Source organism: Rhipicephalus sanguineus, chromosome 5 (assembly GCF_013339695.2).
Source record: "Rhipicephalus sanguineus isolate Rsan-2018 chromosome 5, BIME_Rsan_1.4, whole genome shotgun sequence".
NCBI classification, from domain to species: Eukaryota; Metazoa; Arthropoda; class Arachnida; order Ixodida; family Ixodidae; genus Rhipicephalus; species Rhipicephalus sanguineus.
In genome coordinates, this window is record NC_051180.1 from 49,602,293 (window position 1) to 49,746,330 (window position 144,038).

Sequence of the window (144,038 nt, forward strand, 5' to 3'; positions counted from 1 at the left end):
TTCATTTTGGTGCACTATAGATCTGTTGTTCTCAACCTTACCTATCATAGACACTGTTTCTGTGCCCTCAAAACATCAGCGTAGCTTTCGTGGTGAACAGTAGTACCATATTAATGCTAAAATGGATGCTTGGGTGATTTTGTTCATCAAAGAAGCTTTGCTTATATGTACTTAAGAAAGGTTGAACAGTGCGAAAAAGATAAAACAAGTAGAAAGACACACAGACACAGTGCTGTGTCGGTGCATCTTTGTGTGTGTTCCGTCTTTTTTGCATTGTTTAATCTATACCAGAGCACCAAACATAAGAACACAGAAACCAGAGGAGCACTCCTTTCAGAGCGGGGGCACCGGTTCACAAGTCTTGAAAGTGTGTTTGACAGTATAAGCATAGTTGCAGTAAAGACATGTTAATGGTTCTCTTGTCCAGTCATATGGTGATGCTGAATACTATTGCGACAGAAGTTATACAGGCACTTCATTCATGCTTGTGATTTTCGTGCCATGTCTTTGTTCACTGTCTCATCTTAGGGAAGAAAAAGAAAACACTAAAGGTGCGCGAATAGTGAAATTTTGTCTCGAATCGAATAGTGCCGAATAGTAGCCAAAAACATCGAATATCGAATACTAAAGTTTTTTTTTTTTTTTTTGAGAATTGAAAGAAAGAACGAAGAAACGAAATCTGCTTATGTCCTCGAGCACATAACACAGTGAGTGACTGCTGCCGACAGATACAAAACTGTGATGCAGAAGCACAATCTGTTGCACAGCACGTGGCTACGGGCTCTCTCGCCGTGATGTTATGGCATTTCCTGCAGTTGAAAACATGCGCTCACTGGGCACCTCAGTAGCAAGGGCGGGAAAGTATCGCAAAGAAATTTTGGCGATACCTGGATAAAGTGCAGCTCCATCCTCTTTCACAGTATTTCAAAGGATCATTCTTTCTTGGGATCAGGGGCTCATTGAAGCATTTCTGAGTCTCTTGACTATAAGGCCTTTATGTGTGGAAATGACATAATCTCCTTGAAAATAAACAAACGCTCACTTTTGAACTAGGATATCGGTGTAAGTTTTAACGGAAGGACTGTAACGATCTTAGCGTTAGTTTTAGCCACCCACCCTAACTAAGCTGCACCACTGGCCTTTGTCGCGGTTTAGAAATTCGTCCTGTCAGATTATTCGAAACTTCGAATAGTTGCTATTCGAAAGTCGAGTCGAAATTCGATTAGGTATTATTCGATTCGAATTCGAAAGTCAAATATTCGCACACCCCTAGAAAACGCAGAACTGAAATATTGTGCACACCAAATGTAGTGTTCCTCTGTAGCACCAGACGTTCTATACCAGAGCACCAAACATAAGAATACAGAAACCAGAGGAGCACTCCTTTCAGAGTGGGGGCACCGCTTCACAAGTCTTGAAAGTGTGTTTGACAGTATAAGCATAGTTGCAGTAAAGACATGTTAATGGGTCTCTTGTCCAGTCATATGGTGATGCTGAACACTACCCTTTGGGGATTGAAACAACAGAAAGTTGAGCCAGTTGGCAGGGATTTGTCAATGAAGAAAGTAAGGAAACGTAAGCACGAGCACAAAAGAAGAGAAACAGGCAACACGCACATCGACTATCAACTGAGAGGTGGCACTGGGGCAAAAAAAAGAGGGGTGGACACAAAACTTACCTGCATATGCTCAGTAACGGCAGTGCCATCGGTCAGCCTGTAATTTTTCCGGGTCTATGTGCTGGGTAAGTACCAGGTAATTTTAGGCTGTCTCGTGCATGCACTCTCTTCTTCTCTTCTTGTTTTTGTTGCTTTCTCTAACCCTATTCAGTATTGATGAATTGATAGACTTTATTCAGTGTCCAGAAACAGCACTACTGAAATACAACATTGATATGCCAAGCCTCTACCATAACATCTGTTCCTTCACTCCTATGTCCGTATGAAGCTGCACATTTATTGAATTGTGGTGTCCCTTTATAATTGTGGCAATGCAACGAAAGACTAGACAGTGATCCTCTGGTTAACAGCATCTTATGCTCAATTTATCTCTGATTAATACAATGGCCTCACTGCTCAACGTTGAAGCCATCCCAGGAGAAAAGGACTTTATACAACAGTGTGGGATTTTGAAATTTATTGGTGTGTTTTTTGAAGGGACATGTCTTTCTGTCTTTTGTCTTTCACCTGCTCTTGCTTTGTCTGCGCGGTGGCACATAATTTCCCTAGCTTACCGGCAGCCATGAAAACAATGTTAATTTCTACATTCTTTAGACTATGTGCTAAAGAGCAGATGTAGGGAATACCTACAATTCTCTGGCACTCATTTTTTGCGCACATGATTTGGTGAGAGAGCACTTGAGGCACGACATGATTATTCCATTTTTAACTACTTTAGTATGCTTAGATGAACAGTTTAGCAATGCTTTAAGAGCAAGTAAAGTGCTGCCAACACACATTGTTCTGAAACATTGAGGAGGTGCCTTGAAACTACCGTATATCACATTACGCTCCAAGCATACAGGGTTTGTCTGCAAAGTAACGAGACTGGGTTTGGTAAAAAAAATGTACTGATCTTATAGGTGCATATTACAATTCTTCAAAATAGTCACCTTGGGCCACTGTCACCACTCAACGTGATTTGCACGCTACAAAGGCTTTCGAAAGTCAGCTGCTGTGACCTCTTACGGAGACTCTGTGATGGGCAGGAATACCGTTTCAGAAACTCTGAGACTCTGTTGGACGGCGAGAACATCGTAGGGCTCTATACAGCCCTGTTATGAGCCCAGCAGACATTTCCTGTTCCTAACGCTCAAGAGAAGTCTCCTAAAGAGGTTACAGCAGGCTGACTTTCAGGGAAGGGAGCCTTTGCAGCACGGAAATCGTGTTGGCAGCAGTGTATAAATTAGAGTTGTACGTAACGCATTGCAAGTAATCAATTATTTGTAATCTACTACATTTTCTTGTAATCTAATCTATTACTGCTGTCGAAACCGTAACATTCTGCGTTATTCAATTACATTTTCTTGTATTTGCTTACCGGTAATCAATTACTTTATTTGTCCAAAATCAAGTTGTAGCCAGTCTTCTGCAGCAGTTCTCGTCCCGAAAAGTATGGCACCGCTCTGTAGAGACACCTTGTTCCGTCAGACGGGGGTCCCTACGGAGTCTATTTTTTCACCTTTTCCTTGGCCTTACCTGCAACACCTTACCCAAGCAGCAGGAACAGCGGAACATGGCACTCCATAGGGGACATGGACATAAGCATCAAAGCACGGCGCAACTACGAGCTGGTGTGCAAGGTGTTCGTATGATGTAATACCACCCTCTCTTCACCACATGTATTGAGAGAGTGTTCAGTGTACCAGCTGACCTCAACTAGGAAACGTGGAAGAATCAGCGACAACAACTTTGAAAAACAACTTCTGTTGAAAGTTAACGTGTAACACTATATATCACAGAAGCCAGAATAAGCCTCCGAGCCTTCACGTGAGCCTCCAGCCTTCTCTCTACCATGCAAGCCACAGTAATTCGTTGTAGTTTGAATAAACTTGCGTTATTGTGTTATGGCAATAAAAATTTGGAGGAAAGTAACGCAAAAGTAATCGATTACATTTCTGTAATTGCTCAGTTACTTTCTTGGGGCTGTAATTGACCACTGTAATAAATTACATTTTAAAGGAAGTAATTATAATTATAGCCGGTTAGTTATTTTCTGTAACGTGTACAAGTCTGGTATCAGCGCCCAGAGGGATTAATTTGAAGGGCTGTAATAATATGTACTGATGGGATCAATACATTTTTTCACCAGACCCCGTCTCACAGACAAACCTTGTATTGGCTGCCAACTGCAATATAATACGTCTGTATGTAACAGCACCCCCACACATGCTTGTCTTTTTTAACGGTGAAGCTGTGCTACAAAACTAACTTATATGTTTCAGTAAGGTATCCACTGCACAATCTTTGCCAAGAGTGCACACGACATTAAGTGATGGCGGGCTTTTGTGACATGTAGGGCTCCAACGCTATTCTAGGACGCTTGTTGAATGTCAAGATTCAACAGAAGCTCTGTTAAATAACAAGTCTCTAAGGCAAATCAGTAAATCTTGGTATTGGGGACACAGGCAGTATTCAATATCGGGAGGAGTGTGATCATCCCTGTACATGTGCGAGTGTGTGCATATGTGTATACAAACTGCATAACTTCCAAGGGGGGGGGGAGGGGTGAACACCCTTAATTTCACCCCTCCCTCCTCTGGGCGCGCTTTTGCTTCCTATGTGGCAAAAGGTGCACACAGTGTCTTGTATATCGACAGCCAGGGGAGTAGCCAGAAATTTTTGTCGGTGTGAGCGGTTGGGAAGGTCTGACCATATTATATGTATATTTCTGCGTGTGTTTGCATGTGTGCGTGCAAAATTTAAAGATTTCAGGGGAGGGAGGAGGGGGTTGAGCCCCCTCCCCATTTTCTGGCTACGACAGTGAATCTCTCATACCACACATCGCCAAGTCGAGCATTAATGCGAACTTCGCGCCAACGGGGGGCGGAGCCCCACTAGAGCCCCGACCTCGTCACAGATGGCGCCACGTTCGCTCTTGGAGTCGTCTCCCGGGAGAGCTTCGGCCGCGGTCGCTGCGGCGGGCTGATAGCGCGCGCGGCGCTGGCGTCGTCGTCACTACCGGTGTCTATAGCGGCGACCGGTTCGGTTGCGGTGGTGGCGGTGACAGCGCTCGGACCTTGCGCGCCCATCTCTTGGAGCATCTGCGGGATCCATCTAGCGTGGAACAGCAGCAGCAGCAGCACCAGCCCTACCAAGCACCCTAGGTGAGAGAATTCCCCAACACTTGAGCGGGGCGTGGGCCCAGCTTGGAAATCCGGGCGCGTGGCCGGAAACGGCGCCGCGTCTGCTGCCAGCTTTTGAGCAGACGAAAGCCCCTAGCGCCACCGATGCCGCGTAGGCACGAAAGCTGTTCGTTTCCTGCGGAGAATCTTATTATTTTGTTCTTCCCGCCTTCCAGATTGGCCATGCTTTCAGGGGCGTGCAACCACGCGCACTCGAATTGTGCGCTTGCGATCCTCGTAAGAAGCTCTTGGTGCCGAAATTTAGCGCACCAGAACGCGTACTTTGCGTGCGAGCGGGCGCTGTTTTGCGCGCAGCTTGTACTATAAGGGAGAGAGGGAACGGGAGAGGGAAATCGAGAAGAAAGATTAAATAACACGCAATAGCGGTACGCTCTCCGTGCGACGCGCATTCTACCCAACAGGTGACTCCTACAAAGGACCAGCTGTGGCTTATGGAGCAGTGAGACTGGGGTGAAAGAAGCGACGTGCGGTCAAAGAGGACAAAAAATTTTAAAAAAACATGAACGTGAAACAAGAGCGTCACGCTCGCGCGCGTGATTTTGCAGCGGCTATATGTATATACACGCAAGCATGCTCTATCTTTTTTCAACCCATTGCGAGCGTGGTAAATTATGTTTCTAAAATGAAACGGGAGGCGCAGCTCGTCAGGCTCGAGCTGGCGGTTGCCTTGTTAAGCTCGACAATGCGCGTACGCGTGTTGGTTGTTTGATGCTGCGCATTACGCGCGGTCAATGCAGTCGCGGTGACATTTACCTTAAAGCCCGAGCAGCACTAATTAGCAGCCGATTAGTTTACTCCTTCCCGAAGGACATTTAGCCATATTTTTTTATCTTGATTTTCTTTTTTATTTTGTTGTCGTCATACAGCGTGGTCTAGAAGATTCTGACGCATATGATCGCATGTATCTCGATTGGGCAACAGGCGCTCGCAATGAAATCAAGGTATCGCGTGCTGCATCGCGCTTTTTCTCCCTTTGATTGGGACTTGCTGGCGTATACTGTTTCCCGGATATTATGCAGGTATACTTTGATATGGATGTTCGTATATTATATTTTCTGTCTTAACCAGGAGATGAAAAGCACCACCACTTCTAACAAAATCCACTCTGGTATACATTCAATGAATATGCTTTGCGTGCGGTATCCAGTGTCAGCGAATACGGTGTGTATGTCAGTTCTCTTGTTCGATGTCGGTGTTTCGCGCCCGTCAATCCATAAAAAGAAAAAAAAAAAGAACGGGTCACTTTAACACCGAAGTGACTCTTCTGTCGTTATTTATCAAAATCTTTGATACTCTTTTATGCTTATCTCGTAAATATTGCTTCAGCATCAGGGCATCTCCTTTGCCCCTGGAAGCGCCTTGTCGCTCACATAATTAGTACGGACGAACTATAGGCTTTCAATACATCAGCACTTCCACGACCCACTGTTCTTTGGTATAATCATCCCGATAATATTGCATCCGTCTGCAACCATCAACCATTTCATGATCTATTGCGGAAAAATTTTCTGAATTGATATCATGATGTTCCAATTCCTTTTTTTATTTCGTGAGGTCTTCTTGTGCTCTTCCTTTTTTGTGTGTGAGTGATGATTTTTCTTTTTTTATTCGGTATATTCATGCTGAATTTTTGTCCTGCATAATAATTTCTCAGTTATTTCCCTGTATTTATCGATGAATCTTTTTTCTTATATTTGCATTTTGCTAAATGCCCTATTGGGCCCCGTATGGTGTTCAAAAATAAATAAGTAAATAAACGAATAAAGGCGGGTTATCAGCGAAGCTGTGTAGCACACAACACAGAGTTGACACAGAATTATATATATATATATATATATATAGAGAGAGAGAGAGAGAGAGAGAGAGAGAGAGAGAGAGCAGGTTAAAACATTGGTGGCAGAAAACTGTGGAACACACGTAATGAAAAAGATTTTACAGTAGCAACGAAAATTTGAAGGCGAAGGTCAGAAAAGTGACAACTTGTTAGTTCAAATTGCAGAGCATAGAGAGGACTAACAAAGAACTTGGTGGCCCTAGCTATCAGCAAGATTCAGAGGGGAGTGCTCCTTCCTAACATAATTCATCCACGCATCCCGTACAAAGACGACTCGGCACATTGTTACGAAAATGCCGAGATGTTCACCTAATCGATACCGTATGAAGCGTTAACCTTTTAGAAGCATTGGTATTCGAAGTTGGGAGTGTTAACCGGTCAAGAGTCGATATAATTAAGAGACGTTCCGAATGTAAGTGAATACAAAAAAGCAGGAAAGAGAAAGTCGGGGTCGTTACGGGCATATATGTAGCGATAGATGGTTTAATGAAGATGCGTGCTACAAAATAGGTATAGGCAGATTGTTAGGCTGCTGTATGTGCGCATAATACCTTATTAACTCAAGCAGGCGAGGTGATTGTAACCGACCCTGTTTGAAGAGGACACCACTTCATTCATTCATTTTCGAAGCGCCCGTTAAGAGCTGAAAGCCATCGTAAAGTGCGCTTGTAACTTCACAAAGGAAGCAAAGAATCAATCAAAAGTGTATAAATAGTGATACAGCGCAGCGTAAATATTAAAGAAAAAATGCGCCAGGCCATGCGCGGAAAGCGCAGCACATGTCACAGCGAAAGCTCGAAGAGCGGCATTTCTACAGCCCGTTATAAACTCTCTTGTGGCTACTAATGCAACTACACTAGAAAAGTACCCACTATGCCATAAATCATAATTTTTGGGAAGTTGGGAAGCACGCACCTCGACATTATTCGATGTTCTGCGGAGAAGCGAGGTACTATCTGTAAGGCGTTATGTGCAGCTTCTTGATGCGACGGCTGATGATGATCAAGAATTATGACTGAGCCTTTTGTAGTGGGTTGGAAGCTTTAAACGACCCACTAGCTACGTAATTCGCATTGTGTGACGCCCGGTCGTTATTTAACTCTCCCACCACGCTTTGTAACACACGTTAACGTGAGAAAGAGAGAGAGAGAGAGAATTAACTAAACTGACACCCTGAGGAAATGGATCATGGGAGCCTCATTGCCTTCCTTGGCAACCAATAGAAGTGCCCTTTCGAGGAACACACTACACTATAAATCATCATAATTTTTGTGAAGTAGAGAAGCAGCCCCTATGCAATTTTTCGTCATTCTGCGGTGAACCGTGGTACCCGCTAAGCACCTCTAAGGCATTTTGTGCACTTTGTTTATGGTGTGGCTGATGACGATGAAGAATTATGGCAGAGCCCTTTGTAATGGGTTGGAAGCATTCAACAACCCACTCGTTGCGCAATTCGCATTGTGTGACGCCTGGTTACAGAACTTCGCGTTGTGTGACACTTGGTTGTTATTTTACTCTTCTGCCACGCTACATTACATATGTTAATGTGGTTCCTTCCCGACAAGAAGCCTGTATAGGGTCTTTTTGCAAAGCAGTGTCAAGCACCGGCATGGCTCAAAGGTAGAATACTGGGCTCCGACGCAGAGGGCCCAGGTTCGAACCTTCTTCCATCCTTGAATTTTTTTCTTATTTCGTTTTTCTTTTTTCTTATTTCGAGCGATAGTGGTTACGGACACCGGCGGCGGCGGCGGACAACTACGGCGCCAAAAACGGCCCTTATTGTTGTGATCTCATAACAGCTTTCGCTGTAAAACAAAAAAAAAATAGAACCACAGACAATAATAGAAGTCGGTCAAGAAGCAGGCAATAGAGCTAAACATGACCGTATAAATATACACCATGATAATCAGCGTCCAATGTGCCCCCGCACACGTATACAGTACTGACGGATTGAAACGCGACATCATTTTATTTTTTATTATTTTTTTAGTATAACCACTGCTATGAGCAATTGCTCGTGATAACCGCGTCATGTCGCGGGAAATCTGGTCGCAAGATGTAACTTCGACTCTTATGCAAGTGTTTGAATCAAAATTACGGCGATATAACACGAACTGTAGACGCTGGAAACGAAAGTACCAGCATTAATTAGCCCTAAATGTTGGCGTTTCAATGCGTGAGTACTACGTGAGGTCGGGTCTTGGAGCAGCGGTATTTGTGTGTCGGCTACGCAAAAGGCCGTTTTCATTGGGGATGTCTGGAGCAATAATAGGCTCTGGAGATGCGTGTGTGCCGTATGGTGCACCAGGATGTCTGTTCAACTTCCGCTTGCTCGCGCATCGGGGCGGCCATTCATCAGCGGAAAAGTATTGCGCGAGTGTTCGCCTGCACTCCACGTGACCAAAATTATCTTCCTACTGTGTCTGTGTACTTTCTTTTTTTTTTCGCTTGTGTGGGACATTGCCTTGCGTCTCATATCACCCGTCGATTCTCGCAGCTGCACAAAAAAAAAAGTGTCATTCTAAACACGACGATCTACTTATAATACACAAACGACTGTAACTAGCTTGTCAAAGCGACCCAGCTGTAGTGCACCGACGCTCGTATAGCCGTGCGCAGGACAGCGGATACGGTTAATTATGGTTTCTCTGGAGGGAGGTACAAATCCGCAAAGTTTCTTCGTCACCCGGCTGATTCTTGATTTTTAGAGCGAGGCTTGTATATTGCGAGGCGAAACCAAGATTCGTCCATCCTGTGTGCGCAAAAACTCCTAGCCCGTTGTGCCACAGAAACTAAGCCCCACTACTCGCCACTGATAAACTAAAAATGAACAAGGGAACACACGGGCGGAAAACACCAATTAAAATTTCTGGACGGACGTAACCAATAATTGAGAGAGAGGGAGAGAATAAGAATAAAAGAAAGGCGGGGAGGTTAACCAGGGCTGAGCCCGGTAGGCTACCCTGCACTGGGGAAAGGGGGAGGGGGAAGGAAAGATAGAGAGAGGAGGAGAGAAAAGTCACTCTTTCAGCCGGCGTAAGAGTTCTGCGTTTGACATCACAAACGGCGAATCAGTCCGGTATCCTTCAGAAAACGCAACAGCGCTTTCGTTGCCTTTCGGAACTGTGATGGGCAGCCCCATGGTCCCAATATTTTCGCGACAGTGAAAGCGCTTCCGTCCATTTGATTTAGTGCAGTGCTGAGGTGAAGCCTCTCGGTTGCGTATGTCGGGCAGTAACACAGAAGGTGCTCAATCGTTTCCTCAACGGCACAGTCGTTGCACTCGGCGTTGTCGGCCATCTCTATCTTAAATGAGTAGGCGTTGGTGAACGCTACACCCAGACGCAGACGGCACAACACTGTATCTTCTTCCCGGGAAAGACCAGGTAGTAGCCGCAGTCGTAGAGATGGGTCGAGAGAATACAGTCGATGGTGTGTGAACTGTGATGTTTGCCACTTTTGCAGTGTCATGTTCTGCGCCAGCTTATTTAGGTATCGAGCCGCATCAATCCTAGATAACGGTATAGAAACAAGGTTCGTCTCTACATGTGCTTTTCTGGCAGCTTCATCGGCGAGGTCGTTGCCGGAGATACCGCAATGACTTGGTATCCACTGAAACACAGCGTTGTGTCCTCTTTCAGTCGCATAGTGCAGCATCTCTCGTATCTCCCACACAAGTTGTTCGTACGATCCGCGACGAAGTGCCGACGAAAGACATTCGTAGAGCCGCCTTTGAGTCGCAGAATACTGCCCATCGCTCAGCCGGTTGTTGCTTGATATAATCGACGGCACCTCGCAGGGCAACAAGCTCCGAACCAGTCGATGTGCTCACGTGACAAAGTTTGTAAGCGAGGTTGATGGGATGACGGTGGCGCCGGTGGAGCTGGCCTGGGTGGTAGAGCCATCCGTGAATACGTGAATCATCCGTGAATAATTGAGAAAGACTTTAATGAACCATCGGGATCAGCCCAGTGATAAACACCGGGGCCTCAGATCGCTGGTTAACCATCTGGACGAAGTGCTTGGGCGGATGATAAAGAGCGGCGTGTCATACCGCAGTTGCCTGTACCTCTATTTACGCAGGTTCGAATTGTTCCTATAAAAGCACATACCAGGAAACCTTCGTGCAGGATATATCATTAGGGAAAGCCGCTGGCCAATTGCAAAGACCATCCACAGTTTAAAAGCTGAATTTGTGAATTCTACGCGCAACACACTGCGCCACATGTTGTTGGAGTGCACGAACAATCCGGACGTACCACTGTCATCACCCCCAAGCGAAAACGAAGAGGAAGGAGCGGATACAGAGAAAGAAGACCAGTGGGAGGCTCTGCTAGTGACGCAAGACCCTGACAACCAGCTACGATTGGTGAACAGGGCTCGGGCGGCGGTAGCGAGCCATGGCTACCTGGACTGAGGAGGCCACGCACCTTAGGGCTGAAGTACAAAGAGTCTGGTCAAAAATAAAGATCATTTCTCTCTCTCTGTACCTGTGGAACTAATTCGTGCGAAGGTCAGGAACAGAAACTGCTGTCGCTAATTACGCGTTGATCACGATATACGCCTGTCTAAGAGCTGCTGCGAATAGGCCGAGAAACGCACTTCTGCCCGAGTGCACACGCCGAGGGCTCGCCTTTGTGCGAGGCTGACCTATTTTTTGTACATGCAGTAGAAACTCTGCGTCGACGCCCGGTTGACAGCGTTGCTTTCTCCTTCTTCTTTCTGTTATAACTGACGTATCCTGCACACAAATGAAGAGCTGCTCGGCAGACGAATGTATATCCGCTGAGAAAAGCCCGGGGCAGACGCGTCTACTTATGCGACATACGGTATAAGACAGACGAGATAAGAGAGACAATCGATTAAAAAGACGAAAAAAAAAACTGAAGCGGGCACATCTTGTATATCCCGGAGGACTTTGCTCAAGGCCCCTCATGTCCTCTTGATGTGAAACGCAGCGGTATATATTCATGCAGGTTTCACCTCTCCGTACTCCGCTAGGACCGCGAGAAAAAAAAAAGAAAGCAAAGCTACAGAATACGAAAGTTCTTGCTCTGCAGAGTGGCACAGGGTTCGGGCCAACAGCTGGACCATCTCCCAGCTGCTGCTCTCTGCGTCCCCCACGCTCACACACTGGCCTACCAAGCGGCCCCGTTCCTGTGCTCCATTATCATTATCTCTCGCGAGGGCTATCGAGGGACCGGTGAGCGTGCAGCTGCGCGTATCCAAGACCGCCGTCCGTTAAATGCACTCGGACGTTGTTTGGACGAAGCCACTCGACAGAGGATGAGGAGGACAAGCGCCGGCCGCGCGAGTGAAAATCGTTCTTTGACCGCGCTCACGCGTTTCGCCTATTGGGGAGAAAAAGGTGAACCATCCGCTACTCCGGCCGAATGAAATATCCCCGACGCGCGTGGGAAGAATCGGGTACGTCTTTTTCTCAGTGTCAATGAATTTTAAAGCGGACCGATCAGTTGTTTGCTCCTTTTCTCGCTCTCTTTTCAAAGTTTCGCGCCAGCAGAAGGAGGAATACAAACATATTTTCCGCAGCACTTGAAATTTGGGCGAACGGTCTTGTACGATACCTTTCTTATCTGCTGCCGACAACCCGCCGTTCCTATTGTTCGGTTCCGGTGCTGATTATACTTTGTATTTCGCCGCCGCAGCGTTTTACCAGCTACCTAACCGCGACCAGCGTTCCGTTTTGTATGAGTGTAACGAACTCTTCGTCCGTCGCGAAGGTCTAAGCGCGAACGCAGAAAGAAAAAAAGAATGAAGAAGGAACAGCTGAGTGAAACGGCATCGCATTCTGCGTCCGTCTTCGAGGCCTGTTAACGATTTTTCGATTCGCCGGTGATGGTTTAACGGTCGACGCGTGCGTGATAAAACTCGTCGCGAGCGCTGTGCGGAATGAAGAGAAGGGCGGTCATTTTTCTTATTTTTCTGGGAGTCACGAGCGAAGGCTGATTATTGTCAAACAGAGGAAGAAGAAGAAGAAGAAGGGAGTCTTAGCGGAGGGGAACGAAACTTCGACGGAAAGGCGACAATCTATGTCTCTGTGTCCTGAACAAACTCTAGCATCCAGCGTCACCTAATTGAGTAATGAACAAGCGTGCTTGCTGAATCTATCTATCTATCTATCTATCTATCTATCTATCTATCTATCTATCTATCTATCTATCTATCTATCTATCTATCTATCTATCTATCTATCTATCTATCTATCTATCTATCTATCTATCTATCTATCTATCTATCTATCTATCTATCTATCTATCTATCTATCTATCTATCTATCTATCTATCTATCTATCTATCTATCTATCTATCTATCTATCTATCTATCTATCTATCTATCTATCTGTCTGTCTGTCTGTCTGTCTGTCTGTCTGTCTGTCTGTCTGTCTGTCTGTCTGTCTGTCTGTCTGTCTGTCTGTCTGTCTGTCTGTCTGTCTGTCTGTCTGTCTGTCCATAGAGTTTCCTACAATACTTACTAGAGGGAACTCTGGCGCTAGTGTCTATGGGAGCTGCAATGCATCGCGCTTCAGCCAGCATGGGAATCATGGGTAGTACACGGATTTGTCTAAACTTCGTTCTTTTGTCTCCGTTTGGCTCCGCGTCGCCTGCATCCGCTTTGTCGCAAAACAAAGTTCAGCAAAAATCAGCAGTTTCACTTCACCACTTTAACTTCTTTAGGCTCACCTATTCAAATCTGGTCACGAAGTTCACAACGATCCATTCTTTTATCCGAAAGAAAACCAAAACATAGCAATAAACAAAGCCACAAGTGCGTTCAAAGCCCACAAGCACGAAGACTAGGCAAATCCGTGTACTACCCATCATTCCCATGGTGGCTGAACGATCGCAGCGCCAGAGTTCTCTCTAGGTCATTTTAGGAAACTCTGTCTGTCTGTCTGTCTGTCTGTCTGTCTGTCTGTCTGTCTGTCTGTCTGTCTGTCTGTCTGTCTGTCTGTCTGTCTGTCTGTCTGTCTGTCTGTCTGTCTGTCTGTCTGTCTGTCTGTCTGTCTGTCTGTCTGTCTGTGTATCATCACAATAATCATCATCACATCGTCGTCGTGGTCAATTTCCCCTTTGCATGCGCTGGCTTCACCTCGCTCTTACTCTTGATGCGGCAAAGCAAGCCGCCTCTATGCATGGTTTCTTTATTGCATCGAGCTTTCTTCCCGCGTGTTTGAAGTGTTGTTTGTTGCACAAAAGCTTCCATCTCGTTCCGGTACCTTTGTTCGTGCCTCGTACAATGCCTGCTCGAGTCGCTACCGTTGCCGCCTGATTGAGTAAGTCCGGCAGTGCCGTCAGTGCACTTCTTCGCAATTGTTTCCAAGCGCATTCTAAATGCCCTTCGACTGCGCTGCCGTTTCTCTGTAGCGCGTGGATCCGCGTCTCGATCTCGCGTCCTGCAAAGCTCGTCAGAGCTCGCCTTAGGCTGGTATCGATCCATACGATTTCTCACGTATAGCGCTTGTTCGAGAGTCCTCGGCCGCGGATGCCACGCACTCGTCCTTATGCAGCTTTGCAGGGACTTAAGAAAACATAAAGGCACCGGAGGATCGGGAGAAGGAATTCGAATTGTGCTACTTGAACTATAAGCTCTGTGCTTCGGACGGAATTATAAAAAGCAAACACGTCGTAGCAGAGAACGCGATATGAAATGAGCACTAAGAAACCGTCCTCGTATTTACACAGAAGACGAGATACCTAAACCCGCCAAGAATGAATACGAAACGTGAGAGGCACTGGAGATTTAGTTCGTCGCTTCAAAGACGGTGTTTCCACGTCTGTGACTCGAGAGAATGTGTTATCCGATGCGGATCGCAACTCTGTCCACTCATTCACGAATTCGTTTCGCAGGCGCCCCGGGCGCATTGAATAAAGCGACGACCAATGGTTGTACGTGCTCGGAACCTCCATGTGTTAGCTTTGTAGTTTGATCCGGACATATACCTCGCGGGCAGTGCTTCATTCTCAGCTTAAAAAGAAGCTTATCGTATCGATAAGCTTAGGCATCGACGCGGGCGACATTTGCTAAGCATGCGCACACTAAGAAACTTTTCAGATGACAGTTTTTTTCTTGTCGCATGAAGTACTCGCCTAGAGTGGACGTTATCTTATCAATTTTACTGGACACAGCGACGTAAAACGTCCGAGAGGAGAGACATTACGGAGTTTTAAATATGAGCAGCGTCATGCAACACGATCATTCTACTGTCAAACCCGTTCATAAGCAACCCGGGTACAACGAATCACGCTTTATATCGAACACGCCACGCTGTCTCAGGATTATTCGTGTTAAATGCACTTTCTATAACGAACTGCACATTACATATATCGAACTTGCCGGAGCCGCGACTGCAGCTGAAGATGATGGAGAGTCGATCGCTCTTTTGGAGGAACATGCCCGCGTTCCTGACGCTGTGCCCCAAAGAATACGGTTTTGAAGATTGTGTCGTGCTTGATGATGAGGCAGCAGTGACAGCAAGCCCGCTGGATGCGGGGATTGTTGCTGATGTGGTGGCGTCTGGTGACATGGAAGTCAAATATGAGCCGCTGCCACGAGAAGACGATCGCCCACGCCCATTTGTACAAGATATCATCGCGAAGATGTTCTGCGACGCTACTGTGCCGATATCCAAGGGAGGGGACTTGAGTTTGTTGACATTGCTTCACCAATTGAAAATGCAGTTCACGTTGATGTTGCAAGGCGCTAAGTGCATACCACGATAATCGCCTACTGCGAGTAAGTGCACATTGCAGGAAAATACATTGGTTTCGGAGTGTATTATGCGTGGTTAGCGGCATGACATCACGTTTGTTTGCGCGCTTTTGTCCGACTTCAGAATATTTCGCGTTACGAGCTAGGCACTGTAATTCGTTAACAGCGGGTTCGGTGAAATCGAAATACTTGTTATATCGAACAAATTCCGGAAAGTCATCCTCTTCGTTATAACCGGGTTCGACTGTAGTCGTTCTTAGCCGCTGTTGCCGTTCACCGTTTTTGGCGTGCTGCTGCATCACACATGATCGTGGGTTCGCGTGTCATGCAGCCTCGACGACATGCAAATCTGTCGCAGCGTACAAGCTCATAACCCTTCTGTCCGCCTGAAAGCCTTAGCCATTTTAACCGATACAGCATCTTTCTGTCGTTTTACTTTTTGTTTTGGCTCACTCGGTTAGGTACACGTAACTCGCATCTTAACGACTTTGCAGAAACAGTATGCACAGAGGATGGTTTCCGAAACATGCGGCGAAGCTTGAACACCCGCGGCATATTGCTAGAGGACACGTTGAGCAAGACGGAGTATACTTCCGTCTCGCTCCTGAGCAAGCTCTTGAGTTATGCGAAATGATTTGAATAATCAATTATGCAAATTTTGTCGTATACTGTTCAATAAAGGCCGCGGGCGTTGTTTTAAAAGTTGCTTGGCGTTCAAAAAACACCCTATGTAGATAGCTTCCTCCGCAGCAAACTTCATTTGTTTGCTTCGAGGCTCTGAAAGTGGCCTGAACTAAGTTCGCGCAAAGTGAAAAAGGACGGCGAAATATAAGTGGTGGTGGGGGAGGGAGGGTACAGCGCGCACTGCGTGTCTGGTACAAAGAAGCACTGTCAAGCATGTTTTGCAACGAACGAAGCTGCAGCACGTTTCAATCGATTTCAATCGGATTTCCTCGCCAAAGCCTATCGCTTAAGGCCGCGCACGCGTTCCATCTTCGAGACGAGGCGCGATGACGTGGACTGCCTGGCAGACGCTCCAGTGTTGTGCCTTAGCTGTCACTCGTTTTCAATCAGCTTGCGAACTTTGTTCGTTGTCGACGACGTGCGTGAGGTGGAGCGCCTCAGTATACGGGCACGGAAGTGGACGGTGTACGACGCAAATCCTGCGTTGTTTTTTATTGCGGGAGAAACAATAACATGAGACGCAGCTTGGCTCGAGGAAGAAACGTCGATTCTTTATGAGGAAGAAAAGTCGAAACGCCTAAGCAAGATAGGCGTCGTATGCAGGAGAGCCTATTGCAGTGGTCTCAAACACGTATATGTATATATATTATTTTCTTGATGAGTATGTTCATGCTACACAGCCATGACTGGTATCAATCATTTTTTTTTTTCGTGAGGCGAGCCAATGCGGTCACCATGTGCTAAAACATAACCGTGGAAGCAAAACTACATTTGAGATCGCTATCGGCGTCCAGAATTGAGTCACTTCGGAAATAGGTATCGGATGTTTCTCGAATACTGACGCCAAATCCCCTTCAGAAATGACCCAGATATGAGATATGGGAAAGGGCGTCTTTCAAATCGCAACGTAAGCTGACATCTTGTTCAAGCTCCCGCTCCCCCCCCCCCCCTTCCCATTTTTCTGTTCTAACCTTCTTCGCTGTCCCGGCCCTTGCGGGACTATACGTATTGTTACCGAGGCCCGCCAGCTGAGGTGAGTTTGAGGCCCCTGTTCTGCTTGCAGTGAGTACATCAGCTCGGGGTCACGTGACTTGGGCATAAACTTCATCGTATGACGCCATTTAAAGAGCGGTTTCGACAATTATCCCCACTTTGCCTGTGTCAGTGGTTGGCCCGTGCCGTTGGGGGGCAGTAACCTACACGCCGTGCAGCTTCGCAGTTCTCAGCATTTTGCCAGCATCTCAAGTGCCACAGCCATCCATGGTCGACAGCGACGTGGCGCTATCACTAATGCGATTTTCCTTCGTCAGAGAAACTGACCTAACCGCTCTACCAATGACGTCATACGTGACGTTTCTACTGAGTTCACGTGACCCAGATTTGTTGGGGTGCCAATAGGCTCTCCTGTCGTGTGTATGAGAAGCGTGAGGCTTGTAACGAAAGAAAAAAAAGAAAGTTATCAGTGTAAGTTACGTATGACTGCGATTCAAGAAGCACTTCAGAATATTTTATTTATTTATTTATTTATTTATTTATTTATTTATTTATTTATTTATTTATTTATTTATTTCACTGTATTATTTAGAGCACTCTCAAGGACCAAAGACGTCACAGAGAGGTGTGGGAAAGAATACGTATGCAACCAATTTAGCAACCAGCGAAGTTGTGCAGCACACGACACAGAGATTCGAACCAAGTCCGATCACACACCCTGAAGCTAAATCCGAAATGCCTGTCCAGAAAGCCCCTTTTGAATTTAGAGTGTGCTTCTTGAAGGTTTTTAGATGCGAAGTATCTTAAGGCGGAGCTCAATCCGGTGGTGGTGTGCGGCGTGACCACCCTTACTGCGCATGCGCATACCCTCTCCACACACCTCCTCTCCACTCCCCCCACCATTCCCCCTGTCATCTACCCTCTCTCATTTCCCCTCTCCACTTTCCCTCTCCCATACCCCTCTCCACTTCCCCTCTCCCCTCCCCATTTCCACTCTTCCTCTGAAACGCGGTCTAGACATGCCGAAATTCCCTCCTGCGCAACGCCGCGATGAGCTCGAGCGCATGCGCGTCCCCTCCTCTTCTCTTTCCTCTCCTACGCTATCACCTCTCGCCCGCCTGTCGACCGCGTTCCCCGCTCGCCCTGTGAGAATTAACGGCCAGACTAGATGGAAGATACGACGCGCGTAGCGTCGCTCTTCGCGTTCCACGACGCGAGCTCGGTAGCATGCCCAACGAACGCCAACGGAACGCGATCGTGCAAGTGCTCCGGCCTCGCATCTACTCATGGTCCCCTTTAGCGGGAGATGGTGTAATTTTTCATTTGAGCAGCACGATATCTCGCGTATTTCTGTCGCCTTCCTCGTTTCGCCACATGCGTGGTCTTGTCTGGGTCGCCGCATGCGCGTGGCGTTTCGTACACGGCCGTAACCGTTGTTTGCCGGCCGTGTGTTCCGTTTTTGTCATTTTTAGTGAACCGGTGGTAAGTGGTTGAGTTTGCCTAATTCGTTTGGTACATACGCTTTTCTTGACGCACATGAGGGACAGAGAAAGAGAGAATTTATTAAAAGGCAGAGAAGTTGGCCTGAGCTATGGTCGGATACAACTTTACCAAGTCCGCGGCACTTCCTCCTCATAGGTGGATACGCACAAGCCTGCGCCAATGGGCGCGCACTTCAGACTGACGTCACGGGCCGGTGACTCCCCCTTCGGAGAACATTGCCGAGTGCATGAGCAGGACTATTTCTTTGGTCGCGGAGGCGATCGGCTGCCGTGCTTCGATAGTCTGGGCGGGGCCTCACCGGACTTCTTAAGTTGTATCCGACTGTAGTGCGCTCTAGCCTGCTACTTTGCACAGGGGGAGAAGGAAAAGGGGAAAGAAAGAGCGATGGAGGGCGATGATGCGGAGAGCAATAAGTGGTGCGTATTACATTAACCACATAACATAGCGGCTTCGCTGCAGTATAGAGTCCGGTCATGTGCTCTTAAAGAAATACTGTCACGTGGTCGTGACGCTGACGAAGGCAGCACTCGGCGTGTCCAAAATGAACCTTTTTATTTGGCCGCACTTGTGGCCGTGAAACGGAAAGTCAACCTACAGCAATACACACTGTGCACTGATAGCGGCGAACAGAGCGTCGGCCGTCGATAAACTGAACATCGCTTGGATGCGCCGTCTTTTATACATCACACATCGAACTTTCTAGCCTTATCACTGGTGGTTGCACCAGCTCTGGAATAACCTTGACTATTCGCGCCATGTGCGCAATCTTGACAAAATGATCTACTACAATCTGGAATGTTCCCAGACATTCTAGCGCGGCCCACGCAAGACAGCGATCACACGTGCACCGGGCCAGTTACACAAACATAGCAAGAGAAGCGCGCGTGGCAATATACATATAACTACACTTGTAGCAGTTGTTGACACTGTGTGATTGCACATTGCTGACAAAATACCATTTTCACTTAGCATTGCCACACCGATTCCTGCCAGCGTCGACGCCAGCGTTTTTCGCTACGACACGTAAAGTGGGCAGTCACAAAACAGATGTGCTGTTATTTCACAAACACGGCATCGTTCACAATTCGGGCTGTCCTCGCGGCTGATGAAAAAAAAAAAGCGCCAGGCCTGCGCGGAAAGCGCAGCACAGTCACAGCGAAAGCTGGAAGAGCGGCATTTCTAGAGCCCGTTATAAACTCTCCTGTGGCTACTAATACAGGTACATTAGCAACGTACCCACTACGCCACAAAGCGTAATTTTTGGGAAGTTGGGAAGCACCCAGCACGACATTATTCGATGTTCTGCGGAGAAGCGAGGTACCATATGTAAGCGATTATGTGCAGTTTGTTGATGCGACGGTTGATGACGATGAATAATTATGGTTGCGCCCTTTGTAATGGGTTGGAAGCTTTAAACGACCCACTAGTTACGTAATGCATATTGTGTGATGCCCGGTCGTTATTTAACTGTCCCACCACGCTTTATAACACACTTTAACCGGAGAAACGTAGAGCGAGAGAGAGAGAGAGAATTTACTTTATTGAGACCCTGAGGAAATGAATCATGGGAGCCTTATGGGCTTCCTTGGCAACCAACAGAAGTGCATTGTGTGACGCCTGGTTACAGAATTCGCGTTGTGCGACGCTTGGTGCTTATTCTACTCTTTTACCACGCTATATTGCATATGCTAATGTGGTTCCTTCCCGACGTGAAGCCTGTATAGGACCTTTTTGCAAAGCAGTTTCAAGCACCGGCATGGCTCAGAGGTTGAATACTGGGCTCCCACGCAGAGGGCCCAGGTTCGAACCTCGTTCTGTCCTGGAATTTCTTTCTTATTTAGTTTTTTTTTCTTATTTCGAGCGATACTGGTTACGGACACCGGCGGCGGTGGCGGCGGCGGTGGCGGACAACTACGGCACCAAAAACGGCCGCCGGTGAAATGATCTCATAACAGCTTTCGCTGTAAAATCCGCGGAACATATACAGCTTCGCGCTGTAGAAAGGATGCCAAAGAGCTGCTTGAAGTTGTTGAAGCAGCGTGTAGGATGGAAATCGCAGCATCGCGGCGTGTGAACTCCGTAGAAACGACCGTACAATGACAGATCACGTCAGCTTCTGGGCACGCTGCAGTTATTTACACTGGGCGCAAAGCCATCGCTTCACCGAACAGCCGCATCATGGACGCCCTGGGGCGTTGGAGTGAAGCGAGGTGCAAGGGATTCCGTGTCTTCCATCATTAGTTATTACGCGTAAATACGATCGTTTATTCGTTAATTAACGTTGATGGATGAGTGCGCCCGACAGGTTATTAATGCTTCGCTCGCTCGATCGTGCGTGCTCAATAAGGTTTTTTTTTTTTTTTTTAGCATAGCAGACGCTATTATACTCCACCTCCTAGTATATTCCTGCACGACATTCACAGTTCGCTAAACTCGTTTTGCGCAGCGCCGGCCACGTCAAGCGTCTGAATAGTGCAGAAAATGCGAACCGCGTGTACACAGCAGGGACAGTTGCGGCTGGACTGGCGTCGTTTTAAAACTTTATTTGTAACAGCTGTTTTTTTTCTTTTTAAATAAACGCTAAGGCAGATGTCGCGTATAAGCAACTTTAATTACGGTGTAACGCTCGCTACCGCCGGTATAACTTAGTTGCTCGACAGCGGGAAAAAGCTTTTGCGTTCTCTTGTATTGGGGCAGCGCTAGGTGCACAGAAGGACGGCGCAGTGCGTCGTTAGCGAAGCCTCCAACTGTTGCACGATGCAGGCAGAGGAGAGGCTATGCTTCCGGCATGCGCTTTTTTCTTTCTTTTTCTTTGTTTTTTTTTTTCGCACGCGCCGTACCCACTTCTTCCAAAATATTTTCCGCATTGTTCTGCGCAGTTCTTGTTTATCCTTCTCTTATTTTTTTCGATTTTCCAAGCTCATTTTGATCCTGTGAGAGCGCGTACCGCCGTTTTTAATAACACGTCACAGTTTCCAGCAGCAAACGAGAGTTAAAGCAGCATCGAAAAACGGGGTAAATGAAGACATAGTAATAAAAAAGAAAGATATGCGGCATCGAATACGTGTTGGAGTAATGACGGGACGAATGCTATGCCGTATATTTAGTTAGATCCATTGCGCAGTGGTCTACTGGCCTCCTGTTTAACCCAGATGGTGAGAAACCACCCCAAATAAGAGCTGGTTCCACGTTCGAGTCCTGGCTGCAGAACGATTCTTTCATTAACTAGGAAATTTTCTTCGCGGCTAAACCAGAAATGAATTCCCTTGCATCTTCGTGCTATGAGCGCGTGGGTTATTTATTTATTTATTTATTTATTTACTTATTTATTTATTTTATTTGCTTTGTTTTCTTTCTCGAACCATCATCCACCTTTCGAAACTCCTCAGAACTGGGATTTGCCGGATTGGCAAGATGTGCTTGCGGTCGCTGTTGTTCGGGCAGGCATACCTCGGCGCATACCACATTGTTCGTTAAATCGATCCATGTACGCTGCTTGGAGCGCGCAGCGGGGCTTGTCTTTCAGGCAAGGAATGTATAATATCGGACCGCAGTTGGTGTGAATATATGGAACGTGAAGCAGAATTTCGTGAGACTAGGTAGACAGATAAAGAGGGCGAGAGATGTCGAAGAATGGGCATTAGCGATGCAGAACAGATGGCTGCCTCTGCTTCGGTCGTTGGACTCAGCTGCCACAATCGGTGTTTTTGTTCGCTTCATGCGCTTTGCTGGCCGTATACATGCTAATCACGTCAACAGTTTTCGAACGAAAGCGTTCTCGAACAGTTTTCGAAAACGAAAAAGAAGAGACATCTTTGTGGCTACAAGTGAATGTTTCGATAATATGCGGCTGCATGGAAATTACCTTGCTGATGAAACAGCAAAACGCCCTAAATGACGACACGCTTGTAACTATCCCATTCTCAATTAAGGCCGCAATGCGATTCCTTTCTCTCTGAGTGTATAGTGAAACGCGACAGCAACGAATTGGCCAGACGATGAAAATCGTCATGAATGTCTATCGATACCCGTAGGAAACTTCCAGGCCGTTCGGCATCCAACGCATAATCATGGGATCCTCCCGCCTGGCCTTGTCTGTATACGCGACAAGATTCGAATCGAATCTACGCGATGACTCCCGCAGACTGTGAGATATTACAGAGACTACCACACACGCTTGCTATTTGTCCTCAATGTCACTGTGATCGGCAGCCACTGACTTCTTCGTTAACGACAACTTTTCAGTAAAAGAGTTATCGCGCCCTCGGCCAGACGTATTATTGACGAAGCAAGCCGTCCGAGGCTCTCTTAGGATATATATAATGAACACGGGCTTAGTAGCCTCGGTACGTTTTTTTTAAATGAAGTATCTCCCTCTCTCTCGCTCACACGCTTATTTTGGCACTCTCATCTGTTTTCTTTCTTTTCCTTTATCTCTTCAAGATAAAAGTGGATTAATCCGTGCATGCAGTGTTAACCGACTATTAGACATAACTGTCGCTAAATGGACGCTCTCAAACTACAAAGACTTTGTGTGCGTTATTTTAGCGGTAATTACGTCTCAAAGCAAGTACAAGACTACACGTTTCTCTTTCGCTAAACAGAACATTCAGATGACGACCAACGCGCTGCTCTCTAGCGCATTACATAGTGCTGTGCATACAGGCCTTAAGGAAAAGTTCGCCGCCTTTTAGAGAAAATGATTCGATAAGTGGCGTTACTTTATGTTACAACGTTTTCCGAGCGATTACACCAAGCGCCAAGGCGTCGAGTAAATGCCGACACGGTCCTGCAGACTTTTTTTTTTTCTCCTACCTGCGCGTTCATTCACGGCGTCTCGGAGCGGCGCACTTATAAATGATTGGAGCCAGCGGCTAAATGAATTGCTTCCCTCTAAACGACCCTCTCTGTGTGGGGGCCATAATCATGGGAGCGAACGGCCGCTGTAGGTATCGCACTCACTGAAGGTGTATGTATGAACGGTCAATACATATACATCCATGTATATATACGCAAAACATCATCCAGAACGAGTATCCCTCCATCTCTATACCTCAGAACTTGCCGATTTCGCTGACACCTCTGACAGTTCCGCGCGCCTATATACATTTATGGAAGTGGTAGACGAGTGCAAACAGGTAATTTCGTGTATAAGGGCTAAAGCAAAAAAGCAGGAAGGCCCACGGTCATATAGATGGTCGTTGCCGAGAGTGGGTTCCCGTTCTTGGTGCGCAAGCTCGCAATCTCTTTCTCTGTGTGTGTGTGCCTTCCCCCAAATCAGGTACCGCCCGTATACTCGCGTGTCTGCCACAGCATGGGGCCAACGTGCATCGCTGCCACGGAAAGCGTAATTTCTTCGGCGAGTGCGTCGACCACTCCTAAACCAACGGGCCTCGTCCTGCGCTAATAGTCGCGCCGTGGGACAGACCGCGCCCACTTCGGGCCGCTACGTGTAATGTGTACGCATGCATTCGCGTGGTGCCGCTCTGTAGAATGAAGTGGCTCACCGCAGCTTCGGGTTGACACTGCTGTTGTGCGCTCGGGATTGCAACCATGCGTCGCTGACGCGCGCAAGCACGGTGCAGCAGGTGCACCCGCTTCGTACAAAGCGCAGCGTCCGCCAGAACACACATGCGTCTGGGCGATGTGCTGTGTTGTTCGGTGGTTCTGCCAGTGACACGAGGGGGCGTAGATGGAAGTTCTGTATTTTATCACGAGGCGGGGAGCGGTATGCGGGGCATGTTGGAAATGTTTGGACAAGGGTGGTGGAGAAGGGGACCGGTTGTGCCACTGCGCCACCGTAAGCTGCCGACGCATGCGAGCCTGTGCGTGCAACGATAGGTAAATGCCACTTTGTTTTAGTGAAGCCGTGTCCCTTGACCCGTTCAGCACGTTATATTCATCTGGGTCGGGTTGGATCAACTGTACCTTTCATAGTCGCAGTCAACGGCATGTCGAGGACTTGGGCGGCTTTGGGTTATGCAGGAATATTACGTAGCTGTGCCCCTTTTCACGAGAAAGGCCCTCAGCCTGTGCAGTAGTAACACAATATCGCCATAGAACACCAGAAAGCAGCGCCAGGAGCATATAGAGGCTGCGTGGGAACGCTATAGGTTACGTTTGCTCGGTAAGCTATCGTTCAGTGTTTTCATATCTTGCCCAGACTTCCTTTGGTAGCAACGATATTGTCTGGTTGAAGAGGAGTGAGTTAGTGAGTGAGTGAGTGAGTGAGTGAGTGAGTGAGTGAGTGAGTGAGTGAGTGAGTGAGTGAGTGAGTGAGTGAGTGAGTGAGTGAGTGAGTGAGTGAGTGAGTGAGTGAGTGAGTGAGTGAGTGAGTGAGTGAGTGAGTGAGTGAGTGTGAGTGAGTGAGTGAGTGAGTGAGTGAGTGAGTGAGTGAGTGAGTGAGTGAGTGAGTGAGTGAGTGAGTGAGTGAGTGAGTGAGTGAGTGAGTGAGTGAGTGAGTGAGTGAGTGAGTGAGTGAGTGAGATTATCTGTGTGTCTTTCTCCATGTCTTAAAAGCGCAACCCCCTCTTAAAGGGACACTAAAGAGCAAAACGATTTTTCTCGCATTAGTAAAGTAGTCGTCCACGATACCAAAAACACCACGCTTTCTTCGCGAAGACGCTTAATAAGCGAGAAAACGTGCAAAAAGAAAATACAGAGGGCGAATGCTATGCCGTATATTTAGTTGGAATACCTTGGAATTCCCGCACCATTTGCCGTGACGTCACATATTTTTGACGGCGCCTGCTTGGGCCTACGTAGTTCCTAATCGGTTAAATCGAAGTACATTGTCCTCTGAGGGGGCCAGAGACTTGACATAGCGAGTTTCTGAAAATTTCGTCGAGCCAGTGGTGCCAAAATACGTTAAATGCTCTTTGAAGTCTTTTACATCACGAATTACAAAGTTCGGCGCGATAATTAAAAATGAACTTTTGAACTTTTTTTCTCCTCTAATAATAAACCTATGGTGGTGAAATAAACTACACAAGAGTTCTCCGAGCACACTTTATCAATCTAAATAAATTCGTTGTTTCTCTTTAGTGTCCCTTTAAGTATACGGAGTTCCTATTCGCCCAAGGAGCTCAGCACTGTTGTGCAGCGCAAGTGCGAATTCAACGTGCACTCATCGAATGAATTCGCACTTGCGTGAGCAAGGAAAGCGTGTGCGCGAAAGAACGAAAATAAGGTCTGGTGACTGCGGTATTCTAGCACTCTTCTCGCTTCCGGCTGCGAGCTGACAAGGTTTAGCCGAACTGAAATTCCGCCGAGTTGTCGTCTTGAGTAGAGTAAAACCGCAAGACGGACATGGACAAATTCAGCGCCTGTCCCACCACTTGCCACTTGGTGGCTTCGCGTGTGTGTGTGTGTGTGTGTGTGTGTGTGTGTGTGTGTGTGTGTGTGTGTGTGTGTGTGTGTGTGTGTGTGTGTGTGTGTGTGTGTGTGTGTGTGTGTGTGTGTGTGTGTGTGTGTGTGTGTGTCTTGTCTTCTCTTGTCTTGTCTTGTCTTGTCTTGTCTTGTCTTGGACTTGAGAGTTACACAAGATAATTCGATAAAGGCTTGTACAAATACCTATATGGTTTGTCTGGTCCACGTTACTTTCAATTTGTTTTGTTCTAACAGCTGCGTCTCAATCTTACGCTGTGCTCCTGTGTTGCTTATCCGTATGCTTCTTTCATTGCTCCCGCCTAACCGAAAGTCTTTATTCCCTCGCTCGTTCGCATCTTTTCCGAACGTCTTGCGCATATTTTCACGTTAGAAGGATCTTAGAGAGAGTGGTTATGAAGTTACTTTTCGCCACAGAACTCTGCACTTCGCCTACGTTCCTCGTTAAAGCGACGCTTCCACGGCAAAACTTGAGCAAGTAGTCTCAGAGAACGGGGTCTGTTCCCGAGAACTATACGCCCCCTCGGGTACAAAGCGAGAATTCTCACCGCGAGTTTCTTCGAGCTAGGCGTGTAGACGTACGGTCCGGAAAACAGTCGAGAGGAAGCGTGCACACACGAACCGTGCGACGTTCTGAACTCGAGAGTATCTTGTTATGCTTTTCGCCGAGCGCGTAATATAAACTCGCACACGCTGCCCAGGGGAATGCAGTGTTCGCTCTCGTCTTCTCTCCGACGAGCCTCTCGTTCTAGACAACGCGAGCGCTCGACGAATGCCCGCGTTTACCTGGTCGAGTCGTGTAGGTATTCTGTGACCCGTCGCAATGCGGTCTGTTTTGCCAACGAGAGAGAAAGGGGAAAAAAAATAACCCTTCAACTTTATTGGTTTCTTCTCGCTATGCTCTGTGTTTTCTCTCTCCGAAACTCCAGAACCCTCGCCGAGCGACAGGAGAGCGGCACTTGCAAGTTACACGTTCAATATTTAGAGCCTTCAAGAATACTCGTGTTCTCTTGTTTGTGAGCACGCGCGCTCCCTTCATGCAAGCGTGTCTATTTTATGCGTGTGCGTTCGCGTGTGTGTTTGCGTGGGTTTTTTAGATTCCGTGTATGCGTCGGTGTATGCTATTTTTTTGCCTTTCTTGGCGCATTCACGTGGAGAACATAAGATGTTCTCTGCCCAGTCTTTTTCTATGCCTGTACTTTCTTTTTGCACCCGGCGTTGTCGCGATTTATTGCTTCAACAATGCGGACGGGGCCTGCGGACTGTTCCTTTATTAGACGGAACATTCACGGCGCCCCCTCTACAACGGCCGTTTACCTCATAACCAGCCGCAACTTTTCACTCTCTCTCTAGCAACTTCTTTTCACTCTTCCCCGGCTTCGTATGTTCCACTGCAGTTTAGTTTAAGTTCTCCAGTCTTTTTTTTTTTTCTACGGAGCGGTAACTTCTTCCGTTCCTCCTGCCGACCGTCACAAAGAAAAAGCACCACTTCCATTAAAATTTAATTTCTTCTTGAAAAGGCACGCACACACGTAGAAACTACTTACGTACGCGTTCAGTTACGAAATAATCGTACTCATATACTAATACGAATGCGTCAGACAAACACGCATAAACACACGTACAACTCACGCGCAGGCACTCACACAGGTACACACAAAAACACAAGACGCGAGCATGCACGCGAAGATGCGCGCTTACATCTCTGACGTTTGCACATTTCGTTTTCGTTTTTTCGGAATAGCGTTGAGCTGGTAGCGTGGCACCCATACAGGTAATTTAATTAGAGCGCGATTCGGCGCACACGTACGCAGTCTTTCTGAATAGTTGCGTGCGTGCGCGTATGCGGGTGTGCCGAATTGTAGACTAATTACTTCACAACAACTTTCTCATTTTCTCTCTCTCTCTCTCTCTCTCCATATATATGCCGCAACGATCCCGGTTTCTCACAAGAAAAGCAGTTTGCTGCTTCAATAGACACATTAAATTGATTTTCATTAATTATGTTTTCAGTTAATTCGCCCTTATCTTAAGTAAAATTGCGCCCCGATATCATATGTATCCGGTACAATTTCTAACTTGCACCCGAACAATCGATTTCGTAGCAGTTTTACCTTTTTATACACTCTGAATATTCGGAAAAATGGAAGTTGGTGCTGGACCGGGACCGGAAGTGGTTTGGAGAGAACAAAGATTGTCACTCGTTGTTTTCGTTCCACTAAAATGAAAGATTGAACGAAACATGGCACGCAGTAGAAGACACGATGTGCAAACACAATGCATTCCCACGGTAAACACGAATCCCAGAGTTTCGAGTTCAGGTAAGAAAAAAATAAGTTCACGTCTACGTCTATGGAGTCAAATAAGTTCTATGGCTTCTTTGGCGTCCCACTTCTTCTCGCACCGTGGAGGAGAGAGTACCTTTTCTCCAGGCTTTCTCTGTCGCGACCACGAATTCCTTTTTTTCTTTTTTGTTTTTCGTACTACTCGATCCAAAGCCAAAGCCGCTGAGAAGACGAAGCATATACTGGCCTCGATGAGAGGCCGGCGTGCGCCTCACAAAAGTCCTCCGTCGAGGTCTGTGTAAGTCGCTCCTCTTACGTTCACCCTTCGCTCTTGGACACACTACACTTTTTTTTTTTCTTTGCTCCTTTTAAGGAGTGTGTGTCTATAGGTGGATAAGTGTGTTGCTTCTTTTTGCCCCCTCTTTTCATTGGATCTTCACAGTTCTGCTCTCTTCGCGTCGATATCTTCGCCGCAGCCGGCGAAGTGTGATGTGCCTTGCACGTTCTAACTTCTCAAGATGCGACGTGCCATATTACTCTAACACGCTGCTTAAAATGAAAAACAAAAAGAAAAAAAATGAGACGCACTCTTTTATTTAATTGAAAAGTCAAACAGACTGCAGAGAAAGAGCAAACACGATTATAACTTCGTGCATGAGATAAGGAAGATGAGAACGACGGAATAGACCTTTTTCAAGCAATCCCAGCATCCCCCGCGGGCGTGCGAAGCACTATGGGAAAAGTGTGTACGGCGAGCCCGCCGGCTGTTCCGTCGCTCGCTGCTCGTTGACGCCGTGGGAGCACCAAACGAAAAAAAAAACAAAAAAAAAACGCGTCGCCGCTGGTTGACTATTATTAAACCCTAAATACTACACATGTCTGAACGCACCTGAATGTATCTCTACGCATGAAATGCGAAAGGAATGATGCAGTCAGTGTAGGTATTACCGAGTGGATGTAGCAGTTAAGCGGCATGCGAGTTATCACGTGCCGATACATGCAGTAAAAACGTGCTATCGTGAGCAATGGAGCTGGAACACTGAATTCGTATTTATTCAATGATTACTTGCTCACAAGCCACTATGGCATTTAATGCCATAGTGGCTCGTGATCGGGTTTAACCAAATTGTAGAAAGGTGTTGCAGTGTTCAGGTACACAGATGATTATTTGATTTTAATTGACAAGTCAAGCGTTATACAAAGATGTGAGCACATTCTAAACGTGTTTTTAAAAAAAGGGATGGGACTAGAATTCGCTTGCGAGATGCATTGCTCGCTCTGATAATTTGCAGTTTCTTGATACATGCTTTTAAGTTTCACTGCGGAGCATGTTTGCGGGCACTAGAGCCCGCTTTCAGCGAAATCTGTGTTTAAGTTCGCGTCGGCGAATTCGTTGTTAAACGAGGAATTGTGATGTCATGATTACGCATGGCATTGGAATAAAAAAAACATAAAATGAGCAGTAGTTCCCAGCTGCAAAGTGATCAAAGAGGCGGGATATCCTGCGTATCGTTGTATCGGTTTGCGAAAATCTGTTGGCATGGTAAAGAAAGATTAACACGGACGTCTTGCATCCGTAAATAATGAAGAAACTAGAAATATTGCAGTTATTTGTATAAGAAGTCGCATGGCCTGAAGAACGTAGGGAAGCGATGTGGGAGTGAAGGTTGTGTTTGCCGCCCCAAATAAGCTTAGTCGCATTAAGGTCGCAGGGGTCTGCGGTGGGCAAAGAAAAATGTGGTCAGAGGCATGCCAGTTGTTTTGTAAATTGTGTAGAAGTTGACCGCAAATTTCTCTTTCTTGTGTTCACATGTACCATCGGCCAGACTGGTCGATCGATGTATTAATACGTGCCTCAGCGAGCATGAAATTCATTGAAGAGAGCCGTCTCATCTCGCATCGCTATGTCAGTCATAAAAATGTAATCCAATCTTCGAAAGCACAGTAATTTTGTACCATCAACCTAATCAGACAACGCGAGAAATTTCGGAGGCATATTATGTCACAAATAACGCCACACTTTGTGTCAGTCAACCTTCTCAGTCGTTACAAGACAAGCAATTCAACTTTATTAATCGACTGTAAGCACGCGCCTTGGTTGTTTGACTTTTTGTGCCTCTTCATGACACGCGCGACGCACTACCATTTTTGTATATATATGTGCTTTTTTTCACGCGTGCAATAAACTTTCATTTGTGTGTGCATTTCCTTCCTTGTACTGCTCCTTTCTTTTTTTTTTTTCGCTCTAAGTATTATTTCAACCTGTAGTTGTAGCACCAACGAAGGTTAGTAGGCACTTATCGTTCGTTACATATATGGCGCGAGCGACGCAATGAATGTATTTCATTTCCCCAAATGTCGACTACACTTTCTAGTTTACTGTTTAAATATCAGAACCTCACACTGTACTCGTCGACAATGTCGATGAACGTTGATTCCAAATGCATCCGCGAATCATAGACCGCTCCTGCACTTCATAGGCAACCGAGTTGTATTTTTTTTTTTCATTTATGCCGTAAGGCGCACTGGCGCAAAAAAAAATAAATAAAAGGTGACGTTTCTCAGCCGTTCAACTGGTCCAACAGTGGGACTCATGGAAATCGTCGAGAAGCCGTCGCAGCTAAACACTGAAGTTCGTGATTGAATTGCGCAGTAACATGTTGCACCTTGGCAAATTCACTGTGTCTAAGAAGTCCTGGCACGGCGCAAGCGGAAAGCTACAGCGCGAGGCCCGCGCGCTCGTCACATTTCCCATGAGCGCTTGCGCGCCCGTTGGTGGCGCTCGTGTGCTTGAAAAAGGTCTATTCGAGCAGCTTGCTCGCCGTGGCTGCGGTGAGTATCACGCAGCTTCCATCACTCCTGCACTTCAGTCATTCTCTTCTAAATTTGAACGAGTGCTGGGGACACGGTTTTCTTGTGTGTGAGATCGTCAGCGTAAAACAAAAGTGTTTTCTTCGTCCACTTAAGTACACGAACCTCAGGATGGTGTGGTGGAAGGCACACACGGTGTCGCTGGTCTTCTTCTCGTCCCCAATAGTGGGCAGAAAGGAGCTGTCTGTCGGCAGAAGCAATAACTTATACAAAAGGAATCATAACATCAACACAATTCGGGGATGTTGTGACATGCATGCTGGCCGTACGAGAGTTTTATTGCCTGTAGTACACATTGTTCGATGTTTGTTTCCTCAGGCGACTCACTGTAATTGAGTGCAACTCCGCAGTATGCGCGGTCCCCATAGGCGTACTCTCCGCTGTTAATATTCCATTTGATTTTAATATGTCATGTGCATGTTTCACGACAAAGTATGTCTAAAATGTAAGGACGCGTTCTACTGTATACCAAATTTCAAATCCCTTTCTCAAACAACTATAAGAAAAAATAAAGGCGAAAGTATCAATGAAACTATACAGACACGAACACAGAATAAATATACTAAGTCCTTCTATGAGTAGAGCCGGTAGCACCCTTTAGAAACTATAGAACGGTCACCCCATTACAGCGGTGAGAAAGAGGCCAGGCAAGTATATCGTGCTCATGCATATAGTTGTAAAAACTAAACGACCGCCAGATCGTCTCGTTAAAAAAGAAGACTAAAAAATTGGCCGCGTATCTGCGTGCTTCGCTGCAAATGTCATCTAAAGACGATAGAAGAGGCGCTGCGTGAGATATGGACGCCATCTGGCAATACGTCGGGAAACATGAGTGCTGTGTTGCGCGCTGGTAGTCCCGGCGCAGCAGCAGGCGAAGACCGGCGGTGACCAACGCGACCGGCGGGGACGCCAGCCAGCCCGAACACGTGGTTTGGCGAAAAGCGCCGAAGCAGAAGAAACGTCCGCACTCAACGAGTACTCTCCACACAATCTTTTATTTACACGTCGCCTGGGTAAAACAGGAATGCCAGAGCGGCGCCCCATGGCATTCGTACAGTGCAATAATGAACCGAAACCGAAACACAACAATGAGCTCGTGCAGAGGGCACGGACGAAGGCAAGTTTCAGCGCAGTCGCATGTTCAGCGCAGCTTAAGAAACTAGGGTCTTTAGAATTACGTATGAATGCATTTTCTATTAAAGGAACACACCACCTAATACTTACCTAGTGATGTTGCGTCTCAGATATGCGTAATGTTTCCTTTTGATCGAACATGTACACAAGTATGAACCTAGTCAACCGTTCAAGATGGCTGGCCCTTGGGCAAGTGGTTCAACTTTGGCCGGGTGGCTGAATGGCTGAATCGAGGGACGTGCCGACAAACAGAAAGGCAGACAGAAAGACAGACCAAAATTTCTGCGTTTAAGTTCCCCAAGAAAGACTATCGTCTTTAAAGAAGAAGTGCACAATGTGGTGAAGGTAAAGCAGTCCCTATATATGCTTTCTACGCGATCTCTACAGCTCTGAGATATCGATAAAATAAAATTATAGAGCATTGCAAGTCCGCACTCTTCCACGTCCGTGTTTCATCTTTCTTCGATCTCGAGAACGAGCAGCTTCGCGCGGCCACTGCATTCACTGCGACAAAAACCGGAGCGCGTGCGATGTGAAGCCAGCGCGCGTAACACAATTACGATCTGGCGCCTCGTTTTCGGCCTTCCTCTTCCTCCTCTCAAGGAGACTTCCGCAGGAAACAGTCATGCACTCTTCCTTCCAGGCGTTATTCTTCGCTGTGCAGAGCCACTCTCCCTTCCCCACTTTCCTTCGCTCTCTTCTTTTCCTACGCCTCCTTGTGCGTGCGCGCGTGTGTGTGTGTGTGTGTGTGTGTGTGTGTGTGTGTGTGTGTGTGTGTGTGTGTGTGTGTGTGTGTGTGTGTGTGTGTGTGTCTGTGTGTGTGCATGCGCGTGTGCGCGCGCGCACTGGCCCGATGCACTGCCTGCGGCGTTCCGCTATAGGGTCTGCACTCTTCTCTACTCCCGCCTGTGCCATGGTGCGACGAAGCCACGTGGTATTTAGCCCGCAATAAAGAAAGCATATTTTCCCCTCACACTCTCTCCTGATTGTCCTTAAGGCGAACTTCGTATAATTTGATTGATTTTCCTCTTTTTCTCCCCCGTATATACGCGTCACTCACTTTGCGCTCAACCTCTGACATGCGCCTTTTCTTTATTGACGGCGTTGCCCGCGGGCGTATCCTGCTCGTCGTTTGGCGCGTCACTGCGAGTGCGCGCTGCTTGGCACTTATAATCGCATCTCAAGAGCCGTAAAATAAACAAGAGTCGGAAACTTTAGTTTATAGAGACGAAGCTCCGGACCGTGCACGGCCTCAGGAGGACGAGGAAGCCGGCGGTATCGTCAATCGTAGGGTTGCCACCTCGGCATTGCGGTTCGTCGAGACTGGTGAAAAAAAAACACGCGGCTAGCGTTGACCGGAGTGGCTGGACGTCCGAGGGGTCGCAGTTGAGAGAGACAGAGAGAGAGCGAAAATAAACGATATCGCGCTTCGATGGAGCTTAGCCTTTTCCGCCGCACTTTATCAGCCCGCTGTCGTTCCGTCCCTTGTTGTCGTCGTCGTTGTTGTTGTTGTTGTAAGTGGTATAGCGCAGAGCAAGACAGGGAGACGAGGAAACTTCCAGGGCAAGCGCGCTGCCTGACTTCGTCGTTTCCTCGTCCTGTCTTGCTCTGCGCTACGTCACTTAGCCCATATACTCAGTGACGTCTATACTTTTTTTTTTATTGATATGATATATAAGGAGATGTTGGCGCACAATTAGGGCGCCGGCTACTCCTTAGCCCTTGAGTGAAACTTGAACACATATCTTAAAGTAAAACATACAAGGCAGTTCATGTAAAATAGAACACTCGGGCACTCATATGCAAAAACACACTTACAGGCACATATCACAACAAAATGATAAAGAAATGTTCCAAAGACAGCGAATGAAGTCTCTGATAATGTCCATCGTTAATATTTGGTCCGACCAGCACAAAACAGCAGAGCACACGTCTGGTCTTTAAGAAGATGTATTCGCTCGTGAGTACATAACAGTCGATCGTTATTCACTTCAGCACACACATATATGATGGGTGTCATATGAGACGGCGCATAATAAGTACGACATGTGTTATAGAAATGAAAGTTCGGTATTTCTTAGTACTTGTCAGCAATGCCGCTGTCTTGTAAGAAACGTGTTAACGCTTTTAAAGCTTGCGTCTGTAAAACTCTAGTTGGCCACGGGCCCAGAAGTTTCCTCAAGCTAAACGGTCTGCGGTCTAATGCCAACAGTTCCGATTTAAGACGGCGTCGCGGCGTGTCATGATGTGGACAGTCTATGAGAAGGTGACATACGTCTTCATCTATAAATCCACATTCGCATTCGGGAGTTTCAGCTCCACCAATTCTGTGCAAAAAATGTTTTGTGTATGCGGTGCCTAGCCTCAATCGGTGAATAAGAGTTTCCATACTTCTATCTAATGCTACCGTAATTTTGAATTCAATGAATGGATCGATGTGATATAAATCACAGCTCTTTGTACTTTAGTCAAACCAAGCAGTTTTGCTCATTCTGAAAGTTGTAGCCTTTATAAGACCATGCAATTCATTTTTCGAAATTGGTAAAGGAATAGTAACATCTTTACGATGTGCTTGTCGTGCCGCTTCATCGGCAGCTGTGTTTCCAGGAATGTTGCAATGGCCAGGTATCCATTGGAATTTGATTTCATGTTGTGCCTTGCTTGCTTTGGTGAGCTCTTTCAGCGTTTCGTATGTCATGCTATCACTAATTACTGTCGTGTTTGTACTCGAGAGTGATCTTAATGCGGCCTGTGAGTCGCTGAAAAGTACCCATTTTCTCGCGTCTGCTGCCGAGTTTATAAACTTTATAGCATACAAAATAGCGAAAAGCTCTGCTGTAGTAGATGACGTCGTACGACATAATTTAAATGATTCCTGAATATTGAGCTGTGGTATGATAAATGCCGATGTTGAAGACGTTGTGATACTTGAGCCATCTGTGTAAACCTGTATGTACCCTGGATACCGCATGTGTATCTGATAAAGCGCTGGTTGTTGAGCAGCTTGGATGAACATGTCTCTCTTTCTGATAATGCCATCTACTGAGAATTCAATGCTTGGTATTGCAAGTAGCCATGGAGGATAGTCCATTTCAGAGCTCCAAATTTCATTTCTTGGTAATATATGTACATTACTCTGTATTTCTGCATGAGCATTGCTTTTATCCCTTCGTAAAATCTCCAGTGCCAATGGGTGGTCCTTGTGTTGCGTCTGTAAGCGAAAAAAATGGCGGCATGTTTCGATTGTTCTCATGACTGGAAAGGGAGCTTGTCGAGTCTCAGCTATGACAAGGCTGCTGGAAGTCGCTCGCGGAACACCTAGGCAGACGCGCAGTCCCCTAGCTAATAGTCTTTGAAGTCGCTCCTCTGAAGTGCGGGAAAGGCCATGTAAGACTGCTGCAGAATATGCAACTTTTTGTCGTATTAACGCATTGTGAACAGCGAGCATGGATGATACAGATCCGCCCCATGATGTCCCAGCAATTCTGCGGAGTATATTCACTAGCATATTCACCTCGTTTTCGAGTTTCTTTATGTGAGGTGCCCATGATAGCTGCCTATCAAGTATTACTCCGAGAAATCGATGCTGTGTCACAGTCATTAGTGGTTCGCCTTCTAAATTGAGATTGAAGTTTTTTAACTTCTTACGGGTGAAGGGCAATACAGCTGTCTTTGCGTGCGACAGAACCATTCCTCTTTCTTTTAAAAAGTTGTTAATAATATTTATGCCGTCTTGCAATGCAATCTGAATCAATCGTACATCCGTGCTAGATGCCCAAATGCACACATCATCTGCATATAAAGAGTATTTCAACCTAGAAGGGAGTCTTTTAGCTAAGTCAGCCATAACACAGTTGAAAAGAAAAGGGCTGAGTACGCTTCCTTGTGGCACTCCCTGTCTGACATCGTGTTCTGCACTCTTTCCTTCGCTCGTCTGAATGAATATTTTGCGACCTGATAAAAATTTAGATATCCACCGCAAAGACCTGCCGGACAGTCCGAGTTCCAACATACTCAGCAGAACATGAGTGTGACTGACTGTGTCAAATGCCCTTTTGATGTCTAAGAACACTGCGACCGTCAAACTACCACAGGCGTGTTCATGCTCCACATACGTTACTATGTCCAGTATTGCATCCATTGTGCATCTCTGTTTCCTAAAACCTGTTAAGTAGTTGGAGAATACACCGGTTCTGTTGCACCACCACTGAAGTCTTGCATCAATCATTTTTTCCATTACTTTACATAAACAACTTGTCAGACTAATTGGACGGAAGGATTCAAGGCTCAAGGGCGTCTTAGCCGGTTTTAAGATCGGAATGATGCGAGCAAACTTCCAAGACTCGGGTACAATTTCTTGCATCCATAGATTATTGTAAATATCTAAGAGAATGGTTGTGCCTGTCGGCCCAAGGTTCTTTAGCATAGTGTGCGTAATGCCGTCCGGTCCAGAGGCCGATTTTTGACGACATGATGCTATAGCACATTGCAGCTCACTTAACGTAAATACAGGGTCTAGTTGAGGATGCTGGGCCCAATAGCAAGCATTAATTTTCTGGCTGGCTAACGCGACAGAATTATCAAATAAGGCACATTGTGATGCGGCGGGCCTACTGATAAGTTGACAAAATTCATCTGCTACCACAACTTCCCGTTTGTCCAAGGCTACAGCAAGCGCACGAAATGGGAAGCTCTGTGATACAGGGCCACTAAATGCTCGAATTACCAGCCAAATTCTTGGAACAGGTGTGTGGGGAGAGAGCGTTCCACAAAAATCACGCCAGCGTCGTTTACCTAAATTTTCTAGTCGTCGGCGCATTACACTGTGGATTTTCTGTGCATTTTTGTATGCTCCTAAACTTCCGCTGCGTCGATATGCCCTTTCGGAACGTCGTCTGATGGCTCTTAGTTTATACTAAGTATATACTAAGTGTATACTATATATGTACTAAGTGACGGGCCGGTTAGTTTGCCATTAGAGTGGCAAACTAACGAGTCCATATCTCTATACGTTCCCTTTTTGCCTAGAGGACGTGCGTGAGCAGCTCCGCGACACGACCTGCGCCACCAATATATATATATATATATATATATATATATATATATATATATATATATATATATATATATATATATATATATATATATATATATATATATATATATATATAGTGTAGATATGGTTCAATGGGCCAGTTCTTCTCGGGTAATGGGTATAATACAACGGAGGCGTTGTCAACAGTGATATAATATTTATTTCCCAACAGTTTCGGGAGGGGGATCCCCCGGAAGGGAGGCCCCCTCCCGAAACTGTTGGGAAATAAATATTTATATCACTGTTGACAACGCCTCCGTTGTATTATACCCATATATACATATATATACATATACAATATATATATATATATATATATATATATATATATATATATATATATATATATATATATACATATATATATATGTATATGTATATATATATATATATATATATATATATATATATATATATATATATATATATATATATATATATATATATATATATATATATATCTATATATATATAATATATATATATTATATATATATGTGTGTGTGGTGTGTGTGTGTGCCACTTTTCCTTGTTTTCACTCCAAATGAAAGATAACTGATCCAGAGGTCTACAAAATATTACTCGGTTGTAGGGTACAACTTGAGATGACGTACAAAGGAATGTCAGGAATGGTGACGCACGAGCAGCGCTTGGGGTGTTGAGCGTGGCTACGGAAGAAGCATATATTAATTAGTAACATCGCATACGTGTTCGCAACTGTCACCAATCGATGACCTAGACATTTAAGAAGTTATCCCACGGCAAAAGCTTGGCCGCCTTGCTCTTTCCTCGCTGCGATATGTTTGCGAGGTTTCTGAAGCCACGTCAAGTGCAGTTTATTTTTATTTCTCGAAATAATAATACGCCTGAAAATTGAACCCGCAATTTAGAAGAGTGCAGCGTGGCTTTTAAAATAGCCGCCCGGTTGGTTCCGTTCTCCGCGTTCGTCTTTTATTTTTAATCTTCGGGCAGGGTGTCCTTTCTTATAAAGAAGGAGAAAGAAAGAAATCTAATTGTCGTCGCTGTAATCTTTTGCCCCGTCTACAACAGAAGCACCCCAGAAATTAGATTAAACGCGCTCCTGTCTTCTTTGATAAGTTAACGGACGAAATTCGTTTTAGCGACCGCTTCGTTTCATTTCTTCTGAGATGGTGCATGCTTCTCGTCATCGCTATAGCTCAGCGCTTCAGTGAAATGGAGAGGACGGAAAAGTAATAAAGCGGTCACGTGAAAAAATAAATAAAATATAAACAAGGAAGAAAACAAAAAATTTAAGAAACAAAGATTTCTCTTCACTCGCGAATTTCTCCTTTTAATCGAACGCAATGATCGTGCTGATGCAGTTCTGACATTACCGATTTAATTTAATTTATTTTACCCTCGGTCGCAGAAGGCTTTACACAGGGCAGCGGGGTACATAAAATAAAAAACAAAAACGTACAAAATTTCATCAAAATAGTAACAACTACAATACATATGAAGATACGATGTTAGGCCGATACAACTAAATTTAATAAGTACGATGACAAACACAGAGCAAACAAGATTTTAAAAATTATACACTTTGCGTCATCAAGTAAATAATTGTGTAACTTGACTTACAGTATATAGGGGGAGTTGTCACGCAGCGAGTGCTTTATGTTAACGAAGATCGCAGCCATTTGATGTTCCAGCAATTAAGAAAACGTATAACAAAGAAAAGCGGGGGAGGGGGGGGGGCTGCCGTCAAAGAAACGGCAGAGAGCAATTAAATGTGCGAGAACACATAATGACGGTTTGTTGAAAGATCCCGCGAAAGCACGACATATGTGAACTCTGGCATTAGAAAGAGAAAGTTAAGATTCGACATACGACGCGGAACACGCTGCTACGCTTTGGTACGATTGTTCAGGCGCTTCTCTTATTCTCGTAAGTTGAAACGCGGCAATCTCACATTCCCAGCACGCTTCGTCATTAGCGTAAAAATTATTGTCCTTCGTGCACTCGATAGGCATGACTGCAATCGACGTAACGATAATAATGCGGCTTCACAATGCCTTCGCGAGCAATATCGTCAACGTGCGAGTTATATTTTTTAAATTGATTTAGCTGCTGTGGACGCGTTACTAAAACTGTCAATTTTTCTTGCATCTGAGCAAACCAATTATATACGCCTTCTTTTCCTTCGTTCGTTCGCATTCTCCAGGCCTTATCTCTTCAATAATGCATGGGCGCTGCTTTTACTTTTCACAGATATTTCGGAGGCGGAAAGATAGTGCGTTGGAAGTACAACAAAAGATACGAAGCTGAAGGCAATCTTGGAGCAATCTTGAAATCAGTCACCTCTAGAAACAAAACAAACCGCTTGAAATTCATACGACGGTCACGCCTGTAGACTACACGCTTGAAAAAAAAGTACTGCTACTTACCAACTTCGAAGGTAGTAAGCGCTTGTCACAACATTTACACTACCTATGTGGTGATTGAATGTATATATATAGTAACTGCCAAATAGTAACCTTACTACCGTGACACTTTTGTTATCTTTTTTTTAATTATTAAGGTCACATTTCACGGGTCGCACAGTGTCAGATCACACAATCTTTTTTTTTTAGTTATTTAGGTGACATTTCTATCTTAACCGAGATTTTCGTCTCCGGGGCTCATCCGGGATTCGTGACATTCGTGGACTCACTCTCCGCAGCTCACTCTTCGCATCCAAGCGTTCGCTCGAATGGTGTACTTGCTCTAGCGAGTGACCGTATAATTGCAGCTTCATGAATATTACTCAAGAAGCACAGCCATCGCATGCAGCGTTGTGCAAGTACAGAGTCCTCCATGCATGCAAATCTGCTGGCTGGCAGGCGATGTTGTACCTCCGCTTCGTTAAACGCGAAAAAAAAAAGAAAAAGAAGGCAGCGGCGTTTCGCGGTCAAGTGACTGTGACTACAAACTGCACGCCTGACGCGAAGTTCATGAAACACTTATAGCGCAGAATAAGTGCGCCAGACCTCTCGCAGTTATCGGCAACAGGGGGATTTTGCAACGGCGGTCGCTCGTTACGACATGGCATTGCCGTCTCGGCTGTTCGCAAAGGTTAAACCTAGTTTGTCTGTGTAACAGGAATGTTAAACGCGGGTACACGTAAAGGACGTGCTCTAATGTCGACGGTTCGAGCGCTAACAACCACCGCTTAAAAACGCTATCTGCACATCCGAGGCCGAGATTAAACGATTAACAGGTCGCCTAAATTTTTTTTGCATTAATTTTGATAGGCATTGACGGTGGCCCGTCGCCTATAATGACTGACTTCGTCCGTTAATCTCCGCCGCGGATTTTGGAAGTTTGCGTAACTGTTTAACGCCGCATTGCATTTCGCCATATGTCTAGTTTTTTGTGTGTCTGCATTCCGTTCCAGACACGGACAGGAAGCAAACAAGGGGAGAAAGGGGGGGAGGGGGGGGAGGGTAAATAGCGAGATTTTGGCGTTTGGCGCGTCGCAGTTCACTCAGTTTGATCGTTATACCGCGACCATGGCCGCGTGAACTTTAAAGCTGTTTGCCTTAGAGCTCACATTTTGAGCTTAAATGCCGAGCGCTTCTTTCATTCTTTTCTTTATGCGATTTTATGGTGTTTTCTATCGTTTAATACGCGTATTTTTTTTTCTTTTTCGGAGTTGACGTATTCCTTGGCCTGCGCGTGTGTGTGTCTTGCACGTCGCATATACAAATAATCTTGTTCACCTTCTTCTCGTTGCGTGCATGACTTGCTCAGCAATTAACTTTGATTACTCGACTTGTTTTCGGTGCTCGCCGTAAACGTCACCGGTAGTTTGTCATTTAGGTGGAAGAGTGAAGCTGCGTGGAATGCTGGTTCCAAAGCCAGAGCGACCGCCGTGTATATAAGGCCGCTCCCAAGTTGGGATAGTCAAGCCAAGTCCTATAATAATGCTGCGTAATATCGCTATATGCGGTCGGTTGATCTCTGTTCTTTTGTTTAACTTTTTTTTTCTTTCGCACCCCAGTTTTCGCGCAGCCGTCTGAGATTTCACACCGTAGCGCGCGATGATTTATTCGTTGGCACGCGAGCTTCACTGCGTAGCAAGATGCGTGACACCCTAACTGTGCACACAGGTGAGCAGCGACGCTTAGCGTTGAAAGCATAGTCGCCCAAATTAAGGTTGGAAGGATGCAGAATGCATTGTTCGAAGCACCGCGAGCACTCGATAATCGCGTTTGCTTGCATGAAAACAAAATGAAACAGCCACGCTAGAGAAGACGCGTGGACAGAAATGAGCGCATTTGTTCGTTATTCTGCAAAATGAATCTAATTACCAACTAGCTCAATTTAAAACGCTTGTTATGCATCCGTATCGAATATTTTGGCCACGCAAGATATTCCACTGAAGATATTTCCCTTGCATGGCCCGCTTGCATCGCTGGTGAAATTTATTCGTCATGGCATCTGTATTGGTTATCCGCACACCAGTCACGGATAAAGTGAATTCATTGTTTCGGCTTCCCCTGAAATATAGTCAGATATATTCAAATATAAATAAATGAAGCTTACCCGCCGTATAGTATATTACCTTCTATGGCGAAGCGCTGCTTATAAGCTCTAGGGCGCGGGTTCGATTTTCGGTCACGGTGGCCGAATTTACACGTCGACGAAATGTAAAAACACCCGTATACTTGCAATATATGCGTACGTTAAGGAACCCCACGAGGTCAAAATTAATCTGCGGTGTCCCCATTACGGGGAACCGCGGTAGTACGCAAGTACAACTTTATTGCATTGTTATAAAAGCGGATAGCCAATGTACCAAACATTAGTCAATGCTGGTACTAGGCGTGTAAATACGGTAGGCTTAGCACCAACTATCCACTTTTTTTTTTCTTTTCAAACTTAAATAATATTCTGCATATTTTGTCCTAATCAACCTTTTTCACAGTGCCACGCCGCATGAGCCCTTCCCTTAGCAGAAAAGTCGCGAAACGCCGTTTGATCTCGGAGGCCTTAGTTCTGGCGATATCAGTGTCCCGGCTCCTGCCAAAACCCTACCTAAAAGGCAGAGGGCAGCACAGGAAAATGTAAACGGCGGAATAAATATGACTCACTGAGGTAGTTTGTATGTTCTAGCTTACATCAAGAAAGGTTTTTCTTCTTAGCGCTAATATCTGCCCGGAAAATGGTTTTTCTGACGCTGACCTAGAAGACGCTTCTGGAACCCCAGTTTCCCATAGGACGCTTCGCTTTAAATGAAAAGAACGGGCAGTAGAAAAAAAAAAAGAGCGACGAATAGAGAGAACATTCGGGTGTTCTCACTGTCCAGGCGAGCGTCGCGCCTTCGGCGGCCGGCGAGGCCATTAAACTGAGCCTCGGGGGTCTGACTCGCTGATGGGCATGACAGGCGGGACGCCGTCCGCGCGATGGAGCGCTGGCCCATTGTTGCCATCCTTTCTCCGAAACGAACATCAAGCGAACGATCTTGATCATAATAGTAAACATGCACGCTCGCAATGACAGCAGCGCACGCTACATCTTTTATTTAGAACACAGTGAAACGAAGTAAAAGAAAACAAAAACAAAAAAGACTAGGCGCGACTTCACTATCGCAAAGACCAATGGACAGCGGCGCTGGGGGAGAGCCTCAGCGACGAAAGTCCTACGCCGCTTAACTATGTTTTACTCTCTCCATTCCTTCTCACCCTCGCCTCACTCATTCCTTGTCTTGCCACTCCATTGATTTACTATGAGTTACTCTCTCCCTCCCTCCTCACCCTGACCCCCGCTTCCCTTTCCAAACTCTGCTATGCTAGGCTTTCACTCTCGCCTATGCTTGGCTTATGCTATGCGTTCCCTCTCGATACGCACTTTCCCCCTCTCCCGGCTTGGCTATACTGCGGACGGACATAGCTCGACTGTAACAGCTCCGCCGCAATGTTTCTTTTCAAAAGCGCGAGCACAACCGCTTTAGGTGACGTGCATATGCATGACCCCCAGGCGCACGAATGCATTTTCGGCCATTTTCTTTTTTTCTGTATTATTAATATTATTACTTCTTCCGGATGCAAACGCACGGCGAAAATGGCCGGGTTTGTACAGACGGCCCGCATTTGGCGCGGGGCGCTGGACGTTCTTATTCCCTGGACGCTCTCCCTCTGACCGTGCTTTGTGTGACCCTGTAGATCGCTCACACCAACGTTTCTTTTGTTTGGTTACAACGTGGAATCCGTTTGCAGTGCTGCAGTTCATACGCCTTGTGTTTCCTATACGTACAGGTTCATATTTTGATGTTCTGAAGGTATTAGGAAAGTTTTGGGTTTTTTTTTCTCCCTTAGCTAGAAAATCTTAACGGCACGGCTGCAGCTCGTTTCTCGATGTCGTTGTTATTCTCTTTCGAATTTGCTTTGTGACATTTAAACCCTGTTTATCTTCAAGGACGCCATAGACAAGTAGACAAGGTCAAGATTTCCTTTAAAAGAAGTATAATTGATGGTTTCGGAATCGGGATCGCTGTGCAGGCTGTACTGCTGTAATACTCATATGGGCTCGCATCCTTGAAAAAGCTTTCCACCACCCTGTCGCATCAATGTGAGTGCGGACGAGTTATCGAAGGCAGTAACAGCGATGACGTTGTACTTTTTCCTATTTCGAAAGAGACGGCCTAAGAAAGGATTGCTGGAGCAGGGGGATGTTTCTGCGGGTCACCGTGTTGAGCCACCGTTATTTATTTATTTATTTATTTATTTATTTATTTATTTATTTATTTATTTATTTATTTATTTATTTATTTATTTATTTATTTATTTATTTATTTGAGCTAGTATGCTCGCACGGATCAATGAAGTGTCGTCGAGAAGCTCTGAAATCAAACATTCTCCCCTTGAAAGAAAGAAAGAAAGAGAAAGAAAGAAAGAGAGAGAGAGAGAAAGAAAGAAAGAAAGAAAGAAAGAAAGAAAGAAAGAAAGAAAGAAAGAAAGAAAGAAAGAAAGAAAGAAAGAAAGAAAGAAAGAAAGAAAGAAAGAAAGGAAGAAAGGTTGGAACAAAACCCCTAGTGGGCCGCTTTACCATGTGTGTGTACACATCGACAGGGCTACATAAAGGGACACACATGCATACTTTGGATATGCATACTCTGTCACGTTCCTTGACGATTCGCTGGTTCGCGCTGCCGCAGCCTTAACGTTCATATATGCACTCTCGTGCTGCGGTCCGTTAGGCACGCTCGCATTATATGCGGTGACCCCGAGGCTCTCTGCTGGCACGGCTGCTTGCCTGCCTGCCACCGAGCAGGAAGAAAAGGTAAAGCACATGCAAGGTCTCAGTGCTCCGTTTGATCACCATCCTGCATTGCAGATAATCCTTGCCGTTTCGCGAACATGCATGCGCGGAGGGACCGGAAGTATAAGTTATGCATGTCTGGAAGGAAGCAGATACGCAGCTTGCGAACATCGCTGTAAGTCCACGCGCACAAAAGGACAAGGGATATACTACTACTACTGATGATGGCGATAGTAGTAGAAGTAATAATAATAATAATAATAATAATAATAATAATAATAATAATAATAATAATAATAATAATAATAATAATAATAAACGAGCCCATCGAACAACTCCCCTTCTTTCGTACTGCTACTATACTACCATATACTACTGCGAAGACGACGTAACGACGTATTTTTTTCTTATCATACAGTTTGTCAGGTGACTTGCTCTACCAAATTTGTTCTGACTGCATCTGTAGCGGCCGATACGTGCGCACGTGTGTTGCAAAGGACGGGTGCCGGGGGCAAGTGTTATACTTCATTAGCCTAATTCACATTTTTGTCAGTGAGGTTGAGAATTCGAAAGCGATGTATCTGGCCCGCGCATCTTCCAAAAGAAGAAAAAAAGAAACTAAAAAGAAACTCTTTTGCTAGTCAGTGGGGCGTCCTCTATTTGAACTGCGCGGTGTTTATTTCTATATATGGATCGAATCTGCACGATCCGCAGAGAGCATTCGCGCGCTTTTCTCCTGACTGTTGTTGATTCCGGCGACGAGAAGACGCTTCTTGGAGGGAGGGCAAATATTTTTCTACGAGAAGTACGTGATGGTGCAGTGTTGGGAGCGCAGTTGAACGTTCGTCGTTTAACTTGAATATAAAATGAAAAAAAAAAATAGAACACGGAGATAAAGAAACGGCAAGACTATTCCTTTGGCGTTGGCTACGGTAGACGGGCCGTGGCGGCTTCATTCGCCGCAGAGGTGTCGCGTGAGACTGGAAGTGAGAAAAGAAAATGTTCGCCACGAGGGTGTGTCCGCTTCCAGGGCGTGTCTGTCGAGACAGGCGTCACTGCGTCCTCCTCAATATGATTAAACGTGATTTGCGCAGAGAGATGAAAAAAAAACCAACAAAATAAGCACACGGGCGACCGCTGGAAGAAAAAGCGTGAAGCATTACCTAAAGAGTAATGACTGTCCAGAAGTTTGTATCCGCCTACCTTCTTTAGTCGGTCGTCCGCTGTTGCGCTGTTTTAAAGCGAAAGCCTTAGATGCCTCCTCAAGTGGGAGAAGTGACCTTCGGCGTCGACGCGAGTGATGCGAAAAGTCATCATCACGTGGTGACGTCACCGCAGGAGGTCATCATCACGTCATATGTCGCCAGAATTTGTTACGTCACTATGAAGTCATATAACGGGACGTCACAGCTGACGTCACATGACATAGTCGCTTGATTGAAGGTGGGCCGATCCGATGGGTGCAGAAAGCTTTAGGTAGGGGGGAGGATCAATACAATCCACTGAGAAGAAAAAGATGGCTTTCGCCTTCGAGTCGTCTTAGGCAAATGCAAGTTGTTCTGGAAAAGATACAAGTTTGAACTTTGAACTTTTTGCATAAAATGGTCCAGATCCCAAGAATGTGCAGACGAGGGTCCCAATGTTAAAGAGTGCAACGGGACTCTCGATGAGGGTTAAAGAAAATGAACGCACAGAAACTTGGATGAAGTGTGTCGTTTACATCCATCGCTGAAAATATTGCGCGGCGCCAATTCGCATAACAGTTGTTGGGGCTTTTCGTCCCAGAACCACGATATGATTATGAGAGACGCCGTAGTGGAGGACTCCGGAGATTTCGACCACCTGGGGGCTTCTTTAAGGTACACCTACATCTGAGCACACGGGCCTCTACCGTTTTCGCCTCCGTCGAAAATGCGGCCGCCACGGCCGGGATTCAATCCCGCGACCTTCGGGTCAGCAGTAGAGCTCCATAACCACTAGACCACCGTGTCGGGTGGCGCCATTTCATGAAGAGTCATCTTGAAACAGCTGCGCAAGTAAACGCAAATACCCACATTCACGGCAGATTAGTTCTATGGAAGCTCGAAAGGCGGAAAAATGTTTCCTCTTCATACCCTTTACTTCATTCCTTCCTCATTTTACCTCATTCATTCGTGTATTCCGTTGATTACATATCTATTTCTTGTATTTATTTTCTGAAAACGTGAACAGCGAGACCGATACGGGGCCGTAGAGGATGACAAGTAAACACTTCTATCTTAATACAGTAGAGAGCAGTTCTGTACTGAAGCTTTATTTTCTGACGGCATGACTTCACGGAGTCGCGGCATGAGTCGCGAGTGGTTTCAAAAAAAAAAAAAGGGGGGGGGGGTATAAATAATTAGTCCCACGGTGTAATACTTCATCTTCATTACAGTTTTAATGAAACTATTTACGCCCTACTTCACGTCTGCCGAGGCTTCCTTTAAAATTATAGCTCGGAAAACAATGTTTCTCGTGTATTTACTCTGACCGAAAAAGTGTTCCAAAGAAATTGCCGTTTACGCCCGACACAGTTCCGCGCATTAAAGGAAGCGGGAGATGAGCAAGCTGCTGCTCCCGAGATCACACTCACGCAGGAACAATGCTCGGAAAAACTCGTGCTAATTGCGACGGTATATCTGCATCGTACACGCGATATATATTCCGCGAGAGAACGGCGCCTCGAGGGCTATGCCCACTTACCTCGATGCATGGCGGTGAAGATGGCTTCGCCCGGGAAACGCAATGCCCAAAGGACGCCAGGAAACTCCAGCAGTGTACGTGCACCTTCTCCCTTGCTCTCTCTCTCTCTCAACAAGTCAAAACGGGCACACTTTCTGAACAAGAAAGGAAAAGAAAATCTAGAAAAAAAAAACGTTCCAGATGTATCGTATTCTCGGCTGCTAACGAGCCGTGATGCTCGGCTCCCTGTGGTGTTGCACCATTCAGCCGTATATTTCGGTGGGTCCTTTGCGAGAGAAACGACGCGGGCTGACGATATTCGGGTCGATTTTCGTACGAGTTTCTAAGGAACTGGATTTTCGGAGGCGTACGGCGCGGAGGACTCTTAGAGAGAGAGAGATGAAAAGGAAAGGCTCAACCTGCCACTAGCAACCGGTCTGCTTTGCTACGCTACCTTTCACGTGTCTTGCTCGGCGGTTTCTTCTTTTACAGAAGAGTTGACACCTGAGCCAGTTGGTTCATGTCACTTGAAGAAAAGCCAGCAGAAGCACGGGACACGAGAAAGAGGAACAGACGCACACAACCCTGGAACTAACTGTGACTTTATTGAAGGAAAGCATTCAACCAGGAAACCTCACAACGCATGTGCAGTGAATCACTATCGCCTACCACGACACCCTGCGAAAGAAAGAAAAAATACACAATCAACTTTCTTGCGGTCGTCGCAAAACACTGAACTCCTTGTCAAGGAGGCAAATCGACGGTATGCTTATACAGTCACCTCCGCTTTTCCTTAATGCAGTATGCCTCCACAATTTCACGTTCCTCTTTGCCATTGCCTCTTCCCACATACTTGGTTTACACATGCAAGTGCAGTGACGTCACTCCCTGCTTCGTATGCTACAGCTGCCGCCTTCCGGCATTGTCAGAACGCCTCTTGTTGTCTGTCATATGGTTCTGGCACTTGTGCGTGCTTTTATTTGGTAGACTCACTCAATGGATTTACATTGAATGGAGACAATATCGCTGTTATAACAGCGGATAGCATACATTAGCTAACTCTAGTGAATGTTAACAAGTGCTGGTAGTATGCAGATAAATACGGTAGGCTGCACTGTCTCCCGTTGACTGAACTCTTTAAATCAGCCCACTGGGTGCGCCACTGCCGCACTCCATTAAAAGCTTCGCACATTGCGACTGTTCCCGTTAGGGATTCGAAGTTCACCGCCAATTTTTCCATTCATTTCTTTTGTTCAACGGTGCATCCTTTTCTCGTTTTTTTTTTAGTTATTGGTCGCCTAGAACCCGGTTCCATTTCACGCTCAGTTCGTCTGACTTTTTGTCGTTCCTTATTGCAGTTATCGCTACGCTGTAGTTTTCCATCGAAAAGCTAAACCGATGCGCCTCTCCGTGAGCGTCCCATTCGAGATTGGTTGTCGTTTTCCCCTTCCGTTGTGTCGGTGCGAGTCGACACGCGAAGCTTTTGCGTCCTCTTCGCTGCCCTCAATAACAGCAGCAGATTCGCTCGCAGACACGTAAACAGTCGCAAAGCCATCGTCAAGAGCAACGAGAAAGGAACAGAAATTGCCAAGCCGAGTAGAACATAACACTGTGAAGTCGATGAGCGAACAAAACACTACGGAAAGAAAAGTAACGGCAGACAGGACAGACGCTCTCTGCAACGTTTTCTTCCCGTACTGTTTCTTTTCGCTCAGCGACTTCCACAGGTCAGGAAAAAAACTCCAGGGAAATGTTACTGCAGCTGCATACAGGAAGGAAGGAACAGGAGAGAAAGGAAAGGCAGGGATGTTAACCTGTCTAGAAAGACCGGTATGCTACCCAAAACTGGGAAAAGGGATGGAGGAGTTTTAAAGGCAGAGGTAGATAGAAAGAGAGAGAGGGGGGGGGGAGCACGCACGCACAAAGTCACACACCTCACATTCCCATTATGGCCATCGGTCTATAACCGCCGGAGCAAGTCTCATATGTCTTTGAGAATTTGACCGCTGCCTTCGTCGCCTTCATCCGGGATGATCTCTCAGGACAACATTCCGAAATGGTTTCTGCCGTCAATAGTATGTGGTCTATGCGAGCAAGAGCGACATTGTAGCGAGGACAGTCGCAGAAGCTCTGCTGTAACGCCTCCTCACAAAGCAGCTACACACAGAACGCTGCTTATGAACGACTACGTACAGTACACAGCGGCTACATATATTCAACCAACATATTGGCTGACTCCTAACTAGCAGCGCGAATGGGGCGATGGGAAAGAGCAACTCATTCCGACAGGAAGTGTATCCAACAAGGTAACGCCTGGACCCTGAAAAGAAAAGTACACCTAAACAATCGCGGCGTCTGTTTACACGTGCCGAGTCGTCGTCTTGGGGTGTCTGTCCTTTCATTGGCAGGTACGGTTAGCGCTTCCTTCTCTTTCTTCGTTTATAAATGGTTTTCTGCCTATTTTATTCACTTGAACGCCGAGACGTGCTACCTCAATGGCCGCAAACACAGCGTCTTTTCTTTCACACAAGCTCGCACTCCTTATTCCTTCTTTCGCCATCCTTTCCTATTTTTTTTTTGCTTCGTTTATTTATTTACCACTTCTCTCTCTCTCTCCCCTTCGTCTCTGAGTCTTCTTTACTCGATATTTTCATACTCAGTATCTTACGCTGTTATTCTCTTTCTTTTTCTTTTTTTTTTCTTCCGGGTTTGCTCAATTCCTTCTTTCTTTCTTTCTTTTTCTTTCTTTCTTTCTTGCTTTCCCTACTTCTTCTTTTTTTCTTTCTTCGTGCATCACGAACGAGAGAGAACTACAGCGGCGATCTCATTGTCCTATAGCGTACCGCAGCTGCGTTAGCGGCGGCTCTGTTTTGTCAGCTGCCGCGTCGGGGCCCGAATCGCGAGTGCCTCGTCCACTCGTCTTGTCCAACGTGCGACGCGGACGAGTCGACGACGTGAACTCAGACCGCGACCGACCAGCTTCTGCCGCCTTCGTAACTTGACCAGAGAGAGAGACTCGCGGTACATTTTATTCCAGACACGCGTAATAGGATTCCCCACGGTCTTTTTTTTTTTCTTTCTTTTCCGCGAAGCTTAATCAACAAAGACATTCGCCCGGATCGCCGCCCCTTGTTCGCCCTGTGTATATAAAACCCCCATGGAGCTTGCGCGCTTTGGAGTTAATCTGACTGCGAGTGCGCGTGGCAGCCAGACTTGGCGTTTGATTTCTTTCGTTCCTGCCCGCATGCTTCGCTCGGTGGAAGCCGGCAAATCGGACGTTGATTGTGTCGGAAGGTTGTGTTACGAAACGACATTCTTAAAACCAGGACTCCAATATGAACGAGACTTCCGTTCAATTCTCGCGTTGCTCCTGCGCACGACGCGCTTGTGTCACCTCGTCAGCGACGAAGGACGGCGAGGAGGAAGCAGCGCGCTGACATGCGTATACTCTAAGAAAGAAAACAAGAATATGTTATTACTCTTTTCGGTGAGCCCTGACTTTCCACGTATATGACTCCCTTTAAAGAGACACCTTAACTCTCTTTTGTGTCCCACGACTTTCAGAAGAGAGTATAATGATCTCCAAAGGGAGTTGACGCGTCTCTTTAAAGAGAGTCATAGACGTGGCAAGTCGGAACTAAAAAAAAAAAAAGTCAAAGAATTCTCTCTTTTTTTTTTTTTGAGAGAGAGAGAGAGAGAGAGTAGTTTGAGAGCAACGAAGCGACGACTATCCGATGTCGGAGATCTTTCCGGATAAAGTGAAGCGTCGGACGTATAAGGTTTCGTACGTAATAAATAATGTGAGCGCGAAATCGGGTGAAACTGATTGAGAGACGTTTTCGAAAAACACAGCCGGCGAAACCAAATGAATGGCTCACCAGAAACGATAGGGGCGGCTGTCGTCTCGGCGCGTCGCTGTCAGCACTTGCTTCTCGATTCCCGAAGCGGCGTTGTTCTCAACTCCGCAAAATTCGTACCAGTGGTTCAGCGTCGTGTAACTAGACATGAGCACTGTACCTTCAATTACCTGCGTATGTTTTTATATCCGCTAAATTCTCTTCCTAGTCACGTCTACTTTAAGTTGTCTGCCTTACATGTTTTCTTTACGTGTCTATTCGGAGAGTTCTTCTATTTTCTTATGCGTTTTTATTTAGCGTATACAAATGTATACCTAGGGCGTTTTGTATTTTATTCTTGGTGTCTGCGTTGCGACGGATTGGCTTTTAGCGCTTGTTGTCGCCTTTGAGTTACCGTGTCAACGCACGCTACATTCAATGCTTCTAATAGAGACATGTAAGATACTTTAAACAAATAAATAAATTACCTTTTAGGTCGTTGTAGCGCCTCTTGCGACAGTCGCTAATGCGAATCTGCTGCTGAAAAAGACGGAGCGCATTGGGCTGCTCTATATAACGTCGAGCGTACGATATGCGTTCACAGTAAAGGAACCTAATTAAGGCTGCTACACGCTATAACCGGATAATTCTACGTTCATTGCTAAACCGACAGACATATGCGTATTCATTGCGACAATTGAACTAGTAACTTGCTGCGGAAAAGGCAAAAAGAAAAGAAAGAGAAAGGCAGGAAGCAGCGGCGTAAACTATATATACCAGCTAGCTAGATATCTGAAGTTTGCCTGTATGCTTCTTCTGTCTGTTCGCGTACGCAGGATATACAGTATAACGTTTCTCGGGTTGTCAGGGCGACGTTAAAATCTAAAGCACAGTAATAAAGAAAGGACTAAGTATATGTCCCTGATTCCCTATCGCGCGTTCACTAAGGAAGCTAGAGTGTCAACATGAAGACAGCTAGTTCTTAAAGAAGAAATTCCTCGTTCCCACTCGACTAATTGGTTCGGGGCGAATAAGTAATCGACGCGAGCGAAGGATTCTTTTTTTTAATATGTGCGACGGCCTGACTACAGGGTGAGCTTAATACTATTTTTTTCTTTGTCATCTGCATGGTTTCGTAACTTCTTTTTTGTCTCCGTTATCTCAGCCTCGATGAAACGTTTCGCAAACGCTGCCTCTGCCGCTGGCGAAGACGAACGGTTACACTGAGACGCGGTGGGATGTTAGAAGCTTGGTTAGAAGTTACTGTTGCATTGGCTGTTGACGTAGAAAGCAGTTTACGTACGCGTTTGTGTGTGTGTGTGTGTGTGTGTGTGTGTGTGTGTGTGTGTGTGTGTGTGTGTGTGTGTGTGTGTGTGTGTGTGTGTGTGTGTGTGTGTGTGTGTGTGTGTGTGTGTGTGTGTGTGTGTGTGTGTGTGTGTGTGTGTGTGTGTGTGTGTGTGTTTGAGAGAGAGAGAGAGATCCCCCATCGGCGTACGTGTAATGAAAAAGCGAACCACGCGATCTCTTTGGATGGTGTGTTTTCTCTTTTGGATAGTATTTTTTATTGCCTCTTTTCCCCATAATATGGACGGCGCCTCGCGCTGTATGTGTACTCAAGCTCGATTCACGGCTTCGCTGCAGAGGCAAACAAAATGAGCCAGTCATCGCAACTTGTCAGCGGGCTATAACAGGATCCTTCACTTCGCACTGTTTGAGCTTTCCAGCGAGGACGAAAATAAAGGAAATGAAAAGAATAAGAAAGAAAAAAAAAAGCATTTTCGTGAGAAAAGTAGCAGTTCTGTGCATCTCCTCGTTTAGTTTACTCTCTGGCTGTGTCGTTACTTAATGCGCCGCGAAGTCAGAATTTTCGCTTCCTCTTTTTTTTTGTTTTCACACTTCCTTTCGTATATATATATATATATATATATATATATATATATATATATATATATATATATATATATATATATATATATATATATATATATATATATATATATATATATATACACGAAAGGAAGAAAGAGAGATAGATCATAATTGCTCCCCATATTTTTTTTTCGCGATGACGTTAAATAGCATCACACACAAACTTCGGTTCTTCTAAACAGAACCTTTTTTTTTTTTCGTTTCTTTTAGCTCCACCGCTTGTTATGATAATTCGGGTCCCTCTTAAGAATATTGCCCTAGTTTTGTAATATCACGCTTGAATTATTCGTTATCTTCTATTTTGTTTTGTTTTCAATTCAATTTCTCTTTCTTTTTTGTTATTCTCGCGGTCAAATTGTCAACGACGTGCACTTCTTGAGATTACATCGCATAGTATACGATGTTCATGAACGGCCAGAGAAAAAGGCTGTTTGTTCACGTCCGAGGGGCAGGAACGATGCCTTTATGCGAAATATATTGTATTGACCCACGTACTAAAAAAAAAAAAAAAAAGCAGCGCCCCGATGTTTGCCGACGTGCAAGATAAAACAGTTTTAGAGGCATCTACATTACTATCGGTTCGTTGCAGTTATCTTCACAGCTCTTCTATATCCTTTACAATGTTCTTGTCATCTTGTAATTGTCATTTTCTTATTTTTATTATGGCTACGTGTTTAAGGCGCAGGGTTCTATTGCTCTTTCTTTACTTTTGTGTCGCAATATTACCTTTTTTTTTCTTTTCAGCCGTTTTACGTGCAGTGATTCCGCTGTCAATGTTCATAACATCGGCCGCCTAAAAATCGCGCAGGCTGTTGAGTTGCATGTCAATAAAAAGTCTATTAAAAAAAGTCAACATAAACATCAGAACAATTATGAGGACTTTTGCAAGGGTACCTTCTTCGTGTTATTACAGAATTTTGTGAAATAGAGTGCAAACATTGTTAGGTACGTGATACGAAGGCGTAGCTTCCCCATTTGATCGGGGGGGAGGGGGGAGGGGGGGAGGGGGTGTCGACAGAGTTGGGGAGGAAGCTTTAATTGTCTCAATCACTACACGAATTCCCTTTCTTCCCCTTCTTCTTTGGTTAGTACTTTTCAAGAAATGCATGTTATACTCTAACCATTTGTCCATGCTTGCTGCATACGCAACGTGATTCGTAGAGCAGAGGCAAACGATAGTGTATGATAATAACAGCCGCTTTCCGAAGGCTGTGACTCTGGGTTAACGAGATTGAGAAATTCTCGGTTAAAAGACGGAATCGGCTTAAGTAAGACAAGGATCATCCGAGACTTCTGGATGATGCCTCTGTCCCAACGCGGACCTATAACTAGGCTAATGTTTATGACGATAGAGTAATCCCGAGTTCTCCCAGAGCGGCTTATATGCGGTATCACAGTCTGCAGGGGTCCGATTTATCCTAACTGCGTCGCAGCAGTGACCCGTGTTGATCTGAGTTTGTCACTCTAGCAGGTTACTGCCGCGGTGGTCTAGTGGTTATAGTACTCTACTGCAGACCCAATTAAGGTCGCGCGGGTTCGAATACCGGTCGCGGTGGCCGCATTTCGATGGAGGCAAAATGCTAGAAACCCCTGTACTTAGATTTTAGGTCCACGTTAAAGGACACCAGATGGTCGAAATTTCCGGAGCCCTCCACTACGGCGCAACTATTATTATCAGGCACGTAGCCAGGATTTTTATTATTTTTTTAGGGTGGGGGGGGGGGGGGGGGGGGGCAAGGCATAATTGTCCGAAAGAAAGTCTTTCCATGGCAAAAAGAAAGAAAAGGTTGCCCGGGCATATAGAGAGCTAGGCAAAATTCGTGGGGGGGGGGGGGGATGCACCCCCCCCCCCTTGCCTATGTGCCGATTCGAAAGCGTGCACAGGTTTTGCTTGCGTCGGCATCGTTTCCACAGCGGGTTTCCACAGCGTCGTTGGGATAAATGGTATATAGGTCGTCGGTACGCCAGGAATTATAGAATATTATTTAGGGTCCTGCGCGAACAGAATTATAGTTTCTCCTCGTGATGCAGCGCTTTCGGGGCAGTAAACAACATTCGATTGCGATGAAAACGATGGCTGGCTCGAATTACTGTTATAGTTGGGAACGGCGGCGTTATAACTTCGTCTACAAACTTTGACAGCGTGCTGGGGGGAGGGATGCAAGCCCGAAAAGAAGAAGGAGTAGACATTGGACGGCGTTTCCGGGCTAAGAGAAAATCGAATAGTGTGCCACTTTCGGGTCGGGGTATATATATATATATTTGCCGCGCAAGCCCTGTACGGTGCTAACAACGTCGACGAGGATGCATGGTGCAGAGCCGCGAGCTCGATCGGCCGACCTCTCGCGTTTAGCGCCTGCAGCCGCAGGGGGCGGCTGTGTTATACTGGCACCGGCTCTTCATCGATTTGTGCCCCTTGGGAGGGACTTGCGCGCAAGGAAGGCCCATCGTGAAGCGCACGCGAACAGCCGCCGGAGAGCGTCTCTATATTATTGCGTTTTTTCTTTTTCTTTTTTTCTCGCCTCTCTCAGGTGCGTCGATTGCGGCAGACGAAGCACCGCGCGTGCAGTGCCAGGAATCGTCCACTCTCGGATTCTGCTGCTCCTGTTCTGTCGGATGCATGCAGCGCGCGCGATCAAGAGGTGGTGTGCAGCTTGCGGAAGCATTCGTATATACGCAGACCCAGCTGCGCGGCTGAAAACACAGTAACGTACGCAGTGTACTGAGAGGCAGTCGTATCTATAGACCTGTCGTCTTTAAAAGGCGCCCTTGAAACATTTATAACTCACAGATTTTGGTGGCGGCGTCGTACAGGAGAAGCCCGGCGCTGTCGAGCTGTGTATGTGCGGCCCTCGAAGGTGAGCCGGTCACACGCGTATGTGTATGCGCTGTTTTCCAGTAACTATAGTGATCTCTCGGTTGTGGGCTTGTCGGCGACTGGCCGTTCCTGATACGGCAATCTCATCTTTTATCGAGGTCACCTGTCATCTCGCGTTGCCGCACTTCGTTGTTGCCTGGATATGAACGCATGGCCGTCGTTCTTGCCTGTAGCAAGTGAAATGTTGCGCTGCTAAGCACGTGGATGAAGGACCGATTCCCGGTATGGAAGAAGGAAAAAAAACTAGGAGAGAGCGTTGCGCAGTGAGAAAGAAAGAAAGAAAGAAAGAAAGAAAGAAAGAAAGAAAGAAAGAAAGAAAGAAAGAAAGAAAGAAAGAAAGAAAGAAAGAAAGAAAGGTAGTAAGTCAGGAACGCACATGCCATGCTTCGCTGTCTTCATTTGGTGGAGGGAAGGCTCCAGACTTTTATTGCGATAGCAATTATATGGACAGTTTCGGCTGGTTTTTTGCCGTCGCCGCCGTCATGCACCGTATACGTATAAGTAGGTGTATGTATACACACGCTATATACACACCCTTTACCGCTGGCAGTACTCCGAGACGGCAGGCGCTTATAAGGGTTTCTTCATTACCAGCGAGATGGCGCGAGGAGCGCAACGGGCGCATTTAAAAGTCGTCGGCCAGCTCGCTCGCTTCTTCTAATATTTGCGCAGGGAGAACCTTGCCCTTCCGCTGTCTGCTCGCGCGGTTATCTCGTGGTGAGCGGAGGAGGGATGTTTCGAGCTTTCACCGTGATGTCCGCGCTGATGTTACGGAGCGTACGAAAGTCACTCGAGCTCAATGGACGCCGCTAAACGAACAAACAGAAGGTGAGCGCGAACTATCAAGTGTCACAGCTCGACACTTGAAGCACGCTAGTTTCCTTCGCTGCTTCGGCCGCTTTTGCAACAGGAGCGCTGTTCAAGCTAAGAGTATCCATTGGTGAGCCTCATTTCGTATAGCATTACAGTTTCTTGCTATCGCATTCATTGCTTCGCCCTTCCGGCGAAACTGTGACTTTTTTCTTTTCTTTCCCGATTCTCCGTCTCTCGGAGTATAGGGTAGGAAACCTGGGGCTTCTAATTCAAACGTGCTTTTGTTTTTCTTCCCTTCTTCCGCATATCTCGAGGGTTGGGTGTCTATTTCGCCGCGTTGGTTGAAGGCCTGTTGAACATCCACTCCCTAATACCTAATCGCTACTAGCTACCGCCGTTGCGGGTTTTGTTAGTTTGTACGTTTTCCGGACGCGGGTGGGCGTAGTGTGCCTTTAGGAGACAATCGCTAGCCGGCTCCTCTTCATCCCTTTCTTGTGTTTTTAGATATTGGCAAGGATAACAACAACGACAACGTGATGAGCTAGGGGACCAACTTTAAGCACAAGCCTGGGGCGTGTGCGACGAGCGTTGTATGTGATCGCCCCGGCGTGAAATGGGCCACCGTTTCGCTCGTCGGAAGCAGCGAATGTCACAGAACGGCGTCGGGCTATTATCGTTTCCAATTCCGACAACGTGTTGCGTCCGACAACACTTCCGTTGCGATTCTCTCCTGGGTGCCGATATGACGCTCACATGTGCACACGTACAGAGGGCTCGCAGACAAACGCATATATACGTAGATAGAGAGAAAGAAAACGAGAGAGCGCATGCGTGTAATTTTTCTAGCTGTCGCCTCTACCTGTCGATGCCTCGCATTTACGGCCCTAATAGTACGTGTACTCGGTTACAACCGAAGCTCCGCCCACGACCTACTCAGAGAGAATGTGCATAGACATTCTATCCAATCAAATATGCTCGTTTATGAGTGTGCAAGCACTCTTCGCGTGTTTCAGATAGTTGGTGTTCTCATATACAAACATGTTCGTGTTGCTGTTCTAAGTAAAAAATGTGAACCTTCTGGCAAATTTCATCAAAGATTCTGGCATCACTGCTTCGCCAAAGATCATATTTTAGGTAAGGGCGTCGAGCCTTTGGTTTCCGATATGCGTGTTATTTACGTTAGGACAGAAAAAGTACTTACGCTTTGGAAGGAAACCAGCTTGCACGAACCTGTGATTGACAAGCGCGCCGCCGTTTTGCGGGCGGAGCTTGTAATTAATATTGGGTTGTAGCCGACTATAGTAAGACGAAGCATCAGTCATACGTCACTGTGTTTATCTGACACGGAGACAAGGGCGTCAAGCTGAGTACATGGGATGATCCTGTGTGGGTGATCTTAAGTTGCTTACAGGTTGGGCCGGGTCTCGTCTAAGGAGATGGGATTGAAAGAGGGCGTAATGGAGTTTTCCTGATGCTGCTAATGAGCTGTGTCTGATTATCTAAGCCGGTTCATATATAACTGTCACGAAAGCCCGGCTCTTCCAAGACTTAGCCTCGCCCCGGCTACATGAATACAAGGAGGCGCTCTTCGAACTGCGCCTGCCAAACAGAGGCAGGACAATGCACTGTTATTTACATCGAATGTGTTGTGGAAGTGTGTAATCACGGTGCTACCGTGATCATTGCGTAAATTTAAATCAACTCCTAAAACATGCGTGTCATATTTAAAGCATAAAAGGTATACGTTGGGCTATGTGGTGTTAAATACACATACACATGCGTAGCCATGAATTATATTTCCCGGGGGGGGGGGGGGGGGGGACAATTAGCCTTTACTTATGCTCGTGCGCATGTTTGTGGGCACGTATATATATATATATATATATATATATATATATACGCATGCAAAACTGAAGATTTTTGAGTTAGAGGGAGGGGGGTTGAATCCCCCCAACACTCCCCCTCGCTACGCCAATGATACATACCTGCGCCGAAGTACAACCTTGTCTAAATAAAGAAATAAATAAATAAAAGGAAATTTTGAGCGTGTGGCGCTCATCAGATAAGGTGGGCAGGAAGCTATTTCACTGTTCGATCAGTATCATCCTGACTGCAGGTTAGCCAGCTTCCATTTCAGTACAAGGGAAGATCAGGTCAACTGGGGGCGAAAAATGTCTAACCCGATTCACCCAGTTTCGGCACAGAGCGCGCAATTCGCCAACGCTGGCCGCGCGACGCGACGCGTGGCTGAAACCGGTGGCACCTGCTTGGCTGCAGCTCCAGTTATCATCTAGGCCCTATATTACACCGCGCGTGTGCTGACCGGGGTCTGGCTCGGACGGCCCTCATATTAATGAACTCCTTTTTCCATGGCCGCCCTCATTCTCAACGGGAGCGGTAATTTCCTTTGTTCGCTTTGTTTGTTGGCACTTCCTCCTTTCCGCGCACACCCTTTCCACCAGGTCGCCTTCGTCTTTTGAACAATTGCGCGCGTCGGAATGTGTTCACACACACACGCACACAAAAAAAAAATACTTAGGCAAACGTTAAGCAAAAGCTTAAAGGCAAGGATGAAGCGTTTTATAATAATAATATCTGAGGTTTAACGTCCCAAAACCACGATATGATTATGAGAGACGCCGTAGTGGAGGGCTCCGTAAATTTCGACCACCTGGGGTTCTTTAACGTGCACCTAAATCTAAGTACACAGGCCTCAAACATTGTCGCCTCCATCGAAAATGCAGCCGCCGCAGCCGGGATTCGATCCCACGACCTCCGGAGCAGCACTCGAGCGCCATAACCACTAAACCACCGTGGCGGGGCGAAGCGTTTTATCTATTTCTTTTTATTTTTTATTGGTTTTTTGCTTCGATTTCTAAAGTCATTTAGCTGCGAACAGTTGCGCTGTAAAGGATGGTATAATACTACAGAAATATATAATTAAGAAATAGTATGACAATCATAGTGATATAGCTCTTACATTCCCCGCTTTCTGTGTTCACTTTTTCTGTAGTTAGCTACATAAGCAACCGCGGCGGGGTGCAGCGTTCGTTGAGCAATTAAAAGGGCACTGACTACCGACACTAATTTGCGAAGATGAGTTGACTCCGCCATACAAATCTCCTGCATAGAGACTTCTCTGAGCAACTGTGAAGCTCAGTAAATGCCGATATTTTATTTTGACATCAAAGTCAATTTTCGCATGACGCACGTATACTGACATCGACACTATAGCCTGAGGTCAAGCTACAGTATCAATTCTGGTGACGCACCAGTACGGCTAGTTGTGATGACGTCATGCACCAAAACAAACAAGGTGGCCGCTTGTGCGTCACCAAACGCAGCCGCGGAGCGGTGCGGCCGTGGAAACGTCACGACATCTTGCGCAAGCACGTGACGAGAAGCTCATACCATGTCTTAACGCAAGGGTACAGTAGAAACCGAAACTAGCTTTTAAAAACTCGTTGTATATAATTTTTGAGGGCGCACTCACGCTTAAAAGTACATCGACAGCTGAACAATACGACAGCTGAACATTTTCTTGCCAGTACCCCTTTAAGTCTAATTAGCTTGCACATATATTTCTGACAGCCATTTCGTGGATGGTGACGCTTCACACAACTGTTCATTCAGGATAGTGAAGAAAGGAACAAAATGCAATTCAATCTCAGTATTCATGTCAATGTTTTATATATTTTGTATTTTGCCTTACATAAGAAGCGATTTTATTAAAATCATGTATCGTTGTGTCTTTCAACTCACACGCAAAAGTAATAACTAACCAAATGTTTTCTAGAGAATTTCCTGTAACACAAATACAACCTTGTAGTACAAACTGAAATACGTAAACACACACACAAAAAAACAATCAGAACCGAAGAAGTAGCGAGAAAAATGTGGGGTGAAGCAATTGGCCTCGGCAACGTCAGTGTACCGGAAGTATGCGTCGACACAAACTCGGGGTAAAAAAACATGAAAAAGAAGTAAGATCAAAGAATCGCGAAAAGTATAAAGCGCAGTTTTGGGGTTGTGATCAGAACAAAAAAGAAAATGATTTATAGTTTCCGGAATTCTTTCATCTTACAGCTGTTTTTCTTTTTTTTCTTGGTGCCGACGTGGAACGCAATGTTTTCGTTCTGAACGCTGTTGGGGACTAAGGATCAAGGAACAATGTTATACCTAAATATAGAAGCACCGGAAATCCCGCGGTCGGTGGCTTTCTCTCGGGCTTTCTTTACTGGTTTGTTCTTTTCTTACTGTCAACATGTGCGCGATAAGAGTTATCGTTGGACTGACGTCTCTGCTTGTGTGCCAAATGAGAAAAAACTACGAAGTGATATGTCACGTGGTTTTGTCGTCTTTAGGCTCGTGGGTCGTTTGTTTCTCAACACTTCCTCTAAGCACGGACGAAACCTTATGGCGGCTTGACGACACATGATGAGTCCTCGCGAATAAAGGTATGAACGATGTGCCATTCCATGAATCCTGAAGACAAGCATGGCAAATTCTAAAACTCATTTCGAAAAAGCTTGCTAGGAACACACAGAATAACGGAAGTTTTGTTGCAAGTGACGACGAGCACATTAATACGAACCACGCACAAACTGCGTCATTTTTATGGTCGCGATGGTGGATAGACTAGGCAACGAGACAGTAAAGCGTCTAAGCGCGGGCATATTGCAGGGCCTGCTCATTTCATCTGCTCACTTCTCACTTCAGCTGCTCACTTCATCCGTCTGCTTAGCGTTTTTTTCAAATGCGAGGCTTCTGCATACGTATATAATGTAGGCGGCAATCAGCATGGTTAGCTCTTCTCCATTTCCACCAGGGGCGTAGCCAAGGGGGGGGGGGGGCGTTCAAACCGCCCCCCCCCGAAATTTTTCAGTTTTGCTTGCGATATATACACGCACACATACACACGCACGCACGAACATACATAAAGTATGGTTGAACCCCCCCCCCCCCCCCCCCCGAAAAAAATTTCTGGCTACGCCCCTGATTTCCACTATCACAAACAAGCAGGTAACATATTACGACGTGCTACATAACAAAACAGAGCCAGAGAACCAGGATACAAGCAGCGAGTCTTGTCGTCCACTCTTCCGTCCTTGTGTCGGATGTAGTTTTTCGGGGTAGTATTCCATCACACGTCTACGCGGGCGCCAGTCAAGCGCCTGTGTAGACGCGCCTGTGTATACACTCAAAGATCGCACCGTGGTCTCGGAGGTCTTGTCTGAAGGCACATCATCACACAATGAGTTCCTTGTCCCTTTGCCTTGTCCCGATCTATGCAGAGCAACGGACGAAGTGTTCGAAACAATAGCTCGCTCGGTGGCCTCTATCGGATTCCCTCCTGAATCCTCGTTCTCAGCGAGCGAGCCGCCAAACTGGACACTTGCTTCGTGAGCCGCTTCTGTCAATTGTCGTTTTGTGCTATACACGGACCAAGACCACGGTCGTAAACCGTTAACCCCCACTCAGCATCAGCGCGTCGTTTTCTACAACGCTCGTAAAGTGCTATGACACGGCAGCCGCAACGCGGCGCGCTGATCGAAATCCGCGGAGATCCGACGTAAATGGATGCCGCGTGCGTACTGCATGCTGCTGCGGAGAAAGAAACGCGCTGTATAGCAGTTGTATTATCTAGCTTGCGCTCGCCGCGGAAGGAATGGCTCATGAGCTTCGGAAATTGTCCCGGCCGTGTTCTCGTCCGTTTCCCTCACTCCGTGGTTATAGATAATGCATTTTCCTGTCGCCTCAGAAACAAAGGCGCTGACACACTCCGCCGACACCGTATCGACTCAATCAACGTGCGCACGCTTTTTCTGCAACGGTGCGAGGTGGTCTATACAAACAAAGATGTGTGCCGCGCTGTCAGGAGTTGGGGTATATATAGATCGCCGCGGCGCTTCGCGTCACGCGAGCGGAATTCGACCCGCTGCGGCGACGAGCCGTCGAAGTGCTCGCGATGGCGACTCGGGAGTATAGGGAATGGTCTCTCACGCACCCCGGTACAAGTTGTGCAACACCTGCCAGCGCTGATGTGACCGATCGAATAATGAGAGCACCTGAAGTACCTGGGATCCGGTCGGTTGTTCTAGACCGAGGATGCAGGACCGAAATATAGAAAGAAGGCGGCATAAGCGAAGAAGCGTGACGAAACTTTCATTCATTTCATTTTCATTATATTACCTTAAGGACCCGGTACATTACATAAAGGATGGTTGTAGAAACAGTAATAGAGAAAGTTTTCCACGTTATTATTTTACAAGAATCTTGTTAGCTCTTCCACGAAGTCAGATGAGGCGGTGATAGCAGTGGTGTGGTGGGGAAGGCCGTTCCAGTCGATAGCTGTGCGATGAAAAAATGATGACGAGAAGGCGACAGTACGTGCAATGTGGTGAGCAGCGCTTAGTGGCTGGCCTGTGCGCAGTGATACGCGTGAAGGTGGTAGAATTTAAGACGCGTGGCGAAGTGATCGGGTGTAGAACTTGTGAAATAATTATAAATATTAATGTGAAATATAATGGTAAATATAATGCAAATATTAATTAATATTAATTTTTGTTACAGAAATCATAAGTAATAATGTCCGTGCACGCGAGAGTGAGCGTGCAACAGCTGCCAAATGAACTAATAGCGCTGTAGCATAAGCTGTCCGGATGTACTGACGAGATGAAACGTCTGTCCAGACGCTATAGTGCAAAGTTGCCATAGAATTATTCACACCGACAAAGCGTGTTGCCAGAGAGAGAGAGACAAGACATAAAGCTGTCAATGAAAGCTTTTCCGCTTGTATGCAGTAGGTGAAAGATACAATTAGTAACAACGGTGGCATTGCAGCGGAAATATCGCGAGAGAGAGAGAGGGGGGGGGGGGGGAGATATCGTGTATATAAGTCGAAAATAAGGACAACGATGTACATATATTCGCAGTACAAAATAAAATGAAAGTACCAAACATCCGCCCTGTTGGACAGAGCGGAGGCCCTGCCGAAAGCTGCGCCAGTGGCAGCGCTTGGATATGAAGGCTACCATATTCATTAGCGTCGTATCGAGGGACCGCTCACCTCTTCAAGCCTACTAAATTCCCGTTGAGCCATGTGATTACACAGGGGCATTCCTCCCAACGATTGGTAAGGAGGCCTCTGCGGATCGAATACATCGCAATTTGCTAATTAATACCGAAGTCACACGGTGCACTGCTGATCGCGATTAAGCCTCCTCGGGATGAATTTTCTCAACAGCGATTGGCTCACTTCTGCAGCTTTCATAATGTTGCCAATCAGGATAAAGAAGTTCGATCCGGATCAGGCACGATCGCGATCAAAAGTGACCATGTGACACCGGTAAAGCAATTACCGAAACGGCGGTTAATCGCGAAAAGCCGCGTGCTATAAGCCATGCATTATATAAAGCACCAGTTTGATGGCCTCCACGGCACTGCATGGGGCAGTATGTGGTAGATGGCCGAAGCGTTGCGAGCGCGCAGGCTGAACCTCGTGTTTACTGTTGTCACCGCAAGAGTCCTATTTGCAGGCGATGCACGCGCATCGCTGGTGTCGGGACGTGCAAACAGGCGCGATCTGCGGCGGACGTGCTCGGGAAGAACGCTAGCACCTACACGCACGGCGAACGCGCAAGCCTTCCTTGCGGTGGTTCTCTCTCTCACAAACGTATACATAAGAGCACGTTCATGCGAACGAGCTCTTGCAAACACACACACACACATGCACACACGCGCACGCACACACACACGCACATTGCACTGCACGTGTGAGCGCTTGCTGCGCGGATGCACGTCCTTTTGGGGGAATGAGGGATTTTGTTCCTGGAGGTGTCGGGAAGCGCGCTAAAGCGCAGCGGAGGCGCGGCCGGCTTAATTAAGTGAAGGCACTGCCGTGCTATGGTATCAAAGGGAGAGCGCATAGTCGGAGGGACAGGAAAGGACTTGCTAGCAAGAAACGCCGAGCGGTACGGAAGGAAGGGGGGGGGGGGGTAATCCGCTGCTGTACCCCGTGGGCGAGATAGAAGGACGGATACAAGAAAGAGTGATTAACGACGACGATGGAGATTAAGAACGAGAGGTGAGCAATCGGGAAGCTTGCAAGAAAGGGTTTCGACATCGATTCGCTCGCAAAGCTCTGTATGCTGCTTTATTTATAAGCCAGCGTCACGGACTCGCGCTCGCTGGCCAATATTCCCCGAAACTTCTCATTTGCAAGAAAGCTTTTTTTATATTTTTATTTTTTTTTCCCTCATGCCATTTACGGCAGCTGTCGTCGTGGTAAAGGGACCTCTTTCGGTGGCGATATTCAGTGGCGGGCTCATGCAGTTTTATGAACGGCGCGCTGCTGTACCTTCAACGCTCAAACATGTGGTGCTCTATTCGACTGAACAAGTAGAATGGGTAATATAGGAGTATTTCTTTTGTGGCTATTTGGTGAAACATATCACTAAAATGGGGAGCGCGAATAAAGCAAAGATACATCTAATATATAGCAAACGAAACACACATTATACCTATATATATATATATATATATATATATATATATCCTCGCACTATACAGGCAACCGTGCCACGCCTTCATAAAACAGTTGGTCTAGTGGTGCTCGTCCTGTCTTCTTCCTTTCTGTGTTCGTATTGTTTGCGCCCCTCATTTTAGTGCTATGAAATAATATGCTCTATAGTTCTTGCTTCAATAAACGCTCGTTTTTTTATTAAAGATTTTATTTATTCATTGAAACTCTACGTTTAATTGTTGGAAGTACTTATTGCAGTTGTTCAGCGCGCGAGCTAGAATGGGCATAACCTCCCCACATCCTACAAAGCACCAGAATTCACACCAGATTTATTTATTTATTTTTATTTATTTATTTATTTATTTATTTATTTATCTATTTATTTATTTATTTATTTATTTATTTATTTATTTATTTATTTATTTATTTATTTATTTATTTATTTAAACAACCACATACCACATGGCCTAGTCAGGATCTACTCAACAAATATGTCCTCACTTAAGGACAATAAAGCACAATGAAGCATCCGCGACGCTGGATAAGATACAAGCGGCCATTTATCTCGGTGGAAGATCACTGCGCAAATCTTGCAACCGTATCTGCGTGGCATTTCAGAGCGCACAGCGAACCAATTTCTGGTCAGTTAATGGCGAGTCCTTTCGCGTACAGAGGAAGGCGTACCTGCCGAGCAATTTCTCTGCGCAGCAGCTGCGTTCAGTACTGAAACGCAGGTGCGCTTTTTCGAAGGAAGCTATAAGGCCAAGGTCGTCGCAACCAACTGTTGCGGGTCGCGCCTTCTCTCTCTCTCTCATTCCACCGCGTTCGTTGAAACTGCCAGACTGTAGAGCGCCTCACGAGAAGCACACTGCGATCCGAGACCTTTCAAGCGTTACCTAGTGAGTTATCTTTCTTGCGAAAGTATTAGCAGTCACATAACGTAGTAACAACTTCTCGGTTTGGGCGATTCGGTCCATTTTTCGAATAACTGCGGGAAAAAAAACTAGCACTAAGATAAGGAACGACGCGTTCGTCCTGTTGTGTTCATTTGTCATCTTTGTGCTCGCTTTTTTCACGCTGCTTCAAGTTATTCGTCACATAACATGATTTATACCTGTCACGCGCTGGTTCGCACCTGCGGTTCTTTATGTTTCAACCCGTCATGGTATAGCATGGCACGTAAGGTTTCGGGCTGCTAAGCTCGAGGGCGCGGGTTTGGTTCCCGGTCACGGCAGCCGTGTGTCGATGGCGGCGAAATGCAAAGAACGCCCGTCTGCTTAAATTTAGGTGCACGTTAAAGAGCAGTAGGCGGTCGAAATTGATCCGGAGTCCCCACTATGCATGGTGTGCCTCGTACAGCCTGAGTGGTACTTGTCTACAGCGGCCAGTCGACCACTTCAACCACCGTTTTTTTTTTTTTTTGCAAAAGATACGCAGAGACTGACGCCGTAATGCTACCAAACGCAGTCACATCTCATGCTAGGTCCTTGTGCTGTAGTTCAAGCGGGAACGGAAGCTTGTAGCTATAACGCGAGGTATAGCAGCTGATGACGGCGCCAGCATCCACCCCTTGGATCGACCGCTCGGACAAGTGTTATTCAGAGTGTAGTCACTTCGTGGTTTTGTCAGGTAAATCCGTAAGAATTATTATTATTATTATTATTTGTTTCTCACCCACCGTAAAGGTAGCGACACTGAGCATTGCAGCACAGACTACTCCGGCGTCGCCTGATGCCAAGCGAAATCGCAGTGCCGTGCTGACTCAGTTTTCTAGATAGATAATATACTTGTAATGATAAGAATAACGTCACTTGGAAACCCAGAGGCGTTTCTAAGTTATAGGTGTAAACCAACACCTCCATTATCTCATTAAATACGGATAGTGAGGATCTGAGAGAGAGAGAGAGAGAGAGAGAGAGAGAGGAGCACACCAGAAGTATTGATTGTTCTAAGCACCACGTGCGCTGTGTGCATAATCGAGCGAGGCGGGTGGGCACTCGCGCATAAATGATTAGCTTGCTCTGGATTAGGATAAATGATTATTCTGGAATCTCTTTTCACCGGCGCCTCGAAGTGACGTCGAAGTATTTTTTGCTACATGTATATCAACGGAGAGCTCTCGAGAATAAGTTAATTAATGCGATCTTAGACGACTTAACCTTCGCAGACAAAAGACCTCCGTGCCGCTCGCGCTGAATTTTCATAATCTGCCATCTCAAGCTCTCCTTAAGTTGTGACAACTTCGGAAATCACCGCGCTGGCTCTGCGGTCGGCTGCTGACCCGAAAGATGCGTGTTCGATGCTGGTCGCAGCGCTTGCACTTCGATGTAGGCGAAATGCGAGAGGCCCGCGTACTGTGCGATGTCAATGCACGTTGAAGAACCCCAGGTGGTCGATATCCTCCGGAGCGCTCAACTACGGCGTCTTTCATAGCCCGAGTCGCTTTGGGACATTAAACCCCATAAATAAATCAACGCGTAGTAACTCATTGCTGACATTTTCGTTTGATGGCTCGTGCGACTGGCTGGCGTCAAAGCAAAAAAAAAAAAAAACTGTGTTTGTGGAACGTCTCCAGTTGCCGCCACTCACTTTATATTTTCTGCAACCTTCGCGAAAAGCTGCGTATTTATTTCTTGCCACCGTGCACCTTCTCTCGTTAATATTCAGCACTCGCACGCTCATGTGTGACAGCAAGAATAAGCAGATTGTTAGTTACATACTTTTTATTCATAGCTTGCGTCTCGTCATTCTCTACACTAATGAAGCTGATGGCGCTATGCCTTTTGTTGTAGCTACGGATTAATTCTTGTCACTCGCAGCTGCACTGTAATTAACCAATGCACGCGCCTAATGAGTTGGCGTGGAACAATGTTAGGTATTGAAGACAATTTCCTTCCCATCCTCTTCCACCTATATCCACTGGTGTATAACGGGGTACAATGGCGTTCACGATGTCCAAGATATTTTCAGACATTGTCTAGAGTAGAGGTCTTGCTCAGCTGTAGCTGCCGGATTTACCCGCATATTAGCAGCACCGGCTAGTACTGGCTGTCACTACCTAATTTTGACAAACTGTTGGGCAATCTTGGCTGCTGTTCGCTGCCAGTTGTTGCAACATTTTATTTACTCAATTTCAATGTAATGATTAAACTGTCAACTAAATTTGCGCTTTCTCTTTTTCATCTTTGTTGCGAGAGTTATTTTATGCTTCACGTGGATGACTAAAATATGTTTATATTCAGACTTCAGTAGATGACCCACTGCGGCTTCTGTTTAAGCTGCAATGACCTACAGCTTTTACCTTATATTATCACGGATGTAAAACTATTTACAAAGTGTGGTTACTAAATATAAACAATACAGTGGAATGACGGCCCGTACTATGTAACGGGCACGACGGCAGAGTAGCACCAATGTTTGTCGCTTTCATGATTTCGCCGCGGCACGCCTGGTATAGTGAAAGTGTCTGACCTTTTGTGTGACGCTGTGACTGCAACCGTGCAAGCCAACAGTTACCCAGCTGTAGGGTGTAGTTTATGGTGGATTTATTGTGCGGCTCCGGTTAACAGTGACGCTCATAGGGAGTTCAAACACGTGTCTATAGAAACATCCTGTTTCTGTCTGCTAAATCGCTCTCGTGTGAACGCGTATCTCGGTTTGAGCGCACACGTTTTTCCACTAACCGTTCGCGGATGTACTGGCGGATGCGATATCATGCGCCCCCCATTAAGGCGTGCCTCATAATCATGTCGTGGTTTTGAGGCGTAAGATCCCAACAATTGTTATTATCTGTAAACCTACTCACGTGCTGTCGTAAATTTTCCGCGGCATGTAAACTTTCCAGATATATTCCGGATGTGTTGTGAGCCAAAAATATTGGTTGTAACGTCGGAATTATTCTAAGTGGTCTTGCGCTTCAATACGGTTCCACAAATTGTCGCCATCGATTTTGTAGCGTCCGCTACGCGTCCGAGAAGTGCGGCTGAGGGATTGGTAACGGTATAATTGTATGTGTATTATTTTGTGGCAAGTCGCTTCCTTATGTTTGGGTGCTACGGGTCACGCGCCTTTATAACGTCTCAGATCAAAGAATAATTGGAACATTGGTTCTGCTGATAAAGCGGGGAGGGAGGGAGCATATATATAGTACCCCATAAACACCGGAAACGGCGGTCGTAAAGGCTTACGTTTCCGGCTCACGGTAACGCGGCGACGGAAGCGAGTCTGGCCAAAGGCTGAAACGAAGTTTTCTGTTGGATCTGGTGTAGTTAAGCTACGTGTTGGCACAGTGGGTGAGTCTGAAAAATATTATTCAGGCAACGCAATAGTTGAATTGAGGTTGAACGAATACAATGTTGCTGCAATAACAGCCAACAGCCAAAGTTGACTAGCAATAGCCTACACAAGCCAGTGCAGGTAACATGCGAGAAAATACGGTAGTTGCATTCGACCAGAAATCATCGAGCACATCGCGATAAAGATCACATTCCGTTACAGAGTGTAATATGTTCAGGAAGATGTTTTAGTATTTCTTGGTTGGCATATGTGGCGTTTGCTGTGGACGCGTCAGGCGCGCTTCCAGGGCGCTCGCATACTCGGGCGAGGTCGCGTGCCGAAAGAAGCCCGCGGCGCCGCGGGAAGTCTACGGGAATCATAACGGGACGCCGCGGGAGAGCGGGCGCCGCTCTTCCCTCCGAGCTGCGGGACGCCGGCTGGGCATAGCAGCGGATTCCCCGTCATAAAAGGGAACGGGAAAACGTCGTCGACCCCTTCCCTCACTCCGTCCCGGTTTCCGAGCCATAAACCGGGCTCTCTCCCGGTAAGAGTCCGCTCGTCGTAAAAATGAAAGTGAGGAAGAGGGGGAGAACGAGAGATGAACCACGGATGCGGCGTCGCTTGTGCAGCAGCGAGAATGCGGCGGATACAAAGGGAAGGAAAGGGAATTCGTAATCACGCGCGCAAGATAGGCGCACCGAAAGAGGGATAATGGCGGGAAGGACCGGGAGTCACGTTCCCCTCCTGTCACGCATGGATGCTGACGTTACGAAAGCAGTAAACCAGCCGGGCTGTGACAGAATTATCTGAGGGATCGCGCAGGTTATCCGCGGAAAACGTTCCCCGTATAACCACGAATAATGCCCGACAGAGGAAGGGGTCATTGTTCCGGGGAGACAGCGAAGAGAACGAAGCTAGAGCGTTTCGTTGCATTTTGCGTCTGCCCTTTTGTATAGCATAACCACGCGGCTTCGAGAATGCAGGAACGCATATTTGGGGGATGTGCGGTGCTGAAAACGTCAGGCACAGCGGGACGCGCCGAGGATTCGTGCATAAACGCACGAGCGAAACGCGAACTATGCGATCATCGTTCACGTTCGCTCGCTCCGGAAGTTGAACATAAAAATTCCTTTCCTGCGTACGAACACTAAAATGACGAGGGAATGAACATTCGAGCTTTATTTCGGCGCGATCTGGCGTGGATGTGCGAAAAGCGGGAAGATGTGTGTGAAATGAAAACAATTTTCTTTTCCTTGCTTACATTTTGTGTGACATTTTGTGTCTGTACATAATAGCTGTTTCAAGGTAGCAAAGGCTCTTTTGTCACGATAGAAAGCTTAACGTTCTCTATTTGTTTATATATATATATATGTTAGACACAATATTAATGAGAACTAACGGACAGCAATGCCAAGGAAAGTATTTGTAGTAATTAGAATATAAATGTGAAGAAAGTAAAGTGGACGAAAAGATGACTTGCCGCCGGCAGGGACCGAACCTGCGACCTTCGAATAACGCGTCCGGTGCTCTACCACTGAGCTACGGCGGCGGTCATCTCCCCATCCACTTTATAGGGTATATATGTGGATTGAAACTTAGGAGTGTCAGTCAGCGCCAGTCGCAGCCATGGCGGCGAGTGTGGAACACTCTTTTTTCTGCCTTTTTGGCGTCACGCAGGTTCGGTCCCTGCCGGCGGCAAGTTATCTTTTCGCCCACTTTACTTTCTTCAGATTTATATTCTAATTACTACAAATAACACCCCCTATACTTTCCTTGGCATTGCTGTCTGTTAGTTCTCATTAATATTGTGTCTAACAAAGGAAAACGAGCCCTTAAAAGTAATCTTTCCTTTATATATATATATATATATATATATATATATATATATATATATATATATAGTTCGACTTCTTGTAACGGGAGAAAGAAATTAAGAAGGAAAGGTTGGGAAGTTAATCGGACAAATGTTCCGTTGACTACCCTACGTAATAAAAGACGGAAGAGGCAAACAGAGAGATGAGGTATAGGCTACAAAATGTACCCAGGGAATGTCACGTAGTCATACGGGATTCCGCAAGCCCACTGATCGTACGGCAAAACGCAAAGGCACACGCAGACGTTTTTGTGCGTATGAGTGAATGCATGAAAACTACGTGTTGTCGCCTAGCTATAAACAGATAACAGCGCAAAGGATGAAAGGAACGAAGAATGACTGCGAGGGAAGGAAGGTTATCTGATGGAAACAGGGAGGAGTGCCTACGTGATGGACTGTATCCCGCTACATTAAACGATAGATTATTTGGCTTCCAATGCTCGATTGCTACAGCGTGTAATATGTATAGGCCCAAATAGCGGACAAAGGCAGAATCTGGAGTTTCTCGGCGCCCGTTATAGAAACGGAGGCCACCAGTGCGCTTGGACCTGCGGCGGTGGCCTGCACTGACTCTTGCCGAGCCAGATGTAATGGGATGAGTTCGGTGCGAATGGAGAGGACGTAATTCGAATAGGACTGCCGCCGAGGCCTGCGTGCACGGATTCGAGGAGGTCCAGGCGTTCGGCTGCGATAAATTATAATGTAATCGCGCGAGTACGGAATTTACGTGAGTCTCCCAGAAGAAAACTGTATATAAGCATCAGCCCGCTTCGCATAGCTTTCTATCTATCTATCTATCTATCTATCTATCTATCTATCTATCTATCTATCTATCTATCTATCTATCTATCTATCTATCTATCTATCTATCTATCTATCTATCTATCTATCTATCTATCTATCTATCTATCTATCTATCTATCTATCTATCTATCTATCTATCTATCTATCTATCTATCTGTCTGTCTGTCTGTCTGTCTGTCTGTCTGTCTGTCTGTCTGTCTGTCTGTCTGTCTGTCTGTCTGTCTGTCTGTCTGTCTGTCTGTCTGTCTGTCTGTCTGTCTGTCTGTCTGTCTGTCTGTCTGTCTGTCTGTCTGTCTGTCTGTCTGTCTGTCTGTCTGTCTGTCTGTCTGTCTGTCTGTCTGTCTGTCTGTCTGTCTGTCTGTCTGTCTGTCTGTCTGTCTGTCTGTCTGTCTGTCTGTCTGTCTGTCCGTCCGTCCGTCCGTCCGTCCGTCCGTCCGTCCGTCCGTCCGTCCGTCCGTCTGTCTGTCTGTCTGTCTGTCTGTCTGTCTGTCTGTCTGTCTGTCTGTCTGTCTGTCTGTCTGTCTGTATTCGTTTATTGATATAACAAGGTTTAGAATCATGGAAAACACAGGAGGGCTCTAGGTTACGAACTACATGAGGGACCTCTTAATGTCGGCTACAGTTAGCTTTCCACTGTTAGAACAGCAACATTGCGTTCGTTCAATCTCTATTCAATGATTTAGCCGTATACCTTTTTTTCACGCTCCTGAATTTCTCGAGATATTGTCTATTCAATGAAGTCTAAAGCAACACTGCTATTTATGGACACGATAGCTACGATAGTAGATATAGACTATTCTGTCGAGCGGGGTGTTTTTTCTTATTCTTATCCTGGAAGCGGTGCTGAAAGATGACCGCAGGCATTGTTTCTAATACTCCGACTTGGGGCACTTCGCGTAAGCCGCAATGCGAAAGCGTTTCGTAGAAGCGTAAACACAGAACTTTACAGCAGCTCTGGCCGCTCTGCAACTAAAGTAGCATTCTTAGTGGTATGAAGTGTGCAAATAGTGGCTTCCAAGTGGCTGGAAGATGACCGCAGGCATTGTTTCTAATACTCCGACTTCATTCTTAGTGGTATGAAGTGTGCAAATAGTGGCTTCCAAGTGGCTGAAGGATGACCGCAGGCATTGTTTCTAATACTCCGACTTGGGGCACTTCGCGTAAGCCGCAATGCGAAAGCGTTTCGTAGAAGCGTAAACACTTACAGCAGCTCTGGCCGCTTCGCAACTAAAGTAGCATTCTTAGTGGTATGAAGTGTGCAAATAGTGGCTTCCAAGTCGCATATAACTGATACACTATATGCAGATCTCTGAAATGCACAAGTTATTTGTGAACTGCGCATTTGTAGGTATCAAAGAAGCAGGAAATATTTGCCGTTAGCTGTAAACCAATGTTCATTATTCGATTAGTCAGGGCAGTCGAAGAAAGGGGGCATACAGTATGTAAAGTCTGTCTTGCTCTTTTTCCTAATATTTTTTGCTTCTTTTGTGTAAGACTAGAGAATTCAGAAACAAATAGTTGACTTATCGTCCTGTTTAATTTGCCGATTATTAACCGTCGTCCTAAAGAACACAAGGCTATAAACCACAATTACGCAGTGCAGCCCGTAGTATTCAACTTCTTTTTAGTAAATACGACGTATTCAAGTGAGACTGGCTCAGTCGATTCCTAAATAAAGCAGTTCTACGTTGGAAGTCTGTTTGTGTAGAGAAATTGGATTTTCGTCGCGAGCTACACTGTTAATTTTAAGCGTCCTTTCTTTTCACTTGCCCAGACATTTAGATCCCCTACCACCTAACACAGACATGCAGTTGACGTCGGAAAAGAACGCATACATAACAGGGCCCAATCTGCATTCGAGCACGCTTGTAGGTCCTTCTCGAAAACAGTGGCGAAGAAAACAACCAGCAATCTATGCGACGGCGGCTTCGTTGCCTCGCCTGCGTAGCTCGCGCATGCGTATGCAAGACCATCGTGCTTAGCGGCCTTGCAGAGCTGCGATTTTCCCGGAGCGGCTCATCCCTCGTGACAAGACCCCTTTCCTGCATTCGTGCCAGTGGGTGCAGAGACAAGCGTGGACTTGCGAAAAAAAAAAAAAAACAAAGGGAGAAGTGAGGTTGCAGCCCAAAGCTATACAAGCTACCTCTCTCCTCGTATGGGGCGTCGCTTTCTATTCCCTTCTGGCTTTCGCGATACCCGACATCGTCATCCTGTCACCATGCTGAATGCAACAGTGACCTCTTGAAGGCCACGGTTAGGGTGACTACTACGGTGCCGCAAGTGCACTCTCCGCTGACACTTGCAGATTTCGGTTTGGTTGTCGTTTCCGGAAGGCTATCCGCTATGCGCTGCCACCGTTTCGTCCACGTAAATCCCTCACACTGGTGCATTCGAGTACCGCGCAATCGCTCCATAAAATGAAGAAGCGCGTTCGGGACCGGAACGCTTTTGCACGGCCTGGAATATAACCGCCTTGTATTGGACAAAGGGTTGGGGAAATGAATCAACAAGGACTCGAACTTGTAGTGCTGCAATTGAAGCCATGCCATCTTGTATATTTAATGATATGTCGTCGACTGAAATACGAAGGTCAGCATCACACTAAGTTCCAGGCATCCAGGTATCGCCACTGGGCAGGCTTAGCCAAACGCTGTTTCACTTCGACGAGTGATACTGCGATCTGAAGGGGGGCGCCAATTCTGCCCCGTACCTTTACCCAGTCAGACCCTGCACGCCATTTTTTTCATGCGCAGGGTTATGACCACACATGCTTTTTGACAATAATGGCGACCGGGGACCCTTGAGGGTGAATTCAAAGAGCAAGTTACTTTAACCCCGGAAAGGCGGGGCCTATGGCACACCGTTGCGAGAAGCACGCCATCACTTTATTTTCAGTTTTGTATCCATGGTAGGGCTCGTTTTGTTTTTTTAAAGCTCTACAAACGGAAGGGGGGAGCTCTGCGGCGAGACTTGGCCCCCTTGATGGAGAACCCTGCGCACGCTTATGGTAGGAGACAATTCAGAACTGATATCCCGGGATATCAGTTCTGAATTGTCTCCTCAAACGGTGGCTGCGAGTGACGTCATCAGGAAATAAGCTCTCGATTGCTCCGTATACGAGGCCTCGTGTACGGACCAATCGAGAGCTTATTTCCTGATGACGTCACGTGCAGAGACTGCTGGCGTCACGACTTGTGCTGAAAAGATTGGAAACGCCAGGAGATAATAACGCGCTCGTTCGTTATATTTTCAGAGGCTGTTTATGGGTTATATAATTTACGCTGCGTTGCATTCATCCTTTGCGTTCCCACCCAAATGTTCAACATGCTCTGAAGATGCCATCCCGCGCACGACGTAGACTCTGTAGAGGAGTCCTTGCGGCTGTGTCATGTAGCAGCAGTTGGTCGCCGTCTTTCGGCGCCACAAATCAACTGCTGCGCGCGGCTGGCCTGCGGACAGCTTGATACGCGCGTGCTCCGGAAACGAAGCGAAAGAGTGAGAAACAAAAATGAAAGAAAAGGAGAACTAGGATGCATACAGCTGGCGTGGTGCATCCTGTTAACGCGCGAAAACGTGGGGAGGGAACGAAAGGAAAGACCAAGCGGTGCGCCTTTTTGTACGGCCGATTCTCGCGTGTACCAACATAGGAACAGTAAAGGCAAAGAAACAATAAAAACAAAATGAGAAGAAGGAAACGGTTGTCGGCGTGCCAGTCTGACAAATAACTCTCGCGCTTCACCCAGTTGTTCGAGTACTATGCCACGCGTTGAGCTGGTATGTACGGGTCAAATTGGAAAGAAGCAAAATGAGAAAAAGCACGCGCCTACGAGGCTCCGCTGGAAGCGTAAAAATCTACGCCGAAACACGCGAATGTCACACCCTTTCACCTGCTCTCTCCCTCCCTCTCTCCCTTTCCTTTGTTAAGTTTTACTACGCTCTTGTTTGCTTTTTGAAAGCACATTTTATGTATCTGTAAGGAACGAGGTGAGGGTGGGGAGGTGGGAGGGGGGCGTGCTTCAATATTCACTCGGCTCTAATATATGGGCCCTACTACATGCTTGGGTGTCCGAGTCCCTGTTTGCACTTCGGGCTCGGCTATCGGAAGAAAACGTTAGGTGGGATGGGCCCTGCTATATCTCCCCCGTCGGCCCTACCCACTTCCCAATTGGTCACGTGCGCGTACCGTTGACCTGCGTGTTTGGAGGGGCGTTTGCTCGCTTTCCCCGCCAGGCTGATGGGAGTTTCTGACATCGTCACCCAGCTCGCTGTTTATATATTTTTAGTTGGCCCTAATGCTACCGGAAATAATGCGCGTTGTTTTTCCAATCCTTTCTTTATTTTTTGATCTCCAATATATCTGTCGTTCCTTACTTTCACGGCCGCGTACGCCAATAGATTTTGTCGTTGTCCGCGTTATTGCACGGAAGGAACTTGACGACAGTGGCGGGGACGTTGATTCCGCGCTACCGTAACGTTCATGCTGTAATGAAAGTACGCGCAGCTTCTCTCCGGGCACACTTTACGTCAGTCACTCTGCGCGCCGCCGAAAACTTAATGCATGTCCAACTTAAGCCGTCATAGCTTTGTGGCCGACATGTTGCTCTGCTAACCTTCAGGCCACGCGTGTTCGTTTGCCGGCCACGTCAGCAGCATTTCAGTAGGGTCGATATTCAGGAACACCAGTGTACTTAGATCGAAGTGCACTGTAAACAACCCCCAGGTGGCCAACCTTAATCCGGATTCTCCCCAATACTTAGTGGGACAAACACAGCGCAAAAAAGACGAGGACGAAGGAGACACTGGACGAGCGCTTTGCTTACAAATGAAACTTTATTGCAACAACACAAACCAGTGTACCGTCTCGTCTTTTAGAGCGCAGCTCTTATAGGCGCCCGCTCCTGCATTGAGCGGCGTTGCCGTCGGTTCTGTAATCAATAGACATGAAAAAGTAACCGACAGACATGAAAAAGTTAGAAAAAAAAATAGCCAGGATCGAAAGGGATTTGAACTGGGCCCTCTGCGTGGCAGTCGAGTATTCTACCACAGAGCCACGCTGGGTTTTTTTTCTCCAATGCATGGGAATAATGCCATCAAATCTTGTCATCCATTCCAATAGAATGCCTGAAACGCGTTTGCAAAAAGACCCTGTACAGGCGTCATATATGCCTGACGAGGAATCGCGTTAACCTATGTGATATAGCGTGGCAGAAGAGTGAAATACCAACCAGTCATCACACAATGCTAATTGCGCAACGAGTGTGCGGTTTAATGCTTCCCACCTACTGCAAAGTGAGCAGACATAATTCTTCATCGTCATCAGCCACATGCAGCATCAACAAAGTACACATAATACCTGCATACAGATGTGTAGCGGGCACGTCGCTTATGCGCGGAAAGACGAATAATGGCGTAGTGGGTGCTGTCCTACTTCACAACTATGATTTATGGCGTAGTCGATACCTTGCGGAAATCCAAAACTTCAAACACACTTGGCCTTGCCCCAACACGAAGCGGCGCTCAGAATTCGCAATTAGGCGGTACCGTAATCGTCGGTGAAATTTTCGCGCTGTGTTTCCCACTCTAAGCTAGTACCAACTCGCCCAAATCAATCTTGCTCCCTGATACGGCGTGCCTCATAATCATATCGTGGTTCTGGCAAGAAAAATCCCCCAACTTAATTTTAAAATCCAGCTTTTACCGCCCATACTGTGACGCTGTCGCCGGCTTGTTTGTACACGACAAGCCCGATCGTTCTCATTCAGCTACCTCACATAAAAACATCTATTTTCACCGAAAAAGAATAAGTTCGAGCATGTCATTGTTGAATCGTCTACTCGCAGTTCTTTAGCCTTACCTGTAGCCCGCGCAACTGTACGCGCACAACTTCCAAGTGCGCCTGCTTCACTCTTTCGCGAATCGTGAATGTGAATTCCGCTCCCGAGAAAATTCGGAACTCGCTTTCACAGAGATCTCTTACGATAGGACGGTTACGGAAAGAAAATTTCATCCAAGTGTGAGGCTGGACATGCGTTTAGGAAAGACGGCCGGCCAGTGGTAAAGGACAATTGCGAGCGAGACGCTTCGTGAATTCGTCCTCAGGCGAAGGAGTATTGTTTTCTCACCAACCGGCTCGGTACCATGAGTTGGCCGCACCACAAGCGTTCCTACTGTGCAAAGAAGCCGATCCTAATCTTGTTCAGAGCCGAAGAACGCTCAGGGACACGACTGCTTTGCAAGTCGTTTCTTTATCAAACTGGCTGGTATGTTACGAACGCCAAAAATTGTGCAATACCATCAGCGATTATTTTACAGCGAAAGCTGTTATGAGATCATTTCACCGGCCGTTTTTGGCGCCGTAGTTGTCCGCCGCCGCCGCTGCCGCCGCCGCCGCCGGTGTCCGTAACCACTATCGCTCGAAATAAAAAAATGGAAATAAGAAAAAAACTCCAGGATGGAACGAGGTTCGAACCTGGGCCCTCTGCGTGGGAGCCCAGTATTCAACCTCTGAGCCGTGCCGGTGCTTGAAACCGCTTTGCAAAAAGGTCCTATACAGGCTTCATGTCGGGAAGGTACCACATTAACATATGCAATATAGTGTGGTAGAAGAGTAAAAGAAACACCAAGCGTCGCACAACGCTAATTCTGTAATCAGGCGTCACACAATGCGAATTGCGCAACGAGAAGGTTGTTGAATGCTTCCAACCCATTACAAAGGGCTCCGCCATAATTCTTCATCGTCATCAGGCACAGCATCAACAAAGTGCGCATAATGCCTTACATGCGTTTAGCAGGTACCACGGCTCTCCGTAGAATGACGAAAAATGGCATAATGCCTGTTTTCCTACTTCTCAAAAATTGCAATGATTTATAGCATAGTGGGTTCATCGCAAGTGCACTTGTATTAGTTGCCAAGGAAGCCCATAAGCGCATGAGCCATTTCCTCGGGGTCTCAGTAAAGTTCTACGCCCCCCCCCCCCCCGCCTCTCTCTCCCACGTCAACGTATGTTATACAGCATGGCGGGAGAGGGAAATAGTGACCGGGCGTCACCCAATGCAAATTACATACCTGGTGGGCCGTTTAAAGCTTCCAACCCATTACAAAGGGTTGAGCCATAATTCTTCATCGTCATCAGTCGTCGCGTCAACAAAGTGCACATAATGCTTACAGACGTGTAGCTGGTGCCTCGCTTCTCCGCAGAATGACGGATAATGGCTTAGTAGGTTCTTCCGAACTTCACAAAAATTGTGATTTATGGCGTAGTGGGTACCTTGCTAGTGTACTTGTATTAGTAGCCCCAAGAGAGCTTACAACGGTGCTTTAGAAACGCCGCTCTTCCAGCTTTCGCTATGACTGTGCTGCGGTTTCAGCGCAGGCCTGGCGTTTTTTTAATGCGATCGAATAGCTATATATACTTCAAGAAAGTCATTCGGCATGTTATATGGACGTTGGTTACGACTGTGTGTACTTGTTGCAGTGAGTGCACTTACTTTGCTTGCGTTTGTTGTTTTATAGCGTGATTTTGTAGACAACAGGGGCCGTAATCACAAAACTTCTCTTTCGTAAGTACGTGTCAGCCGGCTTCGCTATTGATATGTCCCACATCGTGATTGGCTGAAATATTCTTACGAACATTTTTAGCATAAGAGGTATGTGTGAATACCGGCCCACAAACATTGAGAATGGAGAGATAGATAGGTTTGCCTCATTAAAGGTGTTGTGTTTTTGCTGTAATATATTTCTTGCACGCAGTTCATTCAGGCACAGATTCTTTTTTCAATGCCTTGTTGTTCAGAGAACTGATTCAGCAACAAGCGTATCTGTGGGGCAGTTAAAACGGAGAGACATATCAACTACGGGCGCACGCCGCTCAGTAAACGTTGCTCACCGTTTATAGATAGATAGATAGATAGATAGATAGATAGATAGATAGATAGATAGATAGTAGATAGATAGATAGATAGATAGATAGATAGATAGATAAGATAGATAGATAGATAGATAGTAGATAGATAGATAGATAGATAGATAGATAGATAGATAGATAGATAGATAGATAGATAGATAGATAGATAGATAGATAGATAGATAGATAGATAGATAGATAGATAGATAGATAGATAGATAGATAGATAGATAGATAGATAGATAGATAGATAAGATAGAATAGATAGATAGATAGATAGATAGATAGATAGATAGATAGATAGATAGATAGATAGATAGATAGATAGATAGATAGATAGATAGATAGATAGATAGATAGATAGATAGATAGATAGATAGATAGATAGACAGACAGACAGACAGACAGACAGACAGACAGACAGACAGACAGACAGACAGACAGACAGACAGACAGACAGACAGACAGACAGACAGACAGACAGACAGATAGATAGATAGATAGATAGATAGATAGATAGATAGATAGATAGATAGATAGATAGATAGATAGATAGATAGATAGATAGATAGATAGATAGATAGATAGATAGGAACTGATTACCGCATGTATGCGTGTGTTTGTGTGGTTACAATCATCTATTCCCGGCTGCTATGCTGCAAGAAGCAGGTAATGCATTTATCTAGAGTGGAGAAGACCTCTGAAAGGACGTCCATGGATCGGAGGACTGGAAATGGGACCAGCAGCATCCACGGTGTATCACACAAAGCGAGCGAATTTCCCGGCATGTGGCGTCTGGGGTTTGTTGTCGCATCGATTGGACGTCATATACAGGGCGTATCGCACAAAGACGAAGCTCGAGTGATCCGATAACGGGAGGACGTCGGCGGATGACGTCTTGGGTGTCTTTCTTATACAGAGAAGCGAAGTAGCGATTTTTGGCGGATTCTTTTTTCTATCTTCTTTAATTTCTTTTCCTCGGGCATCATACTATATATATCTGCGTTGACGGACACATAATGCGTCTGTCTACCGAGCCCGACGCGATAGGACATTCGGTGGCCGATTCAAAATAATTCCCCTGCAATGACAAAAGAGCGGTGAAAAAATGCTACCGAGTCTCGAGGTATGCAAGGCTGAACACTCTAGTGGGTAGATCCTTGCTCCTTACTTGTTTGTTTTTGCGTGTCTTTGATTATTTATCATTAAGTTAACGTGCTTTCTTGCATGGTTGCACGTGTTTTTCTGGTTTGTGTTCATTTCTAGATATTTCTATTCGTTCACCGGTACGTGTACCTGCTTGCCTGTTTGTTTGTTTGTTTGTTTGTTTGTTTTTTCTTTGTCGTATGCGACTTTAAATAAAGAGCTCAAAGCAGCTTAGAAGGTGTTAGAATGACGTAAAAGAGTGTTCATTTTAATTTGCAATGCTTGAGGGCTGGGAATGCTCTACAGGAGAAAGCCCACAGCTTGAATTGCGAGATAATAAAAATTACTTTCGAAAAAAAAAGAAAGAAATATTGATCAAAAGTTCATCGCATCAACACAGAAGTTAAAATTATTCTAACTGTACCACTGAGGTCAAAGTGTACAACGGAATCACGCTGTCTAATAGTGAAGTGATCAGACCATCTCACTGTATGCGGTGACACCATCACACTATTACTCTTTATTTTGAAGATGGAACAAGCAAAAGGGGGGATTTAAACTCCGACGCAAGAAGTCCCTTTGGATATGGCGTAACTATAGGGGACAAGATATGTTGACTTCGAAGGGAGCAGTGAACAGTCGCTGAAACGTTTTCGGTGGCCGTTGGCCTATTTTTCGAAGGGAACATTGGGAAATAAATCTCAGTTGAGGATGACAGTTTTGCTCAGACGGCGGCTGTCTCACCACGTAATAGAAAGTGCCAGCATTTCTAGACTCGCACCAAGACCCCTAGCGTCATTTCCGCCACCATTTTTTTGCTCCTTGGTATAAGAATCGTTTCCCGGCTTTTCTTTTTCCTATTCGTGACACGCCTTCTTTTCTTCCGCGCCCCAACTTTCCATATATCTGTATGGTATATATACCGCGGGTTTTTATTTTGGTGGGTGGCTGAAATACCGCAAACGGCGACTTCTATGTAAGCTTGGTTAACCGCAAAGAACTGCTTCCCATCTTCGCGTTTCATGCTCTGTTCTGTCGAACTTTACCCGACATACCCGCTATTCCGCGTAGCGGCACCCACAGTATACACCGAAGCCTGCATGCCCGTGGTAGTGTTACCGGTGCGGCATATTAACATCAACCCTGCCGGCTCAGTGGACGGATCAATTTCACTGCCTGACCCGTTCGCGTCCTCGATCGAGCTTACAAAAGAAGCGAGCGGCGCGGATGAAACGCACCGAGATCCATTCCACAGCAAGGACGACGAAGACGCAGTGGACGAACGGCGCTTCCTGGAAAGAAACTTGACGACGCATAGCATTATACAGAAGACGCGGCGGCTTCCTGTCTGATGTCCTCTACAATGTGTTGTCGTTGAGGAGGCCGGGTCGGGCAATAACATACTCCCTTCGCAGCTAAGAGAAGAGCCTGCTTATTTTTGTGTTCATTGCCCCGTACGCGAGGAACTTTTATGTGCGAGCAAGAAATGGGGCGCTGTACAAGCACAGCCTCCCAGTGCGCGTCCCCCCCTGGGTCCCCTTCCTTTTTGTTGTGAACTGAGCGCCGTGGGATGAGGAGACGTCGCTGGTTTTTAAAGCGTACGGAGCGGCCGCCACTGCCTCGGCTTTCGAGATTGCTGCGTTAAGTTGCACGGGTTGTAGCATTAAAAAAAGGGACCCCCGTTCACTTACGAGATGTGGTTCGCTGGACGTTGTGTAACCTGAAGCGTGCTTGTCGTTCAACGCTCCCGGGTGCTTGTTGAACGTGTTTCCTCGAATGGCGAATTTAGCGCAACGGTGCCTTACGACGACATTAGAGACAAGCTTGTGCGTCACAGACCGAATCGGTGCCTGTATTTACAGACATCTCGCGCTAAACATGATCGTAAGAGCATGCTTCAGCCAATCCTGGTTCGGGGTGTGCCATTAGCAAAGCCGGCTAGCCGATGGCAAAAAGTTTTTACGAAAGATATGTGCCATCTGTTTCGGCCCCATAAAGCTGTGAAAGCGAGAGATACAAAAGCAAGCGCATGCGCATGGAACAGAGGCGCTGTAAGACAGAGAGCTCGCTTTGGAAGTGAAAAAAAAAGAAAAAAGAAGGTTATTCTTTTGCAGCTGCTGGAAGGCGCACATTCGAACCAGTGGCCATTTCGGGGATGGTTTTTGGTGAAAGCGGGCCGGCGAATGGGCCTAAGGCAGTCACGAACGAAAACCTCTCATGAATACGGCCTCTGTCCTTTTCTTAAAAGACCGTCGTTCAGCTTGTAATATCGTTCTCTTTTTTTTTTAAGGGTCAGGACACTACAAATGTAAAGTGAGGAACATTGTGACGCGAACGAAAAGCATGAAACGGTTGTATATGACTTCACGAAAAACAAACACGCAATTTTCCCAGGGAACGTGGAGAATGTATACGTAGGCGACGCTCGATTGAACGTTTCCTGGGGCTCGGGGCGAGGCTTGGTCTACCGTGCAGTCGTGGCGGTTCATTTATGCTAACGTTTCTAAATTGTTGTCCACGTGCCCCCAGGCATGCTCCTGTGACAGGATTCAAGTGGACTCGCAGTCATATTTTCAGATGCGCCTTGTGATCAGCATTGTCTATCATCGCCTTATACCGATGCGCCGCGCTGGCCGGCGTCTACGTAGAGAGGAGGAAGAGGGGGAATATATATAGGGAATGGAAAGAAGTAACAGCCTACCAAGGACAATAAAATGTTTTATGTACACTGTCTCACAAAAAAAGAACAATAACAAAAATAAGTAAGCTGGTTTCAGCGGTTCCTTCGTCTCTGACTGCATTCGCGGAGGCATTCGCGGGCTTTCCTCCCAGCGGGCACTGCTGCGTTGCTTGTATGCTTGTTCCTGTCGGTGCTATCGTTACAGAAACAGCTTTATTACTATGTGCGAAGCTTTCTTTTCTATCGTAATGCTAACTGTTCCGCGCGAAAGTCACACACTAACTTCCAAGCGTAGTCAAGAGTTCTATGAAAAGTTGTCTGGTCCATATATAGCACGTTTTACCAAGAGAGAACATTTACGAACTCTGACCAAGTCAAAATTATCACCGACGTTTCGAATCCCGTGTGGGCTGCTTGTTCGCAATATATTATCATCACTAAAAAAACTTTGAGCGCAAATAAACGACGTAGGACCAAGAAAGATACACACACCACAAGCACTTGTGGTGTGTGTATCTTTCTTGGTCCTACGTCGTTTATTTGCGCTCAAAGTTTTTTTTTTTTTAGTCATGAGATACCAACTAGCCCACCTAGTCATATTGTTATATTATCATCATTGGTTCCGCCATGTCAGTAATAAATTTTAGGTTGGGGAGAGATCGTAACTTTTTTCGCTCTTTGTAATATTGTGCACCTTAAAATTTTAGGCGACATCTCAGAGGCTATAGCGCATCACGCTTCCGACTTCACCGATTTCTATCTTCGTGCAGTAACGTTGACGAATGAATCTCCTCTTCTCTTCCGCATTTTGCCACTGAGGCAGAAAGATACATAAATAAAGAATTGACAGGGATGTTAACCACACGATATCTCCGATTGGCTAAGCTGTACTGGTGAAGAGGCAAAAGGGTGGCAAAATGAAGCATACAGACGTTACGGTTGAATGGAAGACTGTTCATGGGTATTTTTACACTCCATAACAAGGCAACCCCCTCCCCCTCCCTGACGCAGTACAATGTCCCGGTACATAAACACGCAACGTTACAGAGCACTCGCTCACAATTTGTTGCACAAGTGGACATATTTTAGGTAATGCAGCAACATGTTTATAACCGCTCGCCTCGATGTCACTTTAAACCGATATCTTACACTGCAGCTTACAATGAGTGGGCACTTGTTTAAATCCGGTCTAATGTGATTGATTGATTGATTGATTGATTGATTGATTGATTGATTGATTGATTGATTGATTGATTGATTGATTGATTGATTGATTGATTGATTGATTGATTGATTGATTGATTGATTGATTGATTGATTGATTGATTGATTGATTGATTCGGTGATCATCATGAACACGTGTACAGCTGTTTCAATTCAGCATCGCTCCACTGATCATGGCCTTCGGCGTAAAGTGCTCCATCGTCGATCACCCAACTATCCACCGGACTGTACTCGCAATTCATAGTGAATAGCAAAACGACGCGAAAGAAGAAGAAGGGATGGTGCAACTCGACACGGCGATGGCGTCGGGCGGCGCAAGCTCTTGCCGTTCCCGCGCTTACCGCTCGAAGTGGGGCCGAGTAATCTCGTGCTTAAGAGCTGGGCTAGCGGAGGCCTGCCGAGACCATCTGCGAGCCTCGATTGCGTGTTTTGCCAGCCTCTACGGTGGAGTCCGCGAGGCATCCCGCGGCGCATTTCACGACGCGCCCCGCGGCCACCCCGCTGCCGCACCAAAAGAACTTCGCCGCCACAGAGTGGATTGAGGTCGGGCTTATCCCGCCGCTGACGACGCGGCACCCTATTAATCCGCCATGGTGCATAGAAGAAAGTTTGCGAAAACAGCGAAGAAGAAGAGAGCCAATCATGTAGTGGCCGCGCTGTCGCGATCGGCCGCGCTATTGGCAGCCGATGTTGTGCCTGTCTGCGCCATTTGTCCGCTTTCTTGCTTACTCGGAAGGAAGCAAGCAAAGGAGATGCGTGAAGCAACAGGCGCGTAGATGTGTACATACCTAACCTGGCACTAACCTTGCTTCTTCTGTTCAGAAAGATTCGTGCGCCGACGTGGCCTTGAAAGGGAATTAAGTGTTGCTATGGTCGTCACCTATGCCGGTGCATTGTTTCTCTCTCGACTAAAAATATTGAATGCCGCTTGCCCAGAATTCAGCACTTCTTTCGTTCCCTCATTAACTCAAGTGCACTTCTCTCTTGCTTCCCTGGAACTCCAAACGACCACCAGTAAAAATATAACAGAATGCGTAACGTAAGCAAATTAAAGAACAAAGAGGGGAAAAAAGTAGCAAGTTTGGACAAGCGCCCCTTCACATTACAAAAGTTAGTTGGACCTTGGCCTAAAAAGCTTCTTCAGCAAAAGGCGAACATATTCCTAAAGGACTTCTTTATGGACATTGAACTTAGATAAGCGTTTGTGGCGAGCAGCCACGTACAGTTATACATGAAGTGGTGCGTTATTTCGTATGCTGTGGGTAGAACTTGCACAGAAACTAATGTGTGCGTATAAACGCTCTGCTACACGGTGGCCTCTAACTAGCGAACAGTCCATTGCCATGAAGACACTACGCTACGCGCGTCGTGTCTTCCCTCTAGCCTGGCTGTTACTTCTCACAGGGTGAGCGGGGAACGCGGTGCGACAGCCAGGCGAGCGTCGGATTGCTATTTTTCGATATGGATGGATGCTATGAGTGAGGCTTGGACGAAAGCTGCCACCTTACGGTGTGTTAAAGCATTGACGAAATTAAACTTGTATTGGAAACGCGCCGAATGGGAGGTCGTAGCAACGGCACGTTTCTTTTAAAGACGATAGTCTTTCTTGGGATACTTAAACGGAGAAATTTTGGTCTGTCTTTCTGTTTGTCGGCACGTCACTCGATTCAGCCACTCGGCCAAAGTTGAACCACTTGCCCAAGGGCCAGCCATCTTGAACGGTTGACTAGGTTCATACTTGTGTACATGTTCGATCAAAAGGAAACATTACGCATATCTGAGACGCAACATCACTAGGTAAGTATTAGGTGGTGTGTTCCTTTAATAGAAAATCCATACATACGTAATTCTAAAGACCCTAGTTTCTTAAGCTGCACTGAAAATGCGACTGCGCTGAAACTTGCCTTCCTCCGTGCCCTCTGCACGAGCTCATTGTTGTCTTTCGGTTTCGGTTCATTATTGCACTGTACGAATGCCATGGGGCGCCGCTCTGGCATTCCTGTTTTACCCAGGCGACGTGTAAATAAAAGATTGTGTGGAGAGTACTCGTTGAGTGCGGACGTTTCTTCTGCTTCAGCGCTTCGCGCCAAACCGCGTGTTCGGGCTGGCTGGCGTCCCCGCCGGTCGTGTTGGTCCCCGCCGGTTTTCGCCTGCTGCTGCGCCGGGACTATGTTTCCCGACGTATTGCCAGATGGCGTCCATATCTCACGCAGCGCCTCTTCTATCGTCTTTAGACGACATTTGCAGCGAAGCAGGCAGATACGCGGCCAAATTCTTTTTTTTCGAGCTTGGTGGCATAGATCTCACCGCCCCATTATAAAGGGGACGCTCATAGCATCCATCCATCACTCCAAGAGCACTGTGAGAGGAAAGTGTGAAAGATAAAAGGCGCATTCATGTAGCCTCCGTAATGTGTCATTGTGTCGCGATAAGAGCATAATCAACATATTAGTTCTTTGTCTGTATTGAATTGCGTTCAAGTGCCATGTCTATGTTGAATAAATACCATGAAAGAAAGAAAAAAAAAGTGGTGGTAGCTCAGTGGGCTAAACGCTCGCCAGCCATCGTCGCGGACCGAGAGGTCATGGGTTCGACTCCCATCAACGGAACTTTTTTAATAGTTTTTTTTCTTTGCCCTCTGATGGCGTTCATTTTGCTGACGTACTTCCGTGACGGAAATACGTCATGAGAGTCTTGGTGGACCCCGGCATAAAACACTCTCGTGTTAAGTAAAGTAAGTCCAAGTAAAACGTTCAGCACAGTGCTCCTCCCTTCCTGGCCTGGCAATCTCTACAGCGGTGTGACAGATGTAATCCACTGTTGCGATAGCAGGCCGATAGTTCGAGACCAGATCTGTACTGAACGTTTTACTCCTACACTTGTTCCCTTGCGCGTTCTGCGCCAACTCGCTTACTTTATTTTTCCGCAGCAACCACCAAGCCGTGGCCAGCACAGAATGCCACGGTGTATCACAGTCAATTTTTGTATTTAAAAAAAACTCATCAGTCGGCAAGGCAATTTGACTTACAAGTCAAGCTTCTATACACAGACTTTTTTTTTCAGCATTGTATTGCTAGGATCCGAATCGTTCGTTTCAGACATTCGAAACCACTCGATGCACGTTCGTCTCTTTCGTAGCTGATTTACAGATATGCTTTTCTAAGCCATGGAACTTTCCCAGTTTCACACACACACACACACACACACACACACACACACACACACACACACACACACACACACACACACACACACACACACACACACACACACACACACACACACACACACACAAATTAGCACTCCAAAAGGCAGGTCATTTATTGCGTTTAACTTGGATATAAAATGAGTAACGAGGGCTTCGCCCCACGACTACTCTTGCTGCAGAGGAGCGAGCTCTGACGAACACAGTAAAGACGACGTCACCGGGCAATCTGGCATACTTTGATTGATTGATTGATTGATTGATTGATTCATTCATTCATTCATTCATTCATTCATTCATTCATTCATTCATTCGTTCTAACTACAGTTAGAATGAATATACAAACCTGGAGGGATAGTGTTAGAAATCGGGCTAGTTGGTACTGCGTGATGTAACTTCGTAGCATGGAAACAAATTACGAATCAGAATAGAATAGACTTAGACAAAGGTTTTATCTACGTTTTTTCCCACATGTCACGTCCTTAGTTTCTGCGCTATGTAGTTGCATCATATCTGACAAGCAATAAAATTTTATGCTTTCTTTTCTTCAAAAGAAAGTGTTTTTTTTTTTCATTCATTAATTCATTCATTCACTTAGTAGGTGCCACATAATACGTATAGTAATGAGACCTAACAGACAATAATGCCAGGGAAAGTATAGGGGGTCTTATTTGTAACAATTAGGATATAAATGTGAAGAAAGCAAAGTGGGCGAAAAGATAACTTGTCGCCAGCAAGGACCAAACCTGCAAACTACGAATAACTCGTCCGATGCTCTTTGATGCGTTATTCGAAGGTCGCAGGTTCGTTCCCTACCGGCGGCAAGTTATCTTTTCGCCCACTTTACTTTCTTCACATTTATATCATTGTTACAAATAACACCCCCTATACTTTCCCTGGCATTATTGTCTGTTAGGTCTCATTAATATTGTGTCTAAAAAAGTAATAATAATAATAATATCTGGGGTTTAACGTCCCAAAACCACGACATGATTATGAGAGACGCCGTAGTGGAGGGCTCCGGAAATTTCGACCACCTGGGGTTCTTTAACGTGCACCTAAATCTAAGTACACGGGCCTGAAACATTTTCGCCTCCATCGAAAATGCAGCCGTCGCGGCCGGGATTCGATCCCGCGACCTTCGGGTCAGCAGCCGAGCGCCATAACCACTAGACCACCGTGGCGGGGAGTGTCTAACAAAGAAAAACGAGCCTTAAAAGTCTTCTTCTTTCCATAATACGTATAGGTCTCATTTAAGCAGTACAGCGTATTGCGTTACTCATAAGAAGAAGAATTAGTTAAATTTTGACGAGCCAATACCACGACATGACTACAAGGTACGCCATAGTTGAGGGCTGCGGAAATTTCGACCACCTCTAAACCTAAGTGCACAGGCCTCCGGCGTTTTGCCTCCATCGAAATGCGACCACCGCGGCCGTTGCGTTACTCATGCGTACATGCCTTGCGAAAATATTGTATACCTTCAGCTCGCTTCCAAAAACACACATTTTTCTTTTTTTTTTTTTGACCGGAAAGCTTTCGGTGCCGACCTATAAGATTTCTTGCAATCCGAGACTCCGACGGGGCAGAACATCTTTCAGCACTCGGGGTGCAAGATGCGGAATAGCTTTACATGGGAATGGCGGTTTCGAAGTTCGAGCTTTTCTTACTTCTTTTTTTTTGCGTGAGAAGTTAGAACGCCGCCACGGTTGTCCCTATACCACATAGAAAGCTGAAATATGTCGTATCGAGCGAAAAATGACTTGCGAAGGAGAGATATTGAAAAGTAGTCAAGTAAACCTGGTCTGCGTTTCGACAGAACTTGTACTACGTCTTCTACGTGTGTGTGTGTGTGTGTGTGTGTGTGTGTGTGTGTGTGTGTGTGTGTACTAGCGCCGACATTTGGGAGAACCAGCAAAAGCTGGTTTGCTGGTTATGCTCAAATGTTAGCATTATATGTCTGCGGCAGCGGTCTCTGCGAGCATAATGCACCCGTTTTATGAAATGCGGCCGCGTGCAACCCTTGCATGCAAATGTAAAGCAATGCGAACGGCATTCGATCTGTAGTACCTGTATAAAACAGCCAGTCATTTCTTTCAACCTGATGCGAATCCCATTGCTTGCATAATGCTTCCTGAATATATATATATATATATATATATATATATATATATATATATATATATATATATATATATAAACGAAAAATAAAAACGAAATGCTTCACTGAGCTATATTCGAAATTCACAGCACATACCTTATCTCTGAGGTGATAGCAACTACTCTTGCTGTTGTCAAATGTAAGGTAAAAGGTATACGAGGAATACTGGACAGTCTGCCTATCTTTCTCACACTCTGTGCATTCGTCCTATTTCGTTGGTCGTTGTTCCGCGTCGTGTGCCTGCTTAATCACGTTGCTCGTGTTGTTGTTGTTGTTGTTGTTTTCTTGTTCAAACAATACCAAAACCCCACATGTGCTGACAGCGTAGGTCCAGACCTCATAGTCTCCCGTAATTTTACAAAGCCTCTCCAATATCTTTGAAACAGATGGTAGCAAGCGGTCCATTGCGACGGCGCCACTTTCCTGACGTACATGCCCGAACGGTAACGTCGCCATTTTGAGAGCGCGTAAAACTTTCCGTGTGCTGCCGCCGCTCCTCCGCTCTGAACAAGTTGACGATACCGCAGCCCTTGTTTCTTAAAGTGTATCACATATGTCAAGGGTACGGCGGCGGCGGCGGCGGCGGCAGCAGCAGCAGCAGCAACAAAGACAGCTGTTGTCAACTTATAAGAGAGCTGTGCTCTCTAAGGTATCTCGCTTGTGACGTCACTGTGGGTCGTGCACTCAAAGGATACAGGATGTCATGACCAGACGCGAGCACACGACCATGTTTCTATGTCAACCTATTTCCTGCGCGCTTTATGCGCATAATTTGAAACCAGCCATTGCAAATGAGTTCTGCTGAATCCCGCATATTTGCAGTATCCTGTGTCCATGTGCTTCGAGCTGCTGACTAATTCACCTTAGAACTTCCAATTCCTAGCATCCTGGTTACCTCAATTGGTAGAGCGTCGGTCCCGGGTTCGATCCTCGGACCAGTACGAACCTTTCAACTAGAAACTTTCCATTCTGACAAATCTGTATGGATTTCCAGTTGGCTTAGTGCTACAATTGGGTGGTTGTCGATTATCCCTTTCACAGCCATCTATCATAATGACGATAAATGCTTTATTAATCTTCTCTCCCTGGCTCTTCCTTCGTTGCAGATGTGGAGATGAGCCATGGGCAGGCGAGTGGTGCCGACTACGACTACCTCATCAAGTTCCTGGCGCTGGGTGACTCCGGCGTGGGCAAGACCAGCTTCCTCTACCAGTACACAAACTCGACGTTCAACAGCAAGTTCATCTCCACCGTGGGCATCGACTTCCGAGAGAAGAGAATCGTACGTCCTACAGTTAATGTATTCTCACTCGCTTAAAGGGCCTTTAAACAACTCCGGGTTCAAAGACGAGAGAGTGGTTTCTTTTTCGCCTTCACTACCCGTCCTAAGGGTGCTATCATTTACTCGCCACTAACTTCTTCATAAAACACGTGCACAACGTCTGCAATAAGCGGGGAGCCTATCGGGATTTCGCGCTTTTCAGCTACACGCTGTTACCTCCGCTTGCACAGTCGAAAACGCGCAAAACGAAGTGAAATGAGTTGATCGTGCACGACAGTTACGCGAGACAAGGACGAACGGGCGTGCGACTGCATGACAAAGATGGGTAGGAGACAATTCACAATTCATGCTCTCATGTCCATCGTATATGGACCAATAAAGAGGTTATTTACGCATGACGTCACCTGTACAGACTGCTGGCGTCACGAATTGTACCGAAAAGACGGGAAACACCAGGACAGAATAACCCGCTCTGTCATTGTATTTTCTGTGGTTTCGAAACTTCGTTACATTTGAAACACGTTACATCTTGAAACTACGTACGTTAGGATACTCCGATGTATACGTTTTCATGGGACTGCAATGGCCCAAGACAGCCGAAAAGCGTATTAAGTACATTTCACATGATACGATCTTCTTTCTTTCTTTCTTTCTTTCTTTCTTTCTTTCTTTCTTTCTTTCTTTCTTTCTTTCTTTCTTTCTTTCTTTCTTTCTTTCTTTCTTTCTTTCTTTCTTTCTTTCTTTCCCTACCTCTCTTTCCATACTTACAAGAACTGAAAATAGCAAAATGTTTTGGCAGAATGTAGCAGGGGAGGCCACGTCTTAAGGGGTATTCACACGAGGGTCAAATCCTCGGGAGATAAAGGCGGAGCCTAGTGACGTCAGCACGCGAGGAGAATTCACCACAAATGTCCCCCACTCACACAGGCGGGGCCATAACGGGGCGAACGGAGGGGGGACCAGTGTTACCAGACTACTCTCGTGGCTCGTACCGCCCGTTTCACCAGCTGCTGACGACGAGCTGCAGACGACCATGCAGCTGCAGACTGGACGCCCACTGCTAGAGTCAGGGGCGTAGCCAAGGGGGGGGGGGGGGGGGTTGGGGGGTTCAAACCCCCCCCCCGAAATTTTTCAATTTCGCTTGCGTATATATACGCGCACACATACAAACACACGCACGAACATACATAAAGTATGGTTGAACCCCCCCCCCCCCCCCCGAAAAAAATTTCTGGCTACGCCCCTGGCTAGAGTGTACTAAACTCGGCGACAACTTTTCTTGACAGCACTGTGGAAGCTACAGAACCAAAGCGCATGCCTGCTACCGCACCAGAAAATAGTACTTTAGTTTACTGGTAATTCTCTGATTTGCCTTGTTGAAATAAATGCTGCTTTATTTATTATGAGACTCAAACAGTTGCGGGAAGTCGTAGGTAAAATACAGTTATTGTTCACTCTGCAAGAATCCTTTCCTTTTCTTTCCATTTCTTAGACAGCACCACCTTTTCAGCATGCCCGTTTTCCAAGTAAACATGGCGTCCGTGACGTAGTGGGCCAGTGTGCAACCGCAAACGTGCTCTTTAGCTCTCTAAGAAAAATATATTCGTATTACGACACGAAAATGTACACTGAACAATCTAAATGTCACCCCGTTCGCATTTTTCGTGTATATGTTTTTTCTAAACTGAGAGCGAGCAAAACCGAAATCAGCCGCAAGCTGCCGCACTACTTGCGGAGCAACACGAATGTGCGGAAGCCGCGCCTCCGTAGCCTTCGCTCCACTGTCAAGATAAGTTGTCGCCGAGTAGATAGGGGTAGTGGGACGAGGGGAGAGCGGAAGCAAGCAGCGGCGGCGTGGTGAAACGCACGGAAATCTTCGTGCGTGGCGTGGGGGCGCCACTGCGCCTTTCTCCTGAAGCCTCCTCACAGCAACGTGCGTTTGGACAACAGGCGCTGACGATTGTAGTTGCTCGTGCGTGGTATTTTTGGTGGTGTGATGAACGTAACGCTGAGTTAGATGGGGAAACCTCGGCGAAAGAATTATTGTTTTGCGCCAGGTTGTAAAACTGGGTATAGCAGAGTGAAAGATGTCCCGAAGTTGTCTCTGTTCAGTGTCCCTGAGGATGAAGAAATGCGCCGCACGTGGGAACGGAATCTACACCGCAAGGACAAGACTGGAAGTGACTGACGCCGTGTGCGAGCTTCATTTTGAAGGAAAATATGTACTGAGAGATTACGTACACGTAATCGACGGCAAAGAGGTGCGTTTACCCCGTGGGAAGCCATCTTTCTTGCCAGATGCAGTGCCCACGATATTGCCAAACCTCCCCAGGTACCTTTCGAAAACTCCGTCGTGCGAGCGGCCCACAAAGAAGAGAGCTTCCTCACGCCTCCACGACCACCAAACAAAAAGGCGGTGCATTCAAGAGGACGACATGCAGACAAGCGAGGCTGCGAACAACAGTGACGACGCTGAGAATCGCCCGTTTGAATTAAGCGAAGTTCCCAAACCCACGGAGCACTGGGCACTCCATAAATTTCCCAACTGTGACGGTGTTGGGTACGTTTTGGCTACTCTGGATAGTGAGAAAAACACTGTCAGCGTTGAAAAAACTGTATTGATGAACTACAGTGAGGACCCCAATGCAGTGATTAGCCGCTCTTACGTACGAAAGACTTGTGTCAGAAAGCGTGTCTTTGTGTTGATTAAAATGTCTCAATGCACAGTTTCAGTTGTTTATCTCTCACTCTCTTTTTCTCTGCATGCACGGCATCGAGTAACCACGCGCAGTTCCAAACACTGTCTTACAGGCAGGTTTGTCCCTAAAAATCCCACGGCTTGGAGCTTTCAAGAAAAAAAAACATTATCTTTTTGTTGACACAGTGTAGAATCTAGGCACTCAGGAGTCAAGCATCAACTTTGAATGTATCGCACTCTTCATTTGAATGCGCGGTGAACACGCGCCCACTGCGGTGCGCTTCAGGAGAAAGGCGCTGCAACGCCTCCTAGCGGTATCCGTGCAAACGGCCTCGCCGCGCGGACCGCCCTCGTCCCACTACCCCTATCTAGGTCACTATACCACTGCGCTCTCTGCAGGTACTGCAGGAGCAGGTGCAACAATGTGGCCAAACAAGAGCCCGAAATTCCGCTGTATCCCGCACCACCGGGGGATCGTTTGTCCTGTCGGGGAAAAGGTCCCCGTGTTCTCCGAGGAGGCGCGGGGGGGGGGGGGGGTCGCTCCCACTCTCTAATTCGTGACGTCGCGGTCACGTGATCCGCAATCCCCCCGTGTCCCCCGCCGATTTCTCTCTCGTGTGAATGCCCCTTTAGTGACGTCACAAGTACCACTCGTTTTGAAGGCTCTGGATACGCCGTAAGCCATGTGACGCCCGCACGTGCGTTCTCGCCGTGCGTATACGCGGAAAGCAGCGCGTTGCCTTCTTCCTTATTTACACGTAAAGCAATGGAAGGGAAGCACAAATTGGGTCAAAAATAGGAACTATTTTATTCAGAAAGCTGACGGCGCAAGCCGTCCGCATAAAATATTTCTGACGTTATTCGGTGGCGAAAGCGTTGCGAGCGACGGCGCCAGGATGCCGCGGCTACGGTTATCATTTGGTGTGTGTTGGTGAGGGTTGCCAGGAGAAAGGGATTGTTGCGAAATAGGCGGGGGTGAGTGTTCGAAGCTCTGGTTCGTTCTTTCTTTCTGCTATTTCTTTTTCTTCTTCATTTCTTTCACTGAGCACACACGTCGCATCGCTCAATTTCTTTAAGCTTGACAGTTCATGAAAGATGGAGGCTTTAAGTGACGAGAAATCGCTGAATAGGCAATGGCGCTGGAGCCAACGCTTTCGGCAACGGGACTTAGGCTGAAGGCAAGTCCGTCCGGCCTTACATACATACATACATACATACATACATACAATAATAATAATAATATCTGGGGTTTAACGTCCCAAAATACGATATGATTATGAGAGACGCCGTAGTGGAGGGCTCCGGAAATTTCGACCACCTGGGGTTCTTTAACGTGCACCTAAACATACATACATACATACATACATACATACATACATACATACATACATACATACATACATACATACATACATACATACATACATACATACATACATACATACATACATACATACATACATACATACATACATACATACATGCTGTTGCGTGGGCAAACCGTTAGGATCCGCAGCTGACGCACGTCCCATATTCCTTTACCTATGACATTAGTTAGTTACCTCTGTTTTTATGGCGCAAAAGCAACTCAGGCTATGCTGCGCCAGTCACAAGGTGTTACCTATCACCTTACATACGTTTTGTGTATCTGTCCTTGCGCGCATATGCTCTTTACTTCCACCTGCAGCAATATTTACGTACGCGCGTCATCCTGACATTAAAGGCTTTCGGTCAGAGGTACAACGCAACACGCGGCGTTCATTTTACTCATCGCTGTCGAGGTAAACGAAAATGCGGTACTATGGCACAACGCCAGGGAGCCCAAGTCGTGCTTGTCTCGTATATACATATACAGTCTATACAGTGTCAACACGTATCCCAAGAAGCTTCCGCTCGTCCTTCTATTTTCTTCCCCACTTTCCGATGCACTGAAATATTAACGTGCTCAGAGTCATGCATAATCGACAGCGTCAACAGCCGTGAGGACTTTTGTGCGTTCGGAATGTCAGGCGCAATCGGCTTAACCTTTCACTCGTGACGTAAAGACGAAATATGTGGCGCGCTCATCGCTCATTAGAATTGCATGCCGCGGGAAAGAGGGATTTTTTCTTCTTCGCAGGTTGGGGTAACGCGAGAGGGGCTTGCGTAATTGGCTTATGAAAATTCGCAGCTCCGCTAGCGACCGGTTATGAAATTTTCACAGTGGATGTATATACAGAAAGGTCAAAAAGAAGAAGAAAAAACGGAATATTCGAGAAGGACGTAAGACGGATAAAATTAAGCAGAGGATCCATTTGTTCTTATAAGTCTATCCGCCTCGTGCGCTGGTACGGTGGCGCCACCGCTCGGCTGAGGCGGTTGCACCCTCTCCCAACCCCCATAGGATCCCATGCATTTTGAATGAAGTTTGCGATTCCGTTGCGCAAAAACAAACTAGCGCCATCTCTCGACAATACGCCACACCGACGATGCAACACCTCTTCTTGCTTCCACCGATATGTCCGTCCATCCATCCATCCATCCATCCATCCATCCATCCATCCATCCATCCATCCATCCATCCATCCATCCATCCATCCATCCACGCAAGAGCACTGTGAGGGGAAAGTGTGAAAGATAAAAGGTGCGTTCATGCAGTCACCGTTATGTGTTTGCGGTAGCTCAGTGGGCTAAACGCCCGCCAGACATCCTCGTTTACCGAGAGGTCATGGGTTCGACTCCTGTGAACAGAACTGTTTCTTTAAAAGTTTTTTTTTCTTTGACATTTGATGGCGTTCATTTTGCTGACGTATTTCCGTAACGGAAATACGTCACGAAAACCTTGGTGAGCTTCGGCATAAAGCACTTTCGTGTTAATAAAATGAAAACGGAAATACCCAGGATCGAATGGGACTTGAACCCAGGCCCTCTGCGTGGCACTCGAGTATTCTACCACAGAACCACGCCGGTGCTTAAAACTCTTTTGCGAAAAGACCCTATACAGGCGGCATGTCAGGCAAGGAATCGCATTAACATGCGTAATATAGCGTGTCAGAAGAGTAAAATAACAACCAGTCATCACACAATTATGTCTTAAAAACACAGCGTTAATTTAAACATGGACAGAAGAAATAGCAAACGAGGACGGCCGCTGTACCAACGAGCTCGCATCCAAACTCTTCTAGAACACAATTCTAATTGCGCAACGAGCCTACTTCACAAAAATTATGATTTATGGCGTAGTCGATACCTTGCGGAAAGCCAAAACTTCAAACACACTTGAAGCGACGCTCAGAATTCGCATTAGGCAGTACCGTAATCGTCGGTGAATTTTTCGTAGAAACGCAGCCATGTCAGGGACCTTTTAGAATGTGCCCAAAATCGCGGCAAAGGACACCACTGGGAATGTCGAAATCATAATGCGATTCTAAGCATGAGTAGGCTTGGCCGGGCATTATTGTCTGGGTTAACAATATAAAATAATAGTACACGCGGGATAGAAATAAAAGCCGTTTTACTTCGCAGCCGTGGCTGTCACATACGTGGCAAATCTGGACTCACTGAAAGGAGTACTTTTTTTTCGTTCTTAGAGTGAAGTACAAGTACTTGATGAATATTCGTAGGGTTGAAACACGTGAGGCTGAGAGGCCCCAAAACCAGCATGTTCGGCGCAAGGTAACCAACCCTTACAATCAGGGGCGTAGGCAGACATTTTTTTTTTGGGGGGGGGGGGGGAGGGGAGGGAGGGCACCTCCTTGATCTAAAGTGGGGTCCGGGCAGGCAAATGTGGTCATGTGTGATTTTTTGCTGTGTATGCCATGGCAAAAAAAAAAATTTACAGCATGTCCACGGGTGAATGATGAAGAGCTTGGGCGAAGCTCCTGACGCAATCATGGTTACACTTTGAAATGTTCTGTGGTTCCGCCCAGCAGTAATCAAAGCGATACGCCGCTTTGATTACTGCACGCCATCTAGCGTGCAGGGTGCCGCTGCTTTTTATTCTTTGTTTTTCTTTTTTCTTTTCTTTCTTTTTCTTCTTCTTTTCTTTTTTTCTTTTTTCAAACATATTGCACACATCTCTATGGGACAGCGCCATCTAGTATATCGTCACCCAACTGCAGTTTGCATGGATGGATGGATGGATGGATGCTATGAGCGTCCCCTTTATAACGGGGCGGTGACATGTCTGCCACCATGCTCGAAGAAAAAGAAAAACTTCCTTGTTTCATGCTGGCCTAATACCTTGTCTACATTGATTAAATCTATCTTATTATACATGCATCTCTATGGGACAGCGCCATCTATTGAATGATACGGGAGACGCGACGGCGGGGGCACGCCGCATGGAGCGACGACCGACCAGGTGATGCTATAAGGAGCTTCGCCCCTAAAAAGGAAAATTCGGGGGGGGCACGGGCTCGTTGTGCCACGCCCTGGTTACGCCGCTGCTTACAATCCTCGCTGGAGCTGAGCAAACGCACAGCTGCACACGGCGCATGATGAACGCAATGACTCATTGCTTCAGGAATTATTCATTCATTTCAAGACGCGCAAACTCACTTCTCTCTCTATAAAAAGAAATCACAGTTGTGTTCAGTACCACACTGCAAATAGCTCATGCCAACCATCTCGTTAAAAGCGTACGGAACTGCATGACCAAAGCAGAGAGCTTGAGAACGCGCGCACCTGCGCCGACGCGGGCGCCCAGATGGAGTCGCAATCGGATGAACTCTACACGATCAAACATCTAAACGATCTCCGCGCTAAATTTTGGGCCGTGAAAATTTGATTGGGTAATCTTTCTGAGAACTGCGCGAATATCCACGCGCGCACGCATACGCCGTTGCTCCTTATTTGAGCTATTATTCTTCATCACGTGCACGCGAGCCTAAACTCATCTTACCCTGCTGCGCTCTATACGTTGTAGACTATATATGGTTAAGCGTATACTGCGCTTTAGCTTGCGCTGTGATGCACGGTACTATTGGGCCCATTCGGCTTGTTTTGAAGTGTTTCTTGTATAGTAACCAAAGAAAAACAGCGTAAGTTTTACCTTTGCATGAAAAGAGAAATGGCTTAATTATAATTATCGTTACATGTGACAGATATCCATGCTGTTTCCTGTGTGTGTGTACAATACATATAGACAACTGCATGCATGTGCTATCACTCACACAGAAATTACGAACCGGAACAATTATAATGCCATCGAAATTAAAAGACACATCAGTGTTACAGCTGGTTGATGCTGCTCAACTTTTTATGCTGCACTTTCTTTCCTTCTTTCTTTCTTTCTTCAGCATAAAGGTGAGATAACACAAAAAGCAGGTTGTACAACAGTGAGTTATACTAGCACTACTGGCGACTCCTGTTGGGTCTACAGTTTTGGTTAACTGTTTGCTAATGAAGGTTAATGAAAATTAATGTGGGGTAATTTGGTTAATGTTTGCTATCTGTTCGCCTAACAATGTAATCAAATAACACACGTGCGCAACTACACGCATCTGCCTTAGTCCATGAAACGATTCGGACACCGCGACTGTCCCTCTTTGAGAAAATTCGCCGCAATTTATTTTATTTTTTTAACCCACCGAGACTCCAGCTGTGCATCCGCGTCTATAGTGCACTCTTACGGGGAGGGTCTATCGATTCCTCTCCTACGCAGTGCGAATTTCTCCGTGTTGCGCCCGATCTCTACACGGCCTGACGCCATCAACGTCCCGTAATCGAGAATTGTTGCGCGCAGCCGTCCAAACCTGCCTAGGAGGATGTTGTATTTGTCGAAGATTGTGAAGCGGCCACCCACTTCGGAGCAGCTTGGAAGGCCCCGCGGCGAAAGGGAGGAGGACGGGCAGCTCGGGGGGGACGCGTTTCGGCGTTGCGGCAGCGGCGGCCCGCTATCTGGAGGCGACAATGGGTACCGGAAAAGCGGAAAACGTCTACAGGTGACATCGTCGTTTTACGACATACGCGCCCAGCCCGTGAAAGAACACTGAAGCACATGGACCGTCTGCTCTTCAAATCAGTTGCACGTGCGGGGTGCAGAGGAAACTCTTTTGACTGTGCCTGTGTTTTTGTGTTCTATTTTCCTTTTTTTTCCCTCTCTACGAGAGTCCTGTAAATAGTGGAAGAATAAAACCAGTCTTCCTGATGCGTTCGAACCGAGCGGACGTCTTGATCCTCCGTCGTCGTCCAACGCACTAAAGAAAGTTTGCCTCCCTGCTATTCCGCCACAATATTTTCTGGTGCCGAAACCCGGGAATATAGGGACCCAAAGATGGACATCGACAGGATCAAGCGCAAAAGGGCCGTGGTGCGGACGTCAACGACAAAGCTTCTCAACGACATAGCCACCATGGAGGACGACGCATCACTCGGTGAGCTCGAAGAAAAGATCAACCTTCTCTCACTTAAGGAAGATTCACTCAAAGAGCTAGATCGGGAAATTGAGAGTGGCGTAGAAGATGATGCATTAGAAGAGGAAGTTGCATGCTCCGAGACCTACAAAGAAAGAATCAGCGTAGCAAAAACCAAAGTACAGCGCATGCTACGTGAGCTTAACTGCACTAACACCTCATCAGTGACCGCTTCGCTAGATCGCACCTCAAGCTCCTCAGATCAAAGAGAATCTAACAATAACATACCGCAGGTAACCCCCACAGTAAAGCTGCCAAAGCTAGAAATAGCAAAGTTCAACGGTGAGCTTCGACAGTGGCAAGGCTTTTGGAGCCAATTCGACTCAACAATAAACGCGAACCACCACCTGTCAAACGTGGACAAATTCAAATACCTGAACAGTTACCTCACAGGAAAAGCAGCGGCTGCTGTTGCAGGGCTTGATTTGTCTGAAGGAAACTACGAAGTTGCTCTCTCGCTGTTAAAGGAAAGGTTCGGCCGAAAAGAAGTCATTATCGAGGACCACATGTCCAGATTGCTCAATATCAGGTCAGTGCGTGACTCACGGAACCTCAGCCAACTTCGAGGCCTTGTTGACGAAGTAGAAAGGGGTGTACGAAGCCTCACTTCTCTGGGCGTAGGTGTCAGCACGTACGGAGCTTTGCTACTGACAGTTGTAAAGAAAGCGGTGCCTGCGGACCTTCATCTCGAATACTGCCGAAGAAAAGACGCTACGACAGGAGACAGTGAATTGGAGGCATTTGTGCATTTTTTGAGAAAAGAGGTTGAAGCACGGGAGATCATACAGCGGGCCGAAGCACCCAGAGGCATGTGTGTAGAATCGTCGATAGAAAACCGCAAGAGCACCTTTAATGCGGCGAGAATGTCTTCGGCTGCAGCATTACATACAGTGACCAAGGAAAGAACAGGGTGTCTGTTTTGTTCGTCAGAGTGTCACGAAACCGGTAGCTGCGACGCAGAGATGTCGGCAGCTGATAAAAGGGAAATGCTGAAGCGTGCGAACAGATGTTTCCGTTGCACAGTAAAGGGGCACACGTCAAGAGAGTGCCGTAAGGCCAAATGGCTCAAGTGTGCCAACTGTAGCGGTAAACACGCCACGGCTATGTGTGATCCTGATTTCAGAGGATACCGCGGCACTGCTGAACAGAATCCATCCTCTCGACCAGTGACTGAAGAAGCCGCAGTGCTAAAGTCTTCTCTAGGCTCAGAAGAGAAATTTATGTGCACGGAGGAGAATCAGTTGCTTCTCCAAACAGCGCGAGCTTGGACAGAGGGACCGCACAAAAGTACACTTGTCAGGCTTCTCCTAGATGGCGGCAGTCAAAGGACATTCATCCATCGCAACTTATCTGAAAGACTGCAGTTAAAGGTGCTTGGGGAAGAGGAGCTTAGAATATATGCCTTCGGCGACAAGTCGGCAGTAAACCGCACTAAAGCGCGTCGGGTCGAGCTGTGGCTCCGAAGCCAGTACGACGGGAAAAGGATACGAGTCGAAGCGCTGGAAGTTCCCTGCATCTGCGCGGATATCATGTCTACACCATCAAAGTCAGTTCTGCTTGAACTTTCGAAATTTGACTTACCCGTTGCAGACGTCGCGCAGGGTGACGGATGTGAAAACATTGACCTTCTAATCGGAGCTGATCACTATTGGGAAATAGTCACGGGATCCACGAAGCGCCTAACCTCCAAACTGATGGCAGTGGAGACAGTATTCGGGTGGACAGTCCAGGGTCAGGTCGGCACAGGAAGGTCAACAGGAGTTTCCTCTGCTGCTGGCGTAATGCGAGTGGGAGTGAGCGAAAAAACAGACAAGGAAATATCCGCACAGTTGAGGTCCTTCTGGGAGCTCGAGCACATTGGTATCAAAGAAAATGAACCAGCTCGTCACCAAGACGCAGTCCTACAGCACTACAAAGAAACCGTCAAGTTTGAGCATGGTCGGTACAAAGTGTCATTTCCCTGGAGGCCATTGGTCAATGAGCTCGACGACAACTACGAGTGCGCCGCGAAGCGTCTTAGAGCCCAAACAACACGTCTTTTGAAAGAAGATTCCTTGATCAGGGAATATGACGCCTGCATCCGAGAATACATCGAAAAGGGCTACGCAGAGCCAGCCAACGAGCGTTGCAGCACTTCGGAAGGTCCAGTATATTATATGCCACATCAAGCAGTTGTTCGTCAAGAAAGCCAGACAACAAAAATGAGGGTAGTATTCGATGCATCATCCAGTGCCAAAAGTCGCCTCTCACTGAATGATGTTTTGGAAAGTGGTCCGAAGCTTAATCCAGAGCTGATCGATTTGCTGATCAACTTCCGCACTTACAACATCGGCCTCATTGCGGATATTGAAAAGGCATTTCTTCAAATATCCTTGTCAGACGACGACCGGAACGCTGTGCGTTTTCTCTGGTATGCTACTACGCCGAAGAAAGGTGAAGAACTACCAGCGGTGGCGGCCTATCGAATGACACGCGTGCCGTTCGGTGTCACATCCAGCCCTTTCCTATTGGCCGCAACATTACAACACCATCTTGAAGGACTCCCGGAGCAGTATGCTGAGACGGCGAGCATCCTACGCAACCATCTCTATGTTGACGACCTAGTGACTGGGGTCGACAGCCTTGAACAGGGTAAAGTGTTATGCCAGGAATCAAGCGATATATTATCACAAGCAGGAATGCGACTCCACAAGTGGATGTCTAACGACCACGATTTAGTCAACTTCATAGAGGATGGGAATGTGACAAGAAGTAATGCGAATGCTGAACCTCCTGCAGCCACCAAGGTATTGGGAGTGGCCTGGAATGCTCAGACGGATAATTTTGAGTACAATATGACCTCACTGCTTGATTTCCTCAACACAAGAGCTGACAGCAAGAGATTCGTACTGCAAGTCTCAGCCAGAATTTTCGACCCCTTTGGGTTTATTGCTCCCACAACACTGTACGTAAAGATATTGTTCCAAAGATTGTGGGAGTTGGGTGCTGGTTGGGACGATCCCTTGCCAGAAGAAATGCGGGCGGAGTGGGACTGCTGGTGTGAAGAGCTTCAATGCATCAAGGGAGTGTCCATTCCGAGAGTCATATCAAGGGATTTCCGACAGGAAGAGACAGAGAAAGTGTTGCACATTTTCTGCGATGCCAGCCCGAAGGCCTACGGTGCTGTCGCATACATTGCATGCAAGTCTCCTCTGGGAATAATCACTATAAGCCTAATTATGGCCAAATCAAGAGTAGCTCCTTTGAAGCGCCTCTCGTTACCCCGACTGGAGCTGATGGGGGCTCTCATTGGCGCTCGACTGTGCCGCTACGTTGTCAAGGCCTTGGACCTCCAGAATGCTGCTACCATTCTTTGGACTGATTCCACAGTGGCTATGCACTGGATTAAAGGAAACGCTGCCAGATGGAAGCCCTTCGTGGCAAACCGGGTGTCAGAGCTACAGGCGCTGACTGATCCTAAAGATTGGAGACATTGCCCAGGACCAGACAACCCCGCTGATCTAATCACTCGCGGTATCCTCCCGTCGGCCTTGTTGGAGAGCGAATTGTGGTGGAAAGGACCCCATTGGCTTCACGGCGATGAGACGCATTGGCCAACGACAGGCGAGCCGAGCCCAGGGGTTGCAGAATGTCACGTAGAAGAGAGAAAAGTGACGGTGATGCCCATTGTCTCATCATCATCCGAGGCAGTGCTGAAAGTGGAAGAGTTCAGCTCATTCAGCAGAGTCGTTCGCGTAACTGCGTGGATCCACCGCTTTGTCAACAATTGCCGCAACGGGAAGGAAAGAAAAAGTGGCCCACTACGAGCTGAAGAAGTGATCGATGCTGAGAGGTACTGGTTGGCTGCAACTCAAGGAGAAGCATTCAGCGACGACATTTCCAACCTGAAAGTCCAAAGACCGCTGCGCAAAGGTTCTCCTGTTTTGCCATTCAACCCGTACCTTGACAGGGAAGGTCTCATGCGAGTTGGTGGACGCCTGCAATTCACTGACAACCACGAAGAGACCAAACATCCTATCGTTCTCCCTGGCACTCACCCCTTCACGCTGCTGCTCATAAGGAAAGAGCACGTGAGAATGCTGCACTCAGGGGTACGCGACACCCTGGCGCAGTTGCGAGAGTCGTATTGGATCATCCGAGGGCGCCAGGCCGTAAAAAAGGTTATCAAGCGGTGCCTCATTTGTCGCAAACAAAGTTGCCCTCCCGCCACGGAACCAGTAGCACCACTTCCAGCTGACAGAGTGACAAAAGGAAATCCGTTCGACACCGTTGGCATCGATTTCGCAGGACCTTTGATTTGTCAACAGTCGCGCGACGTCCGGAAATGTTACATCGCAATTTTCACCTGCGCTGTGACACGTGCCGTGCATCTTGAGCTCGTCAGCGACATGTCGACTACAGCCTTTCTCCTGGCATTCAAGCGCTTCGTGGCTCGCAGGGGAATCTGCTCGACTATTTATTCGGACAACGCGCTAACTTTCAAGAGAGCAGCAAAAGACCTGAAAGCGATGTTCGCGCTACTAAAATCACAGGAAATGCAGTCTTACTTCGCCGGAAACCAAATCAGGTGGAAGTTTATTGTTGAAAGGGCAGCTTGGTGGGGCGGATTCTGGGAGCGGTTGGTGCGATCGGTGAAGGTAGCGTTGCGCAAGGTGTTAGGTCGGAGCAGTTTAAACTTTGAAGAACTCACAACGGTCTTGTACGAAGTGGAGGCCGTGATAAACTCACGCCCATTGACTTTCACCTACGAAGATGCCCGAGAGCCAGAACCACTGTCGCCGGCGCACTTCCTCGTCGGAAGAAAGCTGACAACCCTTCCTCCACACCACCTGCCAGCCGAAATTCCGGGCGGTGACGCGCATCTCTCACGGCGCTGGAAGTACCGGTCAGCCATGGCTGAAGGATTTTGGAGACGATGGCGGAAAGAGTATTTATTGGAGCTTAGATCAGCCCATTTGTCTCACCCAACGCCATCGAGTGACCTAAAGATAGGCGATTTGGTGCTTTTAAAAGAAGACCATTTGAAACGCCACATGTGGAAGATCGCCAGAATCAAAGAAACGTTCAAGGGCAGAGACGGCAGGGTGCGGGCCTGCCGGCTGGCACTAAGCGGGGGAACGGAGCTGAAACGACCAATACAGCTGCTTTATCCTCTAGAAGTCGACGAACAATGAGCTAAAGAGTTCGCTCATCCGGGGGAGGTTGTTGTATTTGTCGAAGATTGTGAAGCGGCCACCCACTTCGGAGCAGCTTGGAAGGCCCCGCGGCGAAAGGGAGGAGGACGGGCAGCTCGGGGGGGACGCGTTTCGGCGTTGCGGCAGCGGCGGCCCGCTATCTGGAGGCGACAATGGGTACCGGAAAAGCGGAAAACGTCTACAGGTGACATCGTCGTTTTACGACATACGCGCCCAGCCCGTGAAAGAACACTGAAGCACATGGACCGTCTGCTCTTCAAATCAGTTGCACGTGCGGGGTGCAGAGGAAACTCTTTTGACTGTGCCTGTGTTTTTGTGTTCTATTTTCCTTTTTTTTCCCTCTCTACGAGAGTCCTGTAAATAGTGGAAGAATAAAACCAGTCTTCCCTGATGCGTTCGAACCGAGCGGACGTCTTGATCCTCCGTCGTCGTCCAACGCACTAAAGAAAGTTTTGCCTCCCTGCTATTCCGCCACAATAGAGGACCCGTGAATTCTTCAGGCGATCGAGCGCCTCGCCCTGTAGCGTTCCTCGCACTGTGCGGGCGGTTAACCATATATTAACGCACAACGCCGCTTGCTTTCCTCGTTCCGTAGGTACACGTTATTAAGGTGAAAGCCTTATATGTCTCACGAGTAAAGAAATTTTCGATATTTGGCGAGACCCGATAATACTTCGCGAGATATCACGAGTGATAAAAAAAAGAACGATGCAATGAAAGTAATGAAAAAGTCACGTGAAACTCAAGCGAATGTATGTGAGCAATCAGCGTACCAAATATCTCACGACCTCAGTGTCACATGACGTCACCAATGACGTCACAGGGCATCAATTTTTTTTACGTCATCACATGTACGACATCGTCGCTTGGTCAAAGGTGGGCCGATCCCTGAGGCAGTGCAAGACTACGTTAGGAGCGGAGAGATTTCTGGAAGAAGGGGGGGGGGGGCATCACTACAATTGACTGCGAAAGAAAAGATGAAGTTCGCCTTCGAGTCGTCTTAGGCGAACGCATGGGACCCCGTGAGTTTTCTGAGACTCATGAGATGCTCGCATTTTTCAAAGGGACACTTTCGCCTACACTATGGCGGCATTGTGTTATTGACCTCGCAAATCACCGAGGTTTTCCGCGAAAAAAAAAAATAGTGCTTATCCCCTCCAGTGGTCAAGTACAGATATGGTCGCGTTTGATATGTGACGCAACACGGTGCGCGTACAGTCGAACGCAGATCCCAGAACGTACGGCTGCTCCCACAAACAACAATTTGGAGTTCTGTCAACTCTGTTCCGATTTTTAAGCCAATTATAATGTACGTAGGCACCTCCATCCATTCTTGGGGCCATTTCGACTGTGGACACTGTGTTGCTATCTCGGACGCTGCTGTAAATGTTTTCAATATCTTCGAGCATTAAAAAAAAAACATGTCACATGCACTGAACTCATGCACGTATTTGTTTTCGGAGTTACGGTCAAAAGTTTAGTCATCGAACAGCAAATTTATTTGCGTGAAGAAAGCGATACCGTCTGGAGGGTGCATATTCCCGTAGTCATTCCCTTTATTTTGATGGAAATTGTATTGATTCAGGAGTGAGCTGTATGTTTAAACCGATGACGGCATTATAAACGCAGGATTGAAGTCGGCCAATTTAGTATATTCAAAGCATAAGATGTTGCTATCCACTTTGAGTCTAAAGCACCAGTTTCGAGAAATTTGAACTCGAACTTTACCGGAAAATGTTCCAGTTAACTAGTTTCCGTGCTGCATTTGTATCCAGCTCGAAATCACACTGTGATCCGTCTTAATTCTTTACATTCCTTCAAAGCCTACTGCGTCATATCGCGGGAACCTTGTTGTGTCGACGACAAAAGGTACTTGCTGTTACAAGTAAGGTAGATGGTTCTTACGGCGTCCTCAGCATTCATATTGCTTCTCGCAGACGTACCGTTCGCCCGAGGGGGGCGGCCGCAGCCAGCGCATCTACCTACAACTGTGGGACACGGCTGGCCAGGAGAAGTTCCGCAGCCTGACCACGGCCTTCTTTCGGGATGCCATGGGCTTCCTCGTGCTCTTCGACCTCACTAGCGAACAGTCCTTTCTCAGGTATGAATGCATACGGACCTCACGCAGAACACAAATGCGTGCCGTGCGTATTCCATTCTGCAATATGCCACTGTTTACGTTCGGATGATGGACAAACGCCTCGTTCTGAATGGCGAGAGGTCTTAGCTATCCAGGAACGCGGCGTCGGTTAACAAGCTGACCATGTTTTAGCAATCTGAGTACAGGCTCAGACTCGGCAAAGACTCAGTATTACTGTAACTAATGCAATTTTGGACGTAGATCAATGCCTGTCTTATGCCGTCTCTCGCCAGTATAGAAGCTTAAGCAATACATCGAACTTGGAGCCGAACATGTAAAAGAAAGCACACACCTCCTTCCCCCGACACTTGATATAGAAGTTGGGTCACCCCACGACTGAACTCCCCTCAGAGTTAACACGCCGCCTGGTTTCAGGGGTTAATGATAATTACTTCAATATTACAGCAATACCGCCCGTATTGAAGACACACTTTACGATTGCTGTATTCTACTGTGAGGCACGTCGACAATGTGACCAACTGCCATGCTTACTTCTCGTTTGTATATTCATGCCCATATAATCTCAATTTCTTTCTTTTTCGGAATGTTTTTGGGATGAAGCTCGCGCAATGTCTTCGTGTTTTGTTTTTTTTTTTTTTCGATTCGCGCTGTTGCATCTTTCAAAACATTGAATGTCGCTGAATAAGCACTGCTGCAGTTGCTTTACACTTCAGGCTTGGAAAAATAATGTCGGTCACTCGACATCAACATAAAAGAAAAAAAAACACAGTTTTCTCAGAATTTTTGCAGGACTAATCTGCCATATAATCTGCATATTTGTGTGTGCATGTTTCACATGTCGACAGCATCCGTTCGTGGCTCGAGCAGCTGCGCACGCACGCGTACTGCGAGAACCCGGACGTGGTGCTGTGCGGAAACAAGGCGGACTTGGAAGAAGGGCGCGCCGTGACCGAGGAGCGAGCGAGGGCCGAGGCCGCCAAGCACGGCTTCCCGTACTTCGAGACGAGCGCCGCCACGGGACACAACGTGGGGCGCGCCGTGGACGCGCTGCTGGAGCTGGTGATGCGACGCATCCAGCAGACCGTGGACCGCGGTGGCCAGGCGCTGCCGCACCACGCGGGTCCGCGCTCTCCGCTCAGCGACGGAGACCCGCTGCGCAGGGCCCCCGGAGAGGACCCGCTGCCGCCCACCCACAACGGCTGCACCTGCTAGTGTTAGGCTGCACGGTCAGTGTCGATGCCACGCTGAGCCGCTATGCAATCTTGGTCAATAGCAAAAGGGAACGACGTTGGGCTAGTCGGCGTTACATGGTCTGAAGTTCAACTGGTCAATAGGTTTAAAGCCATTGCTCCGCGAACGACTGCACTCTAAAAAAAAAAGAAGAAGAGTAATTTGACTCTCTTTTTTTGTGAGCCCTGAATTGTCAGGTATATGACTCTCTTTAAAGAGCTGAAAAATCCTTGCAACACGGGGTGTCGCTGGAGCCCACGTTTCGACAAGCGGACTTGTTTTCAAGGCTGAAGAAAACAAGTCCGCTTGTCTTCTCTCTCTTTCAAGGGACACGTGAACTATCTTTGGAGGTCTAGTCGGAGGGTCGTGGGACCTCAAATGTCTTTTTAAAGAGAGTCATATAAGTGGAAAGTCAGGACTCACCTAAAAGAGTAACACATACTCATTTTATTGCGATAGCAATTATATGGACAGTCTCGGCTGATTTTTGCCGTCGCCGTCGCCATGCTGCGTATATGTATAAGTATGTATATATACATAAATGTGCCGAAGAAAAATAATTCCGAAAAAAGCATCCGAAGCGCGGAATCGAACTAGCGACTTCTCGATCCTCAGAGCGCGGCTCTAACCACTATGCCACATAGCGCAGATCGTCCAGGTGGCTAACGGCGAGCGTTATATACACACCCTTTACCGCAGTTCTCAGAGACGGCAAGCGCTTATAAGCGTTTCTTCATTACCAGCGAGATGGCGCTAGGAGCGCAACGGGCGCACTTAAAGGCGTCGGCCAGCTCGCCTCGCTCCTGCGAACGCCGTTTCTCTTCGCCCACAAGGACGTGGTCGCATTCGTGCGCTATCCGATAAAAGGGGCGGGCGGGGTGTCTGTCATGTGCTTTCCCCGCGATGTCCGCGCTGAAGTCACAGAGCGCACGAAGGTTACTTCGCTCGCTGCAGCGGCCGCGTTTGCAAAAGGAGCGCACTGTTCAAACAGAAATAACAACTGTGACAGTTAGTTCGCGCTCGTTCTGTGTGTACCTGTTCGTTCGTTTTGTGCGTCCTGCTTTATGTTTGAGCAGTGCGCTTCAAGTGTCGAGCTGTGACGCATCATAGTTCGCGCTCGGCCTGTGCATATTCTTTTCGTGCATCCCTTGCGCTTGAGCGACGCGCTAGAAATTTCGAGCTGGTTTCCGTTCTTCGCGTTACATTCCAATTTGCTGATATCGCATTCATTAATAATAATATCTGGGTTTTAACGTCCCAAAACCACGATATGATTATGAGAGACGCCGTAGTGGAGGGCTCCGGAAATTTCGACCACCTGGAGTTCTTTAACGTGCACCTAAATCTAAGTACACGGGCCTCAAACATTTTCGCCTCCATCGAAAATGCAGCCACCGCGGTCGGGATTCGATCCCGCGACCTTCGGGTCAGCAGTCGAGCGCCATAACCACTAGACCACCGTGGCGGGGCTATCGCATTCATTGCTTCGCCGTTGCGGCGAAACTGTGACTTCTTTTTAAATCTCAGAATGTGGACCTGTGGCCAGTCACTGTTACAGTATTTATTTATTTATTTATTTATTTATTTATTTATTTATTTATTTATTTATTTATTTATTTATTTATTTATTTGAATATATCTTACATGGCCACATGGGCATTGAGTAAGGGGGGCTTGACAGAAATTGTATAAATCAAAGGTAGCGAATTTACATGAAATGAGCACAAGATATATTATAAACTTTTGCATCGTGCATCGATCCTGGGATCGAATTCACAAAAATATCTGTTCGGAAGCTTTCTTTTCCATTGCCCAGCCGGCTTCACTAAAGACCAGACTCAGGATTAGTTGATACTTTGAATCTTACGAATAATACCCTGCATAAGATGTACTGCTGTGCCTACGGGCCCTGTTGTTCACAGAACTTGCCTTATCTTGGTGGCCATGCACGATTGATCGTCGCCTCTCTATTACGCCGATCGCTATCATGAGCGGCCTGCTATACTGCCTCTAAGGTAGGCAACCTTTACCATGAAGCTGTCTTAGTCTGTCCCTGTGCCGTCGTCGTCGTAGTAGCGGTAGTAGCAGTAGGCGTCACGCAGGTCACGTGACCAGAGGAGGGGGTGAATAAAGAAATAAATAAAAGGAAATTATGATGACGCTGATGCCCAAAATGAGACTAAGAATTAGACTACCCTCACATACGCTTGCGCAGTTTCGCTGTCCGATAGTTTTCAAGACGTGCAACTGGCTGAGTTTTTTTGTTCTTTCGGTGTTTTTGAAAGAAAGTGTATTTTTGCCTCGCAGTACATGCCTGCCTACAGTCAGGTTATATCTGGATTACACTGTGGTCACGCTGTTATCGTTACAATGAATGTCGCTTCATTAATCCTCCTCCGTGACCCCACCCAGTAATTTCATCGTCACTCCTTTCTCTCACAGGGACGATGCCCAGAGACAAGAGGCCATCCCCTCCTCCTGCCGCCATGCCCCAAAACCCTTCTGGCGTCCAGCAGCCTCGGGACCACCCGAACCCCACCAGGAGGAGGCACCTTCCTCACCCCACCCCTGCAGCGCATCTCTCTCTAGCTCGTGCATTTTATGTCCGGCGAAATCCCGACAGACTGTCTCAGTTCGCCCGTGTGGTTGGCTGTGTGCCGCGCAGCGTTATGGTTTACACTGACCACTTGCGGTCGGTCTTTCTGGACCAAGCTCTAGCGATGTTTTTATTTGTTACGAGAAAGCCGTGGTCTTCTAGTCTCCCTTTATTTTTAAACATTAATTTTTTTTCCTAGTCGCCCTTCTTTGCCGATCGTTTATACCTGCTCTGTGACACTTTTTCTTTCTTTTCTTTTTTCCTTAAGCTGGTCGGAATAACTGCACTAGAGGCGTCTGACATTAGGGCTGGCGTCCTCTCAAATTTGTTTTCGACAGCGATCTAAACACATTCGCGCGCCTTCGCAAAAGCAAAACAAGATGCTGCGCTGGTTATTTCCACCCCGTGAAATCGCGACGCGAGGTGCTTAGATAAGAGAATACGGTATTGTTTTTTGACTGCCTCGCAGTCAAAAGCTCTGACACCGACAGCCCCCTAAATGTGATGCGTCACTCCCTGCAGTTATCCGTGTCGCTTGTGGTCGGCTGTTGATCCATGCACGTGTTTCGTATATGTATTGTTTGTTGGTAAGCATGCACGCTACCTGGATATGTTTCTGCAGTTCTTTATGTTAAGGGGTCATTCATAATGTCATTGCCCGCTGGTTTGCCGGAGACGACGCAGGGTTTGCAGATTTGTAATGCCTTGCTGAACGCGCTAATTAAAAACTATATGAAAGACGCGTTTGGTGCCGCCATCTTGGGCTTGCACCTGTAACAGCTACATGAACGATAGCGCAGTAGACCCATACGCACTAAAACGGCTATACAAATGCAGTCGGCATTTCGTGACCTCGTTAATTTGACGTCACGACCTGAAAAATTGAGAAATCATTCCTGTGAAAGCCGAAGATGGCGGTGCCCGCGAATAAGAAAAAATAACGAAATTCGCTATACAGGTGCGAGGAACACGAGCGTAAGTGCACATGAATGTTAACCGCGTTACGAAACAAATGATCTGTAATTGAAACATTCGGCGCGTCATGGGTATGGTGCTTGGACGGATTTGCCAACTGCAGATGATAAAAACTGCAACAATGTGTTGCAGCAGCGTCTGAATTCCGACCTCCAAAGCGCCACCCGTTTTGGACTTTAATTACCCGCCCTTTTTAAACCGTCTTAACAGTTGTTCCGACTGACCACCGTTCACCAATCGCGACGTCTCCCGAAGCCTACAAGGCGGCATTTGCTCGAAGAGGCCGGACACATTAACTTTCGGAACGCAATTACGGTTGGAATGCGCTTTCTCTACTACACATGAATCATAAGTGTGTCGATACTTGTTCCGGAAGGCTATTCTTTCAAAAAGGTTCGCTTTCAGCGACCTGTATCGTCATGTAATGTTCGAATGCACACGTTATTAATGCACTTGATCCTTTATTTTTTATTTCTTTATTTGCCGTCGTACCTGCCGCCAACAGGATTTGGAAAGGGCGCTGATCCGTTGCACGATCGTTCAAAGTCACAGCTTAGGATCTGTTTCAGATTCTGTATTCGCTTTAAAACAGATAAGTCAACAGAGCATAAAAGGATCTGATGAAGGACAAATAGCAGGTGATATATACGACATACGCACAGTGCCAACGCCGGTGGTTATACATAAACAGTGACGCAGTAACACGCCACCGACACACATTCAGAAGGACGCCTCAACATATGACCGTGCAAAGGATAGGTGATATTGTTTATATGATTATTATTAGCCCGCACAAATACTGATAATCCACCGTGCTAAACAAGATAAAGGAAAAAGGGCCAATTCTAGTCACTTTAGCCAGCTGCTGAGATATTTTGTTAAGCGATTATACCTCAAGCCCCGAAGAGTGGCAAGTTTTATAAGTGAATCTATTATATACAGTGTTACAGCCGCGATCGTGGCATAAAGTGCTGTGAGACCAAAATGTGGTTACAGTTAGGATCGCAGTTATTACCGTTAGTTCACAGGTTCAATGGTGAGTCGTACGATTATTATTATTATTATTATTATTACCGCCTCGCATTCATCATGTGGCAGTTTCGGTTGAGTTTGAAACAATATCGTTCTACAGACGACATGGTTATAGAGGAAATACCAACAGGCAATTGCCTTGAGCTATCGCGAGCAAATGGAAAATAATTTTCTTGCGAAAGAACACTGTTCCTAATCATTAAATCGAAACACTTCCTATATGCTTGTGAATCGCCTAGTCCTATAACTGTGTTCCACGCCTTGCACCTCTGTGCCTACTCACCTAGCATTTGTTTTTGTGATTCCTGTTTGCCGCACTCGTCTCCAAAAAGAAAAAAAAAAAACCTTGCGTTGAAAAACGCGTACTTGCGCCTCGGCCGGGCATATTGCTGCTTATGTCATCATACCAATGAAGTCTTGGACGTCTGTCGCATTTCGATGAGGGCTAAATGCAAGAAAACACCCCTGTACTTGTAAATTTAGGTGCACGTTAAGGAATCCCGGGTGGTCAAAATTAAACAGGAGTACTCCACGACGGCGTGCGTCGTAATCATATCGCTGGTTTTCGCGCACGAAACCCCAGAAGTCTTCGTTTTGAAGTCTTCTAATAACACTGGAGAGTACATAAGCTCGGCTTTGTATGGATAGCCTTCACGTGACGTCATGAATTCAGCTTCTTAACGTACAGGTACTACAGCATGGTGGCTACAGTGATGGTTAACGCAGTACGTTCACTGCTGCGGACAACCTTATTCGATGTCATAAAGACGCGTCAGGAACCTTATTGGCCTCTTTGTCAGAATGACAGAACCGCTAGCGATGGTCTGATAACGCTCACGTGACGTAGCGAGCATAGCTTCCCGCCGTGCTGGTACTACAACATGGCGGATTCAGTTACATACGTGCGAGGTATCTTAACACGAAAATCTCCAAGATAAAGGAAACGAGTAATGTATAGAGCGCATGACTACGCTATCTCCTAACCCTGTCCGTGAGATGAACACTGGCGCTTTGCATTTCGTGTTATATATTTGTCATTAAATCAACGAATGCAATGTATTGGTACTACGGTAACAACCGAGAGGTGTTAAATTACCTATCACATACCAGACGACCTTCGAATCTAGGATATGCGAGTTCAGTGTCATTTAGGTCGCCCTCACTGCACTGCTCGTGAACGTGAATGCGCAAATTCTTCTATTCAGACTTCGGTGAATCGGAACACTGATACGCACGCGCTATTTGCGACACGCCCATCGGAGTATAAACGATGCCTCCGAGTCCCGCTGTGACCAGCAATCGAGGCTTGATAAAAGACCGAGCTTAGCGCACGTGACTGCAATATGCCCCGCCGTGCCGTACTGCAGCACGTGTATTCACGGACACCGACACCGCTGTTTCTATATATATATATATATATATATATATATATATATATATATATATATATATATATATATATATATATATATATATATATATATATATACAGTTTCTCTTTACAATCCTCACTGCGCTCGCTCGCATCCACAGCTCTACATCTTTCCCGAGTTAAGAAAAAAAAAAGCAGCAACCCGTGCCTCAAGTCGTTCCGACAGTGTGACGCCTGTACGTGCAGCCGGTGGTGTGACGTCATGCGCATGTAAACGCGGTCTCCTATGTCTGCCCGCGTGATTAAACAAAAAGAGAGAAAAAAGTTGAACTGCGCAGATCGTCGTCATCGTTGGTGTGTTTGTGTGTGTACATGACCGAAGTGCACGGAAAGTCGCGTGACGTTCGTGCGCGCGCCTGTCGCTGAACCAATCACAGCTTCCTTTCCTTCGGCGCTGCGGACGCCAAGCAACTCGAACCGCTCGCTAAATGACGCCACAGTTATAACCGTGTGACGTGCCCGAAGAGGCTGTAAGCGACACGTCGAAGAAGACTTTCTGTTATACTTGTTGAGTGTGAAATAAAATTGAATTGCAAAAAGATGAAGGCATTGCGGCTGTGTGAAGCATCAGCGCAGTCCACGTCTCTTTCTGAAGTGCAAAAGCGATCATGTTCGCTACTGGAAGTGGTAGTGTAAGCTTACCCGTTAAAGGCAACCGACGACCTAGGTACCTTAAATTGTAGTATATGTACCAGAGGCACGAGCTTCGCAGTTTTCATCTTTTTCCACTGATGCTCAAGAGAGAAGAAATATAGAGAAGGAAAGGCAGAGGTTAACCAGTTTAGGAAAACCGGTTTGCTCCCTACACATAGGAACGGGGTGGGAGAGATTTAAAGACGGAGATGAAAGAGAGAGATAAAGATAGCACATGACACAGCACACACACAGTCAGTCACAGTCGGTCACTCTTGCGTGGTACGCGACATTTCTGTCGCAGTCGCTTGTCCAAGTTCGTCTCTCTTAAAAACCTCAGCAGTGACTTCGTCGCCTTCAGCTGCGATGTCTTCTGTTGACGACATGCAAGAATTGTTTCAACAGACATTTGTCTACTGTCAAGGTGCGCTAGAACGGACGCCAGTGACTGTCTCTGAACATTATATACCGGACAGTCGCACAGGACGTGGTGTAACGTCTCCTCGCAACGACGCGCATCGCAAAGAGCGTTGTCAGCCATTCCAATCCGAAAGAAATAGGATTTCGTAAATGCCACCCCTCTCTCTTCGGCGGAGTCCAGTTGGCATACAGAGATGGTGCCCACCAAGCAGCCAAACCAACCGCACCAATCGTCACCGCCACCTGTCCTCTTTGATGCACTGATACTCAAAGTGAGATATGCCGCCGCCTGGGCTGGGCACAGATACTCAGAAAAGTATTCTGGAATACAGATATCGCAATACATGTGCTGGAAGCCTATAATACAGATACTGAGATACATTTTTCCTTGACGTAGCGGGATAATTACCAGATACTTTTGCAAAAAGAAAAAAAAAGGTATCCCAGAATACAGGTACAGGAATACATGTACAAGAATACAGATACTTAAATATATATTTTTGTAATGTCGGGGATGCTGATGCTCCGCAAATACATTTATTAAGCACAGCATATCGTGAATAATGTTGCAGCGCAATAAAACGTCCAACTAAAGCATATCTGCTGAATCACTTTGGAGCACCAGGTGAGTTAAGAAAAAGTGGACATTTATTTTGCACACAATAATTGTTTGGCTGAGAAGAGTGTTGTATTAACAAACAGGCTGCCTTCTAGACAGCGTCGGGTTGGCCTCAACACAACACTCGCGAACGAGAAAAGTGTCTCACCGCTGCAGACGAGTTCGAGTTATAACGAATAAGTGCCGGCATCATGGACGGGAAGCCCTGCAGCACGGCGATATCTCTTCCCGGGTCACCTAGGTACCGAAACCCTTCCTCTCTGACGTGGGCCATTCTGTGCGTTTGGAGAACAACTCGCTGCCCTCCCTGTATCACCCACAGGCGGCGCACCTTAGAAAACACGTCTTATCCTTTCACAATTTGGAAACACGTCAGCTGATTTCCGAAAAAAAAGGTAACGAGATACCCATGTCCTGCACAGTATCGCAATACAAAAAAAATACATCGTATAAAAGTATTTCGCTACTGGCATACAAATACATCTTTAAGATGTATCTCGATACAGAAATACAGATACTCAGGAGTATCTCTAGGATACTATCGCGATACTCTTGTCTCGCGATACTGCCCAGCCCTGGCAGCCGCGGTGGCCCCGTGGTTACGGTGCTCGGCTGCTGAACAAAAAGACGCGGGTTCGAGCCCGGCCGCTGCGGTCGCATTTCGATGGAGGCGAAATGCTAGAGGCCCGTCTACTGTGCGATGTCAGTGCACGCTAAAAAAACCCAAGTGGTCGAAATTATCCAGAGCCTTCCAGTAAGCCGTGTCTCATAGCCTGAGTCGCTAAGGGACGTTAAACCCCATAAACCAAGCAACCAATCAAGGTGAGATCTCGTAAAACATAAACGTTCCAGACTTAAACTAATACATACCGTAACATAACAGCTGCTGACGCTGTTCCAAATAGTTTAATCTTATAAACTTTGCGTTAACTGATTTAAACTTTATGCCTGACGAAAAATACCCCGAACATCCAAAGACGGGAGCGTACTACCTGCGCTTAAAAGCGAAGATCCATGAGACTGTTTGGCGTAGCGCGCAACCACAAGGACAAAAGGAGGACACACACACAGCGCTGTGTGTGTGTGTGTGTGTGTGTGTGTGTGTGTGTGTTGTGTGTGTGTGTGTGTGTGTGTGTGTGTGTGTGTTGTGTGTGTGTGTGTGTGTGTGTGTGTGTGTGTGTGTGTGTGTGTGTGTGTGTGTGTGTGTGTGTGTGTGTGTGTGTGTGTGTGTGTGTGTGTGTGTGTGCCCTCCTTTTGTCCTTGTAGTTGCGCGCTACGCCAAACACTGCAGTCTCATGGATCATAACCAACTAGCCCAACAACGCGCCTTGAGCAAAAGCGAAGAGCTTTGTTTACATATATAATACGTGAAAATGGCCACTTTAATAGTTGACGCATATATTCAGAGAGCATAATCACTTACGTGTACAGTATCTTCGCGTCTGTCTTCGTAAAAGGCTAGAAAGTGATGCGTAATCGAAGGGAAGTAATTAACAATTAATAAACTCATCTATATAGAGAGGTGATGAATAAATGGCTACAGACTGCAACTTTACGGACTTTGTCACTGCTCCGTTCAACAGCAAGTGAGCAGTGGTACGTTACTAAGCATCACATGTGAAGGAAGCAACAAAACATGCTAATTGAAGCGTGCGCTTCGAAAAAAAAAGTCACAAAAACCACTTACTTGATAAAAAGAAAGGATTGGCTGAGATGCGTCATAGCGAAAAAAAAAATAGTGTCTAACATGGATAAATCACTGAAATCAAAAGCAAGTCACAATGAAGATAATTTTAAATGTCACGTCATAAAGGAGGTGAAAATTTATGACGAGGCGCGATACACCGATACACGTTTCTGGAAAAATTGGTACACTGCGGCACTACAAGGTACCGAGCGTGATTCGTAGCAACTAAAATGTTTACAGGGATTACATAATTTCTCATATTGCGTACTAATGCACCGGCGGTCATCGCCCCTGGCGAACGTCGGCGTATTGGACAGATTCATCACTGCAGAGGTAACGGTCGTTTATTTTAGTTTTCAGTTATACTTTTACTAGGACAGAGTCATCACTGCAGAGGTAACGGTCGTTTATTTCAGTTTTCAGTTATACTTTTACTTGGACAGAGTCATCACTGCAGAGGTAACGGTCGTTTATTTCAGTTTTCAGTTATACTTTTAGTTCCACTTCACGAATGCTGCCGATAGCGTAGAGAAACGGAGGCGATGAACCGAGTTGAATGTTTTAACAAGTTACATGGAACACCTGTACCTCTACCGCGCCCCCCCCCCTCCCCACGCGTTATGCGCTATGAGACATTCTCTCTCTCTCAATGACTGTTTATTCTCGTTTATTTATTGAAATAAAAAATAAATTAAGAAGTTGATTTCGACGAAATAAATGAAGAATTGATTTCGACAACATGGACCCGACATATATATCTGAAGCGTGGAAAAACTGCGTGGGTTAATTGGTCTGCGCTCGTTCCCGATGCGACCTGTGATATTTCCGCAGATCGTAAAATTCCTCGCATGTCACCTACAACTGCAGTGCTGTAGCGCGTTCCTTTATATAGCAGGAAGACGCTGCGCCAACCTCGCATGACCGACGAGTTTCGGCATAGTTTGCGAGGGCAGCCGAGAAGAATATGCGCCGTTAAATATTTATCGGCTCGCGATGGATACGCTTCGCATTCCACTTGATAAGGTATGGAGAGCGAGAGAGAACGAAGAAAAGGCAGGGCGGTTTACTAGACTTCGTCCAGTTTGTTACCCTTCGCGTGGGAAGGGAACTGGGCAGAGAAAGAGAAGGCGTGAGTATATACATACATACGATTCACAAGCATGGTGAAAAGGAGCTGCGGTCGGTTACTTATGCAACTCGCCTACAAGTATACTGCAGAAATGCTCGCATGCCGTTCCGAGCCGGTGAATTGTGAGTACATGTTCCCAAATATTTTATCGCGATAACAATTATATGAGCACTCGTTACAGAGCCTCTTTGCTCAAACGTGACTGTTCAAGTCGCATAATTATCACAGTCCTTAGTGCCGTCTTCGTCATTCGTTTCGAGTAAAATGACACAACGCTATACATACATTTGGATTTCTACATACAAAGTAAAGTTGTAATGTTATACGAAGTAAGGCTGGCAGCTACCTCTTTTGGATCCGATCTCGCTTAACTCTACAAAACGCTGGTGTCAGAGATTACGGCCGTTCCAGGGAGAGATGCTCTTTCCGACAGTCTCTTCGTGTTGAGAGCGCAGCACGTAGAAGGGTATACGAGCCGCCCGCTAATGGCTGCCGAGATAGCGCGCGCGCGCCAACGATCGCGACCGCACCCATAGCATCAGAATAGACCTTTTTCAAGCACACGAGCGCCACCAGCGGGCGCGCAATTGCTTATGGGAAATGTGTGTACGCCGCAGCAGCCGCCGCGACGAGCGCGCGGGCCTCGCGCTGTAGCTTTCCGCTTGCGCCGTGCCAGGACAGTGAATTTAACAAGGTGCAACATGTTACTGCACAATTCAATCACGAACTTCAGTGTTTAGTTGCGATGGCCTCTCGACGATTTCCATCTGTCCCACTGTTGGACCAGTTGAGCGGCTCAGAAGCGTCACCTTTTATTTATTTTTTTTGCGCCAGTGCGCCTTACGGCATAAATGAAAAAAAGAATACAGCTCGGTTGCTTATGAAGCGCAGGAGCGGTATATGACTCGCGGATGCATTTGGAATCAACGTCCCTCGACACTGTTGGCGAGTACAGTGTGAGGTTCTGATATTTAAAGAGTACACTAGAAAGTGTAGTCCTGCAAGGCGCGCGTCAGCGCGCAGCGGTCGACTCCCACGTCGGGACCGTCAGACCAAGCCTGCCTGCAGGACCCAAATAAAGTTTTTCAACCAACCAACCAACTAGAAAGTGTAGTCGGCATTTGGGAAAATGAGATACATATTGCGTCGCTCGTACCACATATGTAACTAACTATAAGTGCTTACTAACCTTCGTTGGTGATATAACCACAGGTTGGAATAATACTTAGAGCGAAAAAAGAAAGGAGCAGTACAAGGAAGGAAATGCACAAACCAGCGCTCACACACAAGTGAACGTTTATTGCACGCGTGACAAAAGGCATATATACAAAAATAGGAGTGCGTCGCGCGTGTCATAAAGAGGCACAAGAAGTCAAACAACCAAGGCGCGTGCTTACAGTCGATTAATAAAATTTAATTCCTTGTCTTGTGACGACTGAGAATGCTGACTGACACAAAGTGTGGCGTTACTTGTCGCGTTTTCTCTCGTTGTCTGTTTAGGTTGATGGTACAATATTACGTACTGTGCTTGCGAAGATGAGATTACATTTTCAAGACTGACATATCGATGCGAGATGAGACGGCTCCATTCAATAAATTTCGATGCTCGCTGAGGCGCGTATTAATACATCGGCCGATGTACATGTGGACGCAAGAAAGATCAATTTGCAGTTAACTCCTACACAATTAACAAAACAATTGACATGCCTCTGACCGCATTTTTCTTTGCCCACCGCAGACCCCTGCGACCTTAATGCGACTAAGCTTATTTGGGGCGGCAAACACAACCTTCACTCCCACATCGCTTCCCTACGTTCTCCAGGCCATGCGACTTCTTATACAAATAACTGCAATATTTCTAGTTTCTTCATTATTTACGGATGCAGGACGTCCGTGTTAATCTTTCTTTACCATTCCAACAGATTTTCGCAAACCGATACAACGATACGCAGGATATCCCGCCTCTTTGATCACTTTGCAGCTGGGAACTACTGCTCATTTTATGTTTTTTTTTTTCCAATGCCGTGCGTAATCATGACATCACAATTCCTCGTTTAACAACGAATTCGCCGACGCGAACTTAAACACAGATTTCACTGAAAGCGGGCTCTAGTGCCCGCAAACATGCTCCGCAGTGAAACTTAAAAGCATGTATCAAGAAACTGCAAATTATCAGAGCGAGCAATGCATCTCGCAAGCGAATTCTAGTCCCATCCCTTTTTTAAAAAACACGTTTAGAATGTGCTAGCATCTTTGTATAACGCTTGACTTGTCAATTAAAATCAAATAATCATCTGTGTACCTGAACACTGCAACACCTTTCTACAATTTGGTTAAACCCGATCACGAGCCACTATGGCATTAAATGTCATAGTGGCTTGTGAGCAAGTAATCATTGAATAAATACGAATTCAGTGTTCCAGCTCCATTGCTCACGATAGCACGTTTTTACTGCATGTATCGGCACGTGACACTCGGTAATACCTACACTGACTGCATCATTCCTTTCGTATTTCATGCGTAGAGATACATTCAGGTGCGTTCAGACATGTGTAGTATTTAGGATTTAATAATAGACAACCAGCGGCGACGCGTTTTCTTTCGTTTGGTGCTCCCACGGCGCCAAAGAGCAACGAGCGACGGAACAGCCGGCGGGCCCGCCGTACGCACTTTTCCCACAGTGCTTCGCGCGTCCGCAGGGGGTTCTGGGATTGCTTGAAAAAGGTCTATTTAAAGTTGCTGCTCGAGCAACACCCCCCCACCCCCACCTCGCGTCTTTTCATGCTCTTTCAATACGGGCGAGGCGTTTCCTCACTGCTTCGACGGCAGGTCTCCCGAGCGGGGTGATGTTATCGCATGTGCCCTCCGAGCGACGGATATGGGCCGGCTCGTTTGATCTCTGCTTAAGCCGCGTTCGTCGCCCCCGCTCGCGCGCTTTTACCCGCGGTAGAACATACGATGCGCGGGGGGGGGGGGGAGGTGTTATCAATTTGGACTTTATACGGTACATGACGGTGACGGCAAGAACCCATCGAGAGTGTCCATATAATTGCAATAAAATAAAAGGCCACATTTTAAAGTCGCGGATTGTGTGAAGGGGAGGTAGGTAAAATTAATAACATATTAGTGACAAAACAAAACTCACAGGGACCCTTAAGTATTCGCCTAAGATGACTTGAAGGCGAAAGCCATCCGGTGTGGCTATTTTATCACCATCATGATCATCATCGAAGCTTGAGAGATCACGTGACTAGCTGCACACTTTGTTGATGCTGTTGCTGATGATGATGAATCATGGTGGAGCCCGTTGTAATGGGCTGGCAGCTTTCAACCACACACTCGTTACGAAATTCACATGGTGTGACGCCTGGTGCTATTCTTCTGCCACGCAACATTACGCCTGTTAACGCGACTCCTTACTCGTCATGACAATTACACAGGGTCTTTTCCCGAAGTGATTTCAAGCATTGGCGTGGATCTGTGGTATAATAAATGACTGTCACGCACAATAACTGGGTTCGAATCAGGCTCGAATAACTAGGTTCGAATCCTGCTAATCGAATTTTTATTAAACTCACTATGGTCACGTGGGTTTCTGTATATATCACGCCGCGTTTTCCAAGGCCAGCGTCTGATGAAACGCATAAGGCTGGCCCCATACCTTTCCTCAGTCAGACCTCTCCCGTCATTGCTTTAAGTGCAGGAGTATAGCCATGCAGGCTTTTGACGGTAATGGCGGCCGAGAACCCCTGATGTTGCGTTCCAAGTACCGTTTAATTCCCATCTTTATCCCCAGAAAGCCAACCAAAGGCAGGTAGTTGTGGGAAGCACGTCATCGTTTAATTTTCATTTTTGCATAAGGAGAAGGGGACCCGCCGTGGTAGCTTAGCACTTATAGGGCGTCGCGCTGCTAAGCTCGAGGGTGCGGGTTCGATTCCCGGCCCCGGCGGCCGCATTTCGATGGCAGCGAGTTGCAAAGAACGCTAGTGTACCTAGATTTACGGGTACGTTAAAGAACCCCAGTTGGTCAAAATTAATACGGCGCTGGCCACTTGGCGTGTCTCAATACTTATTCAACGCAGAAATGTGCGGTGGTTGGTGGGTGTATAACTTGTGCATCTTAGCAAGCGCAACGAAACAAACGCAGAAGAGAGACACGTGAACAGGACGCGTGCTTGACGTAAAACGATGGAAATGTGCAAACATGCGCAGAACCCACTAAGAGGTGCAGGTCCTGTTTGCGTGTCTCTTCTGTGTTCCGTAGCGCTTGCTATAAGATGCACAGGTTGATACTTAGATTGTAATCTAATCAAGCACCGTCATTCGCATCTGGGAAGACGTGACTGTCGCGTTGCATCTATTGGCCGATCACGCTTGGTTTGGCACCAACGCATAGGCGTGCGCATAAGGGGAGCACGGGGAGTGACACCCCCCCCCCCCCCAGATCACTTAATGGGCGCAAAATCTGCCCCATACTATTACTCAGTCGGACCTGTCCCGTCGTCGTTTAAAGAACAGGGTTACGGCCACGCAGGTCTTTGACGATAATGGCGGCTGAAGGCACCTGATGTTGCATTGTAGTTGCATTCCAAGAACTGTTCACTTCCCATCTTTACTCCCGGAAAGCCAAGGAGAAAGGGCAGGCCATTGTGAGAAGCATGAGCGTCTTCGCTCGCTTCATCTTCATTTTTTCATCCACTGTTAAGCACGTTGTCCTTTGGGCTCGACCACTGAGGGAAAATTGGGGGGGGGGGGGGCGCTGAGATGAAACATTTCCCTCCCTCTGATGGGGTGGGGGGGGGGGGCGGCAAACTGCGCACACCTATACACCAACGTCACAGTAATAGGCCGTCTCCATTACCTTCGTTATTTGCTACGCAGCACTCTCATCGCTCTGAGTCATACATGTGAGTGTATCGGTTTTGCCGGATGACGCATATATAGCGTTTTGACCGACGTCATAAATGTACGCACCTGTTTGTTTCTTGATCAATGACAGTTGCGATATCCAGGAAACTTCAGAACATATTGTAGAACGTCACGGCAGCCCCAACAAGAACGGTAAGAATCCTTGTTCTTTCTTTCTTTTCTTTTTTCGTTACGAAGATCAAAGCGGCACCAGGACGGAGCTTTGATTCCCATATTAACAAATCTGCCCTACATGACACTGCTAAATGAATTTTTCTCTTCCTTCGATAGCTGCCAACATCGAAGCAAGGCCACAGTGAGCAGCTTGCCACATTGCAGCTTGCCACGTTAAGCGTTCAGCCAATGTATACGTGTTCAGCCAATGCATAAGCTCTGCGTTAGCGTTTGTCGCCACTGCGCATGCGCTTGTATAAGCGCCTCATATTTCAAAAATAACGTACGTGGTGACATAAAAGTAAACACCGACCAAGTAAAGAAAAATTAAGAAAGAACGTTTCGGCTCCCGACACGGAAGCTCAGAAGCAGGCACACAAACGTCAAAGATAAGTTGGACAGGCAAGACTTTCCAGGAGTAGTCTAGAAAATTTCTTGCGCCGACTGCGAACGTGCATATATTTGCGAAACGGGGAAGTTCAAAAGGAGGCTCCGGGAACATGTTAATGACGTGACGTCTTGACGCATCTATCATCTGAGTGCCAAAACCAAGACTTCCTGAAGCCGCTTTGTAACGTATTGAGGTTCTAGCAGGTTTACAGGGACACTAAAGTGAGACAAGCAATCGGTTTAGATTGATAAATCGTACTCTGGGAACTGTAATGACGTTCATTTAACTATCATAAGTTTGTTAGTAAAAGAGAGAATCAAGGGCAAAGTTTCATTTCTAAATTTCGCGCCAAAATCGCGGCTTCTGACGACACGGATTTCAAAGCGTATTTTTCGTACTTTGGCGACGTTGGCTCAACGACATTTTTTTTTAAACTTGGTATGTTAAGTCCTTGGCTCGCTCAGAGGACAATGAGGTTCACTTTTATTGGTTAGGAACTATGCAGGACCTAGAAGACGCCGCCAAAATCTATGACGTCACGACGTTTGGTGCGGGAATTTCAAGGTGGCGTCGCCACCCGCATTTTCTTTTGACGCGTTTTCTCGCTTACCAAGCGTCTTCTGGCGGCAAACGCGGTGATTTTGGAATCTGTAAAGAGTAATTCACTAATATTATAAAAATCGTTGTTCTCTTTAATGTCCCTTTAAGTCGGTTTCTTCAGGTACAGTCTCGCGCAATCTCAACAAAGGTCAAATCCGTACATTTAGTAATGTAGTATTCACAGATTTAAGTTGGCTCGATGAGAAGGTCTCGCGCTGGGATCAGACTTGTGCGAGCCGTCATGAATAAGCGATAACGGCATTCACACGCATACCTGCCCCGTCGTCTCGCCACGTCGTTTTCGAGGACGTATGCGACGCAGCTGCGCGTCGGGTTCTCTTGCGATGTTTACGTTGGCTGGAAGCTGCATACTTTGCGCGTTGCCCTTTGTCCTGCGGCGGACGCACACGAAGACACAGCTCCACGCGGCTCAGTTGCGCCAGTTGCGCGAATATAACACGCGCGAGTGCTTGTATCACAGCGCAGCAGGAAGGCGTGCCAGCAGGCGCTAGCAACGCTCTTCAATACGAAGCAGATACGTTCCATATTCAAATTATCCCACCAACGAGTAATCAACGATTCGCTTTTTTTTTTTTTTCGTAAAGAAAACTGAAAGAGATCAGGCGAGACGTGAAACACGCAGCCCTCTACAGTACAGGTGAGTGTGATGTGTGCGATATCTGCTTCTGTTGTGAGCGCGCGGAACGGTGTCATAGCAATACTTGATGACTCTTGGGACGTGTTATGAGTGCTCTGTGTGAGGACGAAGCCACGGTTTATCAGATTACGAGCTCAATGTCAGCACCTCTCAACACGTGGACGACCCGCCAAGATAGGACACGAGTATGAGCAGGCGCCCGAAGCGCGAAACCCCTTCAGGCCCATCCAATGCTCGCGCATGCCGGCGAAATTGTGAAAAATTTAGAATTGTATTAAGTGTTCTCACGGTTTACTACACGCATTCCCGAACTTTCACCCAGCATCAGGAGCCGATCGGATTAGCAGTCTCGACGGTAATGTGTTGCATAATTTGGGTGAGAGATCAGTATTCCCTGCTCGGCGGAGGAAGGCGATTAAATGACAGCCAGATTACTAGTGCACTTTGGCACGCTGCCTCTTTCTCGGCTGCGCAAGATATGTTTGAGGTTTCGTCACTTCCCTGGTTCAACAAGCTAACTAAAGTATTCCACCAACCTTTACTGTACGTGCCATCAGCTTCGTGGCCCCATTGCTGGCGTATGCGCTTCCTCGATTTCCCGCCTTCTTGGTATTTAATTATTCAACTTCGGCCACCGAAACTTCAATGACCCGTCGCACCCGCGCTAAGCGCCCATTTCTCCCCAAAAAAGCGTTCGTCATAGCTTGCTTCTCCGCAATAAGCCTTATTGTGTGGAGAAGCCAGCTTTAGTCGTTCAGACTGAGTATGCGGAGCCGCTCAGACATGGGGTATAAACAAGCGTATTGCTCTCTTTCTCTGGCAACGCACAATTCCCGTAGTAGTCCTTGCATTCAGCAGCCGTTGGTCGACTCTGCAGTAGATTATGGAGTGATGATGAGAACTTATACATAAGGCGACAGCAGTGTAGCGTTCTGTTCTCTGGGTCACACACAAAAAGCTTGGGCTTGCACTGGCCCGAGGTCTTGCCGGATGCGTTAATCTAATTATGAACTATTCCTGGCTCCGGGCTCACCTGTACCAAAAATGAAAAGGGAAAAAAAAGAAAAAAAAAAAGGCAACCACTGCCCTCACCGACAGGCAAACATGAGCATGCGAGCTCGCTTCTCATGCTGACAGTGATGCATAGCTCGCTGACGTGCCTCTCCGAATTCCACTTGAATTGATACCCCCCTCGCGTAATACTACACTTGCACTTCAGTACAAGATTACCGTGAAACAAAGTAAATGTCACAGCGCTGCCACGACGCATATGGCGCAAGCCAGGTACGATGGCGCACAATATTTCCAGAACCCCAGCAAAGGTCGGCGGGCCAGTTGAACCGCTGGAAAACGCCTCTTGGAAAACGCAGAATGAAGCAGAAAAGTTTGTCTTATATGATCCTGTTGTCAGGCATTTGTTAAACACGACCGCAGAAAGCTCTTGACTTGCCACGCAGCTGCCGACACCGCTTCGTCGCTGTAGAAATGCCTCGCCTCAGAGATTACTTACGCAGCCACGCTGCGGCTATCTCTGACAAGGCCGTGGATTAAGTAATGCGGCGCAACACTGATCTTATTGCGCTACTTGGCTTCTCCAAAATTCATAATAACTCTTGTTACAATGTGTGCAAGCCTGGTGTCGAAGCACGCAACAGCTTTCAATGATAGAATGCCGAGAATGCTTTCAACGAGAAACGAGAACTGATTTGATTATCATCATCATTCCTGCTTACGAGAGAGCGTCGTCGGCGTCGTCCGCTAAAACGTTGGGTCGCCGATCTGTTCGTTTCTGCTGATCTCCGGTCCGCACGTGAGCTACTCTCGCCTCGCTGTTGATCATATTTCGCGTTGCCTTGGCGTTGTTGCGAAGAAAGCTTCAGAAAACAACAGTGGCCGTGGTTCAACAGCGCAGTAAGGCATAGCTAACAGAAAACTTTCTGGTAAGGTCGCTTTCTGGGCAAGCAGCACGCTCGACTGTTTCTCGCTCGCGCTTTTAACAGCACGCGAAAGTTTCCCTCAGGTGTTAATCGTGCCGCTTTTCGGCGTACTTACACTTATATTGTCCCGCGTGTGCTTACGTTAAAGAGCAACCTTATAAGAAGCGCTCCTTAACAAGCTTAACTAATCTGACGTGGACTGCAGCATCACCTTCTCTTTACTTATTCAGTGCCCATCTCAGCTCTTGCTTTCTTAATTCACCGCATCCACGCTGTAGGCGGCGCTTTAAATATTCATACGAAAGAAAATAAGATCAGCTAAGTATAAAGACCTAGAAATTTATCACATTTCGCGTCGTTGACGTATATAGTAAACGAGCGATCGAATTAAAACCTGTAATTGTTACGTAAACTACATTTTATCTAGCGGATTGCGACTGCTGATCCTGCTGTCCGCGGACGCTGTCTTACGCTATTCCACACTGTAAAGTATGGACCTACGCAGCGACGCTGTCATACTGTTTAATCTTCTTGGCTCAATTTTCCGTAGCAACAAACAACCTTCAGTATTACTTGCCTAAACCGATTTGAACTGTGTTATCGCGTGTTTTTTCCATAGCTGTATATCTCTTTCCTGTAATACGTAATACATATTCTCTAGTGCATGCATGCCTTTATGGGTAGCTTTGATGCACAGTTCAATTTTGTGAAAAAAGGTATATATATATATATATATATATATATATATATATATATATATATATATATATATATATATATATATATATATATATATATCTTTTTGAGAGCAGCTTTGAGGTAGTTAGTTCAACTTTGCTTTTAACTATACTACAGGTAATAAAGTTTGTTTATGGTATCTGCAACATGCATACATATAATTGTTCTGTGCATAAGTATACTGCTAAACATGCTTATCCCACCACCTTGTAGGTGCTGCATTTAATTAAAGGCAGTTTTGTAGCTCACACCTAGCTGCAATGGGCATCGAAACTGAAGAGCCAAAGTCCACACCACCACGTGAATTCCGGCGTTTGAACGAAGGCCTTGTGTTTGCCAAGGCGAACTTTTTCTTCCTTTATGGAGGTAAGTGTCACGGCTTATGATAACGCTGTCGTTATCTCCAGTTCTGCTGTCACCATATCTGGATCCCACTCCCAACGTGAAAGGTGAACGGGGTTTCTTATATGATAGCTGCAGTGGCGCGCCGTGTGTTTGAAGTGTTTTCTTTTTAATTGCTTGTTCTGGTTCCACATGCTTTTATCATTACTTCAGCAACCAAATTAAAAATTTCTGATCTCAGTATGTGTGCATGTGCATGTACACATGATTTGAAAGGAAGAGCCAAAAGGTCCAAGTATTTTCTATCAAGTTAAAAAAGTGGTAGGCGCAGATCAAAAAGAGAAAAAATGTCTTTACTAATGTTTCGGCCATGGCATGGTGTGTCCCTCTCTTGTCCAGTGTCAAATTTTGCGCTACGTGATCAATTGTGTGTGTGTGTATATATATATCAACAGCCGATTTTGGTGGCATAGTTGTCCATTGCCGGTGTCCATAACCGCTATGGCGCAGAAAGAGAAAAAAAAAACACACACGCAAACTGATTACATACTCTTTTTCCCTGGGGTGTTTTAGAACTTGTGTCACACCACCCTCACTTGGTTAAGTCCCTTAAATAGCTTGCAGTTAAACCTAGCTGTTATAGGCTATGCAGCCCATATACATTTAACACGGTGCACATACTGTATCTTTTCAGCTGCTTATATGAAGTAAAAGCTACTAAATATTAAACCACTTGAGCAGTTATCATTGCTAAAGGTGCGAGATGAATATTGCTACTTGCACATGCTAAAGCTTCTGCAAAAAACTTTATCTGGCATTTCCAGAAAGTGAAAGTCTAAGATTTTTTTTTATTATTATATTTCAGCATCTGCTATAATCCTCCCTGCCCTCTCTGTGTACGGCAACGAATTGGGGCTCAATGCTGCCTCCGTGGGTGTGGTTTTGACTGTGGTGCCCTTTGTTGTGTTCCTCGTTCGACCACTCATAGCAGGCATCTCCGACAGACTGCAGAAGGTTATGCCGGTGCTTGTATGTGTCATCGTGTTCGAAGCCGTTTCTCTTTTGTTCATCAGTTCGGTACCCTCGTTGAAGACCACCGGCGAGCAGGACGCTGGACTGAGTTTACAGCTGAACTTAACTACCTCAAATGCGACAGCTTCACTGGTGGGAATTGAGAACAAATCTTGCGTGGCCGAGCATCTCAGGAACTCTAGTGTTCACTGTTTCCTCAAATGCCCTTGCCAGTGGGGCATCCACGCTTCCGGTGATAATGCAAGTGAGTCGTGTGGACTCCACCGCAGTGTACATTTACAACCTGTGTCTGCAGAACAGCCCGGTGAGTTTTACCTCGTCGGCAATGAAAGTGAGTCACTGCAGGGTGCAGGCTTGAACCTCGATGAAGCGGTTGTGACTTGCAGTGCAAACTGTTCTGTGGATCTCCTGCCGTGCCTGGAAAAATCTGTTGACTCTGCGGCTGCCTCGGAAGACATGCACTCGCTGCAGTTCTGGCTCTTCCTCCTGCTCACGTGTCTCATACGCATTGCCATTTCGAGTGCCTTCTCACTGTCCGACACAGCCTGCTTCCAGCAACTCGGGGACAAGCCACAGGACTACGGTCTCCAACGGCTCTGGGGCACCATCGGCTGGGGCATCACGGCACCCTTGAGTGGATTGCTGATCGACTACGTCAATGCTCAGCTCGGCTACAAGAGCTTCGTGCCTGGCTTTTACATGGCGGTGGGGCTGATGGCGATACAGTGCGTGGTCGGCTGCAATTGGCGGCTGGGGCCTTCCACGCGCAACCCGAGCATCCTCCGGAACGTCGGCGGCCTGCTGAGGAAGCCCAGGCACCTGTGCTTCCTCCTGGACATCTTTGTGGTGGGCAGCTGCAGCAGCATTCACTGGTACTACATCTACTGGTACCTCCAGGACTTGCAAGCCAGCAAGCTGCTCATGGGGCTCACCCTGGCAACGCAGAGCTTCTTGGGCGACCTCCCGTTCATGTTCCTCTCGGGCTGGCTCATAAGTAAGCAGGCTTTGCCAAACCTTGCATCCGTGAAGAGTGGATGTTAATTATATAATGACAGAAAGTTATCTATCACCTAAATGATCCTTGGTTCATGTTGCAAGAATGACGAAATGGCCTTGAGCTGCTAGTCATCACAGGTGTTTTAGCGTGTGTGTGTTGTATTTTTTTGTCCTTAGTGTTGCTGCTTGGGTCATGATCATCAATTAGTGAACGGTTAATGAACACTTGAAACACCCAAACAACAGCTCGCCTAGTTACCACTCTGTATACAACATTTAATTGGTGCACATTTCAGAGCACCACTTTCACACTGTAGAAAGCTTGTATAATTTGAGCCTGTTAAACAAATCAAATGCTGAGGTTTGTTCAGAGCCACTTCGTTACCACGGTGGGTGAGACATTTCATGCATAATCGGGCACCATATATCTGTTTCAGAAAAGTTGCAGCACATCAACGTGGTGCGGCTGGCCTTCGTGGGCTTCTTCCTGAAGTTTCTGGGCTACTCTTTCCTGCGCAACCCCTGGTGGGCCATTGCCATTGAGCTACTGCAGGGACCCACATATGGATCATTCTACGTGGCCATGACCTCTTATGCTCGCAGCATCTCTGTACCCGGCACAGAGGCCACTTTTCTCAGCATTATACAGGGTGTCTTCGACTGCTTGGGTGAGGCTCAGAATCCAGCCCTTCAATCAAATGCTACATCGCTTCACAGTACATACATTGTACTGTGGAGTGTCCTGTAGATATATCTCATTTCTAATTGTTAAGCCAGCTGTAGCAAACTTGTGTACTTAATGGGGAGTTAGTTGAAATGATTGTGTTTTATTGTTTCCTGCCACATGATGCATTCTTTTTGTAAACACAAGATATGTACATAAAACTTAGGGAAATGGTAAGTTAGTTACTTATGCTTTAACCGTGTCACTTCACAGCCTGTTATGTTGTCAAAGCAACCCTGTCTAGAATGCAGCAGTAGCCAAGCTCTACCACAGCTGTCACCCTCTCCTTTCTTGCACTGCAGTTTGCCAAGCTAACAGCAGAATAACCAATAAGTGTTAAATATTGGGTGCACTAAGTTAGCTATAAGTTTCAGCTCAGGGACATAATGGGACTTTAAGTCAGTGGTTCTCAGCCATGGATGTTTCAGGGACCCTTCGTGCTCCGGTGGAAGGGATAAGGGACCCCTTGCAGTGAGAGGAAAGAGGGAGGGGGTCATAAATTAATGACACATGCAACATGAAATAGGTGCCTTTTATTTCTCCCTAGCAAATAACGGTTGAACTAAATTGTCACGCCAATTCAATCTCAACAATTTGTCAATAAGTTGAGCGGCCTGCAGCCACATTCAAACTGTTCCCAGCTATGTTTGCTCTTCAGATATGCAAGCCTAGAAAAAATATGCTTGTATGCATGTGTTGTAGAAAACTGTAACAAACACTTTACAGCCATCTCTTAGAAAAGAGGAAACTTTGTAAGTTAGGTCTGCTGCAGTGCAAAAGTATTATACGGCAAAGTGTACTAAATATCAGAAGGGGCCCCTGTCACGGGACATAGTGTGCCTCCAAAAAACGTGTGGTTTTTTTTTTTTTTTTCCGCGGAAGGGTTTCACGGACCCCCATTTGAGAAGCACTGCTTTAAGTTATAGGTAAGCAACATTTTTAAGAAGTGTGAAATCTTGATGTGGACTTCCATAGTGAAATCGCATACAACAGCTAAACCGTTGCATCCATGTTTGACACACTGTGCTTAAACAATGACCCCTTTTTGCTATTGATCGGTCAAAGTGAATTGTGCGGAAGGTCAGTGAACTGTATGCCGCTGTGCAATATTCTGGTACTGATATTACCATAGTTGGAATGGTGCTTTTTATGAAGATTGTAAAATGTCTTACTTTATCAGCATATGCTGCTTGTTTTTAGCTACTTCTATTTGTGTGTTTGTGTTGCTGTGTGTTTGCATGATACATCTATAAAAGAATGGGTACAGCACGCTAACTGCATTTTCTTTTCTTTTATTGATGTAGCAGAAGTGAAGCATTTTTTGTATTCTGTGCACGTAAATGTAAAAAAAATGTCACAGTTTCACCACCAGGGCAAAGCATTAATGAATGCTAATTCATATATCATTCCAACAAATTGGGGTGATATATGAAGTGAAGCCAATCAGCCCACTCCTTCAGGAAACTCGGCCACTGCAACGAGCAAAGTGACCTTCGTGCTGTCTGTGGCTTCAATGCAAACTTTGCAATGAGAGCACAACACGTGCAAAGCTATGAACCATCTGCTGATCCACCCAAAAGATACGGGATAAGGTGAACGTGACTGTGAGTGACCAAATCCGGTTGGTCAGAGTACGCATTTCTTGAGGGATCTGCACAGCCCCTCCCCCCCACCTCCTACCTCCGTGTGCCCTTTGTGCGACGGAGACAGCTTGCTCGTTTCATTTGATTGAGTGGCGTTCGTTGGCAGTGCTTGTGCGCTTTCACTCGCACGTAGTACATACGACGCACAGAGTGATGTTATCGATTTGGACTTCAAACAGAGCATGACAATGCTGGTGACAGCAAAAATATGCTTGGAGTGTCCATATAATTGCTATTGCAATAATACGTTGATGCATAGCGTATGTGACAAAGAGTTACGTAACGAACAGCTCTTTCTCTTCTGGCGAATAGATGCTAGATGTGGTGCGTGTATAAAGTCCTGGCCTAGAAATTGCGAAGTGTTTAATTAAAACAAAGTGGGCACTTAGGTTGATGGGCAGCACTGTTGTACAATACGAGCTAAACTGGCGTAACATATGGATTTGCTTAATTCTGTTATCTTATTGGCCAGATGGTCTTGGTGATAGCAAGGACAGAGTGCAGCTCAGACCACTCACAACATGCAGAAAAGAAAATGGTTGAAATAAGATCATTCTGTTATCAGCCATTAAGTGTGTAACGGAAAAATGGTTCTAGTAATAGGTAGGTTAGTCTTCCCTGGAACCCACTTCACGTCAAACATAATGGGTCATACATGGTATGGGAATGTTGAAAACAAAACTGGAAACTTTGCGCATAACATGAAATTTTCTTGACTAACTGTGCTGTACTCGTTATTATTAGCACAGCGGTCACATTTGACACTCTTTTTTTTTTCTGTGTCGTTAGGCATAGCAGCTGGATCTTGTCTGGGTGGCCTCGGCTTAAGCTATTTTGGTGCCAGGAAGACCTACTTCATCGCAAGTTTTGTGCCTCTGGTGTGGCTCGTGCTGACAATTCTGATCAGTCAGCTTATCACACGCTGTAGCAGCGGCGAACAGGACAAGGGTGAGATTTCCTTTTTTTTTTCTTCGGCATTTTGAATGCAGTGCAGTGTTTACAGCATTAAAATATTAGGAGTTCGCCTATCAACCTTTCATTTGACACATTTGAGCAATCGGCGATAAGTACCAGCCAATACCTATGTCTATTCGAGCAACGTCGTAGTCATTCTCATTCAGCGACCCCATTCTCTAGCAACACCATCCACTTGGTCTACTTAACAGCATGTTACCACAAAAATTAAAAGGACACTAAAGTGAAACAATGACTTGATTAGGTTGATAAGTTGTTCTTTTAAAACCATCACAAGTTCATTAATAGAAGAGGAAATTAAGGTCAAAGTTCCAATTTTAAGTTTTCCTGTCAAATTCTCTGCACATAAATGTCAGTGTGACATCACGGATTTCAAAGTGTTTTTTTCGTACTTGGCTGTGTTGGTTAAACAAACTCTCGTGAAACTTAGTACACTAGGTCTCTACCCCCCTGAGAGGATGATGTACTCTATTTTTACCAATTAAGAATTATATAGGCTCCAGTACACGGCATCAAAATCAGTGATGTCACAGCGAGTTCATGCGGGACCCTTAAAGGTGCCATCTCCACCTGCATTTTCCTTTTTTTTGCATCTTCCCGCTTACTAAGCCTCTTCTCGTGGCAACGGTTATGCTTTTGAATTGTGAAAGGGCAAGTTACTACTGTGTGAAAAATCGTTTTTCTCTTTAATGTTTCTTTAAAGAAGGCAGTTACTATACCTTCTTTTACTCGCTTTCTCTCTTTTGCAGTGGTTGTTGAAGAGCCAATGGAATCTGCCCAGCCTTTTATGTCTACCAAGAGCAACCGAAAGGACCACGCTGATCAACAGACTTCGGAACAGCTTTGAACGAGGCAGCGGCGCAGTGGCTTGGAAGGGCGATCATCTCGATCTCACATAGTGTGGTGGCACCACATGATTGTCACACCATTCGCACCATTTTACATTGCGAATGTGCTGTGCATAGCCTAGGTTCAAATCAAGGCTTTCAGGTTTCACCACCTGCTTACAATTCCGTGACTTGATACATGTATTCACAACACAGAAATCCAGTTTTACAACACTGACCTGATAGATCAGTGTGTTGCTGATACAACGCTAAAATGTTCCTTAGTTTTCTTGCCTGGTGCTTGTACACATTGCAAATACATATATTTTTTTCTATACAAGCTGCTCATGCTTGGAATTCATACGTTTATTTTTCCCGGTGATAAAAGTGTTGCTGTTAAGCAAGAAGCCTCAAAAGCTATGCTGTCCATGAAAGCAAACCACATCTCAAATGTCACAAAATGCCTTCTCTGAGGGATTGTACCAAGTGCCAGTAGTAATTGAATTACATGGCCTATCAGGCATACATAACATGGAACAAATGTCAGTTTTCATTTCCTCAAAGACTGACATGCCCAATGAGAGCGAGTAAAAGACATCCTGGCTTAGAAAATGCATTTCTTTGGAATGCTGTGTAACGCAGTCCAGTAACATATATGACTCCACGCTACCACATTAACATTGACGCAAAAGTTTTGGTTTACTAATAATTGTCTTGCAAAGAAACCGCAAGAAGACTTTATTTGAAAGGACATGAAACTGCCATGGGTGTATATAAAGTGAGAACCTGTGATGAATTGAATTAGTAAATGTCAAAAATATGAATACTATTTCAGTTGTGATGTAAATTAAAGGTGTGTAAGAGTTATGCTTCCATTACCTGTCCACACCATTTTTTTTACTTTTTTTCATACATTTCCTATGTACAGTGTAGCCATAATATAACTAAGTTGCATGTGACACAAAGATGTGTTCGTTATATTCATTGTGCATTGTTAACCATGTCAATTAGTGTGCACGATTGTTACTCTGGTTTTGTGTGTGTGTGTGTGTGTGTGTGTGTGTGAGCATGGGTAGCATGGGCGTGAAAAGTGCCAAGGACGTATCTATCGTATCCACAGCTCAATCACATTGTTGGTTTAACTAGGGTTTACTAGGATGGGGGAGTGGGTCCACACAGAAAACAACGCGCAAGCGGCGGTGCGTCGAGCAGACGACAGCTGGACGCTTCCACTGCTCCATCGGCCCAACTACTGGAGCAGACGGAGCTTCAGGTGATGGAGACGGTAGTGCCACCACAAATTTTCAGCGCTTGCGGCCCGCTACAGTGGACCCACTCCCCGATTCTAGTACACTCTGGTTTAACTGGCTCCGCTGGTGGTGCCTGTTCAGAAATACCCCGTATACAATCATGAACAATTGTACACGGGGTATTTCTGAATGGCCACCTCCAGCGAAACCGGTTAAACCAACAACCGTTTACAATCATGAACACCCCCGCCACGGTGGTCTAGTGGTTATGGTACTCGACTGCTGACCCGAAGGGCTTGAGATCGAATATTGGCTGTCGCCGCTGCATTTTCGATGGAGGCGAAAATGCTTGAGGCCCATGTACTCAGAATTAGGTGCATGTTAGAGAACCCCAGGTGGTCAAAGTTTCCAGAATCCTTCACTACGACGTCCCTCATAATCATATCGTGGTTTTGGGACGTTAAACCACAACAATTATTATTGTTAATCATGAACAATATGAAAGGGAACACTTAAGTTACGTTCAAGTGGCCATAGTGGCTAAGCACAATTTCAAAATGTAAGACTGTTCATGACACTAGATATTCAAACGAAAAAGTGCCCCTGGCAAGCCAATACGTGAGGTTAGCATTCAAACATCACAAGTAATCGTGGCTTAGACACAAACTTGGTGTTCCCTTTCATATTGCTCACGAGTGTACATCTGCAGACACACTGACAAACAAAGCCTTCGTCCTCCTCGCAGAGTTGCATGGAGTTTCACTTGCACAGTGTGCATTGACTATCGAATGTTGTGTATTGCCTTGACTGAATACACGAGCACTGCCATGAAATAGGAGGGCTTGTTCCATAATGAAAATGGTCGCATAGAAAAAAATCTATTTCGTTGAAGATGGATGTGAAAGTGACTCTGGTGGTTTCTGAATAGGATGCGGTGAGCAGCTCCTTTGCTGCTACAAGAGATGTATGATGCATTAGGAACCTGCTAGACATCTTTTGCGTGCGTTTTATGAAAATGCTTCAAGTAGCACTTTGTGCAGCCATGTGAGAAAGATGGAAAACCTTTTGCATTTAATTGCATTTCTTTAAATAAACTGGGTATCACTGAAGCCAAAACAGTGATTTGTTTATTGCATTTTTTTTGCTTATCTTTACTGCATGCACATGCTTTTGGTGGAGATTTATTTTACATGCTGCACCATAAGTTTGCCAACAGACTTTACAGAGCTGGAGAAATGCTGGCATTGGGTAAGCATAAAATGGTGTCATCTGTGTTGTTTGCCAAGCGATGCAAGCACACAGACATGTTAAAGAACAATATTAAAATTTGATATCAAGCCAGATTTGTTCATTTATATTGTTTCTTGTCGAATGCATGTAGGAGACAGAGAATTTGTGATAGCGAAAGGCACAGATGCTCACTTGAGCTGGTGTGCTCGATAAGGAAAGAACGTGATGGAAAAGAATGATTAGAGATTTTGAGGACCGCGAGAATGGCAGCATATAGTACGCAGTATCGCAGCTGTCATGCACTGGGCTTTAACAGTGATTGTAACATTATGTGCATGCAATTGACAGTCCTGTTCAGAAACTGCAATTTCTGGTTCTCCAACGTTCAGTCTTAGTTACATAAGAGCACTTGTATAACATTTTGTTTACTACTTTAATTACAAACATGGCAATTATCTTGTAAATAATCATGAAACTAAGACACGTCAAAACGAGATGTTTATGACATAGCACTCAATCATGGTTCCTTGTACTATGTTTTTGAGATGGACGAAAATGAAGAAAAAAAGAGCATGGCAAATGTTTGCTATCACTCTTCGTAATGTGGCAAATTCGTAGAAGTGTGCTTGTTTGCTTTAAGGGGCCCTGCAACACTTTCCCAAGTAACCATCAAATAGCTTTATTGAAGGAGCTTATTGCCTCGCGAATCGACCGCTGCAAACATTTTTAGAATCTGTCAGGTACAAGCGGAGTTACAGAGATTTGTCGCACGCTCTAATTGCTTTCTTTCTTCTCTCGTCCCAACAAGCACGCTGAAAGCTAAGCAGGGAGGGACGACACGGGGGAAAGAAGTTACATCACATGCGCGTCACGACCTTGAGCACTTTTTTCTTTCTTTTTTTTTCTTCGAACTCTCGGCTTATTTTCAGTGTGATCACGCTGGCACGTGGCAGCCACGGTAACTACGCAGCTCACGATGCTCAAATTGGCCATTGTCCATGAAATTGGGTACATGGGGTGGTCATTTGGGTAATGGCATCATTTGTAGAGAGAAGAGGCAACGATTTCTTGCTGACTTTGAGAATTAATTGTAAATTCCAGGCCATGCACTGCGCTATAATACGTCTGGCTCGCGTGTTCTCGGGAGCCTCGACTACCGATCGACAGAGTTTTCAGACCGTGTTGAAAAAGTGTTGCAGGGCCCGTTTAACATTACTTTAGTCAGAAAGACCTGTTAGAGTTCATAATTAGAAGTGCTGTAAAAAATGGCCTGTTTGAACTCAATAAGATTTTCTGCACAAGCAGTGTAAAAAGCGTTGTCAGCTATTCATAAGTATGACATATATACATATGTCATACTTATGAATAGCTGACAACGCTTTGAACAGCTGACAACACTGAATCCAAAAAACGGCAGGAAGGGGAAGGTGGAAGCTTGCGACGAAAAAAAATCTATAAACGGGGTAGTTGCTCGAGCCGATGTTTTGACACTAGTCCACTTGTCCAAATGTCGGCTCGAGCACCTACCCCCTGACAACACTGGAGTACTGTAGTACTTCCATGGCATCAAAAAGAGCTACTCTCTAAAAGAGCTACTCTTGAATAATATGAACTCTTCATAAAAGCATCAATGGGCTGCTATGCCTCTCTTGCATCAAAGAGCATCGTCTACTTGCAGGTTATCCAGCAGGAGATAAAATGAAGAGTTTCCCACATTGACTTCTTGAGTTTCAAAGTCTATGTGGGGTCCAATACTATTACTTGACAAAAGTTACCTAATTGAGGGAGCTGTCATTCAAGATGTGCGAAGTGATGCGTCCATTCACGTACACTTGCAGCAATGAAGCCTGAGAAGATAACATTATAATGAGAATTATAGATGTAGTCTGGTAAAGTCGGCTGAATTGAAGGCTGCATGCAATAGTATGCATGTGAGTTTGGCAGTTAAAGGTAAGCAAAAAATTGTTAAACGAGCTCATTATTTGAGCAAGTTGGTGGCTGATAAAGTTGAAAAGCGGTATTAATGGAGGGCTCGCAAGAAAAGAAGGCGAAAGAAAGCAGCGACTTGCAGCTGAAACTTTTATAAAGGGTATGCACATATGCAAACAAGAGGTATGGACAGCAGCGTCATGTAAAATCAAATATGGCAAAAACATTTTGCAACATGCACGCACACATGCAAGAGGTACGAACTAGTAGGGAATGTGGGTATACAATTTCCTGGCAGTCTTTATTTATGTCAACCAAACGGGCCAAAATAAGTGGGGGGGGAGTGGGTGTTCTCTGGAAGAATTTGCATATGTCCACAACTACCAATTTACACGATTGTGCAATTGTGGCTGCAAGCTGGGTTTTAAAGGCACCAATGTGGCATTTTTCAGACCTCAGAATGTCGTTGGAAGTAATGGAGGCTTTCCAGGAAGGAATCCACTTCTGTCAGCCAGACATATTCACCCTTAATTTTTGTTACTCGAGTATGAAAAATCGCACCAGAGCGAGGTGATTCCATCCAATCATTTTCTTTTTCCACAATGAGTTTTCAGACACTAAGGTGCCATGCAGCACGAACATTAGGGCCTGTGGCTACTGCCCCCCCTTTCTCCCCCTCCTTTCAGGCAGTTGATAATAATAACTGTTGGGATTTAACCGGTTTAACGTCCCAAAACCACGACATGATTATGAGGGACGCCGTAGGGGAGGGCTCTGGAAATTTCGACCAACTGGGATATCACTTCAGGCAGTTGAAGTGAATGGTAGGCTGCAGAAAGAATGGGCAAGCGACACGGCTCGCATCGGAACACCTACAAGCACTTGACTTATTCCAGTGCGCTCTATGGTGACCGTAGCTGTATGCCTGACTTGTTGCTTTCGGACGACTGTTCTTTGGTTACGTTATTTCACAGAATGACTACGAGTTTCGGGGACACCAGCGGTAACGGAAGCACGGAACGGTTTTGCAAAGGATATCTGGCGAGCGTGCACTTCGTGTCATAGGTCTGACCTGCCCCATTAACTCGTAATTAATGAAAACTTACTACTATGTGTTGTTGTTGTGTGTGTGTGTGTGTGTGTGTGTGTATGTGTGCGTGGTTCTGTTCGTCCCTTCGGATAAAAAGAACTCAACTTCAGTTTTCACCCAACCTTTCTTCTTCTTTTGACTTTCATGTCCTTTAATTATTATGGGCGGCGCACTTCTCTTCCATTTTGTCTATTTTTTAATTTTTCTACAACGCGTTGGAGAAACAGTCAAATCAGCATCGGTATCAGCATCATCTCGTTGTGTTTGTTTTGTTCGCATGTGCGTTTGTTTACGATGAATTCGTGGCTATTTACCTCAAAATACCTACCAAAACGGTAAGCCAGGTGTTGATCCTTGTATATATGTTTGTATAACACGCACGAAGCGTGTTCCCGGTTCACTTTACCTCACCAATTGGCCAAATGACCAAGTATTATGTTTGCGCGCCCTGGCGAACTGTCATGTCCGGCCAGCACCATTTCCCACTTTTCACCTACGAAATTGAGCGCTGTTTCGCTTAAGGCATTCGAACTCTAGAACACGGCGAACGCTTTGGATTATATAGCCCTCTAGCGATGGGACGAAAGGAGGCACCGTAAATGTGGTAGTCTTTGAATTTCGTGCGCCCAACTCGTCGAATCACAGAATGACGTGTGACGCAATACCTTTGTGGGTGTGTAGTGCTGCTACGAAACGCACGTGCCTACGGGCAGCGGTGCTGTCGGTAATGTGCCGACCCACGCCCTCCTCGTAGTCACATGATGTAATTTTACGTGATGCATGACGTAACGATGGCTTCTTATCGGACTTGAGAGCGTGCACTGTGACCGGATGACCTTTTAACCGCATCGAGCGATGCGATTGCTGATGCTGGTGCAATGAGCGCGTTTGCCCGCCTCGAAAGAAACGACCATAAACAGCCCGATTTTTTTTTAAGAGTTGGGGGCCGTGCTTTCGTTTGATCGATTTTGAAATCTGGAATCGTTAACTAATTTGCAAATCGAGATCCGAGTTTTTTTACTCATTCGTAAACCTCAGTTAAGCAAAAATAGCAAAGCGTTGTATTCGCCCCACTTGAGTCGGACACAGAAAAAAAAAAAAGAAATTTACGATGATTGCGCTTGATTTCACGCCCTTCGGGTGTTTGTTAGGAGGGAGAACGTATAAACTAAATTGAATTCAATTTCCATCTCCCTTACTTTCTTTACCTGTTGTTTGCCCTCTTTACGGTGCGTATCTCCTGATAAAACGAACCAACGACGTACACGTTACCATTCCCCGTTTTTAAACTGCGTTTATGGCTCGAGAGAAAGGCATAATGACCTGTACATAGAACAGTACGTGAGCCAAGCATTGTGTTGAAAGTTACATCTTTGTCAGCCGTGGCATGCATTCAGATAAGGGTAAATCGAAGTTTTTTAGCTGGCAGGGAATATAAAGGTAGTGTGCTGTACTTTCGGAAGAGGAAGCTAAAGTTAGACCAGTGTCTGTGTATGATGGATTGTTGTACGGGCAAAATTGATTGTGGCCTGTGCATCTAAACGTGTGCTATTTTAGCGAAAGTGGCATCATTTGCTTAGGTAGCCAGAACAAGATACAAGATTACAGGGGGCACCATTTTTGCTGCTGCTGCTGCTGCTGTGGGCGTTCAAAACCTGTATGACAACATGTCAGTGGCAAAACATGTTATTGCTTTTCTCAGATGAAAATTGTGTGTTCCCTCTGAAGTATTCCACACACACCACTACACCTAACTCATACTGTACTAGATTAATGCATATGCCTCATAATAAATGGGATGATTGGACATTGCTTCAAGAGATTATCTCAACTGCAAGGGATTGCTGATGGGCACTTCAGCTGTATGCCAGGCAGGACCAAGAGCAGTGGCACTTGGAACTGACCGGTTCCGTGTACAATCATGAACGTCAATTTGTAAGAAGTTTTCTTCATAGGCAACTGCTTGCCTGCAACCTCTTAGAAGCAATTAGCAGTACCTGTGAATTATTTGGGCATTCTAATTTATTGAACCAACAACACGACAGTAAAATGATATGGGGTGGAAAGTTGGTGCTGCATGGATAATAAAGTGGTTGTGCATATTAAGCTACCCTGATGAAGCCTGTATGTAGGCACTTTGAAAAAGGCAGCACATGCTCATGTTAAAGGAACCTTCAAACTTGTTACTATGTAAGCATTTAGGCTGCAATTAAGAGTAAATCATTCACACCGTAATTTAAACAAAGTGCCTTGCATCAGGATAACTGCAGGGGTTTAAAGGTTACCCTCCTCCCGAACCATGCTTTCAGCTTGTTAGCCGAGCACCTGGAGCTAAGCTGTGTCGTTGCAATCCTCCATTCATGCAAATTATATTGCAGAGGCCTTGCCCATTGTGCGATTGATCATTGCACCAATGCAAAGAAGCCAATCCGATCTGTTGCATGAGCTGTGGTGCAAAGCAGTGCCACAGTGTTAGAGGAAAAAAAAAAAAACATTCCACAACATGGGTGGCCAACTTGTGGAGTCGTCACACATGTTATGCAGTGCACTTGAACCTTTGAACCTGTTTATCC

General features: G+C 46.3%; 2 protein-coding genes across 5 annotated transcripts; both read left to right on the forward strand.

Moving 5' to 3' along the window:
• The first annotated feature begins 4,613 nt into the window (after positions 1-4,613).
• LOC119393608 (ras-related protein Rab-27A) lies at positions 4,614-116,072 on the forward strand. Of its 2 annotated transcripts, none has more exons than XM_037660718.2 (5): positions 4,614-4,824; positions 91,704-91,879; positions 108,105-108,268; positions 109,114-109,494; positions 111,941-116,072. In XM_037660718.2, exons 2-4 carry the CDS (start codon positions 91,712-91,714, stop codon positions 109,478-109,480), a joined length of 699 nt encoding a protein of 232 aa, XP_037516646.1. In that variant the 5' UTR covers positions 4,614-4,824; positions 91,704-91,711; the 3' UTR covers positions 109,481-109,494; positions 111,941-116,072. The 2 variants fall into 2 exon arrangements, with proteins under 2 accessions (XP_037516646.1, XP_037516647.1); XM_037660719.2 differs by lacking the exon at positions 4,614-4,824 and adding an exon at positions 66,161-66,224.
• Positions 116,073-126,533: 10,461 nt separating this feature from the next.
• Positions 126,534-136,312, forward strand: LOC119393607 (major facilitator superfamily domain-containing protein 6). Of its 3 annotated transcripts, none has more exons than XM_037660716.2 (6): positions 126,534-126,752; positions 129,641-129,793; positions 130,635-131,795; positions 132,235-132,465; positions 134,954-135,112; positions 135,889-136,312. In XM_037660716.2, the coding sequence occupies exons 2-6, from the start codon at positions 129,688-129,690 to the stop codon at positions 135,984-135,986; spliced, it is 1,755 nt and encodes a 584-aa protein (XP_037516644.1). In that variant the 5' UTR covers positions 126,534-126,752; positions 129,641-129,687; the 3' UTR covers positions 135,987-136,312. The 3 variants fall into 3 exon arrangements, with proteins under 3 accessions (XP_037516644.1, XP_037516643.1, XP_037516645.1); XM_037660715.2 differs by lacking the exon at positions 126,534-126,752 and adding an exon at positions 128,520-128,692; XM_037660717.2 differs by lacking the exon at positions 126,534-126,752 and adding an exon at positions 128,544-128,562.
• Positions 136,313-144,038: the final 7,726 nt, after the last annotated feature.

Bases quoted from the DNA above. Each gene is read 5' to 3' on its own strand.
- LOC119393608 (XM_037660718.2), top strand. From the start codon at position 91,712: ATGAGCCATGGGCAGGCGAGTGGTGCCGACTACGACTACCTCATCAAG. The intron at 91,880-108,104 runs GTACGTCCTACA...TGCTTCTCGCAG, and splicing joins ACTTCCGAGAGAAGAGAATC to ACGTACCGTTCGCCCGAGGG. The intron at 108,269-109,113 runs GTATGAATGCAT...ACATGTCGACAG, and splicing joins AGCGAACAGTCCTTTCTCAG to CATCCGTTCGTGGCTCGAGC.
- LOC119393607 (XM_037660716.2), top strand. From the start codon at position 129,688: ATGGGCATCGAAACTGAAGAGCCAAAGTCCACACCACCACGTGAATTC. The intron at 129,794-130,634 runs GTAAGTGTCACG...ATTATATTTCAG, and splicing joins CTTTTTCTTCCTTTATGGAG to CATCTGCTATAATCCTCCCT. The intron at 131,796-132,234 runs GTAAGCAGGCTT...TATCTGTTTCAG, and splicing joins CCTCTCGGGCTGGCTCATAA to AAAAGTTGCAGCACATCAAC.